This window comes from Phacochoerus africanus, chromosome 1 (assembly GCF_016906955.1).
Source record: "Phacochoerus africanus isolate WHEZ1 chromosome 1, ROS_Pafr_v1, whole genome shotgun sequence".
NCBI classification, from domain to species: Eukaryota; Metazoa; Chordata; class Mammalia; order Artiodactyla; family Suidae; genus Phacochoerus; species Phacochoerus africanus.
Genome location: NC_062544.1, coordinates 198,955,181 through 199,099,359, shown reverse-complemented (window position 1 = coordinate 199,099,359; position 144,179 = coordinate 198,955,181). Strand labels below are relative to the sequence as shown.

Sequence of the window (144,179 nt, the reverse complement as noted above, 5' to 3'; positions counted from 1 at the left end):
TTTTTTGTTTTTATTTTTGGCCATGCTCTCAGTATATGGAAATTCCCAGGTCAGGGTTTGAACCCTCACCACAGCAGTGACTCAAGCCACTGCAGTGACAATGATGGATCCTTGTGCCACAAGAGAACCCACTGTGCCACAAGAGAACTCCCATTTGTCAAAATTTTAGTACTTACTGATTTAATTTTAAAGTTTTTTTGTACTTTTTTGGGGGGGGGTCTCAGACATTTTTACAAGTGCACAAAAGGCTCATAGACACTTATTTTGATAACTTCTATATATCTGGCAATGTGCTGACAGCTTGAGGTTAAGAAATTGAAAAGATGAAGTCCTGCCCTCAAAGAGTTCAAGATGTGAGGATGATATTTAAGGAAATAATATCCATGCAGTGTGTTAAGTGAGCTAATAAAAACAGCATTAGGAACACACCAATGGCTGTGACTAACTCAGTTCAACCCATTTCTCAGAAGAGGTGACTTTTGAACATTGCAATGACTGACTTCAGTCATTCTTAGATTGAAGTGTCTTTGGCTCAGGATTGGTCATAGGGGTTTGTCTCAATGATTATTTTCACATTCTGTTTTTAGCTAATACAGTCTTGAGTTCTTCCTGTAGAAATCTGGAACATCTAGCAGAACTGGTCTGACATAATTTTCAATCCATTGGGCCACCCTCTTTGCAGGAGCCTCTCTTCCACTGTAGAGGTGGAATATGAGCAACAGGGTAATCCAGTTGCATATGATCCTCAGAGAAAAACTCCAGGGTTAGTGCTGTCATGATCCCACCATATAGGTGAAGAAATAAAAACTCAGAGAAGGGAAGAAGTAATTTGCCTAAAGTAAGGTGTGTAGTAAAATGGCAAAGATGGGGTTCCATCTCCCCTCTGTGTGATTCCATAACTCAACCCCATCACTACATAGACTGGGACACCAAATGCACATTCCCAAACTCATCACTATGGCTGCTATTCTCTAGGTAGCTTGGTGCGTAGTACATTTTTCTCATTAATTTCCTTCTCTTACGATGAAGTGTGAAAGGACTTTTAGAAAGAAGGGGGAAGAAAACTCCTCTCTATACCCAGGAAGAGGTAAAAACTTATATCAGGAAAAGATAATTCATAACGGAAAAATTATTGAGCATAAAATCATTCCCCCAATACTCCTAGCTCTTCCCATGGCTTCTTTTATAAAGTGACAAGCATTTCCATCTTCACCCTATATTTCTGCCTACCTTAGCAAGAAATATTTTGCTTGATACATAATTTTTGATAAGGGAAGATTCATCAGAATAAAAAAGCTATAATATTTCTTTACTTGAATGAATTTTAGGATGGAAGTAAACAGAACAATAGGAGTATTCATATTATAATAACCACTTTTAATGGTCCAATTTTAAGATCTTGTTAGAAGTTGAGAGTAGAACCCACACAAACATGGAGTTAGTGAAAGGTACTAATAGCAAAAATTCCTCAGAGCCATGAAGATTAGTCTTTGCTGTAAGTTAGGATAATATTCTGTTAGAGGAGTTCTGATTTTAGTATTGTGGTAAGCTGTTTTCTTAATACATATCTACCCTCTGCCTAGGTGATATTCATGAAATAAGGCATAGATAATGCATTTAGTAACACTGAGCTGAATCATGCAAAACATAATTTGTGTGCAATTTTGAGGGGTGTAAAATAAAAGTTGTTTTAAATGTCAGGAAAAAAATCCATAAAAATAAAGCATTCTAATCAGAGAAAAAATTCAAAAGCTTGTGTCATAAAGGAAAACAATTTACTTGTGCCGGTACCCTTAATAAGTGCCCCAAAGCGTTCCAGTGCTGTTACATTCTCTAATGATATTACTGTATATGGCACATCTCATCTAATCTGTTAGTAAAATCCTAAAGTCACTTATGTCAGTCTCTAATGCAAGCCAAATGAGTCTTTCCAGTAATAAGAAGCTTCGCAGAATTAGTTTTCGTTTTGCAGAAAATTGCCATTGGGGCTGGCACTTTTATCTAAAAATTTCACTCGTGCATAAGCAAAAAACTCATATATTATTTGGTTACATTCCATCAGTATGAGAAATAACATTGTGAGAATTCTATGCATGCTAATGATATATAGAAATCCACCTGCTTTCAGATAAAATGAGTTTAATTTTCTGTTGCCCACTGCCTGGTTGGCCTTTCATAAATTACTTATGCACAGCTATTATTAAAATAGAGGGAAAGCAAATTAGAAAGTCCTCCTATCTCTCCACTGGATTTAGCCAAGGCAGGGCTGTGACAGCTAGAGTCAGCGTTTTTGAAAAAATTCTGCTCTCTTGAAAAATTTTGCATCTCTATACAATTCTATACCACTGTTGTAAACGTTCTGACCTGCCTTCTTACCAAATTAACCTAAATCCTTTCTATTTTTCAACATTAATGGAATCCTCTAGAGTCCTGCTGATATATATTAAAATATATTTATTGGTTAATTTGAATTCCAGCATTTTGTACCTCATTTCCAGCACTCCTGTTATATCTGAACAGCTTTGAGCTTTAGCATTAAAAACTTACAAATTAAGATACATACAGTACATCTTACAATTATCAGATCAAAACAACCTAACTTTTATTGGAGTGTAGAATAGCAAACTTAACTTTCTGATAAAATAGAAAATAAAGGCTGTCTGTGGGAAAGAGTTAATTGGATTTTAAAGTGTTTTCTAGCTGATGGGGGGGGTCTTTATTGGTCAATGAATACTTGACCTCTTGGTTTTAAGGACAGGTAAAAAGTTTTTTATTACTACAGGGTTTTGAGTTCCAAAGTTTCCAGTAACTTAAGACTAATTTCTCTTAATTTTACTTTGATTATGGTCACAAGTTTCCTAGAATATCAGGTGACCATGTCATTGAAGGCTGAAGAAGCATTGATAAGCCTCTACCCTTTCAATGGCATCGTGTTAAAAGAGTTATCTAAGGACTATTTTGAAAAGCAACTTCAACTCCAGTTCATATTGTAAAAGATGAAATAAAGAACACTCCCAAGCCATTTCATAAAATGTCAGTATAAACAGATTATTTTTTTTAAGAGATTTGCATCCTTTGTCAGGGAGGATGGTTATCATACTCAAATAGCATTTAACCTAGTTCTGGAAAATAAAATATGCCTGTTAGTTTCTGTTATTAAGATCTTCATTGTGTTTTGATATGCTTTGCCCATAACTAAATGGGGCTTAAAAAACAGCATCTTAATAGCTAAGTTATTAATACAAGTGAGTATTTGTGGTGTATGTGTGGGGTGAAAATGGAACAGCCCTAGGAAAGTATAGTAGAATGGGGAAAGGAGACATACTTCTTTTTTTCCTCATCCCTGCCCTGAATCCAAACTAGCCATTTTCTTTCTCTTTGGGAAAAATCTTTTAAAGACAACAAAATGCTTATATTGATGTTCAAAATGTATGTTGAAAAAGAGTATCAAGCAAACAAAACCTAGCAACACAACTAAAAGGCATATGAATGATTTTGGAAATATGCCAGTGTAAGATACCAGAGGAAAATAACATTTTCAGGTCTGTCCACAGTGATTTTTAAATGGGGTAATCTCTCCTTCTGTCAAAGTTTAATGACAAGGTGTTTGTTCCTTGAGCGAATGGGATGAAAAACACTATTTATGTATCCAGCATTATTAATAATTATTTTAAAATTCAATGTGTAATTATATGTTCTTATGATACCTTTAAGATAAATCTATTCTGAAATTTTCAAGGTGTAATTTATTAATAATAGAGTTTTGTCAAATGTCTCCAAAAGAATACGATCAGTGAATTACTTGAATCATGATATGTTAATCCTCTGTTTATAAAATACTTAACTAGCTGGTTTCTTAGATGTTTTATTTTTACCTTAGCAATGGCGGTTTGAGCCAAGAAATCCCACAGAAGACAAACAGTGTCATTACTCCCTGGGCGTCTGCATAAAGTCTAACACCTGTGTGAAAAGAGAAGCATCTATTCCTTTAGGTAGTTTAAAGTAGCAGCATGGTTGATATTTTGTAGGCACAGCTTCCTATCAGTTCTAAGGGCTGTAGACTAAGAATAAACTTAAATCTAAATTGAAAACAAAAGATGAATTAAGTTATCAGCATAACTCAACAAAAAACTAAAGGTTTTGCGAATTAATCAATCACATGCCGTTTTTCATGTATGCTTTTCCTATAGACTGTTTTGAGTTGATTATTTAGTTGATCAGTTCTTTTTTTTTGTAAATTGCTTGAAAGGCAGCATGAATGGAGGTGTGAAAAGCTAGGAACTTTTGAGTCTTGGTTCTAGTATCACCTTGCTGGGTAGGTACATAGCTTCACTTAAGCCTTAGTTTCTTCATTTGGAAAAATGGAATGATACCTTGCAGTTTACTGGGAGGACTGAATAAGGTCATGGATGAAAATGATTGACTTATGAGTATGTAGTTGCTTGGTAACATTAGGCTGTCTTTAGTGCATTTAACCAGCTACAGGTATCTAAGACTTTTTAAGATGGACTTCAGATTTTACACAGTCTTGGTAGTATTATGGGTATGGTTTCCATACATAACTTACCTTTAGTCAATTGCAGGTATGTAAAAACTTTGTTGTTGTGCTCCAGATGTAATATATGTATTTTTTGTAGTATATTGTTATGACCTCCGTATATAAATTCCTCAGTATGCATATCCATGAATGAAGCAGAGGAGAGCTTGTTTCTTTAAAAAGGACAAGGATTTTGAAAATACAAAGGATCTCAATACATTTTTTCTTTCCACATCCGCGGCATGTGGAAGTTCTCAGGCCAGGGATTAAAGCTATATCACAGCAGTGACGCCAGCCACTGAAGTGACAATGTTGGATCCTTAACCCACTGTGTCGCAAGAGAATTCGTCAATACATTCTTGAGTAAGAAAATACTTGAGTTGTTCATTGTAGAGTATTTGAGAATTATACAATGATATAAATTTAAAAATGAAAATTTTTTTCCCATACTTCAGACATTTGAATATGTTGTCAGCTTATTTCTATATCTATATTCATATGATTTTTTCAAAACTGAAATCATATTTTCTAAGATTTGATAAACATTTCATTTAGTAACATAGTCTTCCTCATGACAAATATTTTTATAAGCATAATTTTTAATGACTTTAAAATATTCAATTGAATAACCTTATAATGATTTATCAAACCATTTACTATTTTTGGATACTTAGGTTGTTTCTAATTTGGGGCTATTAGATAAATTTATTTAACAGATTTTTGTCTGCAATTTTTTGTTGTCTTTTTATGTAATAATAGTTGTTAATGAATATATATATTTTTAAGGTACTTAGAATTTAATGCCAAACTCCACAAAATGTAGCACTTTATACTCTCACAAATAAAATGCAAGAATATCCTTTTTAAATCCCCTTTGTGTGAGTTATGTTACTTTTTAAAACTTTTGTGAATTTAATAAATTAAAAATTTACTTTCTATCAAAAGTTTTAAAGGGGGAGGGATGGATTGGGAGTTTGGAACTGGCATATGCACACTATTATGTGTGGAATGGATGGTCCACAGGGACCTGCTCTATGGCTCAGGGATCTCTACTCAATATTCTGGGATAACCTATATGGGAAAAGAATCTGAAAAAGACTGGATATGTGTATATGATATAACAATCACTTTTCTGTACAGCAGGAATTAACACAACATTGTAAAACAACTGTACTTCAATGGAATTTTAAAAAATGAAAAAAAAAAGGTGTATGAGTTTATGAGTTTCCTCATAAACCTAATCAGCACTGGACATTATCAATAGAACAAAGTGTTTTATTTGTTTTGATGAAATTTGCTTTTTAGATGAAAAGCATATTTGTTTTTACTAGGGTTTTTTATATTACTAATGAGTTCAAACATTTTATTTCCATGTATATTGGTATTTGAGTTGTCTTTGGTGAATCATTTTTTTCTCATCCTTTCATCATTTATATATTGGTGTGTTTATCTTTTTCTTATTGACTTATAAGAACTACTTATATATTAAAATAAAAACCATTCAGTATTTTGCATTTATTATTGGCCCTTTCATATTATGATGTTTCAAAATTAATAGTTTTACATTTTTATAATTAAAAATAAATCCCTTCCTTTATAATGTTATACATTTCAATACTTTTATAACTATTACTTCTAAATATTTTGGAAAAATATAGGTTAGAAAAATTAAAATTCTCCTTTTATAGTTTGTTTTTTATACAAACTGTTTGAAATTTATTTTTATATTTATGAAGAGGTAGAGTGTTAGTTTAATTTTTCCATGGAGTAGACCACTTTTTCTAGCCTCTTACATTGGTTGTCTCATGGATTGGTTGTCTCATGACAGTATCTGACTTATTTTTCAATTACCTATTAGATCTGTAGGTAGTTTTTTCCTAATATTATGCTCTTTTATGGAATACAGATCTTCATCATTTTATCACTATTTTGGCAATAATAAAATAATAATAATTACAATAAATGATAATTATGATGAGGACAAGAAAGATCACTTCAGTCAAGTCAATGATTCATTTGCTAGGTAATCTTGGGTAAGCTACTTACCCATTTGGAATAAGTAAAGTGGGAAGCATCTGTAAAATTGGGAGAATAGTATCTGGTGAACATTATGGTTGACTCTTCAATAGGCATCACACTCCAACTCTTCAGTGGCTAATTATTGTTTTATCATATTTAACAGTGATTGGTTTAGATAAGGTCCTGTCTAAACCAATTTGGCCAGTAAAACTTGAGAAAAGACTTACTCAGGGCTTCTGGGCAAGAAGCTTCCTACAGTTTAATAGATGGATAGAAGTGGTTTCTGTCTGTCTATCTCTTTCACTGACACACACGCACATTTCCCTTACACATGAACAAGGAATTCTGTTTCTCTACTGCTGGCAATAATCTTGAGATTATGAGGCAAGTCAGCCTGAGGACTAAAGCTGACTCAAAGAGAAGGGTAAAGCTGAGAGAGTAACAAAATAACAAAAGGTGGAGCCTGGAGCCCTTATTTCCCTTTGTCTGAAGCCCACACTACTACTATTTCTTCTACTTCTTCCTTTCCTTTTTTTTTTTGGCTGTGCTTGGGGAATGTGGAACTTCTAGGGCCAGGAATTGAACCCATGCCATAGCAGCAACCTGAGCTGCTGCAGTGACAATGCCAGATCCTTAAACTGCTGAACCACAGTGGAAGTGCCAGCCACCCTACTTACTTTTACTTGCAACTGAAAGCAGTCTGATTGATACATATTGTCTCTTCCCAGTTTAGTGAGATAAGCAACTAAAAGCATGATTCCACAGTGCTTTAAAATACTGCCAGGAACTCAGCAATATGTGGTTGTCATCATTAAGATGTTGTTAAGTACTGTCATTATGTATGAGTTTGTCCCACATCTCTATTAGAAAAAAAATATTTGAGCATGCAACTTCAAAATATTTATTTACTGGATGCATTACTGTAAATATCTATGTGATCTAGAGATACAGAGATAAAGGTGAAATATTTTAAAATAATTTTATTTTGTTCACTTATTAATGTTATAGAATCCCTTCTTCTGCTAACAGCATCACCATTATTAAATTTATTTATTTTATAAAAATGTCTACTGGATAACACCCATTGCCTGACACTTATCATCTCAGAAAAGGTCAATAAGTCATGAGCAGTTGTCCCTAAAAAGGTCTTTAAGTTTAACTACCCTTTTCAGTACTTTTTGAAAAAGTTACCAGCAAGGTCTGTAATATCCCAGACTTCTCTCCCAATCTAATTTCAGGTATTGTAAAGACTCTATTCTTTAAAGTAGTATCTGTATGTATATATTTGGCTTCATGCATAAAATGCCATAATATGCTGCTTGTAGATGAATTAAGGCTGTCCTGTTGATCCACTACATTGCTAAAACCACATACTTCCCTCAACCAAATTGACAAAACATTTATAATAGGTTGACCACTTGAGAGTATCAGTGTCAACTTATTTTAAATACTGTAGGGTTTCTTTTATTCCTTTTTAAAGATAAAAATAAACTCATTATTTCTCCTATTTCAATAGATCGTCTTATGTCCTCTTGGGGTATAGTGCACTGCATTGGAACCTGTTGATTAGATATCAACTGTATACTGCTAAAAAAACCCTATTTTTTTTTTTTCCCAGAAAGAACCATCATGAGATAACATACCAAAACAACTGAAAACCAGTCCTGAGCAATAGAATATTCTAGTTGATAAACTGCTATGAATGTAGGGGCTCTTGTTTTTATTCTCATCACAGTATTGATCACAAACCTTATAATCACAGTCAGAAGCACAAAACTGGAGTAGTTGGCACTAACATAGAAATTGAGGAATAGCAATGTTAAATCATTGAGATCACCAGTTAAGGGGTAGACTAGGAATTTATCATAGTGTAAAAAACCACATGAAGTATTATCTTAAATGCTTTCCACATCAATAGAGAGCCAATTATTTGTAGAAAAATTCAGATGGCTTTAAAGTAAGATAAGGAGTTCTCATCATGGCTCAGCAGTAATGAGCCTAACTATTATCCATGAGGATGTGGGTTCAGTTCCTAGCCTTATGGGTTAAAGATCCATCATTGCCATGAGTTATGGTGTAGGTTGCAGATGCAGCTGGGATGCCATGTTGCTGTGGCTATGGTGTAGGCCTGCAGCTGCAGCCCCTATGAAACCCCTAACCTGGGAACTTAGAAATGCTGCAGGTGTGACCCTAAAAAAGACAATAGATCCATAAATCCATAAATAAATAAATAAGGAAATAAATAAAATAAGATAAAAATATAATTACATGTGAGTACACTGAACTCTTGCCAAGTGAGTTGAACTATATTGCCAACTATACCACTTCTGAGGACTAAACCCTCAACAATTAAGCCTTCTATTATATTTTAATTTTTCTAGTATGAGTTTCAATCATATATGTACTAAGCAAACATTTCCAAGATCTTCTGCAGATTGCTATGGAAGGTTTCTCTGACCTGAGTAAGACTGTTTGCAACATCCTTTAAAAGCTCTGCACAGCTGCCCTTTTTGAATCCTTGCTTTGCTTTTCATAATGTTTCTTCTATACTGTCATATCTTATTAATATACTAAATTCTGCTTGTAGGAAGCCCCTCTTCCTTCCTAATTTGCCTTGAAACAAGTTAGAAATGTTCATTAACAACTTGATTGGTTTGGATTACTGACATAAGTATTCTCCTATGAGCTGAGTGTGTCAGTTTTACTCCCTGTGTGCTATAATATAATATATATTTTGATTGCTTAATATTTTTTTTGGCTTTGAGACTGGTGAGGAGGCCACAGACCCATGCTTCAGAATGGGTAAATTGTTACTCTGGCATTCAGTGTTTTCTGCTTTTGACTTGATGGCAGTGGATTCCTTGAAACATGACATGTCTCTGTGTTGATTGTTAAGCCTTCACTTATGAAGGATGATCACAATGCATTTCCTGTTATCCCAATTTCTTAAATGATTTTTTTCGCAGAATATGGGGTATTAAAACACATAAATATCCTAAGAAATGCCAAGAAGGAATCTTGTGCCAAACACTAGTGACACCCTACTGAATTTTTAAAATTCCTTTAAGACCAAATTTGAAGAATTAATAGAATTTGGATTATTTCTTTTTGACTTCTGGAAACTCTGTCATTATCTAAATTTTTAGCTGGAATACATCAAGAAATAAATAAATGGAATATTAAAGACAATAAAATAAAATGTTTTTATTGTTTGTTATACAATAACTTTTAATTTATTTGACCATTGACGAAAGTTAGAGTTGACGTTGTTCCCTTGATATTTGAGGTGCATTTTATAATTCTTTATAATTTTAAAATTATTTAAGACCTTTTCTTTGAGAAGCTACAGAAGTTTATTAATCACACAGTATGAAGTCCAATAATACTATTTTCTGTCTGTAGTTTTGCATTTTACAATTGCCAAAACATTCTCTGCATACTTAATTTTTTAGTTCTCAGAACAATGCCAAGAGGTAAATGCGGCAGGTGTTAAAACTACTTTACAGATGAGAAAGTCAAGCCATATTAAGAATGGAACTTAGGAGTTCCCATCGTGGCACAGCAGAAACAAATCTGACTGGAAACCATGAGTTGAGGGTTCGATCCCTGGCCTCACTCAGTGGGTTTAAGGATCTGGCATTGCCATGAGCTGTGGTGTAGGTTGCAGACACGGCTCAAATCTGGCCTTGCTGTGGCTCTGGCGCAGGCCAGTAGCAACAGCTCCAATTAGACCCCTAGCCTGGGAACCTCCATATGCTGCGGGTGTGGCCCTAAAAAGACAAAAAAGACAAAAAACAAAAAACAAAAACAAAAACAAACAACAAAACAAAACAAAAAAAGAATGCAACTTAATATGCTAAGGAGGTCTCATAGCCAGCTTGTAGTTGGCAGAACTTGGATGTGAATGCGAATCTAGTCAATGCTTTTTACTTTTCAGCATGCTGCCTGAGGTGTGGTTCATAGAACTCCTCATATGAAAATGAATGTGTAATAAAAACTTGTTGATTGATTGGTATGAATCCAAGTCATCTCTAATTGAAGGGACAAGAGGCGGGCAAGGATTTCAGAATAGGACTAGAGGGACTTGGCATGTGGCTGTGTATTTTGTTCCTAGTCACTGCTAGGTGCTATTCCTACTATCAGGAAATGCTCAGGAATACTTCTTCCCTGGCAGTGTCTGTACCTGCTATATGTGGACCAACTCTTCATGTAACTAGGATTCCAGAAGAATCCTAGAAGATTCATACAAGAGTGATCTCCCTACTAAAGAGGCTGAAAAAATGTTCAAGAATTAGGCTCTTGATGTCCAGCTGTTGGAAACAGCAGGTCTTTGGTTTTCTATACATGTGGGAAAAGAACACTGGAACAAAGTTCCAGTTCTTCAAAGGTCCAGGGCTTCAGCCCTAAAAAGACCAAAAAAAAAAAAAAAAAGGGAGTTCCTATTGTGGCTCAGTAGTTACCAAATCCAACTAATATCCATTAGGACACAAGTTTGATCCCTGGCCTCACTCAGTGGGTTAAGGATCTGGCATTGCCACCAGCTGTGCTGTAGGTTGCAGACGTGTCTCGGATACCATGCTGCTGTGGCTGTGGTGTAGGCCGGCGGCTTCAGCTCCCATTCGACCACTAGCCTGGGAACCTCCATATGCCATGAGTGCAGCCCTAAAAAAAAAAAACCAAAAAACAAAACCCACAGTTCCAGGACTTCAAATTTTTGTTTTTTAATTTTTTAATTTTTTTGAATCTTGGGAGAGGACTTTAGGATGATGTACCACATATCAATACATATAATATTTTACAATAATCAGCCTTTTGTCACCAGAAGCTCATTTCCTTTTTTTATTTAGCATAGGACATATCCTAGGAACTTACTAAAGGGCATGCTACAATATTAAGAATTCTATAATTAATGTTGGCCAGGATTTGAATTTAAATCCTTTACTTTTCAGGGTCTAATTAAACTGAGACATTATTGTGAGTGGAATGAGACATTTTCCTGACCAACCGTATATTAATGGTTTAATGTGTAAGGATTTTATGTTAAAAGTTTAAAACATATTTGGAATAATACGTTTTCCTTTGAAGTCAGGAAGAGTGAAAAGTTATCTTGCTTTAACATAAAAGGAAATCACCTTTGAAAAAAGTGGCCTTATTAGGACAAATACTATTTTATTTCTTTACAATTCTCAGTTGCTCTAAAATACACCACAGAATTGTAAATATAATTATAGATACCATGCCAACATAACTGCTGTAGTTTAGTACGTTTGGATTCTAAATTACTAATTTATTTTTAGATCATATTTTTAACTGTGAAATTGAATGGTTTGGGGAATAATGTTAATGTTTGCAGGTAGTTTAACTGCAAAACTGTTGATAAAACACAATTGTGTACTCAAATGCTTAATTTCAGGTTTTACTTGGGCTGTAAAAGGTAGTTTAATATGCACCCTAGGAAGTAAGCTATAAGAAAATAGTAATCTATTTTTGTTTACAATATGATGTAGAAAAGGAAATACTGTTCAATTTATGGCAGTCATTCCTCCCCCAAGAATTATAAATTATATGCATTAACAGCATTAACATCTTAGATGTCCATAGCAACTTTTTCTCTAATAATTCAAGTACTTTTTTACATCTGTTATTTCATTGTATCTTAATATCACTATATGTGCTTCATTATATTTAAAACTCACAAATCAATGTTAATTGAAAATAGTATTGTAAAATTTAAAGTTAAAAGAGAAATGCATAATTTGAAATCTATAAACTCTAAAAATTATAAAAACACAAACCTCCAAATATTCTCTGTTCCATAAAAGAATATTCTTCAGATTTCATTAAGATGAAAATATTAGTCGGATTATTTAAAATCCAACTAAAATTGAATAAAATCATCAGGCATAAATAAAACAGCCAGAAATGCTGTAAAATAAGCCTTGAGTTTTTTTGTAAAAATAAAAGTGTGTTTTCATGCTCATACAAGCTTATAATCTTCTTCTGCCCCACTTCTCTGATCTTAGGAAGAAAGGATCAAGTTCTTTTGCTTTTTTCTCTGTTGTCGAAATAGAAATCATAGATCTTAGGAGAAGGGGACAAGGAAGCAAAACAAAAGGCAAAGCTAAGGGTGAAGTGGACTGAAAAGAAGCCTGCATACATTTTCCTGAATTTGACTGTTCTCTGGAGTTGGCTTATTAACATCTTGTTTAGTAGTAGTAATAGTAATAGCATAATTGTCACCCATGCAGATATTTTCCTTGAAAATAGAGAAATAGCCTATTAATTTTAGGAAAGGTATAACTTCCACAAAGCCCCCAGATTAAGGCCCGGGGCACTGAAAAGAATGTCTGAGCACTCAGAAATATATTTAGTTTAAGATTGAACTTGGACCATTTACCTTTGATTGCCACCACCAGTGAATCCTGAAGTTGGATCTTTTGAAACTTACTTTGGTTTCAGCAGCACAGGGGTTAAGTTTCCTTCCAAGTTGCCCTAGGCTCTTCTCAGGAGCTGGGAAAGCAGCTCTCCCAATTCCCAAGTAAGTTATTTAAGACAGCATAAGGCAGAGCTCAAATTCTGTGGAGAACTTATCACCACTCAAACCAAAAGGAAATCTAAAGAAGGCTGCCAAAATGCTTCTCTGCTGCCCTCCCCCACCAAGACAGATATAAAAATGGAAGAGTTACAAAGCAAACTACAGTGTATGGAATGTGTGTGTGTGCATATATATATATATACATTTTTTTTATTTTTAAACCCACCACTTTGTCTTATTTGCATGAGCACAAATCGCTTTCAACTTAATGCCAGGGAAAAAGGCAACATTCCCTGTGATGACTTGCTGAAAAGCTCACTGTATTTGTTTGATAATGGATTTTAGTTCATTGTCATGTACTTCACTCTTCATCAGCAGGAGCACTTCAGGGTAAAGAAACAGGCTTTTACCACGCTGGAACAAAAGCTATATAAGAAAAAAAATCCTGAGCAGATGGAATATTATTTGCATTTGCAGAAATAGTGGTTTTTAGCACAATTCATATTACTCCATTGTGAGCTAAAGTAAGCCAGATGTGTCTACAGCATGCTGCAGATGCGGAATCGGCTTTTTGTTTGTCAGACTCAGAGGTCCCAACCTTATGATATCTTTGTACTTGTATATCCATTAGTTTTATTTCAGTTACTTATCAGGAGGGAAAAGAAGAAAATGTCACTAGTATTTAAGAGGACCGCGGCAGAGAGAGCCAAATTAACTATATTTTATTTTCATGAGTGAGGATCAAATAGCTTTCAGTTATCTGAATGTCCATCTAGAGGTCTAGTTGATGATGTAAAATTAAAAAGCAGAATATACATTGTGTGATAAAATTCAGTTCTCTATGATTACATTAAACAATCCTTGACATACATTTTTTCTTAAGTATCTCTCAAGCAACAAATTATTTGACATGATTACAATAGAATTTTAGGAGTTCTGGTTGTGGCTCAGTGGTAATGAACTTGACTAGTTTCCATGTGGTTTGATCCCTGGCCTTGCTCAGTGGGTTAAGTATCCAGCATTGCCTTGAGTTGTGGTGTAGACTGCAGATGCGACTGGGATCTGGTGTTGCTGTGGCTATGGCGTAGGCTGGCAGCTGTAGCTCCATTTCGACCCTTAGCCCTGGGAACTTCCATATGCTGCAGATACGATCTGGAAAAAAAAAAAAGAAGAAAAGAATTTTAGGTCTGAAAGGGACCTTTGGCACTATCTAGACCAGCTTCCTCACTTACAAACCAGGAAACTGAGGCCCTGGAACTGAAATGAGTTATAGGGTCTGGTACAGATAGGATGGGAGCCTGGTCTCCTGACCTTGACTCTCACCACTGATCTATGTATTAGCATTTTCTAAAATGTTTTAGCTGGGCTACAAATTTAAACAGGTTTTCTAATCCAGGCTTCAAAAAAGTTAAGCTAATAAACTTTTCTTAGCCTTTACTACGTGCCATCTGTATTGGACCTTTCTAAGAGCAGGAGATAAAAAGTAGCATTTCCCAAAGTTCCTTGGCCCAGACCCCCCTTTTTCCACAGTATATACCAAGGGTCATTTGTGTAGAATGTTCTTTGGGGGATTGCAGCAATGGAGTATCACATCTCCTCTACAATGAAAAGATATTGAACAAATTTAAAGAGATCAGAGGGAAAATTATAAATTACTTCAAATTGTGATGAAGATAAAATAAAGGTATTCAGTTTAAGCAAAAACAATGAGTGATATTTTTAAAGATAGCTAGACTTTTTTTTTATCAATTAACATTCATTTATTTGGTTTCTTAAGCCTCTGCTTTGTGTTATTCGCTATGGTTTATATAAAAATAATGTGTTCATCTGTCCATGCTAATAGTGGAATTGTGGCTGTTCTCCATCTGTGTTAACTCAGAGTCTAGTGAGTAACTGAGTCACCTTGCTGTACAGCAGAAGTTGGCAGATAATTATAAATAAATTATAATTAATCAAAATTACTAAAAATTAAAAAATACTTTAATATCTTGTTAAAACAAAAACAAGATATTAATAACAAGATATTATTAAGTATCCTAATAACTTAACTATAAATGAAGCATTTTAATTTAGCAAATGTACATAACCTGCAAAAGTCATCTCTCACTCAGAGGTTGTTACTACTTTAACATACATGTATTTCTAACTGTCTGAAACTTTATTATCTGAACTCAGTAATGGAATTTTTATAGAATGGAACATTGTATTTCTTCCCAATCTTTTTATGTGTACATTTCACAAAATTGGCTTCATACTGTGTGTGACACTGTGTTCTGATTTTTTACCTAACATTTTGTTGCATACATTTGTCCCGTGTCATCATATAATCTTTAAAAATATGTACTGACACTGTACTATAATTTTTTGAACTATTTCCCTATTGAAGAACATTAGGTTATTTTTTTCACCATAATAAATGCTGTGGCATTGAACATTTTTAAATGCAGTATTAGCCTTTGATTGCTTTTCTTAGGATACATTCCTGGAAGTGGAATTGCTAAATCAAAAGTTACTCACAATTTGAAGTCCCCTAATAGATAATGCCAAATTGATCTTATACTTTATAAAAATATTTTGAGTGTTCCCTGTGTTCCTGGAACATTGTGTTTGAATGTTCTCAGAAAGCAGAGATGTTTCAGATGTCTTTAAATCGGGAGTACATAACAGATATTTGAATTATGGGAAAATATGTTTTGTTATTCTCTTGAAAAGTGGCTGTAGGTATATGTATCATAAAAAACTAAGTGCTTAGTGTCTCTTCACACCAACTGAATGTACAGCATTTATTGTGGCCTAACAAAAGTGGGGACAGTGAAAGAGAAGCTCATCATTTTGTTCTATAGTCAGTGGTGAGTAAATTAGACAATGCTTGTTTGAATGTTTGACTTATATAATCTTCCATCAAGAAATAAGTCAGATAGAGAAAGACAAATACTGTATGATATCACTTATCTATGGAATCTAAAAAATATAAGAAACCCATGAATATAACAAAATAAAAGCAGATTCACAGATATAGAGAATAAACTAGTGGTTACCAGTGGGTGGGGGGCAACATAGGAATGGAGGAGTGGAAGGTACAAACTATTGGAAGCTACTGGATGTAGATTAGCTCAAGGGTTGTATTGTACAATATGGGGACTATAGCCAATATTTTGTCAAACTGTAAGTGGAAAGTAACATTTAAAAATTGTTTTATACAATTTAAAATTATAAATATAAGAAATATTTAAAAATTAATCTAAAAATAAAATACTTTTTAAATATAAAAGAGATAAAAAAAGGTCTTTGCATGCTTTATCTAGACCCACTCTTTAACTGAATTCCTTTTCCAGGATCTTGTGCAGATGGCTTTCTCTTCTCTGCCCTTCAACAGAACTCTTTCAGGGCTAAATTATAATTTTCAGTGTTAAAAATATGAGTTTCATATACAAATGACTCTCATACAAATATAAAGTAAACATATGGCAAAAATTTTATGCAGCTCATTAATCAAGAGTCAATCATCGATAAAAGACTTATTGAAATAACTATGACTGTACTGAAGGAGAAATTGAAAAATAGAAGTGTGTACAAGTAGTTGGTAATGCTGAAATAAACTTACTAGTAGATAGAAAACTGGTTAATATCCTTTAGGGCAAGGAAATGGTATGTTTGTGGTTATTTCTTCTAAAGGGTAGTAGTTGATCATGTCTCTACTGGACAAAATTCATTTGTATTGCTATTGTCCAGAATAATTTGCATTACTACCAGTTGGGTTTTTGTTGTTGTTTACAAATAAACTTCCACTTCCATAGAGTTGTAAAATTGCTTGGTCAATATAAAATAAATTAGAGGTACATATCCCTCAAAGTCATATAAATCCTGGAGGGTCCCAGTAGAACATTTAATAATTGTTTTTACTCATTTCCGAGTCTCAGATATTTTCCCTGACCTAACTATGTCTTCTCTTTTGGTTAAATATATTTTACATTTGTTCCTGTTATAGAAAAATTGTCCTTCTATCTGTTTATATTTCAAATTACCTCCATGTTTATTTCTTTCCCTTAGTTAGTCAACTTATTGCAAAGGGTGTCTAGACTTTCTTCTTACCTCCTCATCTCATTTATCCTGTAATCACTGTAACATTTCACTAGACTCAACATGTCACTAGACTAACTATTACAAAAATGATCAAAGTCCTATCTGCTCAAACTAATGATATATTTTTCAGGCCTTGTTCTCCTAGATGCCTCTAGAGCATTTGGCACTGTTCACCACTCCCTATTTCTTAAATGCTCTTCTCCCTTCTATGTCTCTGTTCTTTTCTGATTGTCCTCTTACTTCTCTGGCTTTGTATCTACTCCTGGTTAAGTTCAGCACACATTTCCTGAGTGGCCGTCAGTTACCAGATACTTTGTCAGAGAAGACAGATATAAAGATGAGTAAAACATGGAAGAAATCTGATAAGGAGAAAGAGATTTATAAACAAATGAGGTCTACTCTTAGTCTAGTGTTTTCTATGTGCTAGTTGATATACAAAGAGCTTTACAGATACCTCCTTTATTCTCAAAACAACTTTGTGAGGAAGGTATTTTCCTCCCTTTTACATAGGAGAAAACCATGACTCAGAAGAGGTTAGATAATTTGCTAAAGGCCACACAACTAGTGAATCAAAGAGTGGAAATTCAACCTGGGTTTGTCTAAATCTTAAGTTTGTGTTCTTTTCCTCAATGCTATATAATAAAACTATTGTAAGAATATTGTGCAAAGTCCCAGGGCCTGGCAGAAAGGTTGAAGCATTCAGTTCTATTAGAGGATGAAGAATGGAAGATCCAACAAAACCTCAAAGAGGTATTATGGCTATGTAATACCATTTCTGATGACTATACACACATAAGGCAGACAAAGGAAAAGAGCACTCTAGAGGGAGGGAGCAGGAACAAAGGCCTACTCTTCACTTGCTGAAGTTTTTAAGTCTGGAGGGTTCATCTTCTGCCACCTCTTATTTCTCACTTTATGGGCTGTCAGTGAACAGCCTCATCTACTCTAGTGGCTGCAAACACTGGTATAGATATATTAGTCTCAAACCTATTTATCTGTTGGATAACCAGAGCTTCATTTCTTAACTCACTGGATGGCTCCACTTGGATATTAAATGTCTACTTTATTTTTTTCCACACATGCAGCATGTGGAAGTTCTCAGACCAGGAATCACACCCATGCCACAGCAACGACCTAGGTGGCTGCAGTGACAATGCTGGATCCTTAACCCTCTTTGCCTCCAGGGAACTCATTTTATTTTTTTAATTGAAGTATAGTTGATGTACAATATTATATAAGTTACAAATGTACAATGTAGTGATTCACAATATTTGAAGGTTATATTCCCATTTATAGCTATTATAAAATATTGGCTATCTTGTCTGTGTTGTACAATATATCACTATAACTTATTTTATACATGAGTTTGTACCTCTTAATCCTCTGCTCTAACTTTTCCCTCCTCCTTCCCTCTTCCCACCAGTAACCACTAGTTTGTTTTCTATATCTGTGAGTCTCCTTCTTTTTTGTATTGTTCACTGTTTTGTTGTACTTTTTAGCTTCCACATATAAGTGATATCATACAATAGTCATCTTTCTCTGTCTGACTTATTTCAGCATAATACCCTCCAAGTCCATCCATGTCATTGCAAATGGCAAAATTTCATTATTTTTTTATGGTAGAGTAGTGTTCCATTGTATGTGTGTTTATATATATATATATATATATATATATATATATATATATATATATATAACCACTTTGTCCATTCATCTTTTGATGGGTAGTTAGGTTGCTTCCATATCTTGGCTTTTGGTAATGCTGCTGTGAACATCAAGGTGCATATATTTCTTTCTTAAATATCTTAAATATCTCTTGAGTCTATCTTTTCCTCCTATTCTTGTGGCTATTGCCTTAGTTCAGTCTTTTATTATTTCTCATTGAGAGTGTTGCTTTCTAATGGTACAGAGCAATGTAGCATAGATATAGTAGAGTAAAAAAGAAGTTAGGTGTTGGAGTTGGACAAACCTTTAGAATATCATTTCTAACTCTTAATAGTTAAATACACTTTTAAAAATCAATTTATTTTGAGTCATGATTTTTCATTCCATAAAATGAGGAGTCATAATATATACTTTGGGTTATTTGTCAATACTTAATATAATGTGCGTAAAGTACTCCGTACTACGACTAGGATGTAATAGGTAGTCAATAAAAGGTAGATACCTTTTGTATGCAGTACTTGTGTGAAATAAATCAATTCAGAGGCAAAAGATAAATGGTATTGACACATGTAACTGGGAATTTCAAGACTGTCAATGCAGGGCTGACACAATGTCCACAGAGCTCTTTTTCCTTTCAACTCAATTTTTTCTCATGTGTTGGCTTTTATTTTACACAAACTCTCTCTATGTAATGACAGGATGGCTGTTGGGAATTCTCAGCCTACATCATTTTTGTTTGTTTGTTTGTTTTTAGGCCCACACACCCGTGGTATATGGAAGTTCCCAGACTAGAGGTCAAATCAGAGCTGCAGCCACTGGCCTATGCCATAGCCACAGCAACACCAGATCCAAGCCGCCTCTGTGAACTTCACCACAGCTTGTGGCAACACCAGATCCTTAACCCACTGAGTGAGGTCAGGGATTGAACTCACATCCTCATGGGTGTTAGTTGGGTTCTTAACCTGCCGAGCCACAATGGAAACTCCTCAGCCTACCTCTTTTAGAGTATGTTTTCTGAAAGGATTCATGGGTTAAACCTCAGGAAAGAACACAAATTAGCTCTGCTTGAGTCACATGCTTCTTCATGAGTTGATGGTTTGTCTGAGGAAATACAGTGATATAACTGACTCAACCTTGTGGTTTAGTGGGACACTGATCGACAGTTCTACCAAAATTCCTCAGAGTGGAGAGGAAATTCTCACCAGGAAAGTTGTCTAACTTTCAGGCAAAAACAGTATGCCCACCGTACCTTTTCTACCCATTCTCTTTGTCTCCGATATTTCTATCAAGCGTATCCTCCATGATATGAGAAAATTATTTTTGTAAAATATAGAGTGTATTACATAACTCTCCAAACCTTAAAAACCTGTACCCTGCTTAGAGAACTTAGTACCAATTTTTTATAGGGCTTCAAATATTCACACTCTGACCCCAACCACCTTTTCTTTCTTTCCCACTGTATACCACCAATACTATCCGGTCCTTCAACACATACTATTTTCCCTCTTCTTGCCTTTGCTCAAGCTCTTCTGCTTGGAATGACCTCTTTTTCCACCTTAGCGTGGGGGTAGTAGCCACTTTGTTTTTCTAGGTTGCAAGGGAATTCATTCTTTTGGTCTACCCAGAACTGCCCTTTCTAGGATAACTGCTTCTCTGCCTTTGCAATGATGTATTTATGAAAGCCTTGCCAGTCACTTAGGACACATAAATAATCATGCTTGTGGCCACAATGATTGACCCAAGGATGAACAAGTAACCCAAGCTGGGCCAGTTGGAGTCCTTCCAAGACTGAAGGTAGGCAAGAAATACTCTTTTCTTGCTTTGGCATGGTGTTTAGCACAAAGCTACCAGTGACCATGTTCTGTAATACAAAGAGAAAGCTCATATCCAATAGGAGACAATGAGGCCAACATGCAAGGAGAATCAGATAAGAGAGGTGGAGAGACTAAGAGAGTCAAGGTGTTCTAGTGCTTGTTCTAATAGTGCCAAACCATAATCTCTGTTTTTCCCTTAAAGTGCTTTAAATTGAGTCTCTGTCACTTGAAAGAAGTAGTCTTCTGGGACTACGTTAAATATTTCCCCTTCTATGCAGCCTTTCTAGACTGTACCCTTATAGGCCTGTTTTATTATACAATTACCATCTGCCTTTTAGAAGGTATAGTTAAATATTTACTTATTCCACTAGGTTCAGTGATTCAGTAACATTTGCCAAATGTTATCATGTTTCCCACTGGGCTAGACTGGGAGCTTGACTCATATCCCACTCGGCACAGAGCCTAGTACACAATAGAGTTTCAAAAAATGTTTATTACATTGAATTGCTAAAGGTCATTCAAATAAGTGTTTTCTTCCCATTGTGCCCAATGACATGTATTTCTTTCTCCATTCCAAGCTCTGTACTGGCAATAGAATCACAAATGATGTACCGTATTTCACTGAAAATGTAATTTTTGAAAATACCTCTAAACAACTGGAGACCGTAAGCTACATTTGAAGCAGAAAAAGGTTAGTTTTCAAATAATGAACTCAAGCCATTTCTATGTCTTACCTCTAAATAGCAGGTACAAATTGGTTTATTTGCATTTTCTTGGTTAATTACACATTTTGGAATGATCTTCCCATGTGGAAGTCATTGATAACAGGATCTAATTCCAGAGACCAAAGTGCCATTAGTTTCATTGAATTGAAGCTTTTTCAGAGGTTGGAGTCAAAGCCTGGGAATTAGAAATCGTGGGTCTTAATTACATCTTTGTAACAGATTGGTTGTTTTCTTGGAAGCATACAACCTCAAAAAATTCAAGTGCCTGTAAAATGAAGATGAGAATCTTTGCCCCCTTCAACATCAGACTTTTATGTGGTTTAATGAAATGTTACCTATACATGGCTTTATATTCCTCTAATGGTGTACATTACTTTCCTGAGCTCTTAAATAGAGTGGCTATTTAGCAACATGGATGAATAGGTAAATTAAGGTCTCTGGTCTAGAGGAAAGCAAAGTCTAGTTGTTTGTAAGGAATGAACAGAAATAGGAAAGGGAAGGAAAACAACCTGAATTGGGTGTTCCTATCTACCAACTGGGTGTTGGCAATGGTCTTTACTTATCTTTAATCCTTATTTATGAAATATATAGAGAATATATTTCACCCACAATGAGACCAGATCTCAGACACCTTAAATAATTTTCCTCAGAGTCACAGAGACAACAACAGGATGATGGTCTGTGTGCTGGTCTTTGTAGAATTAATTATGCTGTAAAAATGCTATGCTTTTAGTTCTGGTCTACTAAGCCATTTACTTATAACATTTAATAAAAACTAGGCACCCATTTTAGATATCTTTTCAAAAGTAATGCAGTACATTTTATTATTGTTTAGTATCAGCAATAAATAAGAGGAAATGTGAACTTCAGGGTGTTTTTGCTCTATCAGAATGGCTCATAAATTTTAAAAGTTAGCCCTTGAGTTTGTCTTTAGATGGGATGTAGGAATGCTGTGGGCAGTCATTCTCAAATTACAAATTAGGCATCAAATGCACTTGTGAAGCTTATTGAAAAAAACCAACCCTGGATCCATGTCATATAGACTCTGACTCTGAAGAGTATGTGTGTGTGTGTGTGAGTGTGTGTGTGTGTGAGTGTGTGTGTGTGTGTGTGTGTGTGTGTGTGTGTTTACATGCTTCTCTCTGAGGTAGGAAGATGGTGGTCCAAGAATGACAGGTTTCCCTAGGAGAAGAATAAAGCCAGTCCTGGGAGATGTGTGAGTGTGGGAAACTCTCTGAAATCTGGGTTATATGTACAGTAACCTGAAGTCCCTCGACTCTCTCTCCAGTTGTAGACATTTGTAAATTGGCTTCAGAATCAACCTGTTCATGAAAATTCTGTGGCAGAAACATCACCTGGTGCTGACATGTTATGATCTTTCATCCTGGAGCACGTTGGAGTCAAAACAGCTAACAGAGGTGAGGAAACAGCACTCTGGCTGAATATATGAAGCAGGGAAAGTGAGAATCCTTTGGCAACAAGCCAAAAACTTTACCATTAAGGAGGCTGTACCCCTTTCAACCAAGAGATAAGACAGGATAATACCTTCATGTTTCACTTGGCCAGTTTATAATATGGCACTCAAAAGGAAGCAGGCCTGTCAAGCTGGTGTCTGCATTATCGGATTTCCCCCACACTACTCCTGCTGTCCCTCATTGTGTCAGAAGTGCATTACTTGTTGGAGCAGTGAGGCTCAACCAACAAGGAGAGTAGGGCTGGGAGGATTATGGTGAAGAGCAGTGAGGCTCAACTAATGTGGGAGTGGAGAGAGGCAGAAAGACATACAACAACACAAACTCTGCTTTGACTCACATGACCAAATCCAGTTGAAAAGCTTGTTCAGATTTTGGTGTTAACAACTCTATTGGCAAAAGACAGCAAAGGTTTTACCAAAGCTAATTCTTCAGAATTCAGAGAAAACAGTGTTGGAAGTATGTAAATACTATTTTAAATTTGTTTTATTGAAAAGAGGTGTGTGTGTGTGGGGGGGCATTCTCATTTATTTCTCCCTATACTGGCATGGCAACCTGGAAGTCTCTCTTGTAAATGGCCATAGAGTGCTATAGGATAAAGCTATTTCATTGATATTTTTCTTGTCCATAACACAGTGAATTTAATCTGATAATTCTCTTCCTAGGGAAACTGGCAATAGTCAAACAATATAGCATGGGTGTCTGATGAAGAGTAGGGTATATGAGGGTCCACAGCTTAATCTGAGACTGTACGTAAAAGTCTGTATACAAAAGCACATAGTCTGTGACATAATTAAAACAAGTATACGTTGGAGTTCCCGTCGTGGCGCAGTGGTTAACGAATCCGACTGGGAACCATGAGGTTGCGGGTTCGGTCCCTGCCCTTGCTCAGTGGGTTGGCGATCCGGCGTTACCGTGAGCTGTGGTGTAGGTTGCAGACGCGGCTCGGATCCCGCGTTGCTGTGGCTCTGGTGTAGGCCTGTGGCTACAGCTCCGATTCAACCCCTAGGAGCCTGGGAACCTCCATATGCCGCGGGAGTGGCCCAAGAAATAGCAACAACAACAACAATAACAACAAAAGACAAAAAAAAAACAAAAACAAAAAACAAAACAAGTATATGTTGATTATGGATTCTGAATAGTTCATAAAATCATTATTAATCAGTATAGGTATAGTCACTACACTGATTATGAAAATTGTCCTTAGACAACCATAAGGATAATTTATAATATTGAAGTGTAACAAGTTTAAGTGGATCAGATCATAGATGATGCTTTGCTTTTTCTCATTTCCTTCTTAAAGAAAAATTTAAATCCTTCAGATGAGAACACCTGAAGAAAGTGCATGGTAGCATTTACTAGAGAATCTCAAATTTAAAATGAACACTTTTAAAATGAACACTAAACAGTAATAAACAGTAGCAATAAAACAGCTACCCTACTAAGTAACTACTGTGTACCTGACATAGTGGTGTTTTACAAACAAGTCATTGGGCTTAATGCTAAATGCAGTTAGTATCCCCATTTTACTGATGAGGAAATTGAGACCTAAAGAGTTCAGATTTACACAGTTAAAATAGGTGGTAGATTTAGGAATGGAAGCTATGGAGCCTGATCCCTGGAACCTGGCTTTTAACCATGACTCTATCCTAGAACCATAAACACCTGCAGCATAACCCACATATGTAGCAAGAGGAGTTAAATGGCTTGTCATATTGATGGGTCTAGGGTGAAGTTTTCCGAATTCATAAATTAGGGTTGTTCAGTAGATCATGTAACTTCATTAAAGCAAATCAAGTAGTCCTCCTTTCTTGCTAGCCTGTTAATAAAAGATGGACCAGGGAGACTAGATTTCCATATAAACTTTGTTCTAAGCATGGTTGTTCATACCAATTCATATAATGTAAGCACCATCCCACTGTCAAAAAGACCCCAGAGAAACCTTATTGCAATATCTTTAGGTTACTTTTAAATTAAGAATTGCTATTTAGAAAAAAAATATACTTTTCCTGTTTAAAAAAAAGAAAGAAAAATACAGATATACTCAAGGAAAAAATCACTCATCCATAACCTTATCACTGTTAATTTTGTTGTTCTTGTATTCTGTTAATGTTTTTGTGCCCCCCAAATAAATTTGTTTTTAAATAAAAGTTAGATAAACCATAATATTATTTACTGTCTTGTAAATGTATCAATATATGATTCAGCAGCCACAACCTAGCTCTGCATCTTATGAATTGTGAAAGTTTAGGAAAACTGTTTATTTTCTAAGTGTCTCAATTTGCTTTTTTGTAAAACAGAGATAATGTTACCGTAAAGGTTTATTTTTAATATTTGAAAGATGCTTAGGGCAGTGCCTGGCACATATTATATAGATGTTTGCTAAATAAAAAGATAAATACTAAAGAAAAGAACATACCTTTTTAAGGATTCTGATATTACCACATTACCTTCCAGAAAGATTCTGCCAATTTATATGTTGACAGCAGCATGTGAGTGGAGTACCCATTTTCCTGCTCCCATGGCAGCATGGTTAAGAGCATGGGCGGTCAGGCCAAAATCTGGCTCCATTTCCCAGTAGCCATGTTATTTTGGAAAAGTTACTTGACCAGGCTAAGCTTCACTTTCTTTTTCTGTAAAATGGGAGTGACAATAAATACCTACTTTTAAAGATTGTTGTGAAGATGAAGTGAGAAAATGTGATTAGCACAGTGCCTTACATAGTGAAAGGGATCAATAAATGCTATTAGTCTAGATGCTGTCCCTCCATTTTAGAGAGAAGAAAAATTAGGATCAGAAAGTATGTCATCCGTGTTTGAAGAACTAAGGTAACAGGTCAAAATGATACAGGAAGTCCAGTGAAAAGGATGTTTCTGGTTCTAGGTGATACATTTTTTGTGCCTGGTTAATAATATGGATATCTTTAAAAAAATATTTCCAGGATGCCTTCCTGTGGCTAGTGCTCAGCATATGTTAATTAGTAACATGGACAATGGCACAGAAATTATGCTTATTAAGCCTGCCAGTGTGGGGGGGGGGAGTGCAAGAACTTGGTCTTCAAAGAAAGAATCATAAGAAAATACAATTCTACCAGGAAAAGCGATAGGAGTCTCTTGAAAAGATAAATCAGTTGCCCAAGCATCGGGTGGGAAATGAGTGATTATTTTCAAACCAAGAAGCAAAATTCTATTGGCCAGTCTGTGCAAAACAACATATGATGAATGTAATTCTACAGATTTAGTTAACCTAAAAGACTTGAGGATATAGACCAAGAACTGAGTGGGTATCCTGCTCTTTTTGGGCACCACTGATCAGCATTATAGATAGTAACAATATGGGACTGGGTTTGTTAATTAGAAATGGTCTTGCACAGCGCAGGAGGAGGAGGAGACCTACATTACACGTGGCTGAAAAGATAAAAGAAACTAGCATCATTCACTTTGAGGAATTTGTCAGACATTATTATTTATTTATTTATTTTAATACAGGCAAGACTCTCTTTTAGAGGAAAGTGTTCAGTTGTTTATTTCTACCGAAATTAGAACTATTGGAAGTGGGTCTTCAAATTGCAGCATGAAAGATTTAAGTTAGAATGACTGAAAAAATTATTAGTAGTGTGAACTATAAAACATTACAGATATTTACCAAGTAGAGCTATGGTAATCTTTTCAGAATTATTTAAAATAAGATTTTTTTATATTAGTTTCCAATTATTTTAGTGAATCTTAACTAAGGGCAGGAAGATAGGTTGGGTAGACTCTCAAGGTTCTTTTCTATGATTTGATGATAAAAAAGACTTGATCCTATAAAGATTGCTCTGGCTTCTTTTCTATTGCAGACACCCAAGGAACAGCTGTTGCCTTGACAACAAGGGACAGTCTTAGGTTCCTCATATGCTAATAGGAAAACGGCCAATTTTCTTGTTATAAAAGAAAACTGTTGGTTAATGTGTGCATCTCTTTCTCTCTCTCCCCTACCCCTCTCTCTTTCGCTCTCTTTCTCGTACTATTACTAGCCATCCTTACATGAACCTCAGAGAGAGGTAGAGTTAAAAGACGATGAGAAAGAGTGTGAAATAGTTTGTATTTTCTGAAATCCTCACTGAAACTAAAAAACTAATTGAGAAAAGAGTTTGGAGTGAGATAATGCTATGGGAATAACAAGAAATCAGCATTCAGTGTACAGAAAAGAAAAGCAATGGATGGCATAAAATTCTTAGAATGTGGGCAGACACACTGAGCAGATTCCAATAGGTAAGACTCAATATACCTTCACTGATATCTCAACATGGGATGACAATCACCACTTACAACAACTCAGGTACATGTATACGGGCTTCATCTACTTTTAATTAAACTGAGTAAACTGTATATATAGATCTAGCTTTACATAGGATTTATGTGAATAATACTGCAGAACATAGAAGAAGAATAGCAATTACTCCACACACAATTCACTAAAGTAATAAGCAGCAATTAGTTCCCCCAGGGCAAAAACCATAGAATAACCCCTGCTTTCTCCTTTGCTATCTGAAATGTAGCCAGATGCAGGCTAGGAAACAGACTGACAGCTGATAAAAAGTACTTTGAGTAAACCTACCCATATATTATGTGGAGAGCTATAGCTCATTGAATTAAAACAGGCCACCTCTCTGCAGTGTCTCTTAAAACCTCAGCTATAAAAAAGCCCAGTGGAGTAGTGCTTTTTCCATATAGCAGCATAGAAGTTTCAAATTGCAGCCCTATACCAGACTTTTTTTATACTGCAGTCACTCAGATGGTGTGTATAGTATCATGACAAACACACGTTTCCCTACCTTTTTCTACATAGTAGTTATATAGTGAGTATGTTTTTTCCTTTGCTCTTTCACCACTGCCCATTACCTTCCAAGGATTTTTTTTTTTTTTTTTTTTTTGCCAGGGGTGGAGGCATGGGTATTATAGTTGTTAAGCAAGCATTTTTCTTCTGATTATAAAAATAATTCATGCCCACTATAAAAAATATGAAAAAGTTCACAAAAGAACAAAGAAGGAAGTGAAAGAATCTTTGTATTATTTTGAAGAGCAGTACTGAAAGCAAATAAGGCTGATATCAGTATTTTTGTTGGGATAGCATAAGACACAGGCTATTATTTCCTTCCTGTTTTCTTTCTTTATCTTTTGGTGCCTGCCTCGGACCCTGGAGAATAAGAACACTCTGATGGTGTGCACAAACTTGCAGTTACCTGTGGGTGATACTATCTATTATATGCTGATGATTTAGCAGATGGTTGTCAAGGGAGAATACATAAGGTTTGAAAGGCTAAGCAAAACCATATTCACACTTTGAGAATATAATCTTAAGGAAGTTCTGAAAACTTTTCTACTGGTGACACAATATTGCCGTCAGATTTTGAAGCTAGCTTTCCTTACCCCAAGCCCACTGGTCCCTGATATTCCCCACAGAATGGGAAGACCATCCTGTGGCCTGTGGTTGGTCCAACTTTTAAACAGTCTCAAAGTTTCTTTCTTTCTTTTTTTTTTTTTTGTCTTTTTGCCATTTCTTGGGCTGCTCCCACAGCACATGGAGATTCCCAGGCTAGGGGTCAAATGGGACCTGTAGCCGCCGGGCCACAGCAACGTGGGATCCGAGCCGAGTCTGCAACCTACACCACAGCTCACAGCAATGCCAGATCCTTAACCCACTGAGCAAGGCCAGGGATCAAACCCGCAACCTCATGGTTCCCAGTTGGATTCGTTAACCACTGAGCCACCACGGGAATTCCAAATCAGTCTCAAAGTTTCTGCCTCTTTTCTCTCTCCCTATTTCAGAGTCTCATTACTGACCTCTTTTCCATTCATCTCTGCCATTTAAAATCATCAATGTATCTCTATTGTCTATAAGAAAATATTCTTGTGACATGGTACCTTTTAGTTCTCTCTGCCTCATTTCATGTTACTCTTCCAGACAAATGCTGCTCTCAAAAGTGACCCCATTCCCCATTCAGCAATGTTGAACTACTTGTAATTTCTCACTTCCCTCCACCTCCCAGGCACAATATTTTCCACACTGTTGACTTTTTATTTTTATTCTTTCTACCTGGAATACATTTTCACCTCAGCTTTTCACCAGGAACCTTTGTATCCTCTTCTTTCAAGTTTCAGATAAGACCTTATTCTAATGGCATGACTGTTTTGTCCCTGAGCCCCTCCCACCTGGAGACAGGCATGCTTCTGTGACAGGTCCTGGTAGCTCTGCCATACTATGTGCACTTGGTATGCTTTAGCTTATTTAACAAAAGCTCTGGAAGGCAGCATCCTACTATAGTTTTGCTCACTGATACATGTCCCTATCACTTACTTCAGAGAGCATGTCATACATTAAGTTCTCAATGAGTATATGATGAATGAATGAGGGAATGAATGAATGGATATCACAGTATGCCTAGTGCTGGGGAGCCATCAACTAGACACTTACTGACTTATACTGCTTACAGTGTAATAAGAGGACTCAGAAAAGTAAAAAGAGGAAATGCCAAGATCGACGCCAGGAGAAGTGTATGTAGATCAGAGAAGGTTGACATCAGCTGGAAAAATATGGGGAGCGTGCCCAGGCAGCCACATCAGAGGTGCTAAGACTTGACATGAGAGAGAACTTGAAGGAAACAAATTCATTCTTTGTGAAGTGAAGAAGAGAGGACAGGAGACTGGGAGGGAGCAGGGCCAGCTCACAAGGGTCTTATAAGCCAGGTTAGGGAGGCCATGGAGAGCTGTGGGGGAGTTTTTGTGGAGGGGGATGACATGCTGAGACTTGAGGGTTAGAAAAATCATTTCTGCTGAGGTGCAGAGACGGTGTTAGATCAATTATGGAGATAGTTACCAGTTAGGAGGTGGCTTCTGTGGTTGGTTTCTCCATTTGATGGTAAACTCCTTGAGGAAAAGAATAATCACTTTTTCAATTCTGTAAATTAAGGGCTTAGGTCAGTGTTTTCCTAGGAATGAAGAACTCTACATACATCAATTAAAATACCTCAGAAAAACAAAAATAAAAAAGCCACTTCCTTTAAGAAGTTGCATCCCCTGTGGCTCATCTAGTCATTGGATCTCCAGGTAAGCTAGTTATACAAAGGATATTTACTGCCATCCCCACCTTGACCTTGCTCCCAGTAGATACATGGATTGGTTTATATTACCTTACCTTGCCTATAGTATAACTGACCATTTAAATTGTTTTTTCTTCTACTATTTTTTGGAGGGGGGGTTCATCAAGATGTCATTTCTGGATTAAGATCATGGCTTTTCCATGTTCTATAACCCACCTAAAAATAATCCATGCAATTCTGTCTCTTTGAGTTTATTCAAAAACTGGTGAGAGAATTAATGAAAATATGAGTGAAGGAAAGCAAAAGTGACAAAATAGTCATCTGAAAGGTTACTCTGACTTCCCTGTATTTGTATTAGAATCTAGTCATTAAAGTGATATAATTCACTGAATAAAACCTTTTTGTTAAGCCTTTGGTCAGCAGATTATTAGTACCTATATTATGTATAGAACTCATCTAAAATTAGTGATTACAGCTCTCATTTTTCTTTTGATACAATGCAAAGAGTAAAAGAATTTTCAAAGTATATGAAAGGACTTTGTGAAATTGCCTCACAGTTAAGTCAATCAAAATTTAATACAATAAATAAAATGTTCTAATTTTTATATTAGTAGTTGATGTCTCTTTATCCTTATTTTATAATACAATGACACTTTAAGAGCATTATAAATTTATGAGCTAGTAGCATATTACAAATCTACAAAGATAAAAGAGGTGAAAAAATTGATAACTTTGGATTCAGATTATATGTCAAGTTTATTATATGTTTTTAATAAATAAGTAATGTAAATTACCTGTTTGAAGGTTGCTGGGTGATAGGTTTTATTTTTGCTGATACCTAGAGTCTCTGCTTTGCTAAAGCTTTCAGTCTCATGATTCACAGTGAAACATTAATTTGGATGCTTAATCACTGATACAAAAACAAACTTTGTTAATAAAATTTCATATACCTAAGTTTTTTTAGCATATATGATCTTCTAAAATGGTTAATTTACATGTTGGTCTATCCATGACAATCTTGAAATTTCATTGTTAATTATTATCATTGTTATGGTTGTTTCACAATAATGGCAGCTAACTGTTTAGAAGAATAAGAGGGACTCTGATTTTGCATCTGGAAGTTTTCAATGGAATGACACAGAGTTCTGTGTGACACTAAAGATTTTGTCATTTTAGAGTGAGAATGAGCTGAGGGGGAAGAAAAATGCTGTTAATAGATTGTTAGGTTGGTATTTGGGCCATAGTTATTTCTGGAGGGGTTTCTTTTTAAGTACATCTTTAGTGCTGAACCCAGAGATTTGGCTCAGATGTCAGGAATAATGAGCTTCATTATAATAGTAGACCTTGATGAGAGTTCTGGCTAAAAAAGAAAGAAAATATTGAAAAAAAGAAAAAAAAGACATTTGTGGTACTTTACATATACAGACATGTAGCACCATCTACTGGATTAGAATAAATGAATAAAATCTGTAAAATATATATTTCCACTAGCAAAAGTATGAAACTATGACTATCAAAGCTTCCTATAGTATTGGTTTAGCCATTTCTTTTGATTTTGAGGATTGTTTTACTGGAAGATTAAAATGCTTTGCTATATAGGGCCTTCTTTCCCCCTTTGTCCTTGCCACTAGGAAATAGTCACAGAAAATTGTTAGCTATTATTTTAGGTTACCCACCTATAGCAACTGATTTTATAGGTATACATACACATGTGGATCTGCGCTCACATCCGACTGTACCAAACTAAATTATGTAATTTTTTTTACAAGGCAGTGGTTGCCATGGGCAAAATAAATTTTGTGAATGTAATTTCCCAGAAAAGGATATTAGAAAGCCTGTAATTAAGGAAGACTTTTCTCTACTTTTTCTCTGCATAGAAAAGTTTTGCTGCTGTTGTTTTTCCTAGGGCTGCACCTGCAGCATATGGAGGTTCCCAGGCTAGGGGTAGAATCAGAGCTATACCTGCTGGCCTACACCACAGCCACAACAATGCAGGATCCGAGCTGAGTCTGGGACTTACACAACAGCTCACGGCAACGCCAGATCCTTAACCCACTGAGCTTAGTGAGGCCAAGGATTGAACTCACAACCTCATGGTTCCTAGTTGGATTCGTTTCTGCTGCACCACGACGGGAACTCCAAAAATGTTTTGTTTAAATATAGCAATGGCCCCCATTATCAGGAGAAATAAATCTTTAAAAATAATCCATCCATTGATTCATCAATATTAATCAAGGGATTGCTATGTTCCAGCAACAATGATAAAAACATTGAAAAAAAAAAAAAAGGAACAATGATTTCAGAAATATTGCATGATATTTGGCTGTGAGGTAAGTGTTCTTTTGTAAAGACATCCATCTCTTTCATTAACTGAGTAGCCAATTATCCAATATAGCCTTGCAAAATATTGGATATTAAGATATTAACCACTAAAAACCTGTTTCATATAGGGAAGGAACAGGACAATTATAAGACTTTTCTGACCTTCTTCCAGTGAGACTGTTATCTCATTATTAAGTCATTATCTATTTCATAATAAAATGCACTTCCTCATGAAGAACTGAGTACCTGAGCAATAGCAATGTAAAAGCCTTGCATACTGCTGAAGTACATGTAGTAGCCAGGGGCAATCTTGGAAGTTCTTCTAATTCTGCTCTGAATGTAGTCATATGCAACTATATTAAGAGTGAATTACATAAAATAAAATGTGAAAAAAAGGAGAAATTTACTATATTTCTGGGTAGGAAGACAACACAATAAAAGTTTCATTTTTCTTAAATTGTTATACATATTCAAGGAAATTTCTGTGAAAACCCCTAGGGATTTTTGACCCTTTTTGAATTTTGCGACTTAATTGCAAGGAAGCTTTTGTACTTTCTCATAAGAATAGTTGTGATGAATGTGGAAGATGGTGTGTTTGAGCCTACCTTATTAAGAAGCTTTGTTACTCATAACATTGTGGTGTTTTTGTAGGGACAGATGAAAAAATTGATGAAATACCAGGCATGCAGAAACATATCATTGTACATGTGGGAATTTAGTATTAAAAAAGGATATTTTATTTATTTTATTTTATTTTTTGTCTTTTAGGGCCATACCTGAGGCATATGGAAATTTAAATTTCATAGGGGTCAAATCAGAGCTGTAGCTGCTGGTCTACATCACACCCACAGCAACATGAGATTCAAACCATGTCTGCAACCTACACCACAGCTCATGGCAACACTGGATCCTTAACCCACTGAGCAAGGCCAGGGATCAAACCTGCGTCCTCATGGATGCTAGTCAGCTTCATTTCTGCTGAGCTATGATGAGAACTCCTAAAAAAGGACATATTTTAAACCAAAGGAGTGAGATAGACTGTTTAACAAATGGCCTTTGGAAAATTCCTATTTGTTCTGAAAAAGAACTATGAATCTATTTGCCCTCATGCACAAATATAAATTTTATGTACATTAAAAATTTAATATAGGTATATAATTATAAAAGTACTAGAAAAAATCTATATATACATATTTTAATAAATATTATTTTTAATGAATATTAAATTTTAATATTAATTTAACATCAATGTAAAGTTTAATATATTTTAATAAGATTGTATAGTTTATAAAATATTTATATATAAATAAGTATAACATGTTTTATAAAATTAAACATACACCTATTGTATGGTCAGCAATTGTTCTCCTTGGTATTTATTCAGAAAAATAAAAACAGATGTCCTTGAAAAGACTTGTACTGAGAGTGCATGTTAATAATTTTGAAACAATTTAAAGGTACTTTGGAGTTAAATAAGTAAATGGATGATGAATAGTGGGAACAAGGTTTCTCACTGTCAGAGGAAATTTTCTTTCTTTCTTTCTTTCTTTCTTTCTTTCTTTCTTTCTTTCTTTCTTTCTTTCTTTCTTTCTTTCTTTCTTTCTTTCTTTCTTTCTCTCTCTCTCTCTCTCTCTCTCTCTTTCTTTCTTTCTTTCTTTCGTCTTTTTGTCTTTTCTAGGGCTGCACCTGCGGCATATGGAGTTTCCCAGGCTAGGAGTCTGATCGGAGCTGTAGCCGCTGGCCTACGCCAGAGCCACAGTAACTCGGGACACAAGCTGTGTCTGTGACCTACACCACAGCTCACAGCAACACCGGATCCTTAACCCACTGAGCAAGGCAGGGATTGAACCCACAACCTCATGGTTCCTAGCTGGGTTTGTTAACCACTGAGCCATGATGGGAACTCCCAGAAAGAAATTTTAAAATAAATAAGAGAAGGCTAGAATGCACTCTGTGGTACTGGATTGGAGTAGAGACATCAGCATGTACTGATGTTTGGCTTATACAGATAGATATAAAGACAACTGTAGATATATATGAATTCTTGGATGAATATACACATATATCATCTGGTTTTGTTTGCTGAGAGGACCCAGAAGCAATGGCAATCCAGTAGGAGCCAACATGCCCAGAGCCCAGATCTTGGTTTCTAAATGCTATTCTCTAATAAAAGGAACCAAAGCTCCTTGGAGAAATGGCTAATTCTCAGGCAGTGTTAGGGAAAATACAAGGTGAGTCTAGAGCATTTGCAGGCCAGAAAGTAAGGAGAAGCTCAAAAAACAAAAAAATGGGAATTCCCGTCGTGGCGCAGTGGTTAACAAATCCGACTAGGAACCATGAGGTTTCGGGTTCGATCCCTGAACTTGCTCAGTGGGTTAAGGATCTGGCGTTGCCATGAGTTGTGGTGTAGGTCGCAGATGCAGCTCGGATCCTGCGTTGCTGTGGCTCTGGCGTAGGCTGGCAGCTACAGCTCAGATTAGACCCCTAGCCTGGGAACCTCTATATGCCACGGGAGTGGCCCAAGAAATGGCAAAAAGACAAAAAAACAAACAAACAAACAAAAAAACAAACCCAAAAAGATGAAGGCATGTCAAAGAGATATAGGGACCAATGGTCAAAGCTAGAACAAATCGGGTAACAAAACAGCAGAGTTTGGATTATAATCCAAAGTATAAAATAGGGAGTTCACTTTGTGGTGCAGTGGAAACTGGAAACAAATCCAGCTAGCATCCATGAGGATGCAGGTTCGATCCCTGGCCTCACTCAGTGGTGTTGCCATGAACTGCAGTGTAGGTTGCAGATGCGGCTTGGATCCCGCGTGGCTGTGGCTGTGGTGTAGGCTGGCAGCTGCAGCTCTGAGTCAGCCCCTAGCCTGGGAACTTCCAAATGCTGCTTGTGTGGCCCTAAAAAGCCAAAACAAAAACGAAAAACCAAAGTATAAAATAAATGTGAGTCCATTGTAATATAAATAACTGAATAAATAAATAAATAAATAAATGGAGAGAGATAATATTACTTACAGAAAATTTTCAAATAATATATATGTAGATATTCTCTCTTTGGGAAGTAGAGTGTAATCTCCCTCCTTGAGGGCATACTGAACTCAGTGAATCATTTAGAGTATGGAAGGGGAAATAGTAGCTTTACAATGGGGAAAACTAGCAAATGCTATCTTAACAGAATAGTCACAGTTAAAATCACCAGTAATGCTGCCATGATACCATTATGAACACTTTGGTGTGATGTGATGAGAAGTGTATTTCACTTCTGTAGTTTTCTTCCCCCAAACCCAGAATTCCAGACTATGCCCAGGGAAGAGTCCCCTGGCAGCCTTCCATAGCTCCCACCTCTTGGGCAATTTGGCAACAGAGTGCCCCACTGAGACACTCAAAGGAGAAATATTTAAGGGGCCCATATCTGTTTTCACAGAACAGACAAAATAGGTGAATTTGGAGCTGAAAGGCAACAAATTGTAAATATAGCAAATGTAGCATAGTTCCTTTCCACTTACTTGAAGTTTTAAAAGAGAAGCAAATAATTTATGATAGAGAAAATATCAGAACAGTAAATTGCCTCTAGGGGATTAGGGGAGATGGGAATAGGACTCACTGGAAAGAAGCAAGCAGAAACTTTTTAGGGTAGTGCTACCTTGCCACATCTTGAGAGTAGTTTAGATTAACCAGGTGTTTGCATTTGTCAAAACTCAAGACTTGTATATTTGGTTTTGTTTTGTTTTGTCTTTTTAGGGCCACATCCATGGCATATGGAGGTTCCCAGGCTAGGGGTCCAATTGGAGCTGTAGCCGCTGGCCTGCACCACAGTCACAGCAACTTGGGTCCCAGCCGTGTCTGTGACCTACACCACAGCTGACAGCAATGCCAGATCCTTAACCCACTGAGTGAGGCCGGGGATCAAACCCAAGTCCTCATGGGTACTAGTTGGGTTCGTTAACCATTGAGCCATGATGGGAACTCCAAGACTTGTATATTTGGGAATGATATAGTAAAAGAGTAACATCTACTTTAGCATTTGGGGATTAAATTGATTATTTCACAGTCAGTGATAAAGCCTATAAAACTCTGGGTTTTGTTTTCAAATCTAGATCTGAATGAATGCAGAGAGTTATTATCTGGAAGTCATAAAATTATAAAAGTAGGAATTGGATGATATGGAATGCTGTGGTGATGATGGGGAGAAGAAGGGATATTGTTTAAAGGCACAATGTAGAATTTGGAGACTGCACGGACATTTTGTCCAAAATTAAACAATTGTATAATGGTCATCCTGAAATCGAAGAAATAGAAGACTCGAGATATGGGAAACAGAATTCTTTGCAGGGATTTGGCTGCTAAAGTTATGTCCTTGGGGCCTAAGTGTGTACCCAGCAAAGACAGCTGCAGTCATGCATTTGGCAGCCATAGCTGACACTGCGAGGGATGGATCAACAGATTGACACGGGCCAAGGCAGCTGCCTCAGTATTCACATTTTAAAATAATCATTTAAAAAAGGGACATTGCCACATTTTAAAATAATCATTTAAAAAAGGGACATTGCCATAACATATAACTTTCAAGTATAAGTAACTATATGCTATATTTTTCTTTTCTTTTCTTTCTTCCTTTCTTTTTTTTTTTTTTAAGGGCCGCACTTGTGGCACATGGAGGTTCCCAGGCTAGGAGTGGAATCAGAGCTGTACCCACCAGCCTACACTACAGCCACAGCAATGCTGGATCCGAGCTGCGTCTGTGACCTACACCACAGCTCACAGCAATGCCAGATCCTTAACCCACCAAGAGAGGCCAGGGATCGAACCTGCATCCTCATTAATACTAGTCAGATTCATTTCTGCTGAGCCACCATGGGAACTCCTATGTTATCTTAATATATGCTGGATATTAATATTTTCATTAGTAGGGATGACTAAGCTCTTATGAAAGATGATCTTCTATGGGGTTATTTAAGCTGTAAAAGTTCATTATTCCATATAGGTCAAAATTCCCTCTACAAGCAGAGTCGTTCTTTCGACCACCTCGGAAATTTAGGCATTACAGAAGTGGAGAATACAATGCCTTGCTAACTGTACTGTTTGAAAACACTATTTTTTAAGTCCATAAGATTAAACATATGGAAAAACATGTAAGCACAGAGACAAAGCCACAAAAGAGGATTTCAAAAAGCAAGTTGATAAAAAGATATTTTCAAGACATTTGAGGAAATACGAATATGAAAAATATTGATGAGATATTTTGATATTGTTAATTCTTTTATATGTGATAATGATATTGTGTTTATGTTAGAAAACATTAAACGTTAAACAGTGGTGCATGCTCAAGTATTTACTGGTGAAATGTTATGATGTCTGTGATTTACTTTAAAAATGTTACAGCAAAAGATATAGATGAAGCTAATATGGCAAAAAATGAATGTTAAATCAGGGTGTGAGTATATGGGGGTTCATTATACTCTGCTCTCTATTCTTACATATATTTAAACTTTTTATAATAAAAAGTCTAACAACAAACAGGTAAAATAAAATTCAAAAAGGCAAAAAAACCTACAGAAAGTTGATTATTTAATAAGCGCAGTTAAATTGATCCTCACGATGCAGTGGTAGAGAGTATTCCAGCCAAGAACACCCCTCATGGCAGAGAGCATAGTTTGGATTAAGAGATCTGCATCCTAGTTTAGGTCCTGCCTGAGTTAAGCTGCACCTCTGGGAGCCTCAGTTTAATTATCTAGAAAATGAAGGATTGTTTTGTCCTTTTCAGTTTGGAGAAGCTGTACTACACAGGCCGTAGACTTAAACCCTACAGTTGCCAAGCTGGTAATTGGAATGAGTGAATTGAAGTGCTTGTGAGTCTAAAGGGGGCACCTCTTTAGCTGAATAATGCCTTTTGATAATGTGGACTGTGTTTTCTAGCCTTTTTCGAGATTAGGAAGAAATACAAGTTTTTATGTTAAAGATTTGTAAATGTCAACAAATGAAAATGTGGAGAAAATAAAGGTGTAGCAACTCTGCGCTGCAAGTTTGCCATTTCTGTGCGGTTCATGACTGAGGTCAGCTAGGACTTTGCAGTGGGTCTGAACATTGTGAGGAAGAGCAGAAGTTAAAAACAGACGAAGATTAAAGCATCCAACAATGATTCGAGGGAGTGAATTCTGCTTCAAAATACCTGTCTACTTCAGCCTACGAGATTCCATCTACTAATGAAACTCAACCGACACTTGAAAACCCGGTTTATTTCATTAGCCCTCATCTTCCGCCTGCTGTCTCAGCTGCGTAGCTCAACGCGGTTCCCGGGAGATGGCGGGCGTCACCAATTTTTACACCACCCGGGACCATCAACGGGACTATCTGGAGTCGCACTTTGAAGGACTGTTATGCCGGCACCTAGCAACACCAACGAACCTCTGGAGTAATAAGTTGATTCGCTTCTACGGCTGCTAAAGAAGAAAAAAACTGCCTTGGATTCAGGGGAGGAGTTCTCAACCGGAAGTTTTGCCTCGGGATTTGAGCACTTCCTGCTTGGTAACTAAGGGCGCGAAACGGTTGCTAGAACTCCGGTAGCAACTACCTCTGAGCTTTGCAGAGTTCTTGGGTTTGCCTCAGGTGCAGCTCACAAGCGGTACGCGAAAAGCGGTACGGCACCTTTTCTGAGATTCCCCTGTCCGTTTGTCATCATGAGTAGTGAGTTCTTGGCGGAGCTGCATTGGGAGGATGGGTTCGCCATCCCGGTGGCGAACGAGGAGAACAAGATACTTGAAGATCAGGTGAGGATCGGGTGAAGAAGACGAGGGAGGAGGGGTGTGTGTTGGGGGACGTCTTCTGATTGGCAGGAGTACCCCAACCCTTTTATTTTTTTTCCGTACCTTCCCTAATCCCATCTCTTGCTGGTCTACCTCTCCCTGGCACCATCTCCTCCCTTACCTGCCCGCCCTTTTAGGTATTCGCTAAGCGTGTAAGTAAGTAAATAAATACTGAAACGATAATTGATATTCACGACTGTAAGCCTGAATCTTTCTTCACCCTCTCCTCTTCCACTCCATGCACTTATTTCCAGCCTCCTTAGCAGGAGAGGAAAGGCTGATTTCCGTGCCGCTTCTTCCTTCCTCAGAATGAAACATGGTTTGCAAAGGGAATTCTGAGGTTTGAGTAGCAGCATTTATTTGCGAATGTGTATAAATAAAACAAATTATGGTTGACGTTTCTTTTAAAATTTCTGCCTACGATGTTTAAAGTTACTTGAAACGTTTTCAAAGAGGGGTGTTCTAGTAAGCAGGTAAAATGTACAGTTTACAGATTTTCAAAGTGACGATTAAGTTGTCACAGAACACAATGAAGTGTTTTACTTTGTAAGGAATATTTCACACCAGTTTGGAACCAATGCATGGTAGTTGTTAAAAATAAAATTGCAACCAGCTCAGGAAACTTGTAAAAACCTTTTAGCAGTCAGCCTAGGAATTCCCATTGTGGCTGAGCGGGTTAAGAACCGGACATAGTTTCTGTTCCTGAGGATTCAGGTTCCATCCCTGGCCTCACTCAGTGAACTAAGGATCCCACAGATGTAGCTCTCAGATCCTGTGCCTCTTCTTGGAAGAGGGCCCAAGAAGAACGGATGATGTTTACACTACTTCAGAGACTGGAAGAGAAGGTCTTCTCTCCTCTGAGAAATGACAAAGCTCTATTTTGGTTTTTGAAAATATTTTTTTCAAAATATTCTGTCTTATTTACTTATATTTAATTTAGATGACTTCAGATTTTTGTCTTCTGTTTTAAGTGAAGGGCAACATTAGAAAATAGAAGAGATTGCGCATTGAGCACCGAGAGTTGATAGTATTAACAAATATCCAGTCCTGGGTTCAGATCCTGGTTATCAGCACTGAGCCCATTTCTTCTTAGGTAAATGGGAAATAAATAAAATAATTACCTCACAGGGTTATAATATAGTTCTAAGGGCATTAATATAGGTTAAAGTTCCATTCAAATGTTAGCTTTTGGTATTATTGCCATAATAATTGTCTCAGGATTTTATATACATGTTACTTGTATTATCTATTTTAAAAAATATTAGAGCAATAAAAAGAATAATGAGGGTCATAATCACTTCAATAAACACTGATATTAAAAAGCAACTCTTGAAAGTTTAAGTTATTCAGAAGGATATAAAAGAAAAAATGCAAGATATTCTCCCTCCAAAGTACTCACTGTTGTCTGTAGAAGTGTCTATCATGGCTTTAAACAAATGTCCCACCCATCATGGTCTACAGATATATAGATACAAAAGACAGGAGTATTATAAAAATGGGATCCTACTATATGTGCTGTTTTAACATAGAAATTTAAATTTAATTTTATGTGTATTTAGGAGGAGAAATTGGAAGGAATTTGAATTTAAGTGAGTATTAATTACAAGAAAGAGCTGTTGCTAAAATTTTTCTTTAATATTAAGAAAAACTAAATAACAATTAATTTGTAGACAGTGAGTTGACTACCTAATTTTTCATCTTTGAAAAGAAATTATCTCTCAACACTTTCTGCCATCTTTTTACCCTATTAAAAATAGTAGTTTTATTTTTTTATATTATCAAGGTTTATTTTATTTTCATTCTGTTCAATGCCCTTAGTTACCGTGTTTTATCTTAGTTTTATATTTAAAATGATTTAATGGTCCCTAATGTAACCACTTTTACTTAGTTTATCTTTTTTTGAATTTTTCACTTTGATTCATATTTTTACTGATTGTGTATTCTCCATGCACAAGTATGACTGTTTCAGGAAGGACTCATAGTACTGAGTTTTTAATTATTCGCATCCTTCTTTGCCAGTCTGGCTCCTTGTACTGCCTGCTTTAAATTTATACTCCTTAAATCATAGTGTTAGATCTTCAAGAAACTTTTTCTCTCCTCCTACTCCTTCCTCCTGGAGTCCTGTGTTTTCCAACATGGACTATTTTCTTACAGGCCTATTTCCCAACTGTTACAACCCAAGAATTCTCTTTATTCCTTTTCTGGGTTGATGTGCTGTTTCCTATATCACATATCTTCTTTTTCTTGAATTATTCCCTTATTTTTATGAAATACTTTCTTGTGTCTCCCTAAGAAGAGACTATGAAATGTAAACGCTGAATCTAAAAATGTTTTTACTTATCTTCATATTTGATGGTAATTTTACTGGGTAGAAAATTCTAGGTTAAAAATTTTTCCACAGAATTTGCAAAGTATTGCCCTATTACCTGTTATTGGTGAATAGAAGTGTTATTGGTGAATAGAACTTAAAGTGATTTCCATTTCTTTGTAGGTTACTTTTTTAATCTCTGGAAGCTTTTACGGTTTTATTTCATCTTTACATAGCAATTTTAATTTTGGCAACTGTATCATAATTTTTAGGTCATTTGCTAGTTGCTTTTTTGCAGCACATAGTATTGTTTTAGGAGTACAATATCATTTACAATCTCTCTGAATGTGTGTGTTTGTGTTTTTGTCTATAGTGTCCTAAATTATGTTTCCTTTGGGAGCTTTTTGTTTGTTTAATATGATGTCCCTCACATTATGTAAGTTTTCAATAAATACCTGGTGGTTCTTGCAAGTCTGTTTATACTTAACAAAGGGACAGTAAAATGTTTTTTGGGAACTCTATGGGGAAGGAATTATCGACTTGTGGAGAGTTAATCATTATGCTTTCATTTAAAAAGCAGATGCTTTTGCTCTGGGTTCATTATGCAGTGATAAAAGTGGTAAAGCACCAAACAACACAACAGCTGAATACATAGGAGTAAAAGCTATTATAAATGCAAGTAGACCTTGACAAAAATATGTAGTTGGATGCTTCAATATTTGCGTCCCCAGAATTAGAAAATTCTAATAGACAAAAATAAAGATATAAAGGATAAAAATAAAAACATAGAGGAGTTCCCTGGTAGCGTAGGATTTTTTCAGTAGCCTAGCAGTTAAGTCACTGCTGTGGCTCAAGTTAGTATTGTGGCTTAGGTTCGATCCCTAACTGGGGAACTTTCACCAAAAAAACCCAAAAACCAAAAAACTCCCAGGACAAAACTCATAGAGAGCATGTGTCTCCTAAATACTGTATCTTCATAAAACATTCACAAAGGTAGATCATGTACTAGACCAGAGTAAAACCTAAAAGTGAATGATAAACCTTAAAGACATGCTAAGTGAAATAAGCTGGACACAAAATGACAAATGCTATATGATTCCACTCATATGAGATAGCCTAGAGTAGTCAAATTCATAGAGACCCAAAGTAGAATGATGATTTCCAGGGGCTGGAGGGAGGGGTAATGGGGAATTAGTGTTTTGTGGGTACAGAGTTTCAATTTGGGAAGATGAAAAATTTTTGGAAATGAATAGTGGTGATAGTTGTATACCATGTGAATATACCTAATGCCATAATACTTAATACAGACTGAAAAATGGTTAAAATGATAAATTCTGTTATATGTATTTTATCACAATTAATAAAATGAGTGATAGAAATTTTGTAGGTCACATTTCTCTAATCATAAGCCAACAGAATTTATAATAAACAGTTTTTAAATTATTTTCCATTGTTATGGACTGAATGTTTGCATTCCTCCCCCAGCCAAATTCATATGTTGAATGACCTAACCCCTAATATGATGGTAGTTAGAGGTGGGACCTTTGGGATGTAATTAGGTTTAGATGAGGTCATGATAGTGGGACCCACATGGGATTAATGTGTTTATAAGGAGAGGAAGGTAGACCAGGGCTCTTTCTCTCTGTCATGTGAGGACAGAGTGAGAAGGCAGCCATTTGCATGTCAGGAAGAGAAATTTCACTGGAACTGACTTAGGTGGCTTCTCAATCTTCAAACTCCTAGCCTTTAGAACTTTGAGAAATTATTTGTTTTAGCCATCCAGTATATGATATTCTGTTATGGCAGCCTAAGCCTAAACTTAGGCAAGTTTCTCAGAAATATATTCCTAGATAGCTCTTAAGTCAAAGAGAAATTATTATTATTATTATTATTTTGTCTTTTTGCCTTTTCTAGGGCTGCACTGGCGGCATGTGGAGGTTCCCAGGCTAGGGGTCGAATCAGAGCTGTAGCCGTCAGCCTACACCACAGCCACAGCAATGCCAGATCTAAGCCGTGTCTGCAACCTACACCACAGCTCATGGCAATGCCAGATTCTTAACCCACTGAGCAAGGCTAGGGATTGAACCCGCAACCTCGTGGTTCCTAGTCGGATTCATTAACCACTGAGCCATGACGGGAACTCCAAGTCAAAGAGAAATTAAAAGGAAAAAGTCACCTCTTAGAAAACAATGGAAGGAGACTGCTTCATACCCATATCTATGGGAAAGAGCAAAAATCTTAGAGAAAACTTGTGGACTTAAATGCTTTCATTTTTAAATCAGTGTTTTAGTTGGCTTGGGTTTCTATAACAATAACAAAGACTGAGTGACTTCAAAACAGACATTGATTTCTCATAATTCTAAAGGCTAGAAGTCCAGATCAGGGTGCCATAGTGACTGAGTATTAATGAGGTGGCTGCCTTCTTGCTCTGTTCTCTCATGGCAGAGAGTGAGTGAGCTCTGGTCTCTTTCTCTTATTATGAGGATACTAATATCTCATCAAGAGGGCCCTATCCTCATGTCCTATTCTCAACCTTCTTACTTCCCAAAGGCCCACCTCCATACAACAATACATTGGGGCTTAGGGCTTCAACATATGATTTTGGGGATAACATAGACCCTAAGTCCATAAAAATCAGGAAGACAATAAGGAAAGAAACTAAGAACTCCTCTTAATAAGTTTTTAAAAAGAACAAAGTAAAAAGGGAGCTAATAAAACTGAAATTAATGAAATAAAAAGCAAAACATACATATTTAATGTTGCAGTTGACCTTGAACAGTGCAAGTGTTAGGGGTGCCACTCCCACCCCCACTACAGTAAAGCATTTGAATACTGCTATCTCTGCCACACAAACAAGGTATGGGTAAGTGATTCACCCAAGGGCAGGAAGCTGAAACAGTTGGGAAAGATTCAGGACTCAAGCTCTAGTTCTTTCGAATCCGTATGTTGTGATCTCTAATCAAACACAAACTATTCTCCAAGTCCATGGTTTTCCTTTCTGTGGAAAGGTTCATTTGTGCCATATATTAGATTCCAGATATAAATGATATCATATGGTATTTGTCTTTCTCTTTCTGACTTATTTCACTCAGTACGAGAATCTCTAGTTCCATCCATGTTGCTGCAAGGCCTTATGTCTTTCTTTTTTATGGCTGAGTAGTATTCCATTGTGTATATATACCACATCTTCCTAATCCAGTCATCTGTTGATGGACATTTGGGTTGTTTCCATGTCTTGGCTATTGTGAATAGAGCTGCAATGAACATGCGGGTGCGTGTGTCTTTTTTAAGAAAAGTTTTGTCTGGATATATGTATAATGGCATTATTTAATTGTTTTTTATGGCTGAGTACTATTCCATTATATATATGTACCCATCTTCTTTATCCATTCCTCTCTTGATGGACATTTAGGTTGCTTCCATGTCTTGGCTATTGTAAATAATGCTGCAGTGAGCATTGGGGTGCATGTATCTTTTTGAATTACAGTTTTCTCTGGATAGATGCCCAGGAGTGGGATTGCTGCATCCCAGTCCTATATTCTCTTTTAATATGGTGCTGATTTTCCCACAGTACTCTCTAAATAACACTATTTTTTAATTTTTGAAAATTAAAAAATAGATTGTAGAAGTTATCTAATGGATATTGAAAGAAACAAAGTAAGTGAAAATTTAATTTTCTTTTGATTTTAGAACTTTAATATGATAAAAACTTAGTAGGACTTTGGTTAATCATATCATTTATTTTTTGCAGTTGTCAAAGCTGCAGGATGAAAGGTCAAGCTTGCAAGATCAGCTTCGTGACTATGAAGATCGAATTAATGCTATGACTTCTCACTTCAAAAATGTTAAGCAAGAGTTCTTATTTACACAGGTACAATAATGTTGAAAATCACATTGATTATATCATGTGTAGCATGGAACAGTTCACATTGCATTTATATCTGTGCTTTGATTTTAGAGATATAATAGGAAAGTTTTGCATAACTAAATTATGAACATACCTTGAACCTGAAAGTAGGTAGAAAAAAAGGCTTTTAGGAACTCTACTGCCACCAAGTTCAAGGAATAATTAATTCATTTGAAAGGAGAACTCATCATCCAAACAGTCTGATATAATATTAGGCAGCAGGTATATGAGAAGTGTACTGTGATAGCAGTGGTAAATAATGGCTTTAAGTGGAAACAGACATAGTAAAACACATAATAACAGACCTAATTAAATACTTAATAGAGTTTCTGCTATTTTGAGTGGAGGCAAATAGTCCACACACTTCATTAGTCCTTAAGTCACCACCATATTTTAGCATAGTTTAAGAACTGAATTCTGGAGTTCTTGTTGTGGCTCAGCAGGTTAAGAACCTGATGCAGTGTCTATGAGGATGTGGGTTTGATCCCTGACCTTGCTCAGTGGATTAAGGGTCTGGCATTACTACAAGCTCTGGTGTAGGTTGCAGATGCAGCTCAGATCCTGTGTTACTGTGGCTGTGGTGTAGGCCGGCAGCTGCAGTTCAATTCAACTCCTAGCATGGGAATTTCCATATGCTACAAGTGCAGCTTAAAAAAAAAAATTCAATTTTATAATGACAATCCTTAGATGATAAAATAATTATATTTGGGAAAATGTTTAAAGTAACTGGATAGTACAATGCATTTTAGAAATATTAATACAAATGATAATAATTAAAAAAGTGATTAAGCATCTGTTTCATGGACAATTTATTCATGGGTAGAACCTCTTATGATGTCTAGGAAATTACATAGCAAATTAGATAGCAAATCAGCATTGGAGAGTTTACTAACTTCCATCTGAAACTATTTTTTTAAAAATGCATCTACTTTTCTTTGAAAAAGTATGTAATTCTTAAATATGAAAAAAGTTATGTTTTTAATATCAGTTTATAACTAATACAGATAAGTAACTACTTCATGGGTTTTACAAGTGTTATTAGAAAGTTATAAATTTAGTGGGAGGTCCCACTGTGGCTCAGTGAGTTAAAAGCCCAACTAGTGTCCACGAGGATGTGGGTTTGATCCCTGGCCTTGCTCAGTGGGTTAAGGGTCTTTGGCTCAGATCCAGCATTGCTGTGGCTGTGGCTTAGGCTGGCACCTGTAGTTCCAATTCGACCCCTACCCTGGAAACTTCCATGTGCCATGGGTGCGGCCCTAAAAAAAAAAGTTACTAATTTAACAAATTTTTAAAAACAATCTCAGAATTTTTGAATCCTGGTGTGATTTGGTAACTAATAAACAGTTTGTAACATCTTTTCTTCAAGTTATTAAACCACTGAGTTGGGGATTTGAGAGAGAGATTCTCTGTAGGTGTATTTCATTATTGTCAAACATCAATTAAATAGGATAATAGAGACAAAAGACAATAAACATCCTTCAACGCTAACAGCTTTAATCATGTGAAAATACTACTGGTGGTGATAACTTAGAAGCTGTACAAGATCAATAGTTAACAAATATTATTTTATTAAATAAAACTTAGCACAAAGGTATCACTGTATATTAATATAATCTAGAACATATTTACAACCATTGGTATTTATATAATTTTTTTTTCCAAGGGCTGCACCTGCAGCATACGGAGGTTCCCAGACTAGAGGTTGAAATTTGAACTACAACTGCCGACCTGCACCACAGCCACAGCAACACTGGATCCCAGCGATGTCTGCAACCTACACCACAGCTCATGGCAATGCCAGATTCTTAACCCACTGAGAAGGGCCAGGGATGGAACCTGCATCCTCTTGGATACTAGTTGGGTTTATTAAAACTGCTGAGCCTCAACAGGAACTCCTAGTGTTTATATAATTATTTTAAGATTATCTCTGTTAACTAGAATATGTGATCAATTTTTAGAAACATACCATTTCCTAAGTATTTTTTAATTAATTTTGTTTCTTATTTTGAGTTAAATGAATTCTATCTTTTTAAGTCTCACTACATAAACTTTGGTTTTTGGCTATTTGACTAGACCAACATAATATCTGAAAAATGCTGACAACATTTTTTTCCTAGCACATTCCATTCCTTGGCTTTCTTACAACTAATAAGCAACACTGACTATACTGAATCACAAAATCTAATGTGGTGTAAATTTCAGGGAAGTGGAATTAATGGCACTTAATCTAAGCATGTGCAGACTTTGAGATTTTTTTTGTCTACTGGGTTATTATAAATATTGTATAATAGTAAAATTTAAAAAGTCTTTCTGCGTTCTGTATTATTGTGTAGTCTCTTTGCAAAGCCAGGGAGCATGAGATTGAAAGTGAAGAACACTTTAAGATGATTGCTGAAAGAGAACTGGGACGAGTGAAGGATGAAATTCAACGACTGGAAAATGAAACGGCTTCAATACAGGAAAAGAAAAGTGATAAGGAAGTATGTGTTGAAATGTTACTTAAAATGTTGTATTATTGTTCCATCTTCCCTCACCAAACAAACACTGATTTTTTTTTTTTTCCTGTTTGGGAAAGGCATTCATTATTTTCTTGACATTCACTTGTTTTTCGGACAATGAAAGTCACATGGAGCTGTGATTTGAATCAACAATGGTAGAATGTTACATTTATTTTCTCAATATTCATTTACCAAATACTCGTTGAGCCTTACTGTGTGCAAAGTACCATGCTGGCTGCCTATTACACCATACTAGGCATAATTTATTTATAAGTGCTACATTTTTATTTATTTTATTTTGGGGGGTAGTCTTCATTTATTTCCACAAATGAAAATTATTGACACACACAATACATGAGTGGATGAATGAATTATAATCCTGCCATCTAGAAGCTGACCAAAGTCAAGGCAGAGCTAAAGCTGAGACAGGGAAGATGATAAGTGCTATATTTTTAAAAGCCACATTAAAAAGTCACTTATAATTTTGAATTTCATTTTTCAGTCAGAATTTTTACCTTTCATATTATTAGCTTGTGACTTTAATATTAAACTCCTATAATCTATTTTTTTCTCTTTTCCTTAGTTTTTAGTTACCTGATTAGAAGTTTTTTCCAAATTCATTTCTTCTCTTTACATATGCATATAATGCATGGAAATGCATATACATATATATGTATACATACACATAATACATATTTTATCATATTAATTTGTATTTCTTTTCATATTGATCTGTTTTCTTTTATGAATCTAGATTTGTTAAATTAAATATGGACAGAAATATTTTTATTTCCTTAACTACTATATTTATTTCAATCAAATGTGCTTCCAAAATTTCTATATAAAAGGCCTTTTAGATGCAGAAATGTGGTTGGAAACGGAGCTGAAAGGGAATTGTCTTGGGCTTGAGTTAGCATATCAAGCATATTATTTTTCTTAAGATTGCGTACCCACTTGGGGTGGCTTTGGTGCAATGACTAATGAGATTGCTCTAGGGGAGCTGCCCTGAGGCCTTTTTAAGCAGCCTTTAACTCAACTACTGTTCTCAACTTTATATACTCATCACCCCTCTATTTCACAACGAAAGAATTAAAAGTATGATAGTTATACAATTAAATATGGTGTTGCATACATCTCGAGGTCAGGGAGAGAAACAGGATTTCTTTCTTCCTTTTTTTTTGTGTGTTTTTTTTTTATATATATATATTTTTTTCCCCTGTATAGCATGGGGACCAAGTTACACATACATGTATATGTACTATTTCCTCCCATTGTTGTGTTGCAATGTGAGTATCTAGACGTAGTTCTCAATGCTACACAGCAGGATCTCATTGTAAATCCATTCCAAGAGCAATAGTTTGCATCTGTTAATGCCAAGCTCCTGATCCCTCCCACTCCCCCCCCCCGCCACTGCAGCCACAAGTCTATTCTCCAAGTCCATGATTTTCTTTTCTGTGGAAATGTTCATTTGTGCTGTATATTAGATTCCAGATATAAATGATATCATATGGTATTTGTCTTTCTCTTTCTGACTTAATTCACTCAATGTGAGAGTTTCTAGTTCCATCCATGTTGCTGCAAATGGCATTATGTTGTTCTTTTTTATGGCTGAGTAGTATTCCATTGTGTATATATACCACATCTTCCTAATCCAATCATCTGTCGATGGGCATTTGGGTTGTTTCCATGTCTTGGCTATTGTGAATAGAGCTGCAATGAACATGCGGGTGTGTGTGTCTTTTTTAAGGAAAGTTTTGTCCAGATATATGCCCAAGAGTGGGACTGCTGGGTCATATGGTAGTTCTATGTATAGAATTTCTGAGCTACCTCCGTACTGTTCTCCATAGTAGCTGTACAAGCTTACATTCCCACCAACAGTGCAGGAGGGTTCCCTTTTCTCCACATCCCCTGCAGCATTTGTTATTTGTGGACTTATTAATGATGGCCATTCTGACTGATGTGAGGTGGTATCTCATGGTAGTTTTGATTTGCATTTCTCTAATAGTCAGGGATGTTGAGCATTTTTTCATGTGCTTGTTGGCCATCTGTATCTCTTCCTTGGAGAATGGGCTGTTCAGGTCTTTTGCCCATTTTTCCATTGGGTGGTTGGCTTTTTTGCTGTTGAGTTGTGTAAGTTGCTTGTATATTCAGAGATTAAGGCTTTTAAATATATTCTGTAATATGTAATGGTATGTTTTATTTTAGTCTTTATGGTAAATAATGTTTTACAATCTCCCTGCCCCATCTCTTTGGAGATTAGAATTACATCTTTAAAACTATTCAAAAACTGGATGGTTTGAAATGTCAAATGAACTGGGACCAGCAAGCATTGGAGGCCTGGCTGGAAGAATCAGCTCGTAAAGATAGCGATGCCTTCACTCTTCAGAAGTATGCACAACAAGATGATAATAAAATTAGGGTGAGATATTATATATTGTAAGTGTTAGATTTTCTCTAAATCTGTAATATATCAACCTTTTATTCTAAAATTGGACTTATAATTTTAAAGTAATTCTTGAAGATTTTGGTGGCTAGTAAAGCCAAATATCCTTTCCAGAAAAATGAACATACTCAAAAACCCACAAAATTTTGCTGCAAGTTTTACAGATCCTCTGAAGTCTTTTAACCTTTTCAGGATCTATGGACTCCAGGTTAAGAATCCTGATTGAGGAGGTTTCTCAAAAGCATTTCAGAAAAGAAGGTTTTGTACTAGAACTATATATAAGTATTCTAACTTCTTTTGTGTGATACTTTGAATGTTACAGGTAGTTATTACTGATTTGAGACTAGTGCTATTGATTATTTAATATATTATTGTAACCATTACTTAAAAATCTACTTGTAATTAAATCTGGTAATACTTTAGCATCATGAAATGTGCTGTTTTCTAATAGATTTAATACTGCATGCATTATTTAAAATAATTTAAAATGGTAAATATTGTTGAATCTTTTTTCTAACTTACTTTAAGAAGTATTAAGTGTCTTTAGAAACAATTGAGTTTTCTTTGCAGCACTTTGTGGTTAAAAGATAAAGAATTTATACATTATTTTGTAATTGTTTTAGATATCGAATAAATGTGTATGTGTAATATAGTAATACTTAGTGTGAGATATACTAACAGCTTTTACACTAATAAAATGATAATTATGAATATTTTTGCATGGAACTACATCATAGGCACTGACCCTGCAATTAGAAAGACTGACTGTGGAATGTAATCAGAGGAGAAAGGTACTTGACAACGAACTTGCAGAGACTCTAAGTGCACAGGTTTGTTTAATAAAGATTTTTACTTCTTAATTGTCTAGGTGATATTTGCAAAAGCACTTAAATTCACAAAAATATTATTTGCTTTTCATTTGACAGTTAGAATTGGATAAAGCAGCCCAAGATTTTCGTAAAATTCATAGTGAAAGGCAAGAACTCATTAAACAGTGGGAGAACACAATAGAACAGATGCAGCAGAGAGATCGAGACATCGATAACTGTGCCTTGGTAAAGTAGTTTGATCCTAGCAACATTCAGCTGTATTTATCTCTTTTGTATTTTAGTCATTCATTTCAAATGTAAATCACACTCTTATTTGAAAGTCACTTTTGTAGCAGGATTCAGTAGTTTTGGTAAATGTTTTTCAAAGCTGACTCTATATCCATTTAGAAGTGTGATTTTATGAAGATTATTTCTTTATGGTATATAATGCTGAAGATTGGATCCTGTCATCTCTGAAATGTTGGACTAGAGAATGTCAACAGATAGTGTTATTGCAGTAATATCAATGTGCTGACTAACATATGGTTGTCCAATTTGCCTTGGATTTGACACGTGCTCTTTGTGTGCTAATCAAAGGTGCAGGGAAATCAGCCTCATGGATAGCCAAGAAAGGAGGGAGAGTCAGGAGAGAAGCCTTGACTTCCAAAAAGATTCCCTTTTGAAACCGAGGTACCCATAATGGGATAAATACTCAGAAGGGGTGGAATCCATACTGATTAAACACAGACCTAGTGTTATGTTATCTACTTTCAGAGGTAACCTAGGAGAACATTTTGGGGAAATCACTAAGGGATAAAATAGTGAAAATGGAAGATTAGGGAAAGTTGGGAAGGAGAAGGAATTGAGGAGGAAAGAAGGCAGATGAGAAAATGTGCTAACTTCTATCCTGAATAAACTCCATGGAAGGCATTTGGCAAGCAGCTTGGGTTACTGGAAGTTTGGAGTTCTGATATCTGCATGTGGTTTATTCATTACATGTAACTTATATGTAAAATGTTATTTCTCTAAGTTTCTGAAAGTAATCAGCATTTTATCAACAAAATGGCCTGTAGCTCCCCAGGAGTGACATGGGAGAACCAGTCTTAACTATGAGCTCTTTTTTATTTCTTAATGCTAATGTGGTTCCTTTTTCTTGGCTTCTTAACAGCTTTCAAATCTCAAGACCTGACTACTTCCTCTGTGTAAATCAAATATGTCAGATCTAAGATTGCAGATCCATGATTGAATTCTCATGCAACCCTGCAACTAAATTGACTCAGCCTGCTGAGCTGGCAGAATCCACAGCTTGTAGCTCCCTGGTCATATCCTCAGTGGTTCCTTATTTACAGGGTGACGTCTCCTGGCTGTATGTGTTGGAAAGGACTAGGGAGGGTGCTAAGAAGTGATTCCATGGTCGTGGGATGCTTCTAAGTTTTTACCAACAGGCTCTCAGTTTAACAACAGGCTCTGACTTCTGTGGTGAAACGACTTTACACCAACTTGACTCCCCTGAACACAAAGTTGAGAAGAGGTATATATGTTAGCTTTGATGAGCCAGTGAGAGCCAGTTCAAACCACTAGAGGATTTGAGATTGGAAACCTTTTGTTCCTCTTCCTCTAAAACAGACCCTACCTTCTCAGTGCCTTCTTGGCAGGAGTCTGACCATATGATCCTGAAATTGGCTTCTTAAAAGAAACTTTTACATTATTGAGAAAAGGAAAAATATTTGTCTATTATGCTTTTATTCTGGTATAGAAGTTTTGGACTATTACTTAATTGGAATAGATTGCCATATTAAAAAATATGAACTTTGGAGTTGCCTGGTGGCCTAGTGGTTAAGGATTCGGTGTTGTTGCTGCTGTGGCTCCGGTTCAGTCCCTGGACTGGGAACTTCCTCATGCCACAGTTGTGGCCAAAAAAAAAAGGTGAACTTCGAAGTAGGAATTAAAGCATCTAAACATCTGATTAAGTGGTAAAAAAATAATTAATGTAAAGCATGAAATTCTGGAATAATCATCTAAATATATAAATTTAGGAAGTTTTGACCTGTCCTTTGGTTGAGTGAACACAATAGGTATTAGAATGTTAATTGTTTTATAGATGTGAATATTAGATTAAACAAATTTAGAATGTTTTAAGAAGTGCAGTGAACCTCAGATGAATATTGACTTAATATGCTAATAAGTATAGTTTTACATGAAGCATTTCTAAAACTTACTTCAGAACACATACCCTCCTCTGACCAAGCCTCCTGGGATTAGTTGTTTGGTGGAACCCTATTTCAGAAAACTTGGAAGAAATGTATTTTAGAGTAAATTTTCCTTCTCCTTCCAATTCATCTAACATATTGCCATCAGAATCACCTATAAAAACTGTCTATATTTTTATTCCCCCCTCTAAAATTTTTGTTTCACATTGCTTAAAAGTTGAACCTCTTTAACATGGCAATTGAAAAACTGAGTTCTTCACAATTTGGGCCTAACTTCTGCCTTTCCAGCTTCATCTGTATCATCTGTACCACCCGTTCTTAACATATCCCCATTCCATCCCTTCCTCCTACCCTATACTCTAACAATATTATTTATGCATCCCCATTTATCTTTTTAGGCCCAACTCAAATGAAGCCTCTTAGGTAGTATCTTTTAAAAAGATTTCTCTTGGTAGACTTCATCATCATCATCATCCCATAGTGCTTTGTCCACACCTCAGTTACTACTGTGTATATTCTAGTTATTTTGTATCCCCAAGACCAGCCAAAAGCCTGAGTGAAGACATTCCTATTGAAACCAATAACAAAAATATTCACACACACACAAAACAAAAACAAAAACAAAAAACCTGGTCTTGGAAATATTTGGAAAATTTCATTGAACTCCAACCTTCTATGTGAAAACTATTCAATACTCATATATATATATATATATTCAATACTCATATATATATAAATATATATATATATATATATATATTTGGCTACTATGCAACATATGGAGTTCCTGGGCCAGGGATCAGATGTGAGCCACAGTTTTGACCCCTGCCATAGCTGGCAGCACTGGATCCCTAACCCACTGTGCTGGGCCAGGGATTGAACTTGGGTCCCAGTGCTCTAGAGATGCTGCAGATCACAGCAGGAACTCCAAATTTTTGTTATTTTTTTTTAGATGTCACTTTTCATTGATAAAAGATTGACATTTTATTCATCTCTTTAGCAAAGTACTAGATGGATGAAATAACACATAGAGACCTTTAAAAATATGAGCTTATAGGAGTTCCCGTCTTGGCTCAGTGGTTAATGAACCTGACTAGCATCTATGAGGACGCAGGTTTGATTCCTGGCCTCGCCCAGTGGGTTAAGGATATGATGTTGCCGTGAGCTGTGGTGTAGGTCGCAGACACAGCTCAGATCCCGCGTTGCTGTGGCTGTGGTGTAGGCCGGTGGCTACAGCTCTGATTAGACGCCTAGCCTGGGAACCTCCGTATGCCACGGATGTGGCCCTAGAATGACAAAAAGGCAAAAAGAAAAAAAAATATGAGTTTATAGATATTAATGTGTAGCATATTAATATTTTATTCATGTAAATTATTTCTCTAAAAATGTTAAGTATTGTTAAAATAAATAATATAAAGAACTAAATTCCTTTTAGTTTTGTTCATCATATTAAACATATTTAACTATATATTTTAAATCCTAGGCATTAGCAAGGATAAAGCAGGAGATAAGAGAAAAAGAAAATTTGGTTAAGGAAAAGATCAAGTTTTTGGAAAGTGAGATTGGGAATAACACAGAGTATGAGAAAAAAATTTCTGTTGCTGATCGCAAAGTTTTAAAATGTAGAACAGAATATCAACGTCATGAAACCAATAGAAGCCAGCTGAAGGATGAGGTATGTCAACTAAAAAGACTGGCTTGTGTGTTTATAACAAATTACTGTACAAATAAGCCTAAAGGCTTTCCTTTGATTAAGGAACTGCTTTCTGGTTCTTTCTATCATGTACCTTCCTGTTGTGGAACTTTTAGATTACTCTGATGAGGCCTTGATTGGATGAAGGCAACAGAGGCCATCATTCACCTCACAAGTGGTATGAAATGTTCCACCTGGAGTTGTGCAGGGCCCAACTTGCCTGTCACACATGGTGTTTTATAAGTGACCAAAGGCAAATGGCTCTTGAAGGATCTAGGCTGTAAGTCATATATTATAAAATAACTGGAAAATAAGCAAATGTGAAGATGAATTATTGACATTGGTGATAATTTGAAAAGTCTTTCCAGTGCTACATGTGTATGATGGTTTTAACTCAAATTCTAGGTGGAAGCTACCTGCTTACATTCAGTTTCTTACATTGTTAAGGGAAAATATTTCAGTGTGGTAATGGGACAGTGTAGTGGTGTAGCACCTTGGAATACACTAAGAGAAAATAAAACTCCTGCTTTTTTCTTTCCTTCTTTGGAGCATACATGCCAGGTAACACTCTCACAGGGAGAGTTAGCAATCCCCTTAGTTAGCAATAAAGGGATCTTTATGAGCTGTGTGCCCTGAGGCCATGTTATCTGAAGTTACTGCTGTTTAGGTGGTAAATTGGAATAGTGCAGAGCATTTTATTCTATAAGTTGTTATACTTTATATTTCTGATAAAGGGGGGAAGATTTTTTCCTGACTGAAGAGAATTAAGATCTTGAAAAAGTAAAATAAGTGAATTTCTTGTATAAATGAAATGTCACTGCTACTAGCTCATTCAAAAAAATTTTAAAGTTTAAACCATTTGGGAGTTCCCTTCGTGGCGCAGTGGTTAACGAATCCGACCAGGAACCATGAGGTTTCGGGTTCAGTCCCTGCCCTTGCTCATTGGGTTGATGATCCGGCGTTGCCCTGAGCTGTGGTGTAGGTCACAGGCATGGCTCGGATCTCGAGTTGCTGTGGCTCTGGCATAGGCCGGAGGCTGCAGCTCCGATTTGACCCCTAGCCTGGGAACCTCCATATGCCGCGGGAGCGGCCCAAGAAATAGCAAAAAGACAAAAAAAAAAAAAAAAACCATTTGCAGAAAAGAATTTAGGTATTCATTCATTTATACTTGGTTTATTGAAATAGAATTCACAAATCACAATACACCCTTTCAATGTGTACAACTCAGTGGTTTTTAGTATTTCATAGGATTGTGAAATTCTCACTATTTAATTTTAGAATATTTTTATCTTTAAAAAGAAACCCCATGCCCATTAGCAATCTCTTTTCTTTCTCTTCTTCTACCAGGCCCTGGCAACTTTTAATCTACTTTCTGTCTCTATGGATTTGCCTATTTCGAACATCATAATATGGTGCATTTTGTGTCAGGATTCTTTTACCTATGTAATGTTTTCAAAGTTCATACAAGTTGTATCATGAAGAGTACTTCATTTTTTTTCTCAATTTTTTTTATTGTGGTGAAATACGTGTAACATACAATTTAACAACTTAACTCTTTTCAGGTGTACAGTTCTATGGTATTAAATACATTCTTAATTTTGTACAACTATCACTGTCACCTATCTTCATAACTCTTTTCTTGTAAAGCTGTAACTCTATACCCATTAAACAATAATTTCCCATTTTCCCCCTCCTCTCAGCCCCTGGAAACCACCATTCTACTTTCTGTCTCTATGATTTTAACTGTTTTAAGTGCCCCATATAAATGGACTCATGAAGTATTTGTCTTTTTGTGACTGCCCATTTCACTTATTTTACTTAGCATAATTTCCTCAAGAGTCATCCATGTTATAGTATATGTCAAAATTTTGTTCCTTTTCAATGCTGAATACTACTCCATTGTATGTACATACCACATTTTGCTTATCCATTCATCTGTCAGTGTCCTTGGATTGCTTCCATATTTTAGCTATTGTGCATAATGCTGCTGTGAACATGGGTGTACAATTATCTCAGAATTGCTGGATCCTATGGTACTTATATTTTTAAATTTTGAGAAACTGCTGTACCATTTTCCACAGTGCCTATACCATTTTACATTCCTATCAGCAGTGCACAAGGGTTTCTTCACATCCTCATCAACACTTGTTATTTTGGGATTTTTTTTCAATGGTAGCTATACTAATGGGTGTGAGGTGGTATTTCATTGCAGTTTTGATTTGTGTTTCCCTAATGATTAATGATGTTGAGCATCTTTTCATGTGCTTATTTGCCTTTTGTATTTCTTACTTAGAGAAATATCTATTCCATTTCTTTGTCCATTTTTGAGTCAGGCTTTTTGTTGTTTTTTTGAGTTTTAAAGGTTTTCTGTATATTCTGAATATTAATCCCTTATCAGATATATAATTTGCAGATATTTTCTCCCATTCTATGGGTTGCCTTTATGCTCTGTTGATAGTGTTTTCATTGTACAAAACTTTTTAATTTAATGAAGTCCAGTGTGTCTATTTCTTCTTTTGTTTCCTATGCCTTTGGTGTTATAGCCGAGAAATCATTGCCAAATACAGTGTTGTGAAGCTTTTGCTTTTTGTACTTCATATATGTAGGTCTCTATATGGTAGTATCTTAAAAGTCATTTAAAATTAAATATCAGATAAAAAATAAAAATTGTTAAATATGTATTACAGAAACATGATTACTATGTTTGTGGGTGTAACATAAGTTAGAAATTAATGTGTTGAGAATAGAACTCTCAGAAATGAAATATATAATTTCTGTCTATTAACTAATAAATAGCTGGATTCTTTAAAAGCCACTGTGAATAGAAGTTCCAGTGATTTAGAAGCTCTGAGGAAAAATATTTCCAAAATAAAGAAGGATATTAATGAAGAAACAACAAGGTAAAAAAAATATATTTAAATATATTTATATTTTTTAACTATTTCTAGAAATATTATTGAATATTTGGTTTTTTGTTTAAACAACTGTAAAATTATAGTTAGTGAATTATTAAACTTAAAAAAGTTTCCTGGGTTTTTTGGTACAAAGACTTAGGAGAAATATTTTTATGATTTATTAAATATATATTGGCAATAAAAAAATATATGGCAAAAGAAACTTTCAAGTTATGTGAAAAAAAATCTTAGGATTAAACTGATCCTTGTTTGTTTGCATTAAATACATTTTATACATGTTTTCTATTTTTTCCTTATAAATTTTCTATAGGTTACACAAAATTAAAAATCATAATCAGATTGTAGGAAAAAAATTAAAGCAGATAACTGAGAAAACTATGTCTGTAGAAGAGAAAGCTACCAACTTGGAAGACATGCTAAAGGAGGAAGAAAGAGGTGTAAAGGTAAAGTTTAGTTTCAGTTTTTTAAAAATCACAGCAAATTTAGCAATAGTGAACTAATTAGACTCTTGGGATCAGAAGAGTATGAGGTCTTTTGAGGCTCTAATTTCTGGTGAGATCACTTTTGTAATCAGATTATTGAGTTGTTAGACCTCTTTTTACCTAATTCTCCATTTGCTTCACTTTCAGCATTTAACTTTGATGTCTTCTTTTAAAGGTAGCCCCTCTATCTTTGGCTGCCCAGTGCCTTCTGTGTCCCTGTCCCTGTGTGCCATCCATGTACAGATTCTCATATTGCAGATGTACCTTGAAAAGCGCCCTTAGTTTACAACTGATTCCACCTGATCATCTTTTTTGTTTGTGATCAATTACTCCCAGTGGTCTTCATTCATTACATGTGTTTCTTCAACATCTGCTATCTTTTTAACCTCTTACAGTCTGGCACCTTTTATTGATAAATGGGCTTTTAAATCTTAGCACTTTACTAACTTTACTGATGTCCCCCTTCTACCTTAATCTCTTTGGTATTCTGGTAACGTTAAAACCAATTTTTGAGGCCCAAAGGCTGATTCACCATTTCCTCTTTGAAAACTTCAAAGTGACTTGTGTCACCTATCAGTATAGACACTACTTTTTTTTTGATGAGGGAAGAAGAGGGGCAGCTGAAGGTGCTGGTAAAATCCCCCCTTGGCTGAGGCTTATTATCAAGGGTGGTTTCACTTATATTTGGATAGAATCCAGATTCCTCAGTGTGCTGCTCTATGTTTAAAATTCCTGAGTAATGGAGACATGCAACAATCTTGACATGAGTGGTATTTTAGTCCAAATTGTGCAACATAATTAAAAAAAAAAAGTTGTGTCTCTTTACCCCCCCCCCCCCCCCCCCCCCCGCCTAAGAGCATGATTTTCTGTACCACATGAAATGGGGAAGTATTAGAACTTACTAAAAATCTATGAAGACTATGAAGTTTATATGGAATAGACCTTCTGAAGACAGAATTAAAAACTAGTGATATTTTTTAAGAAATCAGCTGAATTAGCAAATAGTAAGATTGGCAGCATGTGTACTGATTGTGCTCTAGCAGGTTTGTGTTTCTAATCTTGGTTTTTGTAGTTGTTGGAGTTTTTTTTTTTTTTTTTTTGGTTTGGAAAAATTACAAGCCTATGTGTTTTGGAGATGAGCTGTGTTATTCACCAGCAATCACTGACTTTATTATTTAGTTATTTATTATTAAAGTATAGTTGATTTACAATGTTCTGTCAATTTCTGCTGTACAGCAAACTGACCCAGGCATATATATTATATATATGTATACACACACACACACACACACACACACATTCCCTTTCTTATCTTTCATCATGTTCTATCCTAAAAGACTGAATATAGTTCACTGTGCTATACAGTAGGATCTCATTGCTTATCCATTCTAAATGTAATAGTTTGCATCTGCTAACCCCAAACTCCCCATCTATCCTACTCCTTTCTCCCTTCCCCTCGGCAACCACAAGTCTGTTCTGTTCTCTATGTCTGTGAGTCTGTTTCTGTCATGTTGGTAGGTTCATTTGTGCCATATTTTAGATTCCACATATAAGTGATATCATATGGTATTTGTCATTTTCTTTCTGACTTACATCACTTAGTTTGATAATCGCTAGTTGCATCCATATTGCTGCAAATGGCATTGGTTTGTTCTTTTTTATGGCTATTCCATTGTGTGTATGTACCACACCTTCTTCATCCATTCATCTATCAATGGATATTTCTGTTGTTTCCATGTCTTGCTATTGTGAATAGTGCTGCTATGAACATAAGGATGCATGTATCTTTTTGAATTATAGTTTTGTCTGTCTGGATATATGCTCAGGAGTGGGTTTGCTGAATCATATGGTAGTTCTGTTTTAGTTTTCTGAGGAATCTCCAGACTGTTTTCCATAGTGCTTGAACAAATTTATATTCCCCCCAATGGTGTAGGAGGGTTCTCTTTTCTCTACATATTCTCCAACATTTGTTATTAGATTTATTAATGATGGCCATTCTGACTGGTATGAGGTAGTACCGCATTGTGGTTTAGTCTTGCATTTCTCTAATAATTAGTGATGTTGACGCCAAGCACTGATTTTATTTTTTTATTTTAATTTTAATTTTTTTATTTTTTTGTCTTTTTGCCTTTTCTATGGCTGCTTCCCGTGGCATATGGAGATTCCCAGGCTAGGGGTCCAATCAGAGCTGTAGCCGCTGGTCTACGTCAGAGCCACAGCAACACGGGATCTGAGCCGTGTCTGCAACCTACACCACAGCTCACGGCAACACCGGATCTTTAACCCACTGAGCAAGGCCAGGGATCGAACCTGCAACCTCATGGTTCCTAGTCAGATTCGTTAACCACTACGCCATGACGGGAACTCCACCAAGCACTGATTTTAAAATTCTGACTGGCAGTCTTTGTCTATTATATGAAAAATAGTATGTTTTATAAACTTATATCAGATTATATTTCTTCATTTGTGAAAATTTAAATGTGCCAAAGACTTCTTTTGTTTCATATTGAGGTTCATTGTTTTCCAAAGGGAAATATGCTTATCTGGGTATACTTATCTGCCTTCTTATCTGGTATATGAGAGCACAGAGAGAAATTATTTCAACGTTTTAAACTGAGAGCTTTCATTAGATCTTGGCATGGGGATCTATTTGAAGCTTGAATACATCGATGTGAGACCCTGAGGTCAAGACAGACTTGCCTCCTGAGAAAGGAGCAGTGGGATACGGGTACTGGTTTGTTTCCTGGAGGGGTGCATGTGCAGGGAAGTCAGCTGCAGGCAAGGTGTGAATAAGGAATAGTGCCAGTAGTACGTTGGGGCTAGCCCTTACCAGCTCGTAAGAATTGATAAATTTTCTGGAATTTATAAGTCAGCTGCTAAACATAGCTACTATTAAGAATTCAGCTATATTTTATTATTCAATTATATTTTATTTATAATTAAATAAATTATATTAAAAACAAAAGTAATTATTCAGCACATATCCCTTCCAAATTATTTTACCTTTTACTGTTATCTACCCTTTTAAGTTACTTAAGATTACTAATGTTTGTTATATGTGTATAGTAGATATACTGCATAATGGTTTGCTACTGCATATTTCTTATCAGCTCTGCATTTAGAGGAATCATGTTAGTAGCTTGAAATTTGCCATAGTGGGAATATAAATAATCATAGGAATCAGCCTCTTCCCCTAACCTCATATCCACTAGAAGGCTGGTATTTAAACATTTTTCTGCTCACCACTGGATAGTGCCCAAAAGAAGATGGGAGATTGAGTGATATGATTTCTTCTTTTAACACCCTTAAGACTTTAATAAACTTTGTGAACTCATAAGCTGTGTGTTTTTAGTATATTTTATGTTCTTTCTTTAGCATTCTCAAGACTTTAGTAAACTTTGTGAACTTACAAGCTGTGTGTCTTTAGTATAGTTTATGTTCTAAGGAAAGCAGTGGAATAGCTGAGTTCTAAGGCTAAGGTGACATGGGATAGAATTAAGATGACAGATCAAGGTGTATGACACAGGAGTAGAAAATGACTATTCTAGTCTACTAGACTAGTGTAGACTACAAGTGATGTTGGGAATTTGTTGAAATTGTGAGAAGGGCTATATATTCTCAAGGGCTAAAATGCAGGTTAATTTATGAGCCCCTAAATTATAATTTTCATGCAATAAAATACTTCAAGGCATTATATTTCATTAATCACTGTAGTTCTTATTATCAGGAAGTAGAAGTTCAGCTGAACATATTGAAAGATGTGCTATTTAAGAAAGTTCGGGAATTACAGACTGAGACAATGAAAGAAAAAGCCATTGTATCTGAAATCGAAGGAACCCGTTCTTCTCTAAAGCACCTCAACCATCAGTTACATAAACTGGACTTTGAAACCTTGAAGCAGCAAGAAATTATGTACAGTCAGGTAGATGTTACTCTTATGAATATATTCCATATTGATTTGCTATAATTGTGGCGGTCAAGATAACTCTGCAGAGTCCTAAGAAAATAAAAATTTCTAAGAACTCTTGGTGGGGATAGACAGATGCTGAAGATGAGGTGTCATGTTAGGTCAGTAGCAGGGTGAGGGAGCCTTGAAAACAATTTCTTTTTCTTGATCTGAAATAAGCAGGTAAGAAGATAAATAGCCCTAGTTCACGGTTTAAAGGGACCTGGAGCAGTTAGAGCTGGAGTAAAACAAAACAGGGAGTGGGATATCTGACACCTAGAAAAACTGTATGTTGATTCTTAATTGTATAACATCAACTTCCCCACTTCCAGCCCTGGACCAATAGATTAGAAGTATTTTTAAAGTTTTTCCTTATTTATTCTATATAATATTCTGTCTCATATTAGTTTCGTAATGTCCTCCCTCTCTACATCTTAATTTCCCCATCTAATATATTCTTAGTTTCTCAAAATTACAAATGCTAAAGTACAATTTTAAAAATAATTCATTAGAAGTTCATCATATTTGAGCCTTTCATGGCCAACAATTTGTGACTCTTTTTTTTTTTTTGCACCCTTTAGAAAAGTACCCTCAAAAATCCATGTCCATGTAAACCCATCATAGTAGTATGATAAATACCTACTGCTTTGTTGTATTTTCAGAAAATTAGTTCTGTGTCACTGCCACGTGCCCTGGTTGTGGAAGAATAGTTTGCTATTTCATTCCTTAGAGTAAGATGGATTTTATTCTATAAATTAGGATTAAAGTGATTTTAATAAGTGATGACATCAGGCCAAACATAAGAAAATATTTACAGAGTTTTTGCACTTATAGAAATGGTTTTAACGGTTTCTTTTTACTAACTTATTTTTAAAACTGTAATAGGATTTTTACATTCAACAAGTGGAACGCCGAATGTCACGGTTAAAAGGAGAAATTAATTCAGAAGAAAGACAAGCCCTTGAAGCAAAAACCGTTGAACTTAAAAAGACATTGGAAGAGAAAAAATCTACACTCAGCCTTTTGGAAGTACAGATCAAGAAGCTTCATGTAACTTAGCCAAAATACTTTTCATATTTCAGATATCCTAATCATTAGTCATTTTGTTTTAAATCAACATGTTCCCAAGACTTGACTTTGGATAAGACGATTGCTAGGCTACCCACATATATAACAAGTTTTTGGACTAATGTTCTTATTTCTAGACTGACTATGAGAATGTAACATTACCATTGATTATGCACTTACTATATGCTTTTAGTGTTTTATTTCATTTAATCCTTACAGATGTGTTGAGAGGAAGGTATTATTACTTGTTTTACAGATTAAGTAAGTTGTCCATGATTACATAGGTACTATACAGAGAGGTAGGATTTGATCCCTGGTCCATGTGACTTAAAAATATTATTAAAAAACTGATAAATCCAGGTTTTCTATTATGTATCTACCATAACAACTTGATTGTTTTTTTTAATCTCTGAAATGGCATTTAAGAGAAGCTGCTCCTTTATGGGTCATCTATTGTTATTCACATGTTTACTTATTTAAAATATTTCAGATGACTCAAATTTGTTAATGAAGTAAAAATGTTCTCCATCTTCAGGTATTTTAATATGTTTATGGTAATATAAAACCTCTGTTAGGGGAGCCTTGTAATATAAAAGCTATGTTAAAGTTTAACTGGAAAGTAAGAGGGAAGGAGTGAGAGCATGGATCTGAATGAGAAGAGAACTCTAAAGGGTTTAAATGTTAAACATCTGGAAAGGCTAGTGATGAGTGTCCTCTAGTGGTAATAAGAAGAATTGCTTGAATTCCTTAAGGGCTACAAAGGTGAAAGGAAGTTGTCTTTAAATTAAAAAAAAAAATTTTTTTTTACATGACAAAATATTGATTTGGTATAGTCTGTAGCATGATTAAGTTTTTAAAAATCTGTTTCTTTGGTTTAATGGGAAAGAGTACATGTCTTTGCCCAAGTTTGGAATCAGAACTGGTTTTGAATGTCAATGTTATATCACTACTGCTATTTTAACTTTTCTGACTCCTAATTTACTCACTTTTAAGTGGAAAACAATATTTAATATTATTTAGGGCATTTGGGAGAATTAGAAGCAATGTATATCTTAACAGTGCTTTTAGTAGGTATTCAATAAATGGTATTATTTTAATTATATACTCTTACATTCCATAGTGGGAATATTAACACTATGGAATGGGCTGAGGGTGACATTTGTATCTAAATATGTTTTTTGACCCTAGCCTGAATTGTACTTGTTTTACTGTATGGGGATGGGTCTAGTGTTCCCCTTTTAACTACCCTGGGGTTCTGTCCATTGTATATACTAGGCTAGTGCTAATGCCTATCCCAACTCTGGTTTTGACAGAGATAAAAAAATTAATGGAAATACAAGTGAATTTTTAAAGATACTGAAGCTAATTAACTGTCTAATGAAGGTTTTTTTCTTTTTCAGTAGTAGCATTAGGTTATAAAGTCAATCTGCATTCCTTTCCCCTTGCAACTTCATCTCTTATTTTGCATGATAGAAATGTATTTCTTCTGGTTGAAAATTACCTTAAATTAAAATTTTCATTCTAAAAGTTAATTTTATGAAATCTTATCTTTATGTAAAAAAATTCTTATTGTCTTGCTGCAATTTTAGGTCCTTATACTTCAGAGAAATATAGGCAATGAGAAAGGCAGCAGAGGGAGGAAAAAGGGGAGAGAGGAAGAGAGAAAGAGAGAAATCAGTTCGAATTCTAGCCATACATAATATTTCCTAGAATTATTGAACTCAAACAAAACCCAAACATCAATAGATAATAAAAATGAATATGTTTCTATGTGAATGTCCATGTATATTACTTTAGAGACATAAGAGCATAAAGGGTGAGATTAAAAAATCTGATCATTATAAATATTTAATGGAGCATATAATTTAATGTCATACATATTTAGTAGTATGCATTTAATATTTTTATTTAAAATATGTATTTATGTATCCTTTTTACAGAATGATCTTTATTTTATTAAGAAGTCAAATAGTAAAAATTGTGATGAAAAGCAGTCTCTCATGACCAAAATAAATGAACTAAACCTTTTCAATGACAGATCAGAGAAAGAACTTAATAAAGTCAAAGCTTTGAAACAGGTACAATAGAATCCTATATATATGTAATATAAAAACCACATGTTTTCCTGCTAATTGTAGGTAAACTTTAAAATACAAATTATAAAGAATAAATCGCTATAACTGTACACAAGATAAGCAGTTACAGTATATTTTTTTCTTTCAGTCCTTTTAAGAAAATTGGCTTTAGGGAGTTCCTGTTGTGGCTCAGCAGCTTAAGAACCTGACTAGTATCCATGAGGATGCGGGTTAAATCCCTGGCCTTGCTCAGTCGGTTAAGGATCATTCGTCATTGCAAGCTACAGTGTAGGTCACAGATATGGCTCAGATCTGGCATTGCTGTGGCTGTGGTGTAGGCCTGCAGATGCAGCTTTGATTGACTGCTAGCCTGGGAACTTCCATATGTCACGGGTGTAGCCCTAAAAAGACAAAGCAACACAACAAAAGAATATTGGCTTTATATACTGGATTCCAAAATTTAAATATATATTGTACATGATTCCTATTTTTAATGGCTTCCTACAGCACATTGCATGAAGTCACCATTATTTATTTAACCATCTCCTATTTTTTGGGATGTGTTTGTTTCCATTGTTTGGCTATTTGAAATAGCACTAACGTGTACTATGCACATATTTTGTTACACATTTATTCTTGTAGTTCCTTAGGATAAATTTCTAGTTGTATAATTATGTTTCAAAAAGAATTATTTTTAGTGTCTTGAAACTATTTTCAGGCCAAATTGCCATCTAGAGGGTTCAATGAATACTCCCACCAATAATGTGCACTTGGATTGCATCCCTGTCCTGGAAATTTCCATATGCCGCAAGTATGGCCATATAAAAAAATTGGTGACATTTTAAAACATTTTATGTTTAAACATAAAATTTTAAATATCTATGTTTCAATTAAAATGTTTAAAGCATTTTAACAATTATGTTCCATAATTTTTCTTTTGGATTTTTTGTTCATTTTCTTGGTCCATGTTTCCATTAGGAAGTTTATATTTTTAAATTGCTTTGCAAAAGATCTTCATATGCAAAATTATTAACTCTCATAAATACTATGTCCATTGTCCTTATTTTTTATTTTATTATTTTTTAAAATTAAATTTAATTTTTTTAGGGCCAGAACCTGTGGCATACGGAAGCTCCCAGACTAGGGGTCAAATTGTAGCTGCAGCTACCAGCCTACACCATAGTCACAGCAACACTGGATCTGAGTGGCATCTGTTACCAACACCACAGCTTGCGGCAACACTAGATCCTTAACCCACTGAGCGAGGCCAGGGATCAAACCTGCATCCTCATGGATACTAGTCGGGTTGTAACTTGCTGAGCCACAACGGATTTCCCACGTCCATTGTCTTTAAATTTCTATTCAGTTTTTTTGACATAAAAACGCTTTTTAAACATCAAATAATTGTTTTCCCCGTGTGTTTTTTACGCTTAGATACTTCTTCATCACATTAAAAATCAAAACATTTACTATTTCTAGTGGCTGCATTGGTTTCATCTCTTACATTAGGTTTTTTCATTCCTCTGGAATTTATTTTTGGTACCTATGAGATGTGGGGATCTAATCTTTTTTCCAACTGAAAAGCTTTGTTTTGAAATAGTAAAATCTCATATTCTGGATTTTTTTTTCCTGGGCTTTCTGTTCTGAAAATTGATCTATGGGTGTGCTCTTATGTCAGTACTCTACTCAAGATTGAATTGTTTTAAAATAAAAATTTAGGGAGTTCCATTGTGGCTCAGTGAAAATGAATCTGACCAGGATCCATGAGGACACAGGTTTGATCCCTGACCTCAGTCAGTGGGTTAAGGATCCGGTGCTGCCATGAGCTGTGGTATAAGGTTGCAGACGCAGCTCGGATCTGGCATTGCTGTGGTTGTGGCATAGGCCAGCGACCACAGCTTTGATTTGACCCCTAGCCTGGGAATCTCCACATGCCTCAGGTGCAGCCCTAAAAAGACAAAAAAGTTATTTACACATTATTTCATAAGATTTAGTTCAGAATATAAAAAAGCTCATCCATAGGCCTGTATATATTTTCTGGATTTTGTAACTTTCAATTTTAGGAATAACTTCTTCCTTTTGTTTTTTAGTAATACTTGTATTTAAAATGAATTATAATAAAAGACTTGGAATAGCCGTAAACCTCTTTCTTAAAAAGAAAAGAAAACCCGAGTGTGACTGGGAATAACATAAATTTAATCCTAATTAATATCTTGGTCAATGGTCAAATTAGAAAGAATTATATTTTCAAGTTTGAATTTTGTAGCAATAAAAAAGAAACATTTTGATTTGGGTATACAAATTATTATTTCAATATTTGACGATTTTGTTATGTTGATAGGATTTGATGATAGAAGACAATCTTTTAAAACTTGAAGTTAAACGTGCTCGAGAAATGCTCCACAGTAAGGCAAAAGAGGTTCTTTCTTTGGAAAAAAGAAAACAACAATTACACACAGCTATGGAAGAACGGACTGAAGAAATTAAGGTTCACAAAACAATGCTTGCATCACAAATAAGATACGTTGATCAAGAACGGCAAAACGTAAGGTAATAGCGTTTTAAAATACTTTATCGAATTTTGAAAATGTTAGGGTAATGTCGGAAGAACTGACTGCTCCCTCTACCACGTTGGATGTCCATCTTTTTCTTTTTCACTTGAAAAGCCTTTTAATATAGTACACAAGTCATATTTTAGCCACAAAGCCATGCTTTTCTCTCTCTCTCCCCTTAGGCTAACTCCTCATTCTTTAGATTTACCCTTTTACTTTAAGATCATTAATCCTCTTGGAATTGATTTTTGTGTACGGTTTGTGGTAAGGGTCCAATAACATGCTTTCCATTATGGATACACAGCAGCTGCATTTACTGAAGCAATTTTCCCCTAGAGATTTTGCATATGTTTTGTAAGATTTTTCCTGGCTGCAGGCTATTTTCGTAAAGATTGCTGTCAATGTTATTTCCTTTTAAAACATTTCATTTTCAGTTCATTGCTGGTAACTAGAAATACAGTTGATTTCTCTATATTAAGTATCTAAAACCCTTGCTTAAACTTTTATTAATTCTAGCAATTGATCTGTAGATTTTACTTTCTAGGTATTTCATTGACATTATTTGCAAATAACAGTTTCGTCTCTTCTTTTTCAATCTTTTCAATTTCTATTGTTCTTGCTCTATCGCCCTTATTATCTAACTAACCTCCAGTTCAAAGTTGAATAGCAGTGGTGATTGCAGGTACCCTTGTCTTGCAGGTGCCTGATCTCAAAGGGAAAGTTTTCATTGTTTTATCATTAAGTATTAAGTTTACTGTGGTGTTTTTGATATTCTCTTTACAATATTAAGGGAGCTGCCATCTATTTTCATTCTTTGCTAAGAGGTTGTTTTAATTTGTTTAATCAGGAATGAGTGTTGACTTTTATTATATGCTCTTTTGCATTCATTGATATGATGTATCTTCTTTAATCTGTTAATATAATTGAACATATTGATTGCTTTTTTAATCTTTTTATGGCCATGCCTGTAACATGTGGAAGTTCCTGGGCTAGGGGTCAAATTGGAGCTGCAGCTGCAAGCCTACACCACAGCCATGGCAACACCAGATCTGAGCTGCATCTGCAATCTATGCTGTAGGTTGCAGCAACGCTAGATACTTAACCCACTGAATGAGGCCAGGGATTGAACCCATATCCTCCTCATGGAAAGTATGTCAGGTTCTAAACCCAGTGAGCCAAAACAGAACTCTTTTTTAATTGTACAGTTGCATTATTTAATTATAATTATCATAAATTCTTTGATGGAGAGGAAATCAGAATCAGTTCTAAGAAGACTTCAGCATTCCAAGAATGATGTCAAATGACCCCCTTCATGGTGGATTATGCACTTATTTACTATGAGATTCCTTGTTTGTGTATCAATTGCAGATTTTTGGTTTGCAGTTATTTTGAAGTTTTGATATGAGTCAATATGTACATGAGATTGTTTTAAGTTGTTGTTCTCTTAATTGCAAGTTCATCTCCAGTGTCCTGCGTTTGTACCCATCTCTTCTCATGATTCCTGATTTTGGTGGCATAATTGTGTATGGATGATTTCGTATCTTTACTGTATATATACCTTTACTGGTGAGCCTTGTCATTTGTGGTGTTTTTATTTCCTGCTGCTGTCTTTTCTTTTCTGCCTAGAGAAGTTCCTTTAGTATTTGTTGTAAGGCTGGTTTAGTGTTGCTGAATTCTCTCAGCTTTTGCTTATCTGTGAAGGTTTTGATTTCTCCTTCAAATCTAAATGAGAGCCTTGCTGGGTAGATTAATCTTGTTGGAGGTTTTTTCCTTTCATCACGTTAAGTATATCATGCCACTCCCTTCTGGCCTGCAGAGTTTCTGCTGAAAAATCTGCTGATAACCTTATTGGGGTTCCCTTGTATGTTGCTTGTTTCTTTTCCCTAGCTGCTTTCAAGATTTTCTCTTTGTCTTTAATTTCGGTCAGTTTGATTAATATGTGTCTCGGTGTATTCCCCTTTGGGTTTATTTTATATGGAACTCGTTGTGTTTCCTGGATTTGAGTGAGTGGTTCCTTTCCCATGTTAGGGAAGTTTTCGGCTATTATCTCTTGGAATATTTTTTCTGTCCCCTTCTCTCTCTCTTCTCCTTCTGGTACCCCTATAATATGGATGTTGTTGCATTTCATGTTGTCCCAGAGTTCTCTGAGACTCTCTTCATTTTTTTTTGTCTTTTTTTAGCTATTTCTTGGGCCGCTCCCACGGCATATGGAGGTTCCCAGGCTAGGGGTCTAATCAGAGCTGTAGCCACCGGCCTATGCCAGAGCCACAGCAATGCGGGATCCGAGCTGAGTCTGCAACCTACACCACAGCTCACAGCAACGCCGGATTGTTAACCCACTGAGCAAGGGCAGGGACCGAACCCGCAACCTCATGGTTCCTAGTTGGATTCGTTAACCACTGCGCCATGACGGGAACTCCCTTCATTTGTTTTCAATCTTTTTTCTCTCTTCTGTTCTGTCTCTGTAATTTCCACTAATCTGTCCTCCACCTCGCTTACTCATTCTTCTGCCTCCTGTATTCTGCTGTTAGCTGCCCCTAGTGAATTTATTTCAGTTATTGTATTTTGCATCTCTTCTTGCTTAAGTTTTATATCTTGTATCTCTTTGCTCAGTGTTTCCTGTAAGTTATCCATCCTTGCCTCCAGTTTATTTCCAATGTCTTGCATCATCTTCAGCATCAACAATCTAAAGTCTTTTTCCTGGAGGCTGAGAATCTCCTCATCACTTATCTGATTTTCTGGGGTTTTTCCTTTCTCCCTCATCTGAGTTATAGTTCTCTGTCTTTTCATTTTTATAGGTTTTTGGTGTGGTGACCTTTTTACAGATAATAGGGTTGTAGCCTCTCTTACTTCTGGTGTCTGACACCCTTGTGGCTGCACTCAGTATGGGGGCTTGATGTAGGCTTCCTGATGGGAGGGGCTGATGCCTGCCCACTTGTAGGTGGAACTGATTCTAATCCCTCTGGTGGGTGGGGCTTAGTGCCTGAGGGGTCTTTAGGCAGCCAGTTTACTGAGGGGCAGGGCTGTGATCCCACCTGGATTGTTGTTTGCCCTGGGGCTTCTCAGCACTGTCTTACAGGTGGGGCCAGATTTTCCCAAAATGGCCACCTCCAGAGAAAGGCAGCTGCTGAATATTCCCGAGAACTTTGCTTCCAATATCCTTTCCTCACAACAAGCCACATTCACCTGTTTTCCCAGGATGTCCTCCAAGAACTGCAGTCAGGTTTGACCCAGATTCCCTTGGAGACTTCACTCTGCCCTGGGACCCAGTGCACATGAAAGTCCGTGTGCGCCTTTTAAGAATGGGGTCTCCTTTCCCCTAGTCCCGTGGAGCTCCTGCGCACAAGCCCCACTGGCCTTCAATGCCAGATGCTCCAGGGGCTCTTTCTCACAGTGTCAGATCCCCGCATGTGAGGGTTTGATGGGCTCAGAACTCTCACTCCTGTAGGTGAGTCTGTGAACCAGTTAGTTTTCAGTCTGTGGAGCTTCCCACCTGAGAGGTATGTTTATATCATGAAATCGCCCCTCCTACCTCTTGATGTGGCCTCCTCTTTTTCTTCTGGAGTAGGGTATCTTTTTTAAGGTTTCCAGTCCATCTGGGTGGAGATTGCTCAGTCTTTAGTTATGAGTTTTGTTGTTTTTAGGAGAGAAGTTGAGCTCCAGTCCTTCTATTCCACCATCTTAATCCTGTCTCCCAAAACAGAACTCTTGATGGGCTTTTTCAAAGCTAAAACAAAATTACATTCCTGTAGCAAATACAATATTACATTTTGTATATACCTAGATTTTCTTTGCTAATATGTATATATGTGTATATATATATATATATATATATTTTTTTTTTTTTGGTCTTTTTTGTCTTTTCTATGGCTGCACCTGCAGCACATGAAAATTCCCAGGCTAGGGGTCTAATCAGAGCTGTGGCCACCAGCCTACACCAGAGCCGCAGCAACGTGGGATCTGAGCCACATCTGTGACCCACACCACAGCTCACGGCAACGCCAGATCCTTAACCCACTGAGCTAAGCCAGGGATCAAATCACCAACCTCATGGTTCCTAGTCAGATTCATTAACCACCGAGCCATGACGGGAACTCCCTCTTTGCTAACATTTTTAAACAAGTTTTGCATCTATGTTTATAATTCTTTCCAGCCCCTGTCAAGTTACTGGGTTATTAAGGTTATATCCACTTTTATAAAATGATATATGTGTTTCTCATTTTTCTGTTATAAGTGTGTAAAAGACTAGAATTATATATTTTTAATACTCAATTATTTTATTACATTTATAGTTGTATAATGATCATCACAACCCAATTTTAAACCTTTTCCATCCCATACCTCCAGCCAATCCCCCCGCCCCCCCCCCAACCTGTCCCCTTTGGAAACCATAAGGTTTTCAAAGTCTGCGAGTCAGTATCTGTTCTGCAAACAAGTTCATTGTGTCTTTTTTTAAGATTCCACATGTAAGTGATAGAATTTGATGTTGGTGTCTCATTGTATGGCTGACTTCACTTAGCATGATAATTTCTAGGTCCATCCATGTTGCTGCAAATGCCCTTGCTTCTTTTCTTTTAATGGATGAGTAATAATCCATTGTGTATAAGTCCCACATCTTCTTTATTCACTCTTCTGTAGATGTGCATTTAGATTGTTTCCATGTCTTGGCTATTGCAAAAAATGCTGCAATGAACATTGGAGTACATGTGTCTTTTTGAGTCATGGTTTTCTCTGGATAGATGCCCAGGAGTGGGACTGCTGGATCAAATGGTAGTTCTATGTTTAGTTTTCTGAGGCATCTCCATACTGTTTTCCACAGTGGTTGCACCAATTTACATTCCCATTAGCAGTGTACTAGGGTTCCTTTTTCTCCTCACCCTCTCTAGCGCTTATTGTTTGTAGACTTTTGGATAATGGCCATTCTGGCTGGTGTAAGGTTGTGCCTCATGTGGTTTTGATTTGCATTTCTCTAATAATGAGTAATGTTGAACATCTTTTCATGTGTTTCTCGGCCATCTGTATATCTTCTTTGGAGAATTGCCTGTTTGGATCTTCTGCCCATTTTTTGATGGTTTTTTTTTTTTTTTTGGTATTGAGGTTCAGAAGGTGTTTATAAATTTTGGAGATTAATCCCTTGTCAGTTGCTTCATTTGCAAATATTTTCTCCCATTCTGTGGGTTGTCTTTTTGTTTTGTTTAGGGTTTCCTTTGCTGTGCAGAAAATTTTAAGTTTAATGAAGTCCCATTTGTTTATTTTTGTTTTTACTGTCATTACTCTAAGAGGTGGATCTGAGAAGATGTGGCTGTCGTTTATGTCAGAGAGTGTTTGCCCTACGTTTTCCTCTAAGAGTTTTGTAGTATCTGGTCTTATATCTAGGTCTTAAATCCATTTTGAGTTTATTTTTGTGTGTGGTGTTAGGCAGTGTTCTAATTTCATTCTTGTACATGTAGCTGTCCAGTTTTCCCAGCACCACTTATCGAACAGGCTGTCTTTTCTCCATTGTATATTCTTGCCTCCTTTGTAACAGATTAGTTGGCTGTAGGTGTGTGGGTTTAATTCTATCCTGTTCCACTGATCTATATTTCTGTTGTTGTACCAGTACCATATGCTTTTGATGACTGTAGCTTTGTAGTATAGTCTGAAGTCAAAGAGCCTGATTCCTCCAGCTCATTTTTCTTTCTTAGGATTGCTTTGGCTGTTCTAGGTCTTTTGTGCTTCCAAACAAACTTTAAGATATTTTGTTCCAGTTCTGTGAAAAATTTCCTTGGTAGTTTGATAAGGATTGCAATCATTCTGAAGATTTCCTTGGGTAGTATAGTCATTTTGTTAATATTGATTCTTCCAATCCAAGAGCATGGTATGTCTTTCCATCTGTTTGTGTCCTCTTTGATTTCTTTCATCAGCATCTTATATTTTTCAGAGTACAGGTCTTTTGTCTCTTTAGGTAGGTTTATTCCTAAGTATTTTATTCTTTTTGATGTGATAGTAAATGGGATTGTTTGCCTAATTTCTCTTTCTGCTGTTTCATTGTCAGTATATAGAAATGCCATTGATTTCTGTGCATTAATTTTGTTTACCGCAACTATGCCAAATTCATCAATGAGCTCTGACAGTTTCCTGGTATGGTGTTTAGGATTCTGTAGGTATAGTATCATGTCATCTGCAAATAGTGATATTTTTACTTTTTCCTTTCCAATTTGGATTCATTTTATTTCTTTTACTTCTCTGATTGCCATGGCTAGGACTTCCAAAACTATGTTGAATAGTAGTGGTGAGAACGGGCATCCTTGTCTTGTCCCTGATCTCAGCAGGAATTTGTTCAGCTTTTCACCATTGAGAATATTGTTAGCTCTGGGTTTGTCATATATGGCCTTTATTATGTTGAGGTAGGTTTCCTCTATGCCCACTTTCTGAAGGGTTTTTGTCAGAAATGGGTGTTGGATTTTGTGAAAGGCTTTTTCTGCATCTATTGAGAGGATCATATGGTTTTTATTCCTCAGTTTGTTAATGTGGTGTATCTCCCTCGTTGAATTGCGGATATTGAAGAATCCTTGCATCCTTGGGATAAATCCCACTTGATTGATCATGATGTACAATCCTTTTAATGTCTTGTTGGATTCAGGTTGCTAGTATTTTGCTGAGAATTTTTATTTCTATGTTCATCAGTGAAATTGGCCTGTAATTTTCTTTTTTTGTGTTATCGTTGGTTTTGGTATCAGGGTGATGGTGGCTTCATAGAATGATTTTGGGAATGTTCTTTCCTCTTCAATTTTTTGGAATAGTTTCAGAAGGATAGGTGTTAGCTCTTCTCTAAATGTTTGGTAGAACTTGCCTGTGAAGCCATCTGGTCCTGGGCTTTCATTTGTTGGAAGATTTTTAATGACAGTTTCAATTTCAGTTCTTGTGATTGGTCTGTTCATTTTTTCTATTTCATCTTGGTTTAGTCTTGGAAGATTGTACTTTTCTAAGAATTTGTCCGTTTCTTCTAGGTCGTCCATTTTATTGGCGTATAGTTGCATATAGTAGTCTCTTATGATCCTTTGTATTTCTGTGATGTCCACTGTATCTTCTCCGACATCTTTAATTTTATTGATTTGAGTCCTCTCTCTTTTTTTCTTGATAAGCCTGGGTAAGGGTTTATTAATTTTGTTGATCTTTTCAAAGAACCAGTTTTTCATTTCGTTGATCTTTTCTTTGGTTTTCTTTGTTTCTATTTCATTGATTTCTGCTCTGATCTTTATGATTTCTTTCCTTCTACTAATGTTGGGTCTTGTCTTTTCTCTCTCTAGCTGCTTTAGATATAAAGTCATCTTGTTTATTTGAGCTGTTTATTGTTTCCTGAGGTGGGCTTGTATTGCTATAGCCTTTCCCCTTAGAATGGCTTTTGCTGCATCCCATAGGTTTTGGAGTGTCATGTCTTTGTTGTTATTTGCTTCTAGGTATTTTAAAATTTCCTCTTTGATTTCTTCAGTGATCCACTGGTTGTTTAGTAGCGTGTTATTTAGTCTCCACATGTTTGTGTTTTTTGCAGTTTTTTCTTTTTGTTGATTTCCAGTCATATAGCATTGTGGTCAAAAAAGATGCTTTTATGATTTCAATTTTCTTAAAGTTACTGAGGTTTGATTTGTGGCCCACGATGTGATCAATCTTAAAGAATGTTCCATGTGCACTTGAGAAGAATGTGCATTCTGCTGCTTTTGCATGGAATGTCCTGTAAATATCTATTAAGTCCATCTGGTCTAATGCTTCATTCAGGGCCTGTGTTTCCTTATTGATTTCCTATCTGGATAATCTGTCCATTGCTGTAAGTGGGGTGTTAAAGTCCCCCACTATTCTTGTGTTGTTATTAATTTCTCCTTTTAAAGTTGTTAGCAGTTTCCTTACATATTGTAGTGATCCTATGTTGGGTACATATATATTCAAAGTTTTTTATCTTCTTCTTGGATTGATCCTTTGATCATTATGTAATGTCCTTCCTTGTCTCTTAAAATATTCTTTATTTTAAGGTCTATTTTGTCTGATATGAGTATTGCTACTCCACCTTTCTTTTGATTCCCATTTGCCTGGAATATTTTCCTCTACCCTCTCACTTTCAATTTGTATATGTCCCTAGAAATGAAGTGGGTCTCTTGAAGACAGTGTATATGTATCCATTCAGCCAGTCTCTGTCTTTTGGTTGGGGCATTTAGTCCATTTACATTTAAGGTAATGATTGATATGTATGTATTTATTGCCACTTTATGAACTGTTTTGGATTTGTTTTTACTGCTCTTTTTTCTTCCCTTCTTCTCTTGTTCTCTCCTCTTGTGGTTTGATGACCATCTTTAGCATTGTATTTGAGTTGATTTTTCTCATCTGTGTGTGTATCAATTACAGATTTTTTATTTGCAGTTGCCCTGAGGTTTTGATATAGGAGTATATATACATACATATACATATATATATACACACACACATATGCAGATATACACACACACACACACACACATAAAAGATTGTTTTAGGTTGACAGTCTCTTAATTACAAGTGCATCTCCAGTGTCCTGCATTTGTACCCTCCTCTTCTCACTATTTCTGATTTTGGTAGCATATTTATATGTGGATGATTCCCTAACTTACTGTATATATGCTTTTACTGATGATCCTTATAACTTGTAGTATTTTTTGTATCTAGTTGCAGACTTTTCTTTCTAAAGACTTTTCTTTAATACTGTTGTAAAGCTGGTTTAGTGTTGCTGAATTCCCTTTTTTTGCTTGTCCACAAAGAGTTTTTTTGGGGGGGCGGGGTCTTTTTTTTTTGTCTTTTTAGGGCCACATCCACAGCATGTGGAGGTTCCCAGACTAGGGGTCTAATTGGAGCCGTAGCTGCTGGCCTACACCACAGCCACAGCAATGTGGGATCCTAGCCTTGTCTGCGACCTAAACCACAGCTCATGTCAATGCTGGATCCTTAACCCACTGAGCAAGGCTGGAGATGGAACCCACAACCTCATGGTTCCTAGTTGGATTCATTTCCACTGAGCCACGACAGGAACTCCTGATTGTCTATAAAGATTTTGATATCACCTTCAAATCTGAATGAAATCTTTGCTGGGTAAAGTCATCTTGATGGTAGTTTTTCCCTTTCATCACTTTAAGTATATCATGCCACTGCCTTCTGGCCTACAGAGTTTCTGTTGTAAAATCTGCTGATAATTCTATTGGGGTTCCTTGTATAGTATTTGCTTCTTTTCCCTAGTTGCTTTCAATATTTTATTTTGGGGAGTTCCTGTAGTGGTGCAGCAGAATCGAATCTGACTAGGAACCATGAGGTTGTGGGTTCGATCCCTGGCCTTGCTTAGTGCTTTAAGAATCTGGTGTTGCCAAGAGCTGTGGTGTAGGTCGCAGACACGGCTCAGATCTGACATTGTTGTGGCTGTGGCACAGGCCTGTCACTGCAGCTCCAATTATACCCCTAGCTTGGGGACCTCCATGTGCTGCAGGTGTGGCCATAAAAAGACAATAAATAAATAAATAAATAAATAAATAAATATTTTCCTTTGTCTTTAATTTTGGTTGGTTGATTAATATGTGTCTTAGGATTGCTTTGGCTATTTGGTTTATTTTATATGGTACTCGTTGTGTTTCCTAGATATGAGTGAGTGGTTGCTTTTCCATGTTAGGGAAGATTTTGGCTATTATCTCTTCACATATATTTTCTGTCCCTTTCTCTCCCTCTTCTCCTTCTTGCACCCCTATAATACGGATGTTGGTGCATTTAATGTTGTCCCAGAGTTCTCTGAGACTGTCTTCATTTCTTTTCAATCTTTTTTCTGTTCCACATCCGTGATTTCCACTAGTCTGTCCTCCACTTCGCTTATTTGTTCTTCTGTCTCCTGTATTCTGCTGTTGGTTGCTTCCAATTAAATTTTTATTTTAGATATTGTATTTTGCATCTCCATCTGCTTAAGTTTTAAATCTTGTATTTAAGTTTATTTATTTATTTCTATTTTTGAGGGTTTGTTTTGGTGTTCTTTTCCTAACTTGAGATAGATGCTAGCTAATTAATTTTCAACCTTGATTTTTAAAAATTTTTTCTTGATTTTTACATTAAAAAATGTGAAAGCCATTCTTTGTTCATCAGCTGTACAAAAACAAGTTGCAGGTGTAGAATGGTTTGCTGACCTTGGATTTTTATCTCTAAATGTAATATTCTATTGTATGTATCTACTCAAACTATATGTACATTTACCTGTTGATAAATATTTGAATCATCTCCAGTTTAGGACTACTGCATGTAAAGCTGCCATGAACATATGTGTTCTTGGAATGGACATCTGCTTTCTTTTCTCTTGGGTAGCTCTTGGTTAGATGCCTAGAAATGGAATACCTAGATCATATGGTAGGTATTCTTTTTGTCTTTCCACTCTTTCTTTGGTTTTATTGGATTTTCCCTTTTTCCTCTTAATTTATTTGTATTATATATAAATTCTAATTATTTTGTTATTTATTCTTAAATTCAAAAGAAATTATAATCTTTCTATCAATACTGAAGATTTATTAGTTCCTATTATTTTTTTCTTCCTAAAATAGTTAAGGCTCTTTGCACCTTTTATTGCTGAATTTCCTCTCTTCGTCTTTCATGTGTTATTGAAATCACTGATTAGTTTCAGGTTGTTACCTATCGTTCTTAATATCATGTCTCTCCTTTTTAAAGAATGTAATCCTTACAGCTTGCATTAAACTGTACAGCCAATTGCCAACAATCTTTTCAGCCTAGCTAAATGTTTTATTTATTTCTTGGTTTAATATTCTCTCATGTATTTTTTGCCACCCTATATTTTTGTATTTTCATTTTATTTTTCTGAAGTATGTTTGGAAACTCTTTTTCAAGAATTTCTATTTTCTGAAAATTTTGAGTCCTCATATATTTAAAGCATATTTATTCTACCCCATATTTGAATTACAGTTGAAGTTTGAAAGTATTGTTTCCTATTCTTCTAGATTAAAGTGTTGTTCATGACAGGGTAATTCATTTTATTTTGTAGGGATCCTGGTTTTTTTTTTTCTTTCTGGAAGCTTTGGGACAGTGTTTTTATTTGGGGGATTTCAGGACTTATGTATTTCTGGCTGTTTTTTCCTTTTTATTTTTCTTGTTTGACCCTGGTGAGCTCTTTCAGTTATTTCATTGAAGTCTTTCTTCAGGTCAGGAAAATAATTTTCTATTAATTCTTTTTTTCCCCTTATATCAATCTTCCCATTTGTTGTTCACTTTTAGTGAATGCTGGTGATTCCCTGCTCCTGTCAGGTAACCATATTGATGCTGAACTTAGTGCAGGCACCCATTTGGCATAGTGCATTACAGCTCAGAGCTGCTGGGCTCCTCAGCTCCTTCCACATCCTCCTGCCTCAGCCTCCCAAGTGCACCCAGCACCACACCCAGCATTCTTTACTACTTTTATTTATTTATTTAAAAATTAAAAAAAAAATTTAGGGCTGCACCTGGGGCAGACAGAGGTTCCCAAGCTAAGGGCTGAATCAGAGCTACAGCCTAAACTACAGTCACAGCAACACCAGATCTGAGCCATGTCTGCAACCTACACTACAGCTTACAGCAACACTGGATCTTTAACCCACTGAGTGAGGCCAGGGATTGAATCCATGTCCTCATGGATACTGATCAGTTTGTTACTGCTGAGCCACAACTGGAACTCCTTCACTACTTTTAAATTAAAAAGAGACTACCTGTGAGAACTCTTATTCTTTCATTGGTTCTTTCTTTTCATGGCAGCCCATTCTAGTATTATGGGCATTTTTGGAAGCAGTTATGTTTTTCACCTTTTTTTTTTTTTTTTTTGGGCCCACAGTGTGCAGTGGCTTGATATGGCATTTCAGTTCCCAGACAAAGAACTGGACCTAGGTTACAGTAGTGAAAGCACAGTAATAACTACTAGACCACCAGGAAACTCCCTTCTTTCATCTTTGAGAGGATACTACTTAGAATACTTCGAAAGTTCTTTTCTATCCCAGACATTATCTTTGTATCTCCTAGGGTCTGTTCTATGTTCATTTTATTCTTTTCATTCATACTGTTAGCTTTCCATAGCTACTGATAGTCTTTGGGTTTCTGTTGTATTTATTATTATTAACTAATACTTAATTAATAATCATGGTGATTGGTATAGTTAGCTGGTATGGATTTCTTCTGTAATTAGGTTAGATTGCTTTTTCTTTTTATTTAACTCAATAAATTTTATTACATTTCTAGTTATACAATGATCATTACAGCCCTATTTTACAGCATTTCCACTGCAAACCCCCAGCCGATCCCACCACCCCCAACCTGTCTCCTTTGGAAACCATAAGGTTTTCAAAGTCTGTGAGTCTGTTTCTGTTCTGCAAAGAAGTTCATTATATCCTTTTTTTTTTTTTTTTAGATTTCACATATAAGTGATAGCATATGATGTTGGTGTCTCACTGTCTGACTAACTTCACTTAGCATGATAATTTCTAGGTCCATCCATGTTGCTGCAAGTGTCATTATTTCATTCCTTTTAATGACTAACATTCCATTGTGTATATGTCCCACATCTTCTTTATCCACTCCTCTTTCAAAGGACATTTAGGACGCTTCCATGTCTTGGCTATTGTATATAGTGCTGCAATGAACCTTGGAGTGTATGTATTTTATGAGTCATGGTTTTCTCTGAATAGATGCCCAGGAGTGGGACTGCTGGATCAAATGGTAATTCTATTTTTAGTTTTCTGAGGAATCTCCATACTGTCTTACACAGTGGTTGCACCAATTTACAATCCCACCAACAGTGTAATAGGGTTCCCTTTTCTCCACACCCTCTCCAGCACTTATTGTTTGTAGACTTTTGGATGATAGCCATTCTGGCTGATGTAAGTTGGTACCTCAAAGTGGTTTTGATTTGCATTTCTCCAATGATGAGTGATGTTGAACATCTTTTCATGTGTTTTTTGGCCTTCTGTATGTCTTTGGAGAATTGTTTGTTTAGATCTTCTGCCCATTTTTTGATGAGGTTGTTTTTTTTGGTATTGAGGTTCAGAAGGTGTTTATAAATTTTGGAGATTAATCCCTTGTCAGTTGCTTCATTTGAAAATATTTTCTCCTATTCTGTGAGTTGTCTTCATTTTGTTTAGTGTTTCCTTTGCTGTGCTAGATCACTTTTTCTAACAGGTCTCTCTAGTGCATTCCACAAGGAACATAAGGAGTTTATTTTGGGCAATGAAGACTTTCATTACTGGCTGGAATTGCCATTTTATTTTAAATTAACCTCTACTGTTGTGCAGGCCTGTAATTACATCATGCTCTTTTTTGCTTTTCTTTCCAGATTCAACATACAGTGTTAGGAATTCTGATAATTTGGGGGTTATAATTGGAACATAAATAATTCCTGCCAACATTTCTGTTTATTTTGAGGGGTTGAGGAGAGTGGCCCAGATGTTCTGTAGGTAATCCTTTTATTAGTTACCTTGATAATAGCCCCAGAGATCACTCTTGCTCTTTTTCTTTCTGACTCCTGAGTTTGGATTTTCTCCAGAGTTCTTTGGTGAAAAATGTCTCATTTCTGCAATAATCTGTGTGTATCTCCATTTTTTCCTCTTGTCAGCCATATCCCATTTGTTTTCCATTTTTTCATGAATTCATGAAAAATTCTTTCTGGTTCCCAGAACTGTGGTGGGGTGTTTTTTTTTCTTTTAATCTTTTCCATTTTAGGAAAGAGGAGAGATATGCTTGTACTCAGTTCACCAAGTTAAGCTGGAAGGCAAACAAGCCCTGTCTTTTACAACCACATAATGAATGTGTATGGAGTTCCCATTGTGGTGCAGTGGAAACAAATCTGACTAGGAACCATGAGGTTGTGGGTTCAATCCCTGCCCTCACTCAGTGGATTATGGATCTAGTATTGCTGTGAACTGTGGTGTAGGTCGCAGACATGGCTCGGATCTGGTGTCGCTGTGGCTGTAGCATAGGCCAGCAGCTGTAGCTCTGATTCTACCCCTAGCCTGGGAACCTCCATATGCTGCATGTGCAGCCCTCAAAAGTAAAAAAAAAAAAAAAAAAAAAAAAAAAAGTGTAAATACTTTCTAATGAAACAATAATAATACTTAAAAATTAGCCAAGCTATAACTTCTGATACTTTATATCTTTTACCATTAATCCTCTCTAGGGGAAGGAAACTGTTAGGTTGAAGATTTCTTTTCACCATGGCTGAAATGCTTATTTTCATGAGGTTGTAGCAGGCGAACGAGATTCTCCATGTTGCTATACATATATCAGCATTATTGGTGTTATTACAAAATAAGTTAAAATAGTTTAAAAATATAAATTTACTGGGACAAGAAGGAGAAAGGAAAGAAAGGATAAAAAATATCCAGCAGATTTAAGGATCTAAATCTTGGGAGACAATTCTCCAATGGTTTATTGTATTTCTGCATGCCTTGCAAGGAAGGCACTAGCTATCCTATTCTGGACAATATTTTATTTTTTAATTTTTTTAATTACTCAAATGAATTTATCACATCTGTAGTTGTATAATGATCATAACAATACAATTTCACAGGATTTCCATCCCACAGCCCAAGCACATCCCCCCACCCTCCAAACTGTCTTCTCCGGAGACCTTAAGTTTTTCAATGTCTGTGAGTCAGCATCTGTTCTGCAAAGAAGTTCAGTCTGTCCTTTTTCCAGATTCCACATGGCAGTGAAAGTATTTGATGTTGGTGTCTCATTGTATGGCTGACTTCACTTAGCATGATAATTTCTAGGTCCATCCATGTTGCAAAAAAATGCTGGTATTTCATTCCTTTTAATGGCTGAGTAGTATTCCATCATGTGTATGTACCACATCTTCTTGATCCAATCCTCTGTTGATGGACATTTAGGTTGTTTCCATGGCTTGGGTATTGTATATAGTGCTGCAATGAACATTGGAGTACATGTGTCTTTTCAAGTCATGGTTTTCTCTGGATAAATGCCCAGAAGTGGGATTGCTGGATCAAATGGTAGTTCTATGTTTAGTTTTCTGAGGCATCTCCATACTGTTTTCCACAGTGGTTGCACCAATTTACAATCCCACCAACAGTGTAATAGGGTTCTTTTTTCTTCATACACTCTCCAGCACTTATTGTTTGTAGACTTTTGGATGGTGGCCATTCTGGCTGGTGTAAGGTGGTACCTCATCGTGGTTTTGATTTGCATTTCTCTAATAATGAGTGACGTTGAACATCTTTTCATGTGATTTTTGGCCATCCGTATGTCTTCTTTGGAGAATTGTCTGTTTAGATCTTCTGCCCATTTTTTGATGGGGTTGTTTTTTTGGTTTGGAGCTGCAGAAGGTGTTTGTGGACAGTATTAAAAATTTTTTTTTGGTAAAAAACATATAATTTACCAATTTAACCATTTAAAAATGTACAGTTCATTGATATTAAGTATTTTCACATTGTTGAACAACAGATCTCCAGAGCTTTTTCATCCTGTAAAACTGAAACTCTCTTATCAATTATTTATGTTTTTAAGTTTTATTGAAGTACAGCTAATTTACAAGATTGCGATAATTCCCACACAACCAAGTGACCTAGTCATACCTATATACATATCCATTCTCTCTCAGATTCTATACCCATTAAATATTAACTCCTCATTTCCCCTTCTCCCAGCCCCTGGTAACCATTGTTCTGTCTGTACGAATTTAACTACTTTATATATCTCATGTAAGTGTAATCATGTCTTTTTGTGATTGGCTTATTTTATTTAGCATAATAGCTTCAAATTTCACTCATGGAGCATGTGACAGAATTTCATTTTCAAGGCTGAATAATATTCCATTGCATGTATATATACCACATTTTATCCATTCATTTTTCCACGAACATTGGCTTGCTTCCACCTCTTGTATAATGGGAATAATACATGAATACTGGTGTGAAGATATCTTTTTGAGAACTTTCTTTCAATTCTTTAGGATATATACCCAGAAGTTGGATTGCTGGATCATATGGCAGTTCTGTTTTTAATTTTTTTTGAGAAACTTCCATGTTTTCTATAGCAGCTACACCATTTTATTGTCCTACCAACAGTGCATAAGGGTTCCATTTGTTCACATCCCCACCAATAATTTTTTTTGTCTTTTTGATAGTAGCCATCCTCATGGGTGTGGGGTGATATCTCATTATAGGTTTGATTTGTAGTGGACTATCCTTTAAAAGATGTTTGGATAGTAAATAGCCTTGTGAGCTAGAGTTTCATTTCCCTCTGGGGCAAGGATTAGGTGTGTTTGCTTATTTCCCATTATGAAATATTTGGATTACCTAAGGTTGAGCTTCTTGAGCTGTGACATAAACATATTGTATGTGCAGCATCCATTTGAGCCCCTCCTAATCTGCTTGGTTGGGACTTTGGGAGCAAGGGGAACCAATGCGAATAGGAAGCTCATGCTACTTGGTTATGTCATGAGTGATAAATTCCTTTTTTTCTGACCCAGAAATCTGTGCTTTCTTCCAGCATCCATGAAACTGTGGCAGGCTAACTTGTTAACTTTCAAATTGGGTAAAATCTGAGACCCTTTAGACTGAATTATAAAATTGAAAAGTGAGAACATGTTTGAACTGTTTGAGTTTAGAAGCAACACAAATACAAATGTCTTCTATAAGAACAGTATAGTCTTTTTTAAAAAGTATATATAAATTTTTGGGGTATTTAATTTTTCTTTTCCTTTTCATATCAGTGCTGAGTTTCATGAGCGGCTAAGTAAAATTGATAAGCTGAAGAACAGATATGAAATTCTTACTGTTGTTATGCTGCCTCCTGAAGGAGAAGAGGAGAAAACACAGGCCTATTATGTAATAAAGGTACTCTTAATTGATTTACAGTTATGACAGAATGTGAAGTATGCTTTCTTAGCTCTTTGTTATAAGCCAAAATGGCAACTCTAGTGGCTATTGCACTTAATTAGGGCCATAAAACATGAGTTGCTAAATGGAGGTACTGAAGCACTATTAGTTTTATACACATGAGGTCAAGGAGAGGTTTAGAGCACTCAGAGGTTTTTTTTTTTTTTTGCTATCATTGTGTCATGTCATTTTCCCTCTTTTTTTTAAGATTCATAATCTCTTTTACTCGAAGGCCTACTATCACTTTGGGTGTCTTTAACATGCTTGTGACAACCTGTTCAACACCTCAGGTTTAAAGCTTTACTTCACTGTAGCCTCACACTCATATGACCACAGCCTAGACTTTATCATCACCTGGAGCTATACCACCACTCTTATACTCCATTTACCACTGCAGTCCTGGTGTGGCACATATCCAGAGAAAGAGAGCTGTTCCTTTGACTTTATATTATATAGGAGACAAGCAGATCAAGTGACTCTATCTTGTTCTTTCTGATGTTGTGAGAGTTGTCTGCCACCTTATGGTTATCTTAACCGCATAAACCTATTCGGAAATTTAGGAGTGATCAGGAATCAGATGCAGTTTCCTTTCTGATCACTTCTATATTCATCTTTCTCTTTAGAAAATACCCTGAGCAGAGGTCTGGGAAGTTCAAAGAAGGAATGGAACTGTAACTTCTGCTCACTTTTCTTTTTTCATACATGAATTGGAGTGGGAAGGAGATCCCCAGTTCACACTTTTAGAGGATGCCCCTTGTGGATTCACCCTCCATTTTTACTTCTACCTCTTCCAAGTTTCCTTCTGTAGGCCCCCCCCCCCCCCCCCCCCGTGCCTTTTTTTTTTGTCTTTTTAGGGCATATAGAAGTACCCAGGATAGGGATCAAATCAGTTACAGCTGCCAGCCTGCCCCACAGCCACAGCAATGGGGGATCCAAGCCATGTCTATGACCTTCACCACAGCTCACGGCAATGCTGTATCCTTAACCCACTGAACAAGGCCAGGGATCAAACCCACATCCTCATGGATACTAGTCAGGTTCGTTACTGCTGAGCCATGACGGGAACTCCCTCCTGTCACCCTAGCACATACTACACTGTGCAATACATCTGCAACTTTGCCTCAGGAAAATTACACCTAACCTAGTTGAGATGAGTCCCAGCTCTTAAGCCCCTCTTATAACTTATCAGTGTATAGTACCTCAGGCTTCTGCCCAATATTAATATGACTTTCTTCCTTTTAGGTTTTGAAGGTTCCCAAGGGGTGAATGATAGGCTCTAGTCTATTAAGTGTTGAGAAGTAGATATGTGTTGCATTTCCAGTTAAGTTTTTCTACCAACAAGGCTCTGATGAGCTACATAACAGCATTAGTTCATTAGAATGCCTTTACCCTTATCTTGGTTCTATCACTGATTAGGTAGGTGACCTTTTATTTAACCATTTGAGACCTTAAGTTTTCTTACTTGAAAAATTAGGATAATATTGTCACTTCTGTTTTAAGAAGTAAATGAGAAAATATATGTAAAGCCCATAAAACAATGTCTGGAACAAAAAAAGCCCTCAATATAATTAGCTATCATTACTGTTATTGCTGTTATGAAGATAATGTTGAAGAATTCACCTCTCAGAAAACAGGTACATTTTTATGTTGACCCTTTGTATTAGTTTGCTAGGGCTGTTATAGCAAAGTATCATAGACGAGGTAGCTTAAACTGTAGAAATGACTCACAGTTGTAGACGCTGGAAGTCCAAGATGAAGCTGTCAGCAGGATCGGTTTTCTGAGGGACGATCTGCTCCACGTCCCTTTCCTGCCTTATGGCGGTGTGCTGGCAATCTTTTGTGTTCCTTAACTTATGGAATTATCACCATGATCTCTGTCTTCATCTTCAGATGGCTTTCTCCTTGTGTCTCTTCAGTATTCCCTCAATTTAAGTCCATGCCTGTGGCCAAATTTCCCATTTTTATAAGGACACTAATTATACTGGACCAGGACCCATCCTAACAACCTCACTGTAACTGGACTACATCTATAAAAACTCTATTTGCAAATAAACATTCTGAGGTACTAGGGGTTGGGACTTCACCTATTTTTGGGGGGAAGCAATTAAATCTATAGTCCTTGCTTATTGTCCTGCATTAGCCTCCTGTCAATGTGGCACACATGGCTTTGTGTTTCCCTTTACCCACCTTAGTATCTTCTAGTATCTGACCCTTAAGAGCCAGAAAAACAGTCAGTAATCAATGAAGGTCCGACATCTTTCAGATCTCATTTCCAAGTTCCTCTTTGTCTTTATAAGGAAACAGTTCCATTCTGATAGAATTTAATGAAACTGTCCAATGAAATTACTAGAAAATGCTTTAAAATGTTGATGGAAAGTTATAAAAATTTCTTTTGATTATCAACCCTTCTAAATCCAGGATAAAAAATAGGTATTATATAACTTCTGATTTAAGAGGCAAATGGGATCATAGAGGTTTAGAAGGTATATATGGAATTAGATCAGGAGTTTGTGTAAATGAGTAAGTTCAATCCCTCATTTGACAAATAAGTTGTACTTAGTGTAGTAAAGTGATTTAATGTTTTTCATTTACTAGTAGGAAATCCGCAACTAAAATCTGTTTTCATTCTCGCTTTCTCCCACTGAATTTTGAATGAAATGTTTGCTAATTCTAGATTCAACTTAAAAGAATTAGATATAATTTATCTAAGAACATAATTTTTTTTCTTTTTATGGCTGCACCTATGGCATATGGAAGTTCTCAGGCTAGGGGGTCAAATCAGAGCTGCAGCTGAAGCCTATGCCTCAGCCACAGCAACACCAGATCCTTACCGCACTGAGCAGGGCCAGGAATCAAACCCATATCCTCGTGGAAACAACATCCGGTCCTAAACCCACTGAGCCACAATGGGAACTCCTGATACTATTATTACCTTATTTTGCTGAGCTTTATTTTTTTATTATGTCCTATTTGCTATAAAATGTGTAGCATATCTTAAAGCACAATAAAACAAGTAACAGTGAAAATGTTAAGAACTGAAACACTACCAATAAAACATCCAGTGACCACATGCTGGTTTAGTTACAGATACTTGAGGATACATCTTGACTAAAAATGGGTTTTGGTGCTTTATTTTTTTTTGCCTTTTCTAGGGCTGCTTCTGAGGCATATGGAGATTCCCAGGCTAGGGGTCTAATAGGAGCCGTAGCCACCGGCCTACGCCAGAGTCACAGCAACGTGGGATCCAAGCCACATCTGCAACCTACACCACAGCTCACAACGCCGGATCCTCAACCCACTGAGCAAGGTCAGGGATCGAACCTGCAAAGGGTTTTGGTACTTTTAAATACATATGCATGCTATCCCTGTCAACCCTTAATTGGAGAAAGTTCTTTGGAACTCTTTGGGTACAACTCTAAAAAGCCTAGCCCAGTGACAAAGTTAAGCTGGAAGATGTCACTGAGTTATGTTCATCCACTGAGGAATTTCTGGACTTCAGCAACTTATAGACTTCATTTTTTTTTCTAGCCACATTTATCACAATTATCTTTCTCCAATTAAAATTATTTCTTAAATGTTATCAAATACAAAATTTGCTGTTTTAATGATTTTTAAGTTTATAATTCAGTGGTATTAAGCATGCTGTTGTGCAGTCAACACCAACATCTATCTCCAGAACTTTTTTTCATCTTTCAAAAGTGAAACTGTATGCATTAAACAGTTTCTACCCCTGGCAACCATTGTTCTACTTTGTTTTTGTTAATTTGACCAAACCCCTGGCAACCATTGTTCTACTTTGTTTTTGCTAATTTGACCACTCTGCATACTTCATATAAGTGCAATCATGAAGTGTTTTTCCTTTTAAAAATAGGGAACACTTCGCAAATTTGCACGTCAGCCTTGTGCAGGGGCCATGCAATCTTCTCTGTGTTGTTTCGGTTTTAGTATGTGCTACTGAACAGGTACTTTAATTTGAACATTACTTAACTGCTCAAAGATGTTGAAATCCTACTTCTGATAATATACATATAACTGCATTGGAAGGGATAAGCATTTACTTTCCTGGGTATACCTTGCTCACCTCTTTTACTTCTAAGATTTAAAATGAGAAAGTGTGCCAAGTCTCTTTCAGGCTGGAAACATACATTCTTTTAAATATCTAGTTTGAAACTTCTAGCTAACCCTATTTCTGTTCTCAGTAGTTTCTACCTGCTAACATTTATGGCCATTTTTGTTGCAGAGTTTTCATGTACACTTTGGTTAGTTACTACGTTGCCGTCATGGTTTTGTATCCTATGTGCTATATTTGGAAGGCCTTGAGGATTTGATCTACTTTTAATCAAGTACAAGAAATACATGCTTGTTGCTGCAATGTAGGCCTCAAGGCAAATGTTGTGAGTTAACTATTTCCTGCCTTGAAAACAGATGTTCTCACCCATGATACTTTTATCAATTAGTTCTATTTTGTTTTTCATAGGCCGCTCAAGAAAAAGAAGAACTTCAAAGGGAAGGTGACAGTTTAGATGCTAAGATCAACAAAGCTGAAAAAGAAATCTATGCTTTAGGAAACACCCTGCAAGTGCTGAACAGTTGCAACAACAATTACAAACAATCTTTTAAGAAAGTGACACCGTCTAGTATGTAGGAATTATTAAAACTTTTTAATGAATATACAGGCAATGAAAGCTGTACAGTTATTTAAAAAGAGGAACACTGAGATAAGAAAAACAAAAACATACCATGTTTGATTGAGTTTGAAAAAATCAATCACCCCCCTCTAAAATAAGTGCTAAGTTGTTCCATTATTGGTTTTAGACATGACATACAACACTTCTATAGGGAATTAATTTCAAATCTGAAGAAAAGAGCAGCATATTGCCTGCTCTATGTTGACAAACTAAGAATAGCTACTTCATGCCCTGTTTTTCAACAAGTAGACATAAGGAATTTAACCTTTAACAGCAAAAAACGTCCAAGGAGTTCCCTGGTGGCTCAGTGGCTTAAGGATCTGGTGTTGTCACTGCTGGGCCCTGGTTACAGCTGTGATGCAGATACAGTCCCTGACCTGGGAACTTCCGTATGCCGTAGGCATGGCCAGAAAAAACATGTTAAAGGTTTAATTTAGGTAAGATTTGAAGGTTGCTTTTTATACAGCATGTTCAAAACTTTAAGTAAAAAGTCTTTAAATTCTAGGTGATGAGTATGAGCTAAAAATCCAACTAGAAGAACAAAAAAGAGCTGTTGATGAAAAATACAGATACAAACAAAGACAGATCAGAGAACTACAGGAAGATATCCAGGTAAATTCTACAGACTTTAATAATAAGCCCTTTGTAAAAGTTAACTATCATTATTATCATCCTACTCTCTTGTTATCTTGTACAAATACAATTTTTGAGAGAAGATAAAGTTTAAATGAGAAAAAATAAATGATCAAAGTATTAACTAAATTAGTTAAAATCTCAGTGCTAAGCACAGGTTAGACCTCTGACGGTTACTTGTTAGTTGATGAAATCAGAGCTAGCTAATTATGATCTATCCACTAACCTCGCTCATTTCAGCTGCATCTGTGGCATATGAAGTTCCCAGACTAGAGGTCAAATTGGAGCTGCAGCTGCTGACTTATGCCACAGCCACAGCAATGCCAGATCCAGGCTGGGTCTGTGACCTACACCACAGATCACGGCAACATCGGATCCTTAACCCACTGAGCAAGGCCAGGGATTGAACCTACATCCTCATGGATACATTGCTGAGCCACAATGGGAACTCCTGGAACTTTTGTTTCTCTTAAATCCTTTCAGATTACCTTAAAGACTGTTCTTTAAAACAAAAACATTTGAAAGATGAGAAAAAACATGTTTGGTAATAAGCAGGCTCTATGTAAACATTAGATTTTTTTTTTTAACTTATAAAGTTGAAGGAACAGATGACAAAAATAGGTAATCTTTGAAAATTAAATATTTTCAGTGGTCATTGTTTGAATAATTTTTCTCCCAAATACCATAAAAATACTTTCCAATAAAATTATATATAGAACTTAAACCATAAAACCATTATATTTATTATAGATGATATTGATAGGATATACATTACATACAAAAATAAATTAAGTCAGATTTAAATAAAAACTCGACAAATGGCAAATTCTAAGAGTTATTTCTGATTCTAACCAGTATGTTAATACTGTATTTTTTGCAGAGCATGGAAAATACCTTAGCAGTTATAGAACATGTAACAAATAATGTCAAAGAAAAAATGTCAGAGAAGCAAGCTTATGCACTTCAACTAAGCAGAGAAACTGAGGAGCAGAAGCCAAAATTAGAGAGAGTAACTAAACAGGTATTGATAACTTTTAAAAACTTGTCCTGTCATATTCATGTTTTTGAGAGTTCCAAATGGTAACCCCAAATCCTCATGCATCCATTAAAAATTATTCTATTGACTAACAGTGTGCAAAACTCACCAAGGAAATCCGTCTTTTGAAAGACACTAAAGATGTAACATTAGAAGAACATGATATCAAACTTCGTGAAGTGAAACGGCTTCATAAAATCATTGATGAAATGTTAGCTGATATTGCAGAAGAAAATGCTGAGATTGGTACTATCCTTCAGACATACTTCCAACAGGTAAACAAGATTACCTTCTATTAAATATAAATACTTCTTAAACACTTCATGAAAATAAATTTGTCATTCAAAATAAAGTGAAATCTTATTTAAAAATATTCTAAAATGTAGTGGCAGTGATGATTGCTATTGAATATTCTTCCAGAGTGGTTTAGAACTACCTACAGCTAGCACTAAAGGCAGTCATCACAGTTCCAGATCTCCTTCACAGACTTCACTGTTATCATCAGCAAGGTAAGTGGAAGGCTAACACATCATCTCTTTAACTAACTTACCTACAACTCTCACAGCTTTCATTCTGAGTGAGCCCAGCCACTTACACACTGCCACAGCTGCTAGATCTGCCAGTGCATTGCTAGTGCTCTCCTCTGCCTTCCCATGCCAGTGTCGCAGATGCAGAAAACAGCCAGCAGAGCAAGACTCTTTCCTTCTGACTTTTGTCTGGTGCTATCATTTCCACTTTGGCATATAGGGCTTTGTGACTAGCAGCTATTTCACTAGGATAAAACAGGGTGAAATTCTGGAGGGTACACCTAGCATGGTCAACTCTGAGTATGGGTAGAATTTAAACCATAAAAGGGCAACTCAGCTGTACAGACTTTTGGAGTAAGATTTTTATGATTAAAACCCATTATAAAATCTTAAATAGTCAGAATTTTATTTATGCTGCTTTATTTTGCTAAAAAAGGGAAATTATTCTTTACTTCTGCAGTTTAGTTTTATCCAGAATTCTATCAAGTAGATATTTAGTCAGCATTCTTATGCTTTGCTGACAAAATAAAAATTATTAATGATGATCCTAATTTAATTTCCCACATTCAGCAGCCACATTATTTTCCCTTAGCTTATGTAGACATGTCATAAAAGGATTTCCTAAAAGACTAAGTAAAAACCAAACCAAACCACCTTCTATGTAAACATAGCTAATAGCCACTTGAACAACACTGTACTTTTATAAAATATATAGGTATTTTAAAAACTTAGTATTTATAACTGTATGGCTTTCAAATGGCCCCACCACTTCATCCGTCAATAGGCCTCTCACTTTTTTTTGGCTTAAATTATATAACCTGTCATTTTAATCATTCTTGCCAGCACCCAAATTCCCATGTCCCTGGTTTTTGTTACCTTTTATATTTAATGATTTTTGAATTTTTAATATATAATAATTCTATCTCTAAATTGATTATAGTTGAAAATGTTTTTCATATAGATTTGCTGAACTATTTTTCTACTGGTTTGAAACTTTATTACCTTTCTTTTCCTTTTAAACTAATTTCTTGATAAGATTAATGGTCATGCTTTTAAAATTTATTAGCATTATTAATAGCATTAATTATCTTTTTTGACTTCTTTAATTACTTGTGGAATTATGGCATCTTTTGCCATTAGAGGGGGTCTCTACTAAAATAAAAATTTTGAATTAAATTTACAGTAATTCTGATTTTATTCTAGGTCACCTAAGAGTACAAGTACTTCTACTTCTCAGACTTCAATTAAAGTATTAGAGCTAAACTTCCCAGCCTCTCCACTAATTGGCAGCACTTCTAGACCAGCGAGTGTTAGCAGTGGCTCCAGTAATGGTAAAAGCAAAAAGAGCAACAAATAAACACTTTAATCTCTCTTTTGAACAAGTTATAAACACAAAAACAAAAATCTCATAATTTTAAAATAGTAATATCCCAGGCTATGGTTTTGAGTGCCACATGTTTATAACAGAGGTAGAGGCACACTCAGAGTGTTAGAAATACAAAATGACCAGATGAAAGTTTTACCTAGTGGAAAACACAAAAAGTGTTTTTTTAAGTCAAGTAGTTTGGGTCCAAATAGACCAAAGAAATGTTTAACTTTCTTAGTTTTTTTCCTGCTATTTTCTTCACATAGAGGGAAAGCAGTAACAACAGCTTCTTAATAAGGATATGTGTTATACAGGCATAGGGAGATGATGTTTTTCACTGTTATTCTGATGTTTGTTATATTAGAAAAAGTTGCTTCATTATTTCATGCTTGCCATGAAACTACTCTTACTTCTAACGTAACTGCATCTTTCAGGAAGAAATTCAAGATTCACTGTACTATAGTTTATAACACTATTAAAATTCTTTTACATTAGCAGATCCTAAAATTAGTTTTCTTTATTAAAAGAAACATACTTCCTGGACTTTGGGGGAAGAAATCTATTAGTTTCTCTTTGAGCAAAATTTAAACATTTTTAGTCAAAAACAAACAAAAAAACCCAAAAAAAACCCATTACCTTCCTTTCCACAAAGAAAACTGACAGAAAAGAGAACCACTGTGTATCAATAAAAGTGTAGCTTAAATTTCTAGAAAGTAGTCCACTCTGATCCTGAAAGAAGTTAAACATATTAGAGATTTTGCTTTTAAGATACAACCAAGAATGTATTTTTCAAGACTTTCTTCATTTAATAAAAAATTTAAAGGAAGCTCAGTGTGATTAGAATTGCAATGGGAATTCCATAAATTTGCAGAAAAGGCAGACTACCGGATTTAGTTATTCCGGTCAATGCTTTATTGTAACATGCGCCTAACACTTTGAACTCTTGGAACTGAGGGTGAAGTATGACTGTGTTAAAAAACTGATTTTCAAATAAACATATGAGATTCTATGTACTTAAATGAGTACTGTCTCTTTCAAACCTTGGGGAAAAAAAATTTGTTTTGACAAGTGTCATTGTTTAGAACTGTCATTTGCAGTTCCTTCTGAAAGGCAATAGTGGTAATAAACTTATTTCTCCTGATCATTATTTATTTATTTATTTTTCTGATCATTTTTTTTTTACTATCATTATTATTATTTAGGAATAGCCAGCAAAAGTCATAGCCAAGTACAATAAGTAATGTGGTTTAAAAAGCTGAGTTTTTTTTTTTAATTGTTTTGGTGAGATTTTTTAAGACCTAAAAACTGATGGTTTTATGGTCACTTTGCATGTTTACCAAAGTTCCCATTCTCCACCCTATTTTGTAAATTACTTGGAAGTTGAAATATTAACAGTGTATTCTATGAAGGCAGGTGTTACATCTTAATAGTTTTGTGACTCTGGGGAAGTTAACTCTCTAAGCTTTATTTTCTCATTTGTAATATAGAGACGGCTTCCTATATAGAAAGTTTACTGAAATAATCAGATAATATACACAAAATGCACAGAGCCTGACACACTGGAATTGCACAATAACTTCTACCTATTACTGAGCCACCAACCAAAGCCTAACACAATATTTGTGGAACAGTGAGGTTCTCAGGCCAGTATACAAGTTTGTATTTTACTCTTAAGTAAGTTTCATCTTCAGTGTAATAATGTTAAATGGTGAGACAAGGGATCAACCCCATCACCCCCAAATCTGGAAAGTTACTATAACGTTCACATATTGTTAAAGTCACCAAGATACAGCCTGAGTATGTACAAACTACAGACATAATGATGTTAAGGAAAAAAAAAGTGCTGAAGCTATCACTAGGGATTCTTCACAAGTAAATCTCTAATGATATTTTTTCGCTATGATGGGTTACCTGAACATATCCTTAGAAATTGTCTTAAATAATCTGCTTAAGTTTATATATGCCCCAGGAAAGAAGCTTTGAGGAAGATGGAATTTCTAAATTCAGGCAGGCTGAGTAAGGTACTATAATAATTTTTTTGAACCTGAATTAAGTAACATTAAGTCACAAAGGTGCTTTGGAAAATCACAACGCTGTTTGAGAGTGATGCTCAAAGAGCTTTTATTAAATGAAGTGTACATAAATTCTGAAGCTGTATTAGGAATTCCTAAATGTCAAGGCGTATGTCAAGAGTTTCCACTCTTTAAAAACACCACTATGTAGGACTATGTAGGGATGATATCAGAAATATTTAATACATGGGAAGAACTAGGGACTCTTCAGAAGATGGATTGCTTGGTGCAAAGATTAATGCCAAAGTGACTGATTTCTACCTATTGTTTTGACCAGAGTTTCTCTTTCTGTTCCATTCAAAAACAAATTTTAGCTTTTTCATTAAGCTCCCATCTCTGAAGTCTGAAGATCGCAAACAATACACACCCAGCTATACTTAAAAGTTTTGGTAATTTACTGTTGGCAAGAGCTGTGAAACAGACAAGGACTAAATGTTTTTTTCTCTATTGTTCTTTTCACACAGACCTTTGTAGATGGGTTCTCACTACCCTCCATCCTACCCATCCAGTATCATGAGTTGGAAGGATTCAAAAGCTGATTATAAACTCCTGTTATTCCTATTTACATCTATTCCGTTCTATACAGTTTTCAATAATTTGGGAGGATCCTTATGATCCAAGTTCCTTCCTTCTTTAACTCTAGTTGCTGAAATGTATTGTCAGGTTCTGTCAGAAAAAGGAGGTATTGGAGGAAAGGTGTGAAGGAAGAAAAGCAGAAATGTAGGCCAGCTCTAGGCTATTTACAAACATGCTTAGTGCCTTCCTAACTGGACATCTGCAATAGTAGGACAGTTTCCTGATTTTCTTTCCCTTAGTGGAAAACCAGATATATAGTGTGCTTCTCTTGCCACTGTTTTTTTTTTTTTTTTAAATAAGAGCAGTCTTTTCTACTCTGATCTATTCTTGAATAGCCTGGAATGTAGTCTCTTAGGGTCTTACCAATATTTAAAGAAATTTCTTAGGGCTATACTGCTAGCAAGAAGGGGAAAAAAAGAGAAATCAACTTTATGGCTTTATTCCTAAGATACTTGTCAAACAGCTGGTACATAAACCATTTTAGTTAAATCAGACTTTAGAGGTCAATTAGACAAGACAGATAATCTGTCTACCATTTTAAAATAAACATTATGCAAAAAATTTAATATTTAATGGTACTTAAGGAACATTCAACAATATCTCTTTCAAAAGCCAAGGGCTTTTAATTTAACAGAAAAGGGAATTAAGTAATTTTTGATAAAAACAACCAACTGTTCAATACACAAATTTAATTTTCTCTCAAACAGCAGGATAAGGTGGACCCAAGGAATTCTCATACACCGTAATACAAAGAAGGAACAATACTTTGAGTTATCTTTAGATGAAGTTTAAATCATCAGAGTAAGAAATACTGTACATAAACACACATATGAAAAACCTAAAAAATCAAGCAAAGGGGACCTACAACTGAAACAAATATACTTTGAGAATAGCTATAAAAAGCATTTGATTTCTATAATCTCTACAAACAAAATAACCACAAGAGCAGAGACTTCTGCACTGGGCTATTAGAACTAAAAGACCTAATTCTTTCAATAAAAGCCTTTAGTGTAATGGAGCTGATTCCTTTGGCATATTAATTTTTTGGCTTACTCCCTTTTTCTTTCTCAAATGCAGCTATCTGATTAAATATATTGAGTAAATTTTGAGGTAAATTTTTTCTAACTCCACTTTCTGAATGCTCTTTGCTATTTAGTCCTTCTTCTTCTGGGACCTCAGTTTTAGCATCCTCCTCATAATTACCCTCTCTTTCATATTCTCCTTGATTTTTATTTAATTCATATCGTTGCTCATGTCTACTGAAATCACGTGATCCAGAATAAGTATATTTTTTATACTTTTCAACTGATTTTGAAGAGTATTCTGAGCTTGCTGGTGAAGTGGAATATTTCACGGAACCTGTCTCCCACTTTCTATAGTGCTCTTTTCTTCCTTCTATATCTTTTTCAAATCTTCTATAACCATAAATTTTTATCTTTTCCTCTGAATTCCTATAGAAGGAATCTGAGGAATCTCTTCTACTGGATAAATGTCTTTCTGACTTATATGGCTTTTCTGTTTTGCTACTACCTGCCTGAGTTTTATAGCTATTACAAAAATCTCTTGGATATTCAGACCTACCTCCAAAATCATCCGGAATTTCAACTGAAGATGAAGAGAAAGGGCATCTATCTTTTTCTTTTACCTGTTTCTTTTGATATGGTAACCTATCCTGCTTTTCCAGTAGTTTTTCCACTTCTTGTTTTTGGTTAAGAAAAGATGCTGAAGTATTGGCTGGAACTGGGAAGCACTCATCTTTCTTATTCTGATCTATCTGATTTGAGGATGCCTTAGCTGAATGCCTTTTGGAACTTCGAGAAGACTCTGAACGATTCCTCTTATGTTTCTTATGCCTTTTGTGCCCCGAAGAGGAAGAGGATGATGAAGAAACTGATTCATCAGCAGAAGAAACACTTGAAGAGGAAGAAGTTGATTTTCTTCTTTTTTTCTTTAGCCTAAAAAAATGTAGTTAACTCATCAGATATGTTGACTATAAAAACATTTAATTATCCATAAAGCCGTTAGTTCTAATTCATTCTCTATTTTATAAAGATTTCATCAAAGTTGTAGCTTAGATAAGGAATTGTTATAATACTCTTTGTTATTATGATGTCTAATTTTATCATTATTCATAACTTTTGGGAAAAAATACTTGTGTGGATAGCTGTCACTGTAAGCAAACCTATCATTTCTGAAAGACACAGTGACATTTCCAATATTACCTTAAAAGCTCAAGATCATCTGAACACATAAAAAAGGAGAGAACTAAGGTTTTATATTTGGTTACCTCTGGTTCATAGTTTTTCCACCTTAGCACTATTAATATTTTTTGCTGAATAATTCTTTGTTGGGAGCATAGAGTGGCAGTGGGGATCCTACATCTCTGTATTAAGTTTAGCAGCATCCCTAACCTCTACGCACTAAATGCCAATAACATTCTATCAGTTATGACAACCAAAAATATTCCACAGGGGGACCAATCTGCTCCCAGTTGAGAATTACTGCTCTAGTTCTAAAACATTTCTCCCTCAAACAAAGATAATTAAAACAGCTTACTAGATATTTTAATTCTAAGGTTACATTTTTTTCCCACAAGTCTAGCCTTAGATTTCACTTTGCTTTATCTCTTTTATAGAAAATTTTATGGTATACACACTTGCCAAGAATTGTAGATTGAGTTGATACACTTACTTTTTACTTACTTTACCTCCCGTATGGCACTCTGGTTCAACTCAGTACTTGCTTTAAGTTAAGAAATACTGAATATTATAGTTTACCTTTTCTCCTCTTTTAAGAGCTTACGCAACTTTTCTGCACTTGTTTCTATTTTCTTTGTTTTCTGCTTTTCTTCCTTTTCAGCTTGTTTTTCTCTTAATTCCAAAGATTTCTTTTAGAACCCAGATGTCGGAAAAAACCACACGTTAAAAATAGCAGAATATATGAAGCCCAGTTTTCAAAAGACCACCCCCAACCAGAAACCAAATGAGGTATACCCAAATCACCATATATCCAGTATTAAACAAGTGATTTTAACATATAAAAATTAATCACACAGGTGTTTGGCATTAATCATTGGAACAGCCAGAAGAGCATTGAAGACCATATTGCAGTTGGTATTCCATGAAAAAAAGTGGAAGCCATTGCATTGGTACCCATGGCCCAGAGTGCAAGAAAGAGAAAAAAATAAAGTACATGAAAAATTATTTTTAAAAAAATTAAAAATTTAAACAAGACATAAATTTTATAAATAAAATGCAAATAAGGAAATTCCATTAAGGTGAATTGAGGGGAGAAATCACCATGTTCAAATACAAACCATTTAAAAAATAGCACAGCCCAGTTGGATGCATGATTACATAAGAAATCATTTTCCAGTTTGAGGATGGGGATGAGCAGCACCAGATGTCACAGACACAGCAGCAATGGTCCAATTCAGAAGAAAATGCATGAGAAAACATCATCATCAGTATTACAGGAAAAGACAGTTTAAAATATTTCTCAAAAAGGTTTTTATAATTAGATCAATTATAGTAACAATACTGAATTCTGTAACCACCAGGGATGTTCACTACTAGAAGTTCTCAAAATCACATACCAAATTTAGGCAAAGGGAATTTTCTCACAGGGCTATTTTTACTTTTGAGAATTAACAAAACTATGAAGTACTATCAAACCCAATTAAGAAAAGCTCTATCTAAAAAAACTTCATAATGTCTTAAGTGATTTATAATAATTTTCCTTAGAAGAAAGTCGAGTTTTTACATTAATTTCAGTATTGCTAAATTTCTAAGAGGAAATAAAGAATCACCTGCATGTATTTATGAAGCTTCTGCAAAGCATCCTCTGCATCTTTAAAAGTTTCATCCAAAGCCAAAGCTTTCTTATAGTAACTTTCAGCATTTAAAAACTTTTCTTCTTCTTCTAACCTAAATTTGAAAGGAAAATTTAGGTTTTTTTTTTTATATATAAATTAGAAGTCTTCAAATATGCATGTAGGGCAGAGGCTTATATGAATTTATTACAGAAAAAACATGTTTAGCAAATTATTTTCCAAGTGGAACAGTAATTAAATAAGGTGCTTTTTTTTTTTTTCTTTTTGGGGGGGGTAGGGGGAGAGTAAAATGATCACATAAAACAAGAGAAAACTGAACTCATTGGTGGTTACCAGAAGTGGGGGTGTAGGGAGCAGGCAAAATGGTTAAGGTGGTCAAAACCTATAAACTTCTAGTTATAAAGTCCTAGGGATGTAATATGCAGCTTGGTGACTATAGTTAACAACACTGTATATTTGAAAGTTGCTAAGAGAGTAATCTTAAAAGTTCTCATCATAAAAAAAATAAGTGTGATGGACGTCAATCACTTACTGTAGTCAACACTTTCTGTGTGTGTGTGTGTGTATGTATCAAACCATTATGTTGTACTTAAACTGAACCTAATATGTTATGTGCTAATTATATCTCAGTTAAACAAACAAGCAAACCAAACAGGAATCTATTACTGGTAACTAAGGCCATACTGCAGGTCAGGCATTGATATTTTAATATAATACATAAAAACACCTAATAAACTGATATCCTCAAATCTATGTTGTGAAAAATCAGAATTAGGAAGTTTGGACACAGAATGGTGAAAGGATTTTGTAAAATATTTTCAGTTTTTAGAAAGCAGAAAAATGTAATTACTGTAAAACAAATTTAAAAAATCAGTGGCTTCAATGGGATCACTTTTGTGTTGGATTGGACAAAGGGAGTAAGGGACCAATCAAAGATGACCAACATTTCTGGCCTGGATATTGAAACAGATGATGCTACCTTCACTCAGCTAAAAAACACCAGCATGTGAATGATAAGACAACCACAGCTAAGTAGGTACTAGCTAAGTACCTAGTGAGAAAGTAAAAAGCTGTTTCAATCACTTGGATCCAAGTAGAAGTTTCTCAGTTAAAAACAAATATTGTGAAACTTCATTTTGTGGAATTCTGGGATGATCATACAAAATGAAATGATCAGGAAAATTCATGAAAAAGAAAAGAGATAATTCCATTAAAAAAACTAATAGCAAAAAGGTGCTTTTAATTATAAACTGGCCTTTATTAAAGCAGGTTACTACCTAATTATTTATATTTGAAGTATTATGTTTCTTCAAAATATTTTATAGACTAGTCTGTTAGTCATATATTTATTTTTGTGTCTATCAGGTACTACACCAAGTATGCCAGAATCTAAGGATAGTAACACAGGGTTTGTTTGTTCCTAACATTTTACTCCTCCTTTTAATCTAAATTTGTGGATTTTACTAGACAAAGTAGAGCAATGAACTGAATACAACAATAAAATCTTATTCACAATTAACTATAGAGTTCTCAACTTATATTTCTGGCATTGTATTACTAGAATGATGAAATGATTAGAAATTAAATTTCTCTCTATTAATCCTATACCTTTACAATTATATTTCTATGTAATGGGAATAAGTATTCAGAACAGTGAACTCAAGACAATAAAATATCTCAGATCATAAACAACCTAAGGAATAAGGAAGGAAAAAAAGGACTAGAAAATTTAAAGAGGACTATATTTAAAAAATATTTTCAGTTCCCATTGTGGTGCAGCAGAAACGAATCCAACTAGGAACCATGAGGTTGTGGGTTCAATTCCTGGCCTTGCTCAGTGAGTTAAGGATCCGGCGTTGCCGTGAGCTGTGGTATAGGTTGCAGATGCAGCTCAGATCTGGTGTTTGTGGCTGTGGTGTAGGCAGGCAGCAACAGCCTGGGAACTTCCATATGCAGCGAGTGTGGCCCTAAAAGGAAAAAAAAAAAATTTTTTTTCAACCAAAACTGAAATTAAGAGTGTCTAAGTTAAGTTACAAATGCTATTTCCTTATGTTAAATTCAAGACTTATAGTGGTTGAATATCAGATCTCTACTATTAAAATCTGACACTTACTGCCCTCCTCTTTCTACAAGTGTCTGGCAAAGGTATTTTCTTGCATTCCTGTGAGTTGGACAGTTTTCCAAAGCAAGCTCAAAATCTTCTATTGCTTTGTTCAGACTTCCTTTTGTTGCATATCTATAGGTATGAAACGAAATTAGAAGAATTTATCTTGTGAGCTAGTCATAAATTTTGTACATTTATCTTATAAATATTCCTTAAACCCCACAATCCACTTACAGTGCTCCTCGAGCTACTAAAGCTTCCACATTTTGTTTGTCTATTTCCAGAGCTTTATTGTATTCATTCATAGCATCCACATGGCGTCCCACCTTAAAATAATCAACGCCAATCTTCACACTAAACGGACACATGTAAAAGCATAAATAACAAACATTTCTCAGAATATCCAAACAAAATGTTAGTATTAATACGTTTTTAAAGCAAATCAAATTTGGTTAATATTAACTCTTAAGAAGTATTCTGTTCTTTGGATAATTTCATAAAAATATTTATGAAGTCAATATACCAATTTCTCTTTAAAAAATTAAGAATGTTGGCTAAAACTTAAATCTTCAGTTTTCAACATAATACCATTTGCACCTATTAAAATCTAATGTCAAAAACATATCATTTTGGAGTTCCCTTGTGGCACAGTGGGTTAAGGATCTGTTGTCACTGCAGCAGCTAGGGCCGCTGCTGTGACAACAGCAGGTTCTGTGATGCAGGTTCTGTCCCTGGCCTGGGAACTTCCACGTGGTGGGTGTGGCAAAAAAAAGTACTGTTTAAATTCATTTATAAACAAATGAATGCTTGCCTTACCCTAACCTTTTGGACTAAATAATGCAACTGTTGAAAGAAAAAATCTCCATACCATTTTAAAGCCCAAGATGCAGACTGTTTCTTTCTTAAGGCAGAAGCGAAATCATCTTCAGAGAAATTTTTGCTATTAAAGAAAAGTCAAACTGTAAGTACTATTTTTGGTAACTATATTTCACTCTGCTTGACAGATAAAAACTGAATCCCAAGCAAGAAATTTGTATTCCATTTACAAAGCAAAATTCTTGAACTCCTAGGAGTGACTACTATTGTTACACAGTACTTTTCTTTAGCATATGCACAAAATTCTTATACATTTTCCCTATCTTTTTCTGCATCTTATAAATTTTTTACACATCTACTTGGTCACATGCACACATCAATCAATGACATTTTCAGAAAGAAATGAGATCACGTGGTTTGTTCAATCTTTGGCATACTGCTGTCACCAAACTTTTATCCTACCATTTATGTTCCTCAGTTATGCAACTTTTGACCTCAGCACCAACTAACTTCATCACTTAATAGAATAATTTACTATACCTTTGTAGGCCTCTCATTAAAGATGGTGGATTAGATTCATCTATTCCTAGTTTTCCTAGAAGGAATTCAACTACGCCTGGATTAACAAATCCCAAAGAACTTTGCATGATATTCTCATAAGATTCCAAAGAATTGCTATTTAGTTCAACACTTCTCCTTTAAAAAAAAAACAAAAACACATACATACACAACAAAAACATATTAATGATTAACACAATTAGCATGTCCCATTTCTACTTAGGAAATAACATTATCACAGGGGATTTAAATACAGACCATTTCTGTAAATGAAGGTGTGGCAATATTATGATTTAATTCTTTTTGTCAAACTTGAAGAAATTTAAGGGTTGTACAAATAAAATGAGCATATTTTGAAATAAGAGAAAATAAAATTCTACTTTCTTGTTAGAAACTGGACAAAATTTGCTCTTTTTTAGCCAAGAAACTTTTGCCATTAACATGTGGATAAATTACCTGTAGTACAAAGGAAGTTCTTCGGAACTAATTACACCTAATTTAATACCAGATAGGTGTGATGGAAGAGATGAGCTATATAGAGATACTGCAAGCTTTTCATGATATCTGTCAATATCCTTGATTCCAGCTTAAAAAATGAAAAAATTAAGTTGATTAACAAGGCAATGCAAACATAAATCTGACAACTGTTACTTTTTTATTAGTATTATGAAACTGATCACCTCGAATGATGTCACCAGTCTGGTAATATGATAAAGGATCTCCGTGGTTACTGAGAGAAGGCACATCTCTTAATGGACATAGAGCCTGCAATGAAAAGTTTTTAAAATACCAGACATTCCATATTCAGTGAAAGTGTCTTCTTTTATTCTAATTATTCAGTATAAATAGCTGATAGTTGACAGGAAAATTAAGAAAACAATTATCACCCTAAAGTCTAAATTTAAATAAGGATTTTAATAATTTCTGTGCCCAAACACAATAAATTTTCTAGTTCAGTTAAAAAACTAAAATCTCATGAAATTTGCAATTAGTTTTAGGACCCAAATATAAGCATGGATTATGAAACCAAAAGGTATTTTGTGCTTGTTAAATATAAAATTAAAATTTGTCCAGAAGGTAGGAGAGTTCCAATGAAAATGAAATGTGAATTCTCCAAAGGTTAGGTCTGTTATCTAGTTTGCGATACCTTCTGCTTTTCTTCCATTTTCATCTGTCTTAATAGACAATAAATATCAAACCTTTTAAATTAAAGTGAAATATTTTAAATTCAGGTCATTTACTTTGAACAAAGTATCTCATAGATAGTGGATTTGTTTTTAAATTGTCCACATGCAGATATCTAATAGCAAATGCTAATAAAGGTAACGTTCATCTAGAATAACCCCAGGTTACCAATCTCATCATGTCCACTGGTATATTTTTGAGCATTTTAAAAAGGTCACCACCCCTCCCAACCCAAACCCCCAAAACTAGAAGTGATGGAGGAGTAGATAACTATATTACTGCCAATAATTTTTTAAAAAGAAATAGTGCTTTATTTTTCTCCAAATAATACTTATTTCTCAAAACTATGCAGAATACACTTAATTACAACTGGATACAAAGACATAATTCTTGCATTGAGATGACACGTTATCAAAAACAGAGACAATCAAATAACTGAAGAGTGAGTAACTTACTGTGATTTCTAAGTGGGATATATCTCTCATAATGCCACTGCCTAAACAAATCAACACCATGAAAAACCCAAATTCCCGAATGGAACTAATTCTTCCAATCACTATATCACCACGCTCAATATCTCGGAAAAACAGCTCTCTTCGGTCCATACCAGGTATCTCCATGAACTGCTCTAAAGGTGGCATGACTGCATAATGATCTGAAAAAATAATTAACAAAATAGTACTAACAACAGCTTTGCATTCGATTTCACTTGAAGTGATGTTAAACCAAACCGCAATCAAAACTCACCTTCATTATCTTCATTAATTTCAGAAGTTGTAGGTGTACCTGATTTCCAGGAAAGTGCAAAAAGCAGATCCGCTTTTTTGGAAATGAATTTTTGTATTTCAATGTTGTCAACTTTCTTCTCTTTTCTTAAAAAGAAACAAAACTTATGAAAACTGGTTTATCTACAAAACCTTTTAGTACGTCCAAGCTTCTGCTCTCGGTTTTCAATGCCCAATCGGGTCCATCCTAAGCTCTTGGCCGTACGTCCTCTGAAAAAATGTTTTAACCTCATTTGCCAGCCCAGATAGAGGGCGGGGAAACATAAAAAATGTGACACCCGCGCAGTTCCAGATACAGAAGCCCCGGGGGATTTTAGCTAAAGAATCAGCGCCTCCGGTAGGCAGTACCAGATTTAAAAAGTTCAGTCCCCATCTTGCCCTCACACCAGGAGTGTGAACCCTCCTCCACACTGCCCTCGGAACCAGCGCCACAATCATCACGCGCTCACAACACCGCTCCGCTCCTAGAAGGCTCAGGCGCCCGACTGCGGCAGTGGAACCCCGAGCTGTCCCCTTTCCCCGTCTCGCAGCGGCGCCCCTATCCCATTACCTGCCCTGTAACTGCTGCTGGGGTGGCGGGCCCCGCGGAGGCTCGGCCACCGATCCCAGGAGGCTCCGGAAGTGCGGATTGTCCTGCTGTTCGCTCCGGAGCAGGGAGAGCAATGAAGGCCCGTGGAAATTCAGTGACTGCCGCAGAAGGTCCCGGTCCATGGTGAGAGACGGCTGGGCCCAACAACCAGTGGGCTGCCTGTCCACTGTTCTGGGCCCACTACTTCAGCCGGGTGGTCCCGGAATCTGAGGAGGGAACCTGCAAGCCGCCGGAAGCATACATCCCAGACACCTACAGAGTGACCTCCCGGAAGTGTTCTGAATCCGCCCCTAGCGGCGGTGCCGCGCAGCCAACCTCGGTCTCGCGAAATTGAGCGAGATTACGGAAGCCAGAAGGATTGGTTAAGGTTTTCCGGAGCTAAGGGCCAACTACGGCTCTGAGGTAGCGTTGCGTGTGGCAAGTTTTTTCTTAAAATTTCCGAGGTGTTAGTGCATTGAAACGGTCTGAGCTCTAATCTGTGGTAAATAATTCATTATTTTGTTAGCGAGGGCCTTCCAAGTGCCAGTGTCAGGATGAGAACCCCAAACCTTAAAGTTTCTTCCCTCAGGTACTTGCTGGGTAAACCACTACCTATGCCTCAGGCACAACCACGTTAAAACGACCGCTCTGGGAAATTTCCTGGTAGGCTAAAGGGCAGAAGAAAGGAAGGACACTAACATTTGTTAAGCACCGGAGTTGTGTTCTCCATCCATATCTTGATCACTGTTAGTGATTTTAGAGTTAATTTAAAACCAGAATGGCTTTAATGCCTAGACATTGCGTATATACATTCTTTTTATTTCTCTAAGTGGTTTCTCAAAATTTAGTGTCCATAAAGTTTACTAGTTTGTTTCCGCTGAAATCAATATTAAAATACTTAAGTGTAATTCAAGTGATTTTCAAAGGTAATTGTGACTTAGGCTCTTTGCCCCCTTTTCCTTTTTTTAATTTCCATACCTGCGGCTTATGAAAGTTCCCAGGCCAGGGCTTGAAGACTGAACAGGAGCCCCAGCTGTAACCTATTGCATAGCTGCAAGTTACTCCACAGCTGTGGCAACGTGGGATCCTTAAACCTACTGGGGCCGGGATGCAACCCACGACTCCACAGTGACCCAAACCGCTGCATTCGGCACCACTGTGGAGGAACTACCCCCACCCTATCCCTTACTTATTGACTTGAGAACCTAACCACTGTACCTCCTTGTACTCTCATTTTAGAGACTGAGGAAAACGATCAAGAGATTCAATAAATTGCTCAGAGTCACCCAGCTGGCAAAAGGCTGGAGTTATAATTCTAACGTAGGTCTGAATAATCTTCAGAGTTGCTAGACAAAATATTTTCATTATATGGAAGGGCTAACTTATTCTAATACTGAGATAATGTGTTTTTGTTTTATTGCAGTATATTAAAATCTGTACTATTTAAATATGTGTAGTTTAGGCCTTTTGAGCAAAAATAAATAGCAGCAGTTATTTTTCCACCTCTCCAGCTATGTGTATTTGGTGAGATCTCTTTGACCTTCACTGTCTCACCACCTGGATAGAAGACCCAGACCTAGTGAATAACTTCACACTGTTTTGTAAAAAATCCAAGCAAAAAGGTAAACAGTCTACTAAGACTTGAGAAAATGGAATAAAGAATGTAATTTTAAAAGATAATAAATTTCAGAGTTCCCACTGTGGTGTAGTGGGTTAAGAATCCAACTGCAGTGACTCAGGTGGCTGCAAAGGTGTGTGTTTGATCCCCAGCCTGCCACAGTGGATTAAGAGATCTAGCTTTACTCCACCTGGGGCATGGGTCACAGCTGGGGTTTGTATTCAGTCCCTGGCCCAGGGAACTTCCATGCCATTAAAAAAAAAAAAAAAAAAAAACAAAGATAATAAATTTCAAGCCACTAGGGGTGTATCAGAGAAGTTTAAACAGTGCTGCAAACTGATTTGTGTTAAGCTATAGCTCTAGACAATGGCTGTTTTCAGGAAAGAGGGTGCTGTCTGTGAAAAGGAAAGCTAACACGAAAAAGGAACTATGTGCATTATATCTTATCTGATAAATAAGATAATGTGATTTTAGTTAGGGTTGATCTGTTATTAAGGATCTAATTATCTCTGAGGGACTGAGAAGCCAGTGTCTGGACAGTGAACCAGATGCTGGACAGTGGCACTTAGTTTGAGAATGCCACCTTGTGAGGCCATTCTTGAGTAGCACATGCCTTCATCTCTATGGGATCTGGCTTACTCTTTTTCCTGATTCCAACACCAGAGTAACCTCCAACCACCCCATACCTTGAACATCTAATATTGGTGTGGTATGGCCATGAAAATAGGAGAAAGTAACCAGACTAGGGTTTCTATCTTTGGTTAGTGCTATCCTTAAAGGGAGTAGCGGTAGTAGTTAAGTGCCAGAGGCACCCTGTTTACTTCCCAAATACCACCCCCATAGAAGGGGCTTGAGCCTTCTACAATTACAGGTGTATTTGAATTCGTTTCCTGCTGGGATGGATGCCTTAGACTTTGAAAGGGACATTGAAGGGGACAGAGTACTGGATCTTTGAGGAAGGACTGGTGGGAGTGAGTGAGGAGAGAAAGTGAGCAACTAGTTTTGCTTCTTGGAGAAACCAGTTCCATATATGGGGCTTCTCAAGATGGACATAAAAAGAAAATACTTTTTTTTCACTTCTTGCTTTAACTTTTTGGGTTACTGGTTTGACCTTTACAAATATTTTCCCACACTAATCATTATTAATGATTAGGTGAATATATGAGAGATAAGAAAGGGCAGCACATTCAAGACAATCCACTCTTTGGGGTCTGCATCTTGGGCCTATTTTTATTGTGATGTCAAATTCCATTTCTAAATAAACACATATGTGTATCTTTTAAAAAATACTCTCTAGGCCCTGGATATATAAAGATGAAAAAAACACCTGGTTCCTGTGTGGCACACAGTTCAATAGAGGAGTAGATGTAAGAAGAAGCAAATATGGCATAGTGGTAAGTGCTATTGTTATGGACACCTGCTGCATATCTGCTTATTCCCCCCCCCCTTTTTTTTTTCTTCTGGGAGATGAAGTAGTGGTAATTAATGAACATAAGAGAGGAGGGGAGGAAGTATGTGCATTTCAAGATGAGGGAGCAATATAATTAAAGGATTAGAGATGTGAATAAGCAAAATACTCTGGATACTGCAAGATTGAAGTTAGGGATATTTTAGTTATGGACATTTATGTAAGTGTGTCATTTTAGGCAGGTTAGAGATTGGTGGGAAGAGATTCCCTGTCTCTGCATGAGTGAACACACACATGCACACACACAAAGATTAAATGCCTGATTTATTTAGCAAAGAACACAAAAACTTAGCTAAAGAAAGGTAACCATATAAAGTAGGGAAAGAAACAGTATCGCAAAGTAGCTTTTCTTAGATTCCCCAATTTTTTCAAAATAACGTGTGGCTGTTAGTAACATTGTTTGGAAAAGATAAAGTCTATTCCGAACTCAGAAACTTGTATATTACCTTTTGGAAATATTCACAAACAATCTATGACTATATAGGTATTTATAGATTGGTTTTTTCTGGTTCTTAACTCTGATGTAAACCATTTCAGCAAAGTCCATCCTCACCTGGAATTAAGGATAGAATGTGTATATCAAGAAAGGGTGAGTAGAACCGAATAAGATCCTAGGGGTATATTATTACTCCTCTCTCTAATTTTTCAGCATCTTTTTTTTTTCTTAAAAAAAATCCCCCTTAAATTTTTTTTTTTTTTTGTAATGGCTGCACCCATGGCATATGGAAGTTCCCAGGCCAGGGATTGAATCCAAGCCACAGCTGCAATGCATGCTGGCCACTGTGCCAGGCCAGGGATTGAACCCATACTTCTTCAGGGACCCAAGATACTGCAGTCGGATTCCTAACCCAGTGTGCCAGAGTAGGAACTCCCTCCAAAATTCCTTTTTGTTGCTTAAGCTAGCTTGAGTAAATTTATGGTTTGGAACCAAAAGAAACTTGACTAGTTCAGTAAGAAACCATCAACTAGTCTCTGCTCTAGTTTCTACTCTAATGTTTTAAAAATGAAGAAACAGATATGGAAAAGTTAATAATTTTTTCAAAAACTAATTTTAGAATCTACATTATCTTCCTGTATATCAAGTATTCTTTCTACCATGCCATACATCTAAGATGATCATCGGAAACCATGTTCCCTAAGGGTATGGTTTATAAATATATATGTGTGGAACTTCTCTTAACATCTAAAGATATGTGTTGAACATTTTTTCTATGATGAGGCCACTTGGTTTCATTCATAAGCACATGGTGCAAGAGGTTTAGATTACAACTTCGTTACTACTTAAGGTGGTTAGCTTTGTTGTACTCAAAGTTCTATTCAAAATCTCCTTAAATTGACCCAAGAAAATGTGAAGAATACTAAATGGAAAGTGTAGCTAGACCAACAAAAAGTCCGTCTTCATTATTAAAGACATTGTTCAAATTACAAGCCCTTGTGGTAGAGGTCTGTTTATTTTCATTCATTCAGTAATCTTTGTTTCCATTATCCTACTATTTATTTTTTTCTATTACAGACCAACACATCTCTTTATGAAAAGCATTGCTGATCTAATATTTATCCACTTGAGGGTGCCATAAGATCATTGTGGGTATCAAATTTTCTACCAGAAAACCAACTGCCAATTAAAGATCCAGGGATAGGAAATGGCAACCTATCATATAGCATCATTTTAAGATAGTTATGTCTGTAACACCTTGTTCATTTTTCAAGAACTAGTAAATGTTTCGAGGATATTTTAATGCAAATCAGTTCATATCTCATTGTCTAGGATTGATTAGCTCAGTAACTTTGAATTACTTTTGCCAAGAGGAAAGGTCATTGATTTCAGTTCCAACATGGGCTGGTGAAATTGAACAGACTCAGAGGTGAATACTGCACAACTCCAGGGAAGGGTGTTGGTGGAGGTGTTGGTGCATTTACATCATAATCCATATATGATATAGGTGGCAGTCCCAGAGCTGTGTAGTGCTTGACCATACACAGTGGCCACCTGCAGTGCGATTCTCAGCCATTTATCCATGTTTGTCTTTGTTTACTAAAGGGACTTGAAAACAGAAAGAGGATATTTAAGAATAAATACATCATGATTGTTGGAAAAAAAAAACAGTTGAAAGATGTATGCAATACTTGCATAAAATAGTTCAGTATGCTTATCTCCAGGTACTTTGTCATGACTGCTTATAAATGTACAAACACACACATACTTCTTAGATTCTTATTTTGTGGCAGTTTCTCAGAATACTATGCAAGGGATCATGTCAGGATTATAACTAAGAAAAACTGATAGTTTAATTGATGATAAATAATTAGTATTCCTGGTCAATACATTCTGGATTGGTTTGATACTAATTTTTAATGCAATGTGGACATTTCTTTCAAAAAGAGTAATTGAGCACCTTTTAAAAATTTTATTTATTAGGAGTTCCTGTTGTGGCGCAGTGGTTAAAGAATCCAACTAGGAACCATGAGGTTTCAGGTTCGATCCCTGCCCTTGCTGAGTGGGTTAAGGATCTGGCGTTGCCGTGAGCTGTGGTGTAGGTCACAGACGCAGCTCAGATCCCGTGTTGCTGTGGCTCTGGCGTAGGCTAGTGGCTACAGCTCCGATTAGACCTCTAGCCTGGGAACCTCCATATGCCGTGGGAGCAGCCCTAGAAAAGGCAAAAAGACAAAAATAAATAAATAAATAAATAAATAAAAATGAAAAAAACTTTATTTATTAAACTATAGTTGATTTATAATATTGTGTTAGTTTCAGGTGTACAGCTTCAGATTTTTTCCCACTATAGATTGTTGCAAGATATTGAATATAGTTTCATGTGCTATACAGAAAAGTCCTTGTTGTTTTTCAATTTTAAATTATAGTTGATTTATAGTTGTGCCAATTTCCGCTGTACAGCAAAGCAACTCAGTTATGTGTGTTATACACACATACATACACACACACGTTCCTTTTTATATTCTTTTCCATCATGATCTATCCCAAGAGATTGGAAATAGTAGTGATCATCTTTTAATTATTAAACAGTAACTCCTCTTATTTTGTTGATAGAAATACCAAAGAAGAATTTCATAAACTAGAAATCTATTAATGCTTTAGTATATTGCCCTTCTTAATGGAATCCATCAGAAGAGCCAGCGTATCTGAGAAAAGATTAACTTTGATCCTGTCCACTTCTGATGTGACTTTTCATTATTGGTAGACATAAAATAGATTTCCAAATGCAGTTAATTGAGTGAATTAATTAATTCATCCAGCAAATATTTGAGGGTTAGGCACTGTTTCAGATGTTAGGGAAATAATGGTGGAAAAATACATGAAGATTCCTGCCTTCATATAGCATACATTCTGGTGGAGGGAGAAAGACAATGAGCAATAAATGTAATAAATAAGTAAATGATGCAGTATATTAGAGGGTGTTAAATCCTGTACAAAAAGAAGTAAGTTAGGGTTGGGGAATTGGAATTTCAGAGAGATGGGTGTAATACTTTTTAAATAGAATGGTCAAGGTAGGTCTTACTGAGAAGATGACATTTAAGCATAGACTTGAAGGAAGTGAATTAGTTATTCATCTTATTTGAGAGAAAAAAATTCCAGGTAGAGACAACAGCCAGCACAAAAGTCATAAGGCAGGTAAGTACTTGGTGTATTAGGAATAGCAATGACAACATTATGGCAGGAACAGGATGAGCACAGTGGTACAGGGTTTGTAGGAGGTTAGAGGAGCTGACTTTTATTCTTAGTGGAATAGGGGTTGCTTCAGGGTTTTAAGCAGAAAGACACATTATGACTTTCATTATCAAAGGATCATTTTGGCTGTATATAGGCTGGAGTTAACTAAATATGTGTTACTCATAAAGGAAAGGAAAAGCTTTAAGAAGGCTATCTTTTATGTCTTAGGAAACATAATTTCATTTTAAATTTATCCATCATTGCATAGAATGAGAATGTAAAATTTCAATGGCTGCCAGAAGATTAAGAGTGTGAGCAACTATTACCACAGTGGAGGAAGTTATAGTAGGACCAGTTTAGCCCGGGAGTCCTTGTTGTGTTTTGGGAACAGACCATCTAATCTTCTAAGCCTCTCTTATCACCTATAAAAATAAAGGGTTGGATACAATGACCTTTCAGACTTAACCTTTAACATTTTCTGTTCTATGATAAAAGCAGTCCAGGTGCTAAAACTGCATGTCTCTCTTTAAACCACTGTTTCTTTTCTTATGAAATAAGTAATAAGTTCTTTTCCTGTCATTTGTATTGCATTGCTGGTAAGTGTGGATTCCTACTGTGGATAGTCTGTCTTTTTTTTTCCCCCCTGCTTTTTAGGGCCATACCTATGGCATATGGAGGTTCCCAGCCTAAGGGTCAAATCACAGCTGCAGCTGCTGGCCTGCACCACAGCCTCGTGGGATCTCAGCCGTGTTTGCAACCTACAGCAACAGCTCATGGCAACGCTGGATCCTTATCCCACTGAGCAAGGCCAGGGATCAAACCTGCATCCTCATGGATACTAGTCAGGCTCATTACTGCTGAGCCACAATAGGAACTTCCTGGATAATCTCTTTAAATGGATGAAATTCTCTAGTTCCAATTGGGCATATAGAAAAGAGACCAGACATAGAAGTCACAGAAAAATATTGGTTGGTAATTCTCAGGAAGTCTGAATGTGACAGTTCCATGAAGTAGTCATTGCACTGGGAATCCTGTTTTTCAAGCGCAGAAATTCAAGTCAAGCTTGGCAGACAGATACACACTAACCAAATTAATGAGACACTGATTTAGAAATCATATTGATGATGTTTAAAGGTGAAATATAAATGTCATGTACAACAGAAACTCATGTGGAATATCAATATAGTCTCCTATGAGAAGCTAGCTTTAGTCAGAAGAAGTTTGTGAAGCTGGTATTAGAGGAAAAGCAGTCTGTTGGGTGATGTTCATGACTAATTTCATCAAACTATGTAATCTTATGCATTCATTTCCTCTATGTGAGGATATCTGCTAAGGCTGTATGATCCTTTGCTCACCCAAGCACCCCCTCCACCTCTCCCTCTTTATCTCTTTCTTTCCCACACCCTCTTTCTCCCTTCTTCTCTCCCAATCTCCCTCTCTCTCCCCACCTCTTCTCTTTATATAAATATATATGTTGTAGTCTCTCTTTGTATATATGTTATATTCTCCTTATATACCATTTTATGTATATATATATGTAATTATACTTTCCGTTTTTGAGGCAGTTTTCAAAGATTTTTTTTAACCTTTTTTGAAATGAAAGCCCAATATACAAGACAGATAACAGAACTATCTTTGTTGGTGCATTGATAGAAGATATTGAGCAACCTGTTAACACCTTCTCCACTCTTCCTTGCCCTGCTGTGGCTGGAGAGGTACCTTTAAGGAATATCTCAGACTTGTTAACAGATTAATTCTTCAGGCAAAGTTCAATATCATTGATTATGTTTCAGCTTAAGTTATAGTCATATTCTAATCATTATTCTCTATGTCTATACTGTAGTCACTCTGTAATTATTTGTTTCTTAAGCTCTCCAGCCATGCACACAGTTCTCTTCTGCCTGTAGCCACTTCCACAAATGGTGCTTCTTGTGCTTTATGCTTTGTTTATTCCTGGTTTCACTTTATGAGAAAGTAATCTGATTTCCAAGTTTAGGAGGGCTCCATTCTTTGCTCCAATAAATTCACTATTAAGCCCTTTATCATCTTGTTTCTGCCTATGTATCCCACTTCATTTTTAGCCTTCTCCGTCATCATCATTTGTCATTCAACCACATGGATTTTCTGATATTTTCTAAATACGCCAAGTTTTCCCCACTTCAGAGCTTTTGTACTTGCTATTTTCTGAAATGCTCTTCCCTTACTTTATTTTATTTTTATTTTCAGGTCTCAGCTTAAAGGTGACCTCTTCTCTCTCAAAACACTCCATTTATTTCCATAATAGCAGTTATCATAATTTATTTTCTTTTTGTCTTCTTGATTATCTGTATTCTCCACTAAAATATAAGATTCATGAAGGCAGGGCCATGTCTCTCTGGTTCATGACTCTGTACTTAATAACTATCTCAGTGCCTGGCACACATCAGGTACTAAATAAATATGTTTGGATGAATGAATGACAATGTAAAAATGTTTACAGGCAGATGTCACACTCAGAGTTAGGAATAGGACATGGTATATCATATATGTCACATATATGGCTGAGAAAGGCTTAATTAACCAGGTTGCATAAAAGGGACCTGGAAATCAATTCTAATTCTGGACCGTGGTAACATTTCTTGGCTTGGGAGGTAGTTAAGGCAAACAAAAAATGTCATCTGGAAATTACAGCAACAAAAAACAGTATTCCAAAAACATAGTTCATATTACTGGTTCAGTGTGGAATAAAAATGCTTTCTGGACAAGTGAAAGGAGCATGGTAACTGGATCCTCCAGAAGCAGATGGGTTGATTTTTTAAAAATACTTTAAAGGAGTTTTTTCCCCTTTATCTCAATTATGAGTTAAATGGTATGATAGATTAAAAAAAATGCAGTTTTCTCTCATCCTCTCTTATTTTTCTTCTCCATGGTTTACATTTGATTGTTGCCTTTTATCTTGTTTTTAATTATAATTTAATTATAAATTAAAATTTTATTAATTTTTGTTGATTTCATGATATCTGTGATTAGGATTGCCCTCTTTAAGGTGTGACTAGGAATAGTCTCTCTGTAGTATTCTGTGTATATAGGACAAATGTCTGCATACTTGTTGTATTAGTAAGGATTCTCCAGAGAAATATATCCAGCACAACAGTGTGTGGAAATATGTATATATGAATATGAAAGAAAAGTGGATTATTTCTACAACTTTTATCATTTCTACAGAATAAAATAACTAGTACTATTATTAAAATGTAAAGATTTAGAGAAGAGTAAAATTCACAGTAGTATAGTATAGTATAATATAATTTCACAATATACATACCATTACATTGATTATTTCTGTATAATTATCAGATATTTCCAGTGCTTTGCTATTGGCGCTTATTTCTGATGAAATTAAGGATAACTCCTTTCCTGAACTATGTAACAAAAGAGTATCTGTGGGACCCTTGGAATTAGTGAAATAAGAACTGAATTGGTAACATTTTTATACCATTTATTAGGATATTTGTTTTATGGACTATTCTGTGTTGATATAATCCCCTTTCCCAATGTTCATGGAGCAAGAGAGTGTTGAATTTTGAGCTAATGTTCTCATGATAGATTCTATTAAAAATAATTAAGCAAAAATATATTTTATATAAGAAATAGTAAGTGGGTTAATACTAAGTGGATTAATAGCATACCACTGCTGAAAGTTTCTGGGCAATCTCATTATTTACAAACCTATTTGCCTATTTGTCCTTTTCACACATTGATGCCTTACCTCTTCCCAGAGCTTCTATGTAAGACTGTTGGGCGTGCAAGTCCACTTAGGTCCGTGTTCCCTGCCAGTTTTCCTGAAACTCTTTTTTTTTTTTTTTTTGATCTTTTATCTTTTCAGGGCCATGCCCATGGCATGTGGAGGTTCCCAGGCTAGGGGTCTAATTGGAGCTGTTGTTGCCGGCCTATTCTACGGCTCACAGCAACGCCGGATCCTTAACCCACTAAGCAAGGCCAGGGGTCGAACCCGCAAACTCATGGTTCCTAGTCGGATTCGTTTCTGCTGCGCCAGGATGGGAACTCCCTGAAACGCTATCTTAAGTGTTCATTTCATGCAAGACCCACATTCATCTGGGGCATGTGACACATTTCTTCTCTAAGGCCAGCCTTAACTCATCACATCTTCTACCTTGGAGGGAACCATGAAAATCCTTTTAGATCTCACTCACTTGAGCCTCTGTTTGCCCTCTTCTAATGGATTAAGTTTTATTTTCCCAAGGCCATGCAGTGAGAAAACACCAGCCCCCTATCATGTCATTGACTTCAGCTTTCTGTATTATTAAATTGTGAAACTTTTAAATTTTATTAAAAAAGAGAAGTTAATCCCTCCTTTGTTCTCCAGGAAATTGCTTTTCCTTTGTATTCGAGGAAGTCATTTCTAGTTCCCATCTTTTGCTTCTCATTTAGTAACTTCTCTTTTGTCCAAATTTTGTGAATAAATATTCTAGCTGATCTCTCTACATGAAATATCTGCATTATAGTCATTACAGTAATAAAATTTGACTATACAATCTAGTTTATGTATCTATAGAAATTTATTATGAGTTATGATAGTATGATTTATGAATTATTAATTGATTTTTCCCCTGGTATAAATGATTAAATGGTGATCCTCTTCTCAATTGGCACCTGTGTAGAGGGATATATATTATTTTAGGGATTGTCAATAATATTTTAAATGGAGAAAATCAAAAGCCTTAAATGTTACTTTCAGCTACAAACTGGTTAATTGGAACCAGACTAACTTTTCTACAGTAAATAACTACAAAAATAACACTGGAAAACTTATGAAACAACTGTATTCAGATATTGTACAATAGGCAATGCAAAACTATTGTCTGAGAGAAGGGAATCAAGCTAGATAAACCCTGTAATTGCCCTGTTTTGGGGCTGGAAGCACTTCCTAGACAGTGGTAGAGAGAGGTGGATTCCAGACAGAACATGGCAGCTTCGCTAAGCTGGGGGGGACAGATGTCAGTTAGAGAGGCTTAACAAACTGTAATTTATGGGGCAGAGTACCAGAGAGAAGGGAGCTAGGCAGAGAAAGAACTCCAGAAATTTACATGCATGTCCCCCTGAGTATTTGACTGAATACGAAGCTGTACATATATGGGGTGAGACTCCACAAGGCCAGACAAATAACTGCAGGAAGGAACCATAGGGAACAACTATAGGGAAGCTGTGAGCTGAAAAAACATCAGAATTTCACAGGGTTGGGAGATGTTTGAATTCTGACTCAACTAAGGTGGAAAGGCCTGTTTACACTCAGGGAATTCAATAGAGATCCCCAAAAGGTAATACCATTAGCTTTACTCCTAAGAAGAGGGACTAAAACTAGCTCTAGAGTAAAATCTATTCTAGGCCCACTTTAACAAAGTCAAAATGGAAGCTTCAAAATGATCATGTTACTCTCCAGGTAAGGCATACCTCAGAAATATTGTTTCAGATCCAGGCTACTGCAATAAAGCAAATATAATAAAGTGACTCATGTCAATTTTGGGGTTTCCTGGTACATGTAAAAGTTATATTTATACAATACTGTCACTTAATAAGAGTTTAATCTAAAAAAATCTTAAAAAAACTATGTACTGCCTTGATTAAAAAATACCTTATTTCTGAAAAAATGCCTACCATCATCTGACAATGCAGAGTTCTAACAAACCACAGTATTTGTGAAGAGCAATAAAGTGAAATGCAGTAAAATGAGGTATGCCTATAAATTAGTTGCTACCAGAACAATATTCAACTCTCTTTAATGAAACACAAAAATCACTAAATGGTAAAATTCACTACATTCAACCTTTATCAAAAATTACTAGACATTTGGAGGAACATGAAAATGTGACCCATAACCAGGTGAAAAAGTCATCAATAGAAACAGACCGAGAAATTACAGAGATGATGAAATTAACAGACAGTTATAAATAAAGCAGTTATAAATATATATGTAGGAGTTCCCATTGTAGCTCAATAGGTTAAGGGCCCAATGTTGTCTCTGTGAGGTTGTGGGTTTGATCCTTAGCTTTGCTCAGTGAGTTAAAGATATGGCATTGCTGCAAGCTGCAGTGTATGTTGCAGATGTGGCTCAGATCTGGTGTTGCTGTGGCTATGGCATAGGCCTTAGCTGCAGCTCTGATTTGACCCCTAGCCTGGGAACTTCCATATGCCTCTGGTGTGGCCCTAAAAAGAAATATATACATACAAACATATATATGTATATGTAAAGATTTAGAGTGGCAATGGAGATAGGCAAGGAAAGAGAGTTTTGTCATTTCTGTGTAAATGAAATAGATTCCCTTGGAATGAATCTTGGGGCAAGTATAAGGAGAGGAGAGAATGGTGGTTAAATCCTTATCCTCCCCTTCCTCTGATGGTTTACTCTCCAAGAATCACCCTTTCTTTCTGGGACTTCGGTAGGCTTGCTGAGATTCACCATGCCATAATAACTGGAGAGCAATGGAACAGAGAATGCTGGAGAGATGGTATGACACAGCTAAGGCCTAAGGACAATCCTAGGACTTTTGTGGTCTAAGAGGCATGTGAAAAAACAATGAACATTTCTCTGTGTCCATAGGAAAGAAAGAGCCCAGGAAATAGTTGAGAAAGAAAGACTGAACAGACTTACAGTCTCCTAGTCTGGGTGAGATGAACCACCCACATGAGAGAAGATCAGAAGAGGATGAAGATCAGAAGAGGATGCTGCCAAACCTCAATGGATTATCAGCACAGCAGTGAAACATGATATTGCAAGGATACCAGTTTCCAAAAATGAGACTAATTAAAATATAAAGTGGACAGCCCTTTTACCTGGATGTCATAGTGGCATATTTAAGTCCCCCAGCTCAACAACAACCAGGGAAGAGGAAGAGGACAAAGGGAATGCAAATAAAAATGAATTTTCATTTTGGTACATCTCAATTTGTTTCTTGTTAAACAGGCTAAAAGAAAATGATTTTCTGCTCCCTAACTGCTTTTCTAATCATCTAGCTTTAGATTTGTTACTGGATAATTTTAAGATGTGCTCATTTCTGTGGAGAAATAAACATGAAGCCAGCCTAAAAACCTGTGAGAAGCTAATGTGCTTTGTGTAGGTAAGCAATTTAAAAACTAAAGTGTAGGTACATTATTGAGAGGAAAGGTAAAAAAGCACAGTAGACAGCCAAAAATAGATGGTTTTCTGTATCATTTTAGAGATGTGATGATTAAGCATTTGCATTCTTTGTCTAATCAGCATATACACAGCTGCACTAAAAAAAAAAATCAGTCCATTTACCCTATAAATGTGATCTGAGAGAACTGAATTTGGTGTCTACCTGGTTAAAGCTTTTCTTCCTTTAACAGGATGATTTAAGGGGAATATAATAGTCCCTTGCCACTCACCTGGTAAAATTTACTGTGAATTTAAAGTTCACATAGTGTCTCTGGATAAAATATAGAAGCTCTACTCACATTACCTCATCGTCCTATAACTTCTCTGGGACACAGTCTTTCATTTCTTCAAGATTTGATTTTAAAATGTTATCTAGGGAGTTCTCAGTGGGTTAAGGAACCAGGGTCATCACTGCAGTGGCTTTGGTTCAGTTCCTTGCCCAGGAACTTCCACATGCCATAGGTACAGCCAAAAAAAAAAAAAAAATGGCTATCTAGTTTTACAGCACTTGAACTTTGTAGGTTCTTAGTTCCTAAAATAGTCCTGTCCTTTCCAGCTTTAAATTTCTGTGACAGTGTGATCCATGTTTGAAAATAAAGATACTTCCTTTTCAGAGAAAAGTACCCCAAAGTATAATTTTATAATTATTAGCATTAAGTTATTTTTTTACTGGCATTTTAAAAATTAAAGTATAGTTGATTTACAATGCTCTGTCAATTTCTGCTGTATAGCAGTGACCCAGGCATATATATAAATATATGTATGGCATATGTTCCCTTTCTTATATTCTATCCCAAGAGACTGGATATAGTTCATTGTGCTATACAGCAGGACCTCATTGCTTATCCATTCTAAATGTAATCATTTTCAACTACTAACCCCAACTCTCTGTCCATCCCACTCTCCTGCTTGGCAACCAAGGTCTGCTCTCCATGTCTGTGAGTCTGTTTCTGTTGTGTAGATAGGATGATTTATGCCATATTTTAGATTTGGCATATAAGTGATATCATATGGTATTTGTCTTTCTTCTTCTGACTTTGTTTGGTATGAGAATCTATAGTTTGATTAGGTTGCATTGGTTTATTTTTGTTTTTATTTCTATTGCATTGGAAGACTGACCTAATCAGAGAATGTTTAGCCCATGTTCTCTTCGAGGAGTTTTATGGTGCTTGTCTTATGTTTAAGTCTTTAAGCCATTTTTGAGTTTATTTTTGTGCATGGTGTGAGGGTGCATTCTATTTTCATTGATTTATATGCAGCTGTCCAGTTTTCCTAGCACCACTTGCTGAAGAGACGTCTTTTTCCCATTTTATATTTGTGCCTCCTTTGTCAAAGATTAATTGGTGGTAGATGTCCAGGTTTATTTCTGGGGTTTTTATTACATATTCAGTTTTATTTCTGTTGGTCCATATTATCTGTTTTTGTACCAGTACCATACTCTCTTGATTACTGTAGCTTTGTGATAGTGTCTGAAGTCTGAGAAATTTAAGTCTCCTGCTTGGTTTTTTCCCCTCCAAATTGTTTTGGCTATTCTGAGTCTTTCGTGGTTCCATATAAATTTTTGGATTATTTGTTCTAGTTCTGTGAAAAATGTCATGAGTAATTTGATAGGGATTGCATTAAATCTGTAGATTGCTTTGGGTAGTATCACCATTTTAACAATATAGATTCTTCCAATCCAACAGCATGGGCTATCTTCCCATTTCTTTGAGTCCTCTTTAATTTCCTTGATTAATGTTTTATAGTTCTCAATGTATAAGTCTTTCACCTTCTTGATCAGGTTTGTTCCTAGGTTTTTAATTTTTTAGGTGCAATTTAAAAAGGTATTGTTTTATTATATTCTTTTAAAATATTTCATTGTTGATATACAGAAATGCAACCAATTTCTGAATGTTAGTCTTGTATCCTGCTACTTTGCTGAATTCGTTGATCAGTTAGGTAGTTTTTGTGTAGAGTCCTTAGGGCTTTCTATATATAGTATCATGTCATTTGCATATAGTGACAATTTTACCTCTTCTTTTCCAATTTGGATACCTTTTATTTCTTTGTTTGTGTGATTGCTGTGGCTAGGACTTCCAATACTATGTTGAATAAAAGTGGTGAGAGTGGGCATCCTTGTCTTATTCTAGATTTTAGTGGGAAAGTTTTCAGCTTTTCTCTGTTGAGTGTTATATTGGCTGTGAGTTTGTCATAAATCTTACTCTGTTAAGATATGTTCCATCTATATCCACTTTGGTTTAAGAGTTTTTATCATGAATGGATGTTGGATATTGTCAAACATTATTTTCCTGCATCTAGTGAAATGGTCTTGTGGTTTTTGACTTTTCTTTTGTTAATGTGGTGTATGATGTTGATTGATTTGCATATGTTGAACTATCCTTGTGAACTTGGGATAAATCCCACTTGGTCATGGCATATGATCTTTTTTTATACGTCGTTGGATTCATTTGGTTAAAGTTTTGTTGAGAATATTTGTGTTTATATTCGTCAAAGATATTGGCCTCTAATTCCCTTTTTTGGTAGTATCTTTGGTTTTGGTATCAGGGTGATGGTGGCTTCATAGAATGTCTTTGGGAGTGTTCCTTCTTCTTCAACATTTTGGAAAAGTTAAAATGCATATAAGTTCTTCTTTATATGTTTGGTAGAATTTGCCTGTGCAGCCCTCTGGTCTTGGACTTTTGTTTGTAGGGAGTGTTTTTATTACACATTCAATTTTATTTCTAGTGATAGGTCTGCTCAAATTACCTATTTCTTCTTGATTTTGTTTTGGCATGCTGTATGTCTCTAGAATGTTATCCTAGAACCATTTCTTCAGGTTGTCAAATAATTGTTCAGAGTATTCTCTTAAGGTTTTTTTGTGTATCAGCAGGAGATTTATCCTTTTTCATTTCTTATTTTGTTTATTTGGGTTCTCTTGCTCTTCTTGGTGAGTCTGGCCAGAAGTTTTTCAATTTTGTTTACCCTTTCACAAACCAGATTTTTTTCTATTGTTTTTTTGATCTCTAGTTGATTGCTTTCCTTTCTGATCTTTATGATTTCCTTCCTTTTGCTGACTTAAGGTTTTGTTTGTTCTTTTTTTTTTAAATTCTTTTAGGTGGCAAGTTAGGTTGTTGATTTGAGATTTTTCTTCTTATTTGAGGAAAGTCTGTATCACTATGAACTTCCTTCTAAGAACTGCTTTTGCAGCATCCTATAGATTTTGAATGATTGCGTTTTCATTTTTGTTTATCTCAAGATTTTTTTTAATTTCCTTTTTGACTTTTTTATTGACCCAAAGATTTTTCAGTAGCATGTTGTTTATGCTTAAAATAATTTCTGTACTTTTAGATTGGTTGAGGTTAGTTTTGTGCTCCAGTATGTGGTTAGCTCTAGAGAATCTTCCATGTGCACTTGAAAATATGTATATTATGATTTTTTTGGATGTAATATGCTGAAATAACAATTAAGTCTAAATGTTGTGTTGTGTCATTAAGGTTTCTGTTGCCTTCATGATATTCTTTATAGAAGATCTGTCCATTGGTGTGCGTGGGGTGTTAAAGTCTCCTACTCTTATTGTATTTGCATCAATTTCTCCTTTTTTGTTTGTTAGTATTTGTTGTATGTATTTGGGTGCTCTTATACCTAGGGGCATATATATTGTGAGTGTAATATCCTCTTCATGATACAGACTTCCACAAGTAAAGGTCCTCTGAATAGGCACCAATTTACAGCACCAGTTACCTCAGGAGTTGCTGCCAAGAAGAGCAAAGTAGGACACTGGAGATGCACTTGCAATTAAGAGACCAACAACTTAAAACAATCTCATATTTATACAGATCCCTGTATCAAAACTTCAGAATAACTACAAACCAAAAATCTACTTTTGATACACAAATACAAAAAATCAACTCAAATACAGCACTAAAGATAGTCATCAAACGACAAGAGGAAAGAACAAGGGAAGGAGGGAAGAAAAAAGAGCAACAAAAATCCAAAGCAATTCATAAAATGGCAATAAGAACATACAGATCAATAATTACTGTAAATATAAATGGGAAAAATACCCCAACCAAAAGACACAGACTGGCTAAATGGATACAACAAGATGCATATATATGCTGTCTTCAAGAGACCCACTTCACTTCTAGGGACGCATCCAGTTTGAAGTGAGAGGATGGAAGAAAACATTCTATGCAAATGGGAATTAAAAGAAAGCTGGAGTAACAATAGTCATAGCAGAAAAAATAGACCTTAAAGAGTATTTTAAGAGGCAAAGAAGGACATTTCATAATGATCAAAGGATCAATACAAGAAAAAAATATAACTGTAAATATATATGCACCCAACATAGGATCACTACAATATGTAAGGAAACTGCTAACAACCTTAAAAGGAGAAATTGAAAATTACACAAGAATAGCAGGGGACTTTAAACACCCCACTCTCAGCAATAGACAGATCATCCAGACAGAAAATCAATGAGGAAACACAGGCCCTGAATGAAGCATTAGACCAGGTGGACTTAATAGATATTTTTAGGACATTTCATCCAAAAGCAACAGAATACACATTCTTCTGAAGTGCACTTGGAACATTCTTTAAGATTGATCACATCCTGGGCTACAAATCAAACCTCAGTAACTTTAAGAAAATTGAAATCATATCAAGTATTTTTTGGACCACAACGCTATATGACTGGAAATCAAGAACAAGAAAAAACTACAAAAAAACCACAAACACATGGAGAATAAACAACATGCTACTAAACAACCAATGGATCACTGAAAAAATCAAAGAAGAAATTTTAAAATACCCAGAAGCAGATGACAACAAAGACACGACACTCCAAAACCTATGGGATGCAGCAAAAGCCATTCTAAGGGGAAAGGCTATAGCAATACAAGCCCACCTCAGGAAACAATAAACAGCTCAAACAAACAAGATGACTTTATATCTAAAGCAGCTAGAGAGAGAAAAGACAAGACCCAACATTAGTAGAAGGAAAGAAATCATAAAGATTAGAGCAGAAATCAATGAAATAGAAACAAAGAAAACCATAGAAAAGATCAATGAAACGAAAAGCTGGTTCTTTGAAAAGATCAACAAAATTGATAAACCCTTAGCCAGACTTCTCAAGAAAAAAGAGAGGACTCAAATCAATAAAATTAGAAATGTAGGAGAAGTTACAACAGACATCACAGAAACACAAAGGATCATAAGAGACTACTATATGCAACTGTACCCCAATAAAATGGATGACCTAGAAGAAATGGACCAAGTCTTAGAAAAGTACAATCTTCCAAGACTAAACCAAGATGAAACAGAAAAGATAAATAGACCAATCACAAGAACTGAAATTGAAGCTGTCATTAAAAATCTTCCAACAAATGAAAGCCCAGGACCAGACGGCTTCACAGGAGAATTCTATCAAACATTTAGAGAAGAGCTAACACCTATCCTTCTGAAGCTATTCAAAAAAACTACAGAGGAAGGGACACCCTCAAACTTATTCTATGAGGCCACCATCACCCTGATACCAAAACCAGACAAAGGTACCACAAATAAAGAAAATTATAGGCCAATCCTACTACTGAACATAGATGCAAAAATCCTCAGCAAAATACTAGCAACCTGAATCCAACAAGACATTAAAAGGATTGTACATCATGATCAATCAAGTGGGATTTATCCCAAGGATGCAAGGATTCTTCAATATCCGCAATTCAACGAGGGAGATACACCACATTAACAAACTGAGGAATAAAAACCGTATGATCCTCTCAATAGATGCAGAAAAAGCCTTTCACAAAATCCAACACCCATTTCTGACAAAAACCCTTCAGAAAGTGGGCATAGAGGAAACCTACCTCAACATAATAAAGGCCATATATGACAAACCCAGAGCTAACAATATTCTCAATGGTGAAAAGCTGAACAAATTCCCGCTGAGATCAGGAACAAGACAAGGATGTCTGCTCCACTACTACTATTCAACATAGTTTTGCAAGCCCTAGCCATGGCAATCAGAGAAGTAAAAGAGATAATAGGAATCCAAATTGGAAAGGAAGAAGTAAAACTATCACTATTTGCAGATGACATGATACTATACCCAGAAAATCCTAAAACATACTGCCAGAAAACTGTCAGAGCTCATCGATGAATTTGGCAAAGTCGCAGGTACAATATTAATACACAGGAATCGATGGCATTTCTATATACTGACAATGAAAGAGCAGAAAGAGAAATTAGGGAAGCAATCCCGTTTACCATCACATCCAAAAGAATAAAATACCTAGGAGTAAACCTACCTAAAGAGACACAAGACCTGTACTCTGAAAACTATAAGACGCTGATGAAAGAAATCAAAGACGACACAAATAGATGGGAAGACATACATACCATGCTCTTGGATTGGAAGAGTCAATATTATCAAAATGACTACGCTACCCAAGGCAATCTATAGATTCAGTGCAATCCCTATGAAAGTACCAAGGACGTTTTTCACAGAATGAAACAAAATATTTTAAAGTTTGTTTGGAAGCACAAAAGACCCAGAATAGCCAAAGACATCCTGAAGAAGAAAAATGGGGCTGGAGGAATCAGGCTCCCGGACTACAAATCTACAGTCATCAACAGCATATAGTACTGGCACAAAGACAGACATATAGATCAGTGGAACAGGACAGAAAGCCCAGAATTAAACCCATGCATCTACTGCCAACTAATCTGTGACAAAGGAGGCAAGAATATACAATGGAGAAAAGACAGCCTGTTCGATAAGTGGTGCTGGGAAAACTGGACAGCCACATGTACAAGAATGAAATTAGAACACTGCCTAACACCACACACAAAAATAAACTCAAAATGGATTTAAGACCTAGATATAAGACCAGATACTACAAAACTCTTAGAGGAAAACGTAGGGCAAACACTCTCCGACATAAACAACAGCCACATCTTCTCAGATCCACCTCTTAGAGTAATGACAGTAAAAACAAAAATAAACAAATGGGACTTCATTAAACTTAAAATTTTCTGCACAGCAAAGGAAACCCTAAACGAAACGACAACCCACAGAATGGGAGAAAATATTTGCAAACGAAGCAACTGACAAGGGATTAATCTCCAAAATTTATAAACACCTTCTGAACCTCAATACCAAAAAACAAAACAAAACAAAACAAAACAACCCCATCAAAAAATGGGCAGAAGATCTAAACAGGCAATTCTCCAAAGAAGATATACAGAAGGCCAAAAAACACATGAAAAGATGTTCAACATTACTCATTATTAGAGAAATGCAAATCAAAACCACATGAGGCACAACCTTACACCAGCCAGAATGGCCATTATCCAAAAGTCTACAAACAATAAGTGCTAGAGAGGGTGAGGAGAAAAAGGAACCCTAGTACACTGCTAATGGGAATGTAAATTGGTGCAACCACTGTGGAAAACAGTATGGAGATGCCTCAGAAAACTAAACATAGAACTACCATTTGATCCAGCAGTCCCACTCCTGGGCATCTATCCAGAGAAAACCATGACTCAAAAAGACACATGTACTCCAATGTTCATTGCAGCACTTTCTGCAATAGCCAAGACATGGAAACAACCTAAATGTCCATTACGGAGGACTGGATCAAGAAGATGTGGGACATATAAACAATGGAATATTACTCAGCCATTAAAGGAAATGAAATAATAGTATTTTTAGCAACATGAATGGACCTAAAAATTATCATGCTAAGTGAAGTCAGTAAAATAATGAGACACCAACATCAAATGATTTCACTGACATGTGGAATCTGAAATACAGAATGAACTTCTTTGCAGAAGCAATACTGACTCACAAACTTTTAACAACTTATGGTTTCCAAAGGAGACAGGTTGGGGATGGGGAGATGCGCTGGGGTTGTGGCATAGAAATCCTATAAAATTGGATTGTGATGATCATTGTACAAGTATAAATGTAATAAATTCATTGAGTAATAAAAAATATAAAAACAAAATATAGGTATACTATTCACTATAGGCCAGTCATCGTGTTTCATTCCTCTGATTATTGATTTGTTTAGGAATATGCAGGTTGACTTGATGTAGGACACTGAGAGTTAAGTCCAGAACTCTTTAAACTTTTAAAAGGATTTTGTGTTTTTTACTTTATTATTTTTATTTAATTTTTTTTTGTCTTTTTAGGGCTATACATACAGCATATGGAGGTTTCAAGGCTAGGATTCAAATCAGAGCTGTAGCCACTGGCCAACACCACAGCCACAGCAACACCAGATCCAAGTGGTGTCTGCGACCTACTCCACAGCTCATGACAATGCCAGATTCTTGCCCACTGAGCAAGGCCAGGGCTTGAACCTGCATCCTCATGGATGCTAGTCACATTTGTTTCTGCTGAGCCATGATGAGAACACCTATTTTTATTTAATTTTATTATTCTTTTACTTTTTTTTTTCTTTTGGACTTCAACCTGAAAGTCCTATCAGATATCTTGCCACTTTGCATAAAGTCTACAGAGAAAAGATCAGGTCTAACAGATAGAAAGATACTGGATCCAAGATCCAAATGACATGCTTTGCAATACTGAGTGAAGCTGGGGCTGAAGATATACTCTATAGTTTTCAGATGCTTAAGTCAATAAATTCCCTTGTGGGCTTAGATAAACTTGAGTTAGATTTTTTTTTTTGTCTTTTTTTTTTTAGGTCTGTACCCACGGCATATGGAGGTTTCCAGGCTAGGGTTCCGAATCGGAGCTACAGCTGATGGCCTATGCCACAGCCACAGCCATAGCAACACCAGATCCAAGCCGTGTCTTTGACCTACACCATAGATCACAGCAACGCTGGATCCTTAACCCACTGAGAGAGGCCAGGTATCTAACCTGCAACCTCATGTTTCCTAGTTGGATTCATTTCTGCTGCACCACGATGGGTACTCCTTGAGTTAGATTTTATGTTACCTGTGGAACAGTACTGTGTCGGATATTTTCTATATGTCCTCCAAATTCACTCTAGTCTCCACCTCTCTGTGCCCCAGGGGACTGACTTATCTGGACTGCATCAAAGAGTTCTTTTACTCTCTGGCTTCTGGTTTTGTTCAGCCAATGGAAATCTCCCTGAAGACTAAAGTCATTGCAGTTATCCCCCATTAATTCCAAGTGATTCTTATCAATAGATACTAATAGGTTGGCTGCTTCTTGCAGAGGCTATAGATCCAGTCAAGTGTCTTTCTCCAAATTTGAGTAGCCATTTTCTCCCTTCACACCAACAAATGTGGGGGAGTAGTACACAATTGCTAGCCCTGGTGTAAAGCATTATTCTTAATTGATTTCCTATAATCCATGCCATACCTTTGTGGTCTTTATTAAATTCTCCTCAGTTACCCAGTTTGAGGATAATCCAGAGCCATCTCTTTCTGCCATCTAAGTGATACATACTCCATTCATTTGGTCTTCAAAATAAATGGAAAATACAGTAGTTTTAAAAGACATAATTAGACTCTCCATTTGAATAATTTATTGCTTGGCGGTGAATGTTCAATTGAATATCAAGACAAGGCTTCAGATTTTTTGCCATGCATGGAATTTTAGGAAGTCTTTGGTGAGGGGAACTGATGAGGCCTGTTGGCATGTATATGAGCTGGGGCTCATTTTATAATTTTGGATTCTTTCCAGTCTGTCAATCCCAGAAACTATCTTTTAATGCAATCATGCTACTGTCTTTTGTTATCCGTAGTAGCTCCAAGTAAACATTATAAAGCTCTCACAACTTAAGAGTTTTGCTTCTCCAGATCCTAAAAGGAGGGCTACTTGAATTTCTGTGAATAAATAAATAATCTAGAAATTTATACCAAATTAAATGGCAGCAATCTATATGCAAGTAAAGTGTTCATTTACATTCAGTGAATTTACATCCCATGATTACTTGCCTAAAATTTTTCTTGTAAAAAGGGTTTCCTAAGAACATTAACAATTTTAACCAAATTTGCAGGTTTATGTTAAAAACTATTCAAGTGAACAAACTTTCTTAAGACACAGCCTCTAAATATGCTAATTTCAAATGTATTTATTGAAGTGATTTTTCAACTAGGTGTCTTGTAATTTTAAGTAGTAATTTTCCTTTAATACAATTTATCATTTAAACTTTTTTTTTTTTTAACCATGTTAGCCTTTTCTTCACTTAGCCTGAATGGTGAGCACTTATGAGCTTTTTTTTACTGATATAATTAAAAAGATTAACCATACTGAACACATATAATAGGTTAACAATAGATAGATATTCAGTATTGGCCTGAGGGGATGAAGTATAATCAATAGTCAAGATGAAGCACATTATTATTTATACTTTAAGTTGAGAACACTTTACTAAGTCAATCAAGGTAATTTCCACCTCATATAGTTTTCCTGACTCTTCACATATAGCACAGTATTTTTTTTTAACTTCTCTGTATAGCACAGTTTTTACATGGGACAATGGTTCAAACTATTAACAAGTATTTGGTTGCTATATTTTTTGGAACTATAACATTTATTGTTAGTGATAATGAAACAAAATGTTTGAAATTGCCCCTGACCTAAGGGAAAAAAAAGCGTAAGTTGTAAGGTTGCTATATATATACACACAATGTTTTATTTATTTATTTATTTATTTTCTTTTTAGGGCCACCTAAGTGGCTAATGGAAGTTCACCGGCTACGGGTCAAATCAGAGCTGCAGCTACTGGCCTTTGCCACAGTCACAGCAAAGCGATCTGAGCTGTATCTGTGACCTACACCATAGCTCACGCCAATGCCAGATATCTAACCCACTGAGCAAGGCTAGAGATCAAACCGACACCTTCATGGATACTAGTCAGGTTTGTTACTGCTGAACCACAAAGGGAACTCCCTGTGAATTGTTTTATATTTAACACATTTACTCTCAATCTCTTTTGTGAAAGAAAATCTCTTTTGTAAAGAAAAATAAAAATAGAGTCAGTATTTCTAAGAGAGCTTTCTAAAATAGAGCTGGAATTGTTCCTTTTATGGCTCTGTGGGTTAAGAATCCAACATCGTGTCTCTGAGGATGCAGGTCCAATCCTTGGCCTCACTCAGTGGGTTGAAGATCCAGCATTGCCATGGCTGTGGTGTAGGTTGCAGATGTGGCTTCAATTTGACCCTCAGCCCCTCGGGAACTTCCATGTGCTTCAGAAAAAATTAAAAAAAAAAAAAAGGAGCTGGGAGGCCATTGAGGAAGTGTAACTCCTGCACCTCTCTGCCAAGATGGAATCTGACCTTTTGAACACTTACTGTCCTAGTCAAGATACTTACTGGCTATGTACCCTAAAATAATGTGACAGCCTATTTACTTATTGAATCCTTACCCTGAAACAACTCATGATTCCTTAAGGACAAATATCCTGCGACTTTCATCAGAACCAGTCACAATTCTCTCATAATTTAACAACCGTGTGTCTTTTGTCTTTTTAAGCTCCTGACTTTTTCTTCTCTGGGATAATCTTTTGGTATCACCCATATCTGTGTGTTTCAAATTGCAATTCTCAAGACCATAAAAAAGCTTTTTGTTCTTTGCAACCTCAATACTGATTATTGTTTGACACTTTCAACAGCAAAACAGCTTTAAAAGTATGTGCCAGGCTCCACAGAAATCTAATAGATTTAAGGAAATATGTATTATAATAATAGTTACTATTACACAAGAGTCTGTAGCATGAATTAGTGCTCCACTGTGCTAGGCACCCTTATTGATTAAAGGGTATCATAAGATATGGTTGCTGCTTTTCAGGAGAGTAAAATTTAAGAGAAGTGAGATATCAACACTAGGAAGTATAAGAAGCCTTGACATTTCAAAAGACAAACTTGCTGAGGACTACTGGGTGAAGACAGGCAGTGTGTGCAGAATGCTAGACATGGTAGTAATCTGGGCTCTGGTTTTTGCTGCATCATATAATTATATGACCTTAGGTAAGTATCCAGAGACAAGGTTCTCAAAATGAAGATGGTTACTTACCTGGCTAGCCCACAAAATCACTGGGAAGATCTGTTTTATGCCGTCAACTTTCTCCCACTAAATTATTATTTTTTTGTTTACTTTCCTTTGATATATTATCTAGAATTCCATCCTCAGCTGTCTTATCTTTTCAGTTCCATGATGTCTTCCAAAGAAACAACCTTGTTGTACTAAAGGCCCCTTAAGCCCCACATGTCCCAAAACTATACTGATAGCCAGATTTATTAGTCAGCATATTTAAGATGATAGCAGAATTTTCCCAGTACTGTTACATTTAAATTTGGAAAGTAAATAAAATGTGATTGTATTTTAATTTTCAAAAAATAACACCCCAGGATTAGCTTTCAGGAAAAAATTAGAGGGAAAAGGAATGGAGTGTCCAAATAAAAGATTTTGAAGATCTGAGCTCAGGCAGTGGTTGTGGGTATGGGTCATAATTAAAGAGGTGTTTATGAGGAGGGTAGACAGATTTCCCCCTCTATGTTTTGGAACATAGAAGCACTGGAATAATCTGATCTTTGGAGGTTTGCTGGAGTTCCCTTGTGAAACCATTTTTTCCTTGTGCTTTTTGTGGGCTAGTATTTTGAAAAACTATCTCTATTTCTTTTATGAAAATTAGTTTGACAGTTTATATATGTTAAGGTCAATATTCCAAATGTATATATTTCATGTAGATTTTATAGTTTATTAGCACAGAGTTATGCCATGCAATGTCTTGTGATTTTAAAAAATTTGGAGAGAAGGATCAAGATGGTGGAGAAATAAGACATTGTGTTCACCTTCTCCAACAAACATATCAAAAAAACACATCTACATGTAGAATGATTCACACAGAACATCTACTGAATGTTGGCAGGAGAACTTAAACCACCAAAAAGGTCAAGAAACCCTCCACATAACTGGGTAGAACAAAAGAAAAAAAAGGGAGAGAGAGATAAGGAATCAGAATGGGACTAGCACCCCCTGGAGGGAGCTGTTAAAGAAGAAAGGAACCCACACCCTGGCAAGCCACCTTATCAGGAGATCAGCCGAGATGGAGGGACCTCAGAGTCACCCAGAAAAGTGCAGCAGCTGGACTGAAGAGGGCAAAGCAAGGTGAGAGCCACGTAGATCATCTGCACCACCCTGTGAACACCACAGACTGAGACACTCATATGGGGGATGGGCACTGAGACTCAGGCTTCAGAGGATGGTTCCAGGGAGAGGACTAGGGTTGACCATGTGGAGACAGCCTGAGGAGCTAGGGAGTGGTGTGCCACAGACTGGGGAGTGGAACGACACAGCTGACAGAAATCAGGAGTAGGTCTGTGCTCACAGGAGAAGCAAGGCACCATTTTTAAGGAGGCTGAGAAGAGGAGGGGGATTCTGCCTTATGAATCTCTTTTCCTATGCACATGCAGGCTCTCAGAGGGTGAGGCACCTCTGGTTCAGGCTACAGGTGGTGAGAGGCCACTTGCTTGGGTTATGGGAGACCTGGTGTCTCTCGTGAGGCTATAGGTGGCCATGAACCTCTTAGGTGGGCTAAGGGCAGCAGGGGGCTAATCATGACATGGTGTCTCTTGCATGATCTACAGGCAGTGGAGACAAAGCATAGCAGTCATCTCAGAACTGGAGGGGGGAGTGGCATGCCAACACTAGGGGTCGGTGAACAGGCTCCACCTATGTCCCAGTAACCTCAGAGGTTGACAGAAAAGAAGGCACTGCAACCAAGCACCACTCATTGTTGCTTCCACTCACCTGAAAACACACCTGCCCTGCCGCTGTCACTGCCAAATGCTTTGGGCAGCACCCACATATGCCTGATGACTGTCACTTACCAGGACCCTGTAACTAGGAGCAGCCTGTAAAGCACCTCTTGTATGGGCTAAGTGGGATAAGGTGCTTCTTGAGAGGTTTACTGGTGGCAGGGACACACCACCACAGTCATCTCTGTCTCCAGAGGTTGGCATGGCCTGCCACCACTAGATGTCCATAAATAGGCACCACTTGTGGCCCAGATTACCTCAGAGGGCACCACAGAGGAGGGCATTGTGACCAAAACCCACCCATTGTTGCTTTCATGCTCCTAGGAACTGACACACCCTGCTACTGCCACTGCCAGATGTTCTAGGCACTGCCTAAATCTGCCTGAGGCTCATTACCACTTCCCAGGGCCCTGCAACTAGGAGTAGCCTGTGCCATCTTCCTGTAGGTCCTTATCAAAAGCCCAGCAACTAGGCACTGACTACTAGCACTGCCCATTGCTGCCTTCTCCCTGGAAGCACAATCAGCACCCTGTCAGGGGGATAACAGCCTGCTCACATTGAAGGAAGAGATAGCAAATATCCAAATTCCCACACCCAAAATAAAAAGTATGCCCCCCAAAAATACAAAGGGGCACTCTTACATAGAAACAATCCTCTAAGACTACAGTAGTTGGTTTCTATAAACACAGAATCAGAAAAATATAAGTGAAATGAAGAAGCTCAGGAACCATTCCTGGTTAAAAGAATAGGAAAATTCACCTGAAGCAGCAAACAATGAAACAGACCTCTGCAGTATAATAGACACTGAGTTCAAAAAGGAGATATTGAAAATACTGAAGGAATTAAGGGTGAATATGAAGGAAATAAGAACAGATATAAACAGTAATACAGACTACTTTAGAAAGGAATTAGAAAATATTAGGAGGAGACAGGAAAAATTAGAAAATTCATTTGCAGAGACACAAACTGAGGTAAAGGCATTAAAGAGCAGAATGAATCCAGAAAAATGAATTAGTGACTTTGAAGAAAGAGTAATGGAAATCACCTAATCAGCACAGCAGACAGAAAACCGAATGAAAAAACATGAAAGCAGTATCAGAGATCTATGGGATAATATAAAACAGGGCAATCTATGCATAATCAGGATTCCAGAAGGAAAGGAAAAAGAAAAGGGGATTTAAAATATATTTGAAGAAATTATGGCTGAGAACTTACCAAATCTAAAGGAAACAGATACGGGAAGCCCAGAGGGCTCCAAACAAGTTGAACCCAAACAGGCCCACACCAAGACATATTATGATAAAAAAGTCAAAAGTTAAAGAAAGGATTCTGAAGTCAGCAAGAGAAAAAGAGTTAATTATAAGGGAATTATAAGCCCCATAAGGTTATCAGGTGATTTTTCTACAGAAACACTACAGGCCAGAAGGGGGTGGCAAGATATACTCAAAAGTTCTAAAAGGGAAAAAGTTGTAACTTAGAATACTCTACCCAGCAAAAATATCATTTAAAATAGAGGGAGAAATAAAGAATTACTCCAACAAACAAAAACTAAAAGAATACATCAATAATAAAATGTAATTTATAAGAAATATGGAAAGGTCTCCTCTAAATAAAAAAGAAGAAGAAATGGGATAGAGGAAATCACAATAGGAAAGCAATCATTTAAATAAGCCAGTATACAGATCTAAAAGGGGGGGGACCTCTTATAAAAGTGATGATAATAACTAAGAACAGCAAAAGGACAAAAAAAGAACAGCAAAAGGAACAATGAATAGTAAAAGGACAAAAAAGGTTAAAAAAGGACATAAAAATAAAACATGTGAAAGAGAGTAAGAAAATCTAGACTCTTTTTTTTTTTAATACTGTTTTTGAGCCTATATGACTATCAGGCTAAAGCAAGCAGATATAGAACAGGGTTAACATACAGGGCAACACAAATCAAAACCAAACATTACATTCACAAAAACTAAAATGAAAAGGACAGAAGCATAGAATAAAAGGAAATCATATAACAACAACAACAACAACAACAAAGCAACAAAGAAGAGACAGTATCAACTGGAAAAGAAGGTTTAAAATGGCAATAAATACATATTTATCAATAATTACCTTAAAAGTCAATGGATTGAATGCTCCAATCAAAATACACAGAGTGACAGATTGGATAAAAAAGAAAGAGTCTACAACATGCTATTTATGAGAGATTCACCTTAGGGCAAAGAACACATATAAATTGAAAGGGGATGGGAAAACATATTTCATGCCAATGGAAGAGACAGGAAAGCAGGAATTGCAATACTCATATCAGACAAAATAAACTTTAAAACAGAGTCCATAAGGAAATACAAAGAAGGACAGTATTTAATGATAAAATGAATATTCAAGACCATTTTACAATCATCAATATATATGCCCCTAATATAGGAGCATCCAGATACATACAACAAATACTAACATATATAAAAGAAGAAATTGATGGGAATGTAATAATAGTAGGAGACTTTAACATCTCACTAACTTCAATGGACAGATCCTCTAGACAGAGAATCAATAAGGCAACAGAGATCCTAAATGACGCAATAGAAAAGTTAGACTTAATTGATATTTTCAGGACATTACATCCAAAAAAAATCAGAATATACATTCTTTTCAAGTGCACATGGAAGATTCTCTGGAACTGACCACATACTGGGGCACAGAACTAACCTCAACAAATTTAAGAGTATAGGAATTATTTCAAGTATCTTTTTTGACCACAATGACATGAAACTAGAAATCAACTACAGGAAAAGAAATGAGAAACAACTGACTGCATGGAGACTAAACATGTTGTAACTTAAAAACCAATGGGTCAATGAGGAAATAAAAAAATAAATTAAAAAATATCTTGAGACAAATGATAACGAAAGCACAACCATTCAAAATTTATGGGATGTTGAAAAAGCAGTGCTTAGAGGGGATTTCATTGCAATACAGGCCATCCTCAATGAAAGAAGAAAAATCTTAAGTTGACAACTTAGCCCACCACCTAAAAAACTTGAAAAAGAAGGACAATCAAAACCTAAAGTCAGCAGGAGGAAGATAATCATAAAGATCAGAGAGGAAATCAATAAAATAGAGATTCAAAGAACAATAGGAAAAAATCAATAAAACCAAGAGCAGGTTCTTTGAAAGGGTAAACAAAAATGACAACCTTTGACCAGACTCAGCAAGGAGAGGAGAGGAAGAGCCCAAATAAACAAAATAAGTAGTGAAAAAGGAGAAATCTCAATGGATATTGTTGAAATACAAAAAAAAAAAAAAATAGAATACTATGAACAATTATATTCCAACAATATTGACAACCTGGAAAAAATGGACAACTTTCTAGAGACTTACAGCCTGCCAAAACTGAATCAAGAAGAAGTAGATCAGCTGAACAGACCAATCACTAGAAAAGAAATTGAATATGTAATAAAAACTCTCCCTACAAATAAAGTCCAGGACCAGATGGCTGCACAAGTGAATTCTACCAAACATACAAAGAAGAACTTATACCCATTCTTCTTAAACATTTCCAAAATGTTGAAGAAGATGGAACACTCCCAAAGACATTCTATGAAGCCACCATCACCCTAATACCAAAATCAGACAAAGATACTCCCCAAAAAGAAAATTATAGACCAGTATCTTTAATTAATATAGATGCAACAATTTTCAACAGAATTTTAGATAACCAAATCCAAGAACATATAAAAAAGATCGTACTCCACGACCAAGTGGGATTCATCCCAGTTTCACAAGGATGGTTTGACATATGCAAATTTATCAAGTCATACACCACATTAACAAAAGAAAAGTCAAAGCTGACATGATCATCTCTATAGATGGAGAAAAAGCATTTGATAAAATCCAACATCCATTCTTGATAACTCTTACAAAAATGGGTATAGATAGAACATACCTTAACATAATCAAAGCCATTTATGACAAACCAACAGACAATATAAAACTCAATGGAGAAAAGCTGAAAGCCTTCTCACTAAAATCTGGAACAAGACAAGGATGCCTACTCTCACCACTAGTATTTAACATAGTATTGGAAGTCCTAGCCATAGCAATCAGAGAAACAAAAGAAATAAAAGGTATCCAAATTGGAAGGGAAGAGGTAAAATTTGACTCTATGCATATGAAATGATACTATATTTAGAAAACCCCCTGGAGTTCCCATCGTGGCACAGTGGTTAACGAATCTGACTAGGAACCATGAGTTTGCAGGTTTGATCCCTGGCGTTGCTCAGTGGGTTAGGGGTCCGGCGTTGCCGTGAGCTGTGGTGTAGGTCCCAGACATGGCTTGGATCCCGCGTTGCTGTGGCTCTGGTGTAGACTGGTGGCTACAGCTCCGATTAGACCCCTAGCCTGGGAACCTCCATATGCCACGGGAGCGGCCCTAGAAAAGACAAAAAGACAAAAAAAAAAAAAAAAGAAAAGAAAAAAAAGAAAAAAGAAAGAAAACCGCAAGGACTCCATACAAAAACTACTCCAGCTATACACTGAATTCAGCAAAGTAATAGGGTACAAGATTAACATTTAGAAATTGGTTGCATTTCTGTATACTAACAATAAAATATTAGAAAAGGAATATAAACTTACAATACCTTTAAAAATCACACCCCCAAAATTAAAAATCTAGGAATAAACCTAAGGAGGTGAAAGACTTATATGCTGAGAACTATAAAACATTAATCAAGGAAATTAAAGTGGATTCAAAGAAATGGAAAGATAGTCCATTCTCCTGGGTTGGAAGAATTAATGTCATATAAATAGCCATACTACCCAAAGCAATCTACAGATTCAATGCAATCCCTATCAAATTACCCATGACATTTTTCACAGAACTACAACAAACAATCCAAAAATTTATATGGAACCATAAAAGACCCAGAATTTCTAAAGCAATCCTGAAGAACAAAAAACGAGCAGGAGGTATAACTCTGCCAGACTTCAGACAATATTACAAAGCTATGGTGATCAAGATGGTGTGTTATTGGTACCAAAACAGACATACAGACCAATGAATAAGATAGAGAACCCGGAAATAAACCCAGACCCCTATAGTCAATTCATTTTCAACAAAGTAGGCAAGAATGTAAAATTGGAAGTATACAGTCTTCTCAGCAAATGATGCTGGGAAAACTGGACAGCCACATGTAAATCAATGAAATTGGGACACACCCTCATACTGTGCACAAAAATAAACTCAAAATGGCTTAAAGACTTAGAAAAGAACATAAGCAAAACATTCTCTGACATCAACTGTACCAAGTTTTTCTAGGTCAGTCTCCCAAGGCAACAGAAATAACAGCAGAAATAAACCAATGGGACCTAATCAAATTGACAAGATTTTGCACAGCAAAGGAAACCATAAAAAAAAAAGAGAGAGAACCTACAGAATGGGAGAATATAGTTTCAAAGATGCAACTGACAAGGGCTTAATCTCTAAAATATTGAGACAACTTATACAACCCAACAGCAAAAAAAACCAACAACCCAATTGAAAAATGGGCAAAAGACCTGAATAGACATTTCTCCAAAGAAGACATGCAGATGGCCAACAAGATCATGAAAAATGCTCAACATCACTAATTATTAGAGAAATGCAAATCAAAGCTACTATGAGGTACCACCTCACACAAGTCAGAATGGCCATCATTTACAAGGCAACAAACAAGAAATGCTGGAGAGGGTGTGGAGTAAAGGGTACCCTCCTACACTGTTGGTGGGAATGTAAATTGGTACAGTCACTATGGATTACATTATGGGGGTACCTCAGAAAACTAAATATAGAACTACCATATGACCCAGCAATCCCACTCTTGGGCATATATCCAGACAAAACTTTCATTGAAAAAGATACATACATCCATATGTTCATGCAGCACTATTCACAATAGCCAAGACATGGGAACAAACTAAATGTCCAATGACAGATGAATGAATTAAGAAGATGTGGTTATATATATACAATGGAATACTACTCAGCCATAAAAAACAAAATAATGCCATTTGCAGCAACATGGATGGAGCTAGTGGTTCTCATACTAAGTGAGGTAAGTCAGAAAGAGAAAGAAAAATACCGTATGATATCACTTTTATCTGGAATCTAATATATGGCACAAATGAGCCTTTCCACAGAAAAGAAACTCATGGACTTAGAGAAGAGACTTGTGGTTGCCAAGGGGGAGGGGGAGGGAGTGGGATAGACTGGGAGTTGGGGTTAACAGATGCAAACTATTGCATTTGGAGTGGATAAGCAATGAGATCCTGTCGTATAGCACAGGAAACTAAATCTAGTCACTTGTGATGGAACATGATGGAAGATAATGTGAGAAAAAGAATATATGTGTGTGTGTATATATATAACTGGGTCACTTTGTTGTACAGTAGAAATTGACAGAACACTATAGATGAACTCTAATGGAAAAAATAAACATATTATAAAAGTAAATAAAAAATGTGTATCATATGAATCTCATGTTTTAAAAAAATCTATCTGTTTTTATGGTTATTTACTTATTTTGTATTTTGTATAATTGTGTTTCTTTTTTTTGCTTGATTAATTAGCTGGTGGATCTATATTTTACTAATATTTTCCAAAAATTTTATTTTAATTAATTTTTTTCTGTTTATAACTCATTATTTTTGCCATTACCTTTAATATTTCCTTTTTTGTGTGTTGTTTATTTTTAACTACTCCCAAGTTAAATTTTATACACTTGTGAAGAATTTACATCTTTGTGATACTAAATAAATCCTATTTAAGTATAAGGGTAAGTTCCTGTTGTGGCTCAGTGGTAACAAGCCCCGCTTGTATCCATGAGGATGCCCAGTTCCATCCATGGCCTTGCTCAGTGGGTTAAGGATCCGGTGTTGTCATGAGCTGTGGTTTAAGTTACAAATGCAGATCAGCTCCTCAGTTGCTGTGGCTGCAGAGTAGGCTGACAGCTGCTAGGAACTTCCATATGCTGCAAGTGTGGCTCTACAGAGCAAAAAACAAAACAAAACAAAAAAACTCGAGGAATATCTTTTTATTAAGTCAAGCTGATATTTATTTATTGTCATTCTTTCATTTCCCTGTATAACCAGTTAAAGCTCTGATTTTTTTTTTTCTTGCTTTTTAGGGCCTCACAGCAGCATATGGGAATTCCCAGGCTGGAGTGCAAACAGAGCTGCAGCTGTCAGCCTCTCCACTGTCATAGCAACACAGAATCTGAGCCATGTGTATGTCCTACACCACACAGCTCATGGCAATGCCGGATCCCTGACCTACTGAGAAAGGCCAGGAATTGGACCCCCATTGTCATGGATACTAGTCAGATTCATTTCCATTGTGCCACAATAGGAACTCCCAAGGCTATGATTTTTTTTTCTGATCTTTGCTGTAATTGTGTCTCATTGATACTGATATATAGTGTCTTCATTTCCATTATTTTTATAAATAATTTTGAAATTTCAGTTCTCCTTTGCCTCAAGAATTGTTTAATAGAGAGTTTGTAAACTTTATCTAAAAATGCCTATTTACGTTTTCATTTTGTTATTAATTTCTTTTTAATATGAGAGAATTATTTTTGTTTCATTTTTACTTTGTAAAACTCATTGAGATTTTCTTTGGACCATAATATATTGTCTTTATGAATGTTTATGTGTTCTTAAAAAGAAGTTATATTTGGGATGTAGAATCTGATATATATATTCATAAAATTTACTTTATTGGTTGTGTTGTTTAGGGCTTCTATGTCTTTATTTTTTGTTGGCTATGTGGAACTGAGAGTCATATATTAAAATTGGGCATTGCTGTGTATTTCTGGTTATTTTTCCTTGCATCTCTTGTAGTTTCTGCTTCATAAAGTGATTGCTATGAAATTTGTTGCATAAATATTCAAAACTGTTATATATTCATATTCTTATGTATAATGACAATGTTATTTATTGTCTTTTTTAATTCTTAAGGTACTGAATTCTAGCTTGTCAGAAGTTAAGATTACAACTCCTTTCTTGTTTTTGTTTGCTCTTTGTGTGTGTGTGTACGTTTGCCCACCTCTTTATATTTAAACCCTCTAAATAACTTTGTTTGAGGGATTTTCCTTACATATGGCATAGAATTGGGTTTTACCCTGTAGCTAAAGTAATTTTTCTTTTAAAATATATTTGAATTTGGTAATGTCATTGATAATTTTGGTCACTGTCATTCACATTGTATAATATTTCCTTTGTCCTTTTTTAATATTGCTTTTGGTATTTAGGGAGGTCTGTATTTTTGTTCCAGTGGTTATTACCTTTATACTAATTCTAATAATTTTCTTTACATAAAATGCCCTTAGTACCACTTTTTCTTACTTAGGCTTCTGTTTAGTTTATAAGTTTCAGATACCATTCTTTGATTTTCAGATACCACCCTTTGATTTTAGGCTTCTGTTTCGTCTATAAGTTTCCAATACCATTCTATGCCTGTTTTGGTGCATAGAAATTTTGTAATTTAGTCTTAATTGTTGACATAATTTTTCCCCAACATCTCCCATTGTTTGGTTAGCTATGATTTCACATCTCTTTTTGCTTCTTATTCATTTGTAGATGGAGTTTTAATATTTTCATATCTATAATTTTTTGTTTAATTATATTTAGTCAATATTGAAACATTGTTAGTTTGTTCTGTGGTTGATATCTTCATTTTTTCTTTCTGTCTTCCTTGTCTGTTTTCTGGAGCTGAAAACTTTTGATTGCTCTTCAACTTTGGATGAGAAAATTTGAGGTACAGAGATGTTTAATGATGAGTTTGGGATCTCACTACTAATTAGGGAAAAGTGGAGATTTTTAGTTAGGTATTTTGACTTTTAACATGCGACATTCCTGAGCTATGCTAGATTCAAAAGAATTTGAATAACAGATGCCAGGCTACTGAGAGACTAAATATACAAATGGATAACGGCCAGACCATATATATAAATATACCTCTGACCCACAATTTGCAGCAGCCTGCCCAGGAAACCAACTCATTATGTATGGTCAGCACCACAGGAAGCCAGCTTGCTGTATATCAGACTGATAGGAAGTCAGACTGCTATCTCTAGTAACAATTTAAAGAAACGCAACCAAACAATAACCCCTGTTATAATCCGCCTCAAATGCCCAGAACTTGATGAATAACTAACAGCTTCTCTAATTTTTGTCCCTGCTTCCAAGGTAGGACCAACCAGAAAAAGCCAAATATGTACCCCTGAAATCACATAACATGCCTTACTTCTAGTGAGCTAGCCTGTCTAGCCCCATGTCAATAGCCTTTACTCAAGACATACCCAAATCCTTCCTTTTTTTCCACTTCAAAGCTTTGCTTTTTTACTTTTTTAATGTAGCTACTAGAAAATTTTTAATGTAGCTACTAGAAAATAAAAGCATATTATCTTTCAGTTACTCAGTGCTGTCATCCATCTTTCCCACTTCCTCATTATTCTAAAATCTGGCTCATATTAGCAGCCCCTAAATTTCTAAACCTAATTTTTTTCTTGGTCCCCATTCTCACTGGTCTTTTTTCTTGTGTTCAGTGGAACTGAGATCCCTACTTTCTTGATTATCTTCCTTCCTTGACCTCTATAACTCTGAGCCATTACAGTTCTTACCTAGTTTCTCTGATTACTATTCTCCTGTCCCTTTCATTGAGTTCTCTTCTTCTTTATACCTTAAAGGTCCAGCCATATGCTCTGCTTGTCTTTCTTCACTCCTTCTCTTTATGTGTTTCATACATTATAATGCCATAACCATTGCATAAATGAAAATGATCAGATCACCCTCTCTGGGCCTGCCCCCTCCCTTTAGCTGCAATATTGTATCTGTAGTTATCTGCTAGACATTTCTGTTTGAATATGCAGTCATCAGTTTTAAAATCCCATATCTCAAGTGAAATGCATTATTTTGCTCTCAAAACAGTTCTCTTTTCTGTTTCCTCTTGGTGTCATGATTCTCTTTATTGCCCAGCTTGAAACCTCTGATTTAAGTTGGACTCTTTCCCTTCTCCCTAGCTTTTTTTATCCAGTCAGGAAGACCTGAAGGCTCTTTCTTCCTAATGGATTCTCTTGTATCCATTCTCATTGTCTGGTGCCACAGGTGGGTGTGCTCACATGCTGCTCAGGCAGCTGCTTCTTTCTGACAGAGTGCCTGTGAGTATGGCATGGGTATGAAATACCAAGGGATGAGGGGGAAGTGATGATGGCCATATTCTAGATAACTGCTCCAAAGTTATTTGTTCACAGTACGTTAAAAAGAATGCCAATAGATATCATTCTAGTTCATGAATTAAACTAAGATTTTTCACAAAGGAACTTATCGCCAGTCACAGTCACAGATAGGCAGCATTCTTTATTTGGAGGTAAAGAGTTAAACATACATACAAGCAGAAAGGACAGAATGAAAGCACAGTATAGGCACTAGAAAAGTTGAAGGGAAGAGAAAAGAGCCTTATCACTCAAACCATATTGACTATGAAACACATGGCAGTTACAGTGTTCTGAAATCCTCTTTATAGGGTACATATTGGGACTGTGAAAAAGGCTTTGTGAATACTAAGGCTTTTGCATCACTGACAATATTGTATACTATGTAATATTTTATTGCTTTGGATTTTAAGCCTGCTTTCCTCTCTCTCTTCCCCCTTTTTGGGCAGAAATGTAGTTCTTAGACAAATACTATTTCATACATTCTTTTTTTTTTTAATCTTTTTGCCTTTTTCTAGGGCCGCTCCCATGGCACGTGGAGGTTCCCAGGCTAGGGGTCCAATCGGAGCTATAGCCACTGGCCTACGCCACAGCGCACAGCAATGCTGGATCCTTAACCCATTGAGCAAGGCCAGGGATTGAACCCAGAACCTC

The 144,179-nt window shown here is 36.0% G+C and overlaps 2 protein-coding genes, 1 long non-coding RNA gene and 1 other non-coding gene across 4 annotated transcripts; 2 read left to right on the top strand and 2 right to left on the bottom strand.

Annotated features, from left to right (window-relative positions):
* Positions 1 to 37,874: 37,874 nt before the first annotated feature.
* On the top strand, positions 37,875 to 94,128 carry CCDC39 (coiled-coil domain containing 39). Its single transcript, XM_047787112.1, has 20 exons — positions 37,875 to 39,025; positions 45,121 to 45,240; positions 47,610 to 47,756; positions 50,035 to 50,193; positions 50,955 to 51,047; positions 51,144 to 51,272; positions 54,720 to 54,911; positions 57,726 to 57,829; positions 58,155 to 58,287; positions 62,054 to 62,248; positions 63,158 to 63,322; positions 65,281 to 65,418; positions 67,757 to 67,965; positions 84,700 to 84,823; positions 89,343 to 89,502; positions 90,059 to 90,165; positions 91,067 to 91,207; positions 91,318 to 91,497; positions 91,643 to 91,731; positions 92,953 to 94,128. The coding sequence occupies exons 1-20, from the start codon at positions 38,936 to 38,938 to the stop codon at positions 93,104 to 93,106; spliced, it is 2,829 nt and encodes a 942-aa protein (XP_047643068.1). The 5' UTR covers positions 37,875 to 38,935; the 3' UTR covers positions 93,107 to 94,128.
* LOC125114058 (U6 spliceosomal RNA) lies at positions 88,729 to 88,831 on the bottom strand. Its single transcript, XR_007131685.1, has one exon. It is a non-coding gene; the product is annotated as a U6 spliceosomal RNA (small nuclear RNA).
* Positions 94,129 to 95,211: 1,083 nt separating the features above from the next.
* TTC14 (tetratricopeptide repeat domain 14) lies at positions 95,212 to 105,787 on the bottom strand. The gene is made up of 12 exons (XM_047787124.1): positions 105,594 to 105,787; positions 105,006 to 105,130; positions 104,714 to 104,913; positions 103,754 to 103,838; positions 103,530 to 103,659; positions 103,056 to 103,211; positions 102,568 to 102,639; positions 101,934 to 102,053; positions 101,709 to 101,831; positions 99,572 to 99,689; positions 98,541 to 98,650; positions 95,212 to 97,718 (listed from the first exon to the last, which is right to left on the bottom strand). Exons 1-12 carry the CDS (start codon positions 105,752 to 105,754, stop codon positions 96,800 to 96,802), a joined length of 2,319 nt encoding a protein of 772 aa, XP_047643080.1. The 5' UTR covers positions 105,755 to 105,787; the 3' UTR covers positions 95,212 to 96,799.
* Positions 105,788 to 105,938: 151 nt separating this feature from the next.
* LOC125131051 (uncharacterized) lies at positions 105,939 to 119,525 on the top strand. Its single transcript, XR_007135850.1, has 3 exons — positions 105,939 to 106,034; positions 108,527 to 108,623; positions 118,966 to 119,525. It is a non-coding gene; the product is annotated as an uncharacterized LOC125131051 (long non-coding RNA).
* The last annotated feature ends 24,654 nt before the right edge of the window (positions 119,526 to 144,179 follow it).

Coding starts and splice junctions, on each gene's coding strand:
- TTC14 (XM_047787124.1), bottom strand. CDS start 105,754: ATGGACCGGGACCTTCTGCGGCAGTCACTGAATTTCCACGGGCCTTCA. Junction 103,660..103,753: donor GACTGGTGACATCATTCGAG/GTGATCAGTTTC, acceptor TCATTTTTTAAG/CTGGAATCAAGGATATTGAC. Junction 98,651..99,571: donor AGCTTCATAAATACATGCAG/GTGATTCTTTAT, acceptor GGGTTCTAAAAG/AAATCTTTGGAATTAAGAGA.
- CCDC39 (XM_047787112.1), top strand. CDS start 38,936: ATGAGTAGTGAGTTCTTGGCGGAGCTGCATTGGGAGGATGGGTTCGCC. Junction 57,830..58,154: donor ATTAATGAAGAAACAACAAG/GTAAAAAAAATA, acceptor AATTTTCTATAG/GTTACACAAAATTAAAAATC. Junction 91,732..92,952: donor TCACTGTTATCATCAGCAAG/GTAAGTGGAAGG, acceptor ATTTTATTCTAG/GTCACCTAAGAGTACAAGTA.